General features: G+C 46.9%; 2 protein-coding genes across 7 annotated transcripts; one reads left to right on the top strand and one right to left on the bottom strand.

The window, feature by feature from the left end:
* Window positions 1,703-50,081, top strand: ZNF395 (zinc finger protein 395). Of its 3 annotated transcripts, none has more exon segments than NM_001244495.1 (10): window positions 1,703-1,783; window positions 32,051-32,297; window positions 34,088-34,320; window positions 36,722-36,831; window positions 42,225-42,460; window positions 42,867-42,967; window positions 43,659-43,938; window positions 45,274-45,366; window positions 46,632-46,735; window positions 46,937-47,490. In NM_001244495.1, coding segments are annotated over 10 exon segments (1,554 nt in total). In that variant the 5' UTR covers window positions 1,703-1,745; the 3' UTR covers window positions 47,049-47,490.
* Window positions 51,997-84,948, bottom strand: PNOC (prepronociceptin). 4 transcript variants are annotated; one of them, XM_021072107.1, is made up of 4 exons: window positions 84,296-84,948; window positions 71,813-71,965; window positions 56,283-56,738; window positions 51,997-52,805 (listed from the first exon to the last, which is right to left on the bottom strand). In XM_021072107.1, the coding sequence occupies exons 2-3, from the start codon at window positions 71,939-71,941 to the stop codon at window positions 56,331-56,333; spliced, it is 537 nt and encodes a 178-aa protein (XP_020927766.1). In that variant the 5' UTR covers window positions 71,942-71,965; window positions 84,296-84,948; the 3' UTR covers window positions 51,997-52,805; window positions 56,283-56,330.

Here is a 121,896-nt window from a genome sequence, read left to right as displayed (position 1 = left end):
TAAGTGAATAAACACCCACTGTTTGAGGAAAAAGGGAAACAGAATGGAAAGCTATTTGTGAATTGTAGTCATTTATAATCTATAATAAGATACCTTAATGATAAAGGAGTATATATTGTTGTTAATTAAGTAAATATTCCTTTAATAATAAAATGTAAAATTCAAATACGCATTTTCACATTAAGGGAAGGCTTTGCATATTAATATAATTGCTTGTGATCCCCCAAATGCCTTCGTTCTTGTTCTTCTGAGTGCAAAACAAGAAGTTTCCTTGTGGCTCACAGACATGGAAAACAGACTTGTGGTTGCCAAGAGGGTGGAGGAAGTAGTGGAATAGACTGGGACTTCTGGGTTTAGTAGATGCAAACTATTACATTTAGAATGGATAAGCAATGAAGTCCTGCTGTATAGCACAGGGGTCTATATCCAGTCTCTTGGGAGAGAATATGATGGAAGATAGTATGAGGAAAAGCATATATATATATGTATGTATATATATATGTGTGTATATATATGTGTGTATATATGTGTATCTATATGTGTGTGTATATATATATGTATGTATATCTGTGTATATATCTGTGTGTATATATGTGTATATATATGTGTGTGTGTGTATATATATATATATATATACATATGACTGGGTCACTTTGCTGTACAGCAGAAATTGACACAACATTGTAAATCAACTATACTTTACTTAAATAAATTTTAAAAAGGAGTGTTTCCTTGTAGATGAGAATTAAAAGGTAGGGCCAGTCTTTAATGAATTATTCCAGGGCGGAATTATCCTATAGCAGGATTTCTTAACAGTACCACTATGGACAATTCAGACCAGGTAATTCTTTGCTTTTTTATTTTATTTTATTATTTTTAAATTTTTTATTACTCAAATGATACCAGGTAATTCTTTGTTGTGTGGGGCTGTTCTGTGCATTGCAGGACATTTTTCTAGCAGCATCATTGGCCTATTCCTATTAGATGTTAGGAGCAACACCACTCCCAGTTGTGACAATCAAAAATGTCTCCAGACATTGCCAAATGTCTCCTGGGGGGTAAAATTCCTACAGGAATTTTGGTTCTGTGTAGCTGTTTTTCTTATGTAACAAATGGTGGTGGTGGGAGGGAAATACTATTTAGTGCTTATTTGGTTTGAGCTAGGCACTATACCTATGTTTTTAATTTCATCTTACAGATAAATCTGAGGTTCAGAAAGAGAAAATAACCTGCTGAAGATCATAAACTAGTTCAGTAGTAAAATCAGGAGACAAACCAGGCTTGTTTGACTGCAAAGCCATCAGTCCTTTCCTGCACACACCCCATGCCTCCCTGCAAGAAAGACAGCATACCTCAAGTCGAAGGTGAACAGACCACAAATGCAACAAGTGTGTCCAAAAGTATTTAAAAACTTTTTTTTTGGGGGGGGAGGGATTTATTTCTTATATCCATTAAATTTATTTGAATATGAATCTACATGCTCACACTCACAGGCACTGGGTCTCCTTACCACCGTTGTAGCTCTGGTCTTATCTCTGAAAAACAAAGTGCGATACAGTGGAACAGCTTCAATTCTTGTTACAAATTACACAAAGCCAGAGCCTAACAGTGCCAAAAGCAACTGGTATTGTTTACCTAAGGGCTGAAAGCTAATAGTTAACTTTCTCTCATGTTAATTCAAGAAACAGTAAATAACGTCTCACTTTACAACTACAAACGAGAGGGACCGAGTAAAATGTCATAAAATGGAGAAGAAAGCATTAAAGCAAAGGCAAATGGAAAGGTTGGTTCCATGGCTCTCTCCCTCTCGCCTTTCGCCGCGCCCCGCGGGTCGGTGCTGCGCGGCCCGGGTCTCGACCGCCCCCGCGCAGCGCCAGTCTGCGGCGCCCGGAGCCTTCGGGCGGCCTTTCCCGCCCTGGGGCGAGCTCGGCCTTTCTCGGAGAAGCGTATCCCAGAGCCCGGCCTGGAAAAAACAACAGCAAGAAACTTTGACTCGGTTGGCGGTTCAGTGGAAACAGGCAAACCCCCAAGTTTGTTTCGGGGCTGCAGCCGCCGGGTCCGATTTGGGGGTGGGGTGGGGGCGTCACCACTGGGTCAGGTTCAAGTGCGCATGTGCGCCAGGAGTCGCTCGGGCACTTATTGAGCGCCCACTGTTTACTAGCGGGCGGGGGTGTGTATGCCGGGCGCGCAGTGGGGTGTGCGTTGGGGGCGGGGTGGGGGTGGGGGCTCGGGCGCGCGGGACCGCCGAGGGGCGCGCAGGCCGCGGGCGCGCGCGGCTCCGGGGGCGGGGGCGGGGGGCGCGGGGGAAGGGCGGTGCGGGGGGGGCGGTGGAGGGCGGCGAGGGGGTGTGTCCCCAGCCTCGCCCGGGTGCTCGCTGGCTGGCGCGCGCCTCCGCTCCCTTCCCGGGCGGGAATCCGGGCCGGGTTGTGGCCGCGGCCGCGTACGTGAGCGCAGTGTCCCGGAGAGGGAGGGCAGGCCGACCAGGTGGGCGCGAACGGAGCCTCGGCGGGCGAGCGGCCGTAGCCGAGCCGGGCGGTGGGCCGCGCCGGGTGGGCGGGCGCCGCGGCAGCCGCAGCGGGTTGCCGAGCCGAGCCGTCCGAGCGGTAGCTGCCCGGCCCGCGCCGCCGCTTGTAGCGGGGCGAGGTAAGCTGCACGGGGACCTCGCGGCGCTGCAGCCCAGGGACGAGGGCGGCCCGGGAACTTCCCACGCTCCACACGCCCTCGGGAGCCGGGCCGGCAGCTGGAGGGCACGGGAGGCGGGCGCCGCCGGGGCAGCGGCGGGTCGGGTCGCGGGGGCGCTGCGGCAGCGGCCGCGCCGGCCGGGTGGGGGTGGCCTCCCCCTCTCCCTCCCATGCGCCGCCTTGTTTATTTCGCCGGCTGCCGGCGCTCGCCTAGTGATCCCCTCCCCAACTTTGAGCGCCGGTCCGGAGTCGCCTCTCTGCCGGAGGGTGACCTGCCCCCTCCCTGACCCTTTCCGGCCGGGCCGCTGGCCCAGTCCTTTCGGCGCCCCGCGCGTTCCTGCCCGCTCCTCGGAGCGGCCCGGCGGGCAAGTGCCGGGCGCCGGGACGCGCGGCGCGACACACCCTCCACCTCGGGGGGCTGGCCCCCACCCTCCGGTTCCCGTCTCCCCACCCTCCACACTTCTGCGCGCCTTCACCCTGCCTCTCTTCTCCGGAGGCCCTGGCCTTCCTCGGCGCTGGCACTGCGGGCATGTGGGGTGCCCGGGTGGGGGCCCGAACGGGGAGTTTGTCATGTGCAAACAATTTCAAAGGCAGTATTTTCTTCCTTGCCTGGGAGTTCAGGGCTCAGCGCTTTCACTTTAGGATGGGCTCAGAAATCCAGAGAAGCCCATCTGTCAGGCGGCGAGGGGGGTGCTGCTGCCCCCTTTATTTCAGGCAGCCTTGGCCAGTGCCCAGTGATTTTAGAGCGCTTCCCCCAGGCAGGAGTTCTCCTGATGCCAGGCGGCCAGGTGCAGCGGTTACCTATAGGACACCAGTCAGTTCTTTACACCCTGTTTTCTAGAAAAGTGTATTTGGTGCATTTTCCCTGAAAGCGAGTGATCAACAGGTATTGAAGGCCTTTTTGACACCCTCCTAAGGTGTTGTGTAAACCGAGGTTCCGGGTCTGAAGGAACTTGAAACACCAGGAAACATAGCAATGAAGTTCAGTTCCACAGATCCTTTTGAGGGGCTTCTGTGTTCTCAGCATCATGCCAGGCTCTTTGCGAGATAATAAGAGGCACTCAAGAAATCTAAGGCCTCAGTAAGCCTACTGACCAGGTGAAAGTGATTTGAGAGCTCAAGTTCAAATTAATGTGCTCTGGCTGCCTTGATGAAGATTAGAGTTGCAGAATGGATTTAAGAGTACTAAGTTATGAAACGTTATGCACATGGAGAATAGCTCTGTAGCAAAGGTCAAAGGCAAGGGAGGGAGAAGTAACAGGTGTGAAAGGTTACAGAGGGATTAGGGGAGGAGAAGAGGTTCAGACAGTTATCTCAGGGAGGATGAGAAAGATACATGAGATGATTCCCTCCAGGGTGTATAATCTCAGGGAGGAGACAGAAAGACTTGGGAAGTAGGACCTCAAGATGGGGCACAATTAACTGTCAAACTGCAAGGTGTAGACTAGGTGCTATTGGAATTCAGAAAAGGGCACTATGAGTAGTAATCACCAGGATTGTGTTCCCAGCAGATGAGACCCTTGAGATGGGCCATGAGGTGCAAATGAACATGACTTTCCTGAGAGACAAGGGGATGTTTCCTGCACAGTAGGAGATAAAAATGGAGAGGAACAATGGTTGAGGTTGTGAATATCCTAGACAGCCAGACGGGAATCGCACTGTACCCTGTGTATACTAGGGAGATAGCAAAGGTTTTTGAGCCAGAGAGTAGTGATGTAATGAAAGGTTTTTAAAAGCAGTGTTAGGTGACAAATCAGTTAGTAGGCTGTTTTAGTTGTGGAGTACCCAGGCCTTGCACTGGGATAACTGGAAATGGAAAAATGGGTGGGTTTTAGAAGCATGACTGTTGAAATAATCTGTTGTCAGGGGCAGGATGAAGGAAGGAGATGAATGGAAATTAATTCTTGGTGGAAATTGATTACACGCCAGGGCCTTGGAGCTGCTGTAGTTAGTAACTCGAGAAATCGGAAATGTGTGTTTTGGAGAGAAGTAATTGACACTCAGGCTGCAGAGAAGTTTCTTGCGTTTGCCAAGACATTCAAACAGAGGTGTCCTGCAAGCAGCCACAACACTGAGATTGGTGGGAAACCAGGTGTGTAAGGTGGGAGAGGCTGCTGTTGCGGGGGAGGGAAGGCATCAGTCATAGGGAGTCAGGCAGGATGCTAGTGAGCGGGGCTGAGGGTCTGAGTTGGAAGGTTCTGTTTGGTCTTGCCATTCACATGACATCACTTGGTCCTGAACCTGAAGTTAACAGAGCAACTCAAGGGAGTTGAGCCTCCAAGGAGGATGGGACACTTCTTCTTATCAGGTGGGTGGGATTGGAGATTGGAGGGAAGTAGGATGGAATTGACTAAACACGTAAATTGTTGGGCTTCCAAATAAGCTGAGTTGTGCTTGCCACCCAGACCTTCAATCTTGCCCTGGTGTCCCTTCGCAGGTGTTTGTGGGGGGAGCACCAAGATGAGGGGGCAGCAAGATGATCTAAAAGAGCAAGGAGGAAATTTTGGGTTGGGGGGTGGTGCTTCTTCCAGGGCCAGGCCCCTTCTAACTAGAGCCTTTGCTAGTTCCCAGGGAGCCAGCCACTCTCCAGCAGCGGGGAGCTGGTGCTTCTCCTGGGCTCCTAATTCTGCTTTCCTGTTGCAAGGGTGACTTAGGGCGATTTGCTGAACAAATTCCCCAAGCCTCAGCTTGCAACATCTGAGTGCTGGTGAATTTGAAGGATGATTGCAGAAAGTTGCAGAATGAACAAAAATATGATTGCAGTTACTTGGCCTCCTGGTTTCTCTGAGATGCAGGAACCGTGAACTAGCAGGGGAAGCTGACTTGCATGGGGCAAGGTGTCCATCAGATATTTTTTCTTTTTAGGGAATATATGATTGTCAAGAAAAAAAATTTTGAATGGAGCACAGATGGAGCTAATATACTTGTCACAGAGCTGTGTTTTCTATACGCTTTCGACTGTGACCTACATTAAGAAATAAAATTTACAGTATGACCTAGTACACTCAATTATGTATGCAAAAATTTTAATTCATGTACATGAAGTCTTCCTCCTTTTGCTTGCTGCAATCTCCTCTGATACTTGTATCTTTTATCCCACTATTTTTCATTAAAGAATGCTTATTGTCTCCCACAAAGTCGACTTAACCGGTCTGTAATGGATCATAACCCACAGTTTGAAGAAAAGTTATAGAGGATTTTTGCATCTAGGAAGTGTTTAGTAAGCTGTTCCTGCTACCCTTATTAGTGCTGGAGGTGGAAGGAAGCAGGAGGAAGGGATTGAAAGTTTCCAGGTGTGATGGAGAGATTAGATACCTGTGTTTAAGGAGCAAGGCAAGATGATGAAATGCCAGGATGAAAGATAAGTAGCCATAGGGTTCAGAGGAAGAGGCTGTGGTATCGTGACTCGTAAGAACTTTCTGGAATCGGGAAGGAAGTCTGGGAGGGACCCTTTGGAGGTGTCTCGTGGTGGCGCATAGTTGTGGGGGTGCGGCCCGGGCCCTGGCATGGATTAGGGGTGTACTCGGTGTGTGGAAGAGTGAAGAACAGAGGTCCTTGTTAGAGGGGAGGTAGAAATCAAGGTTGGTTAGGATCAAAGGGTAGTTGGTGGAGGGGTTGTCACTGGGAGGCCTGGTGAATTTTCAGCCTTCAGACCAGTTGTAATTTGGACCTCACAAGGTTTTGCAGAAATTGGGAGCAGTCCAGAAAAACCTCTGGTTTGGGGACTCTCATAAAGAGTCAGACCAGGAGTTCCTGTCGTGGATCAGCACTTAATGAACCCAACTAGCATCTATGAGGACCCCTGGCCTCGCTTGGTGGGTTAAGGTTCTGGCATTGCTGTGAGTTGTGGTGTGTACGTCGCAGATGTGGCTCAGATCTGGCGTTGCTGTGGCTGTGGTGTAGGCCGGCGGCTACAGCTCCGATTAGACCCCTAGCCTGGGAACCTCCATATGCAGCAGGTGCGGCCCTAAAAAGACCCCCAAAAAAGTCAGACCAGGCAGACCCCCTGGGGGTGGGAGGCAGGCCTGTGCCCCCAGCTGTCCTGATTGCAGTTCTCCTTATGGCCTCGGTCCAGTGTCTGTCGATTCCCTGCTCAGGCCTGCAGGCCTTTGGTTTTGTGGCCGGAAGAGACTCAAAGGCCAAGTAGGGAATTTGGGCTCCCCGTCCAAGGCTCCGGGTGGCCACAGGAAGATTCAGTTAGGAGTGGGACATCATGGAATTTGAGAGCTCTGTGTACAAGTGGTGTGTTTTAGGCAGGTCAGAAGCACTTTCTCAGTTGCCGCTGCCTGGGACTTGGAAATGTTTTTCTGACGCCTGGACTAGTACTAATTAGAGATGGCTTCAGGCTGTATTCTCTATGAGGAGGCCAATTTCTAGCGACCCCAAGATCTCTCAGGCCTTCCCATTTTCCAATTCTGGCTGGCCACATTAGGTGGTGGCTCCTGGCACGTATCTTCTGAGAACTGTGTCAGGGTAACAACTTGGTGAGATGTGAGTCATGACTGCCAAGTGCCGAATGACATTATCTTCTCAGGAGCTTTGATTCTGTGAGTCAGTAATAAAGGAGACGGGCTGCGTCATTTCTTATTTCCTTCTTCTTTTCACGGCCCTGGGGGTAGGACCCCAGGATCCAGAGATTGATAATCCAGGATTCATAACAACCATGGAGTAATTGGTTCAAGTCCAGGTGTGAATGCAAATGACTCCTGGAAAACCAGGTTGGTTTGGGGACCAGCTCAAGTCTGTGGTCTGGAGATAGGTTTGGTTTACCCTGGAGGTCCATAACCAGTTGTGATGTAGAGCACTTCCCTGGGGACCTGTAGGTGACAGAGTTGAGCAGGAGCGCCACCCTGCTTTTTACCGGTGTGCGGTCAGATTATTTTAGAATATTGCTTTTGTAAAAAAAAAAAAAATCAAAACTGAAGTGCTTTTTACTTAAAAAAGTATGTGGCTGTAGGATGCAAGGATAACTGGAAGTCAGCCAAATTGTATCCAGTTAAGCCCGTTTCCTGTTGTATGTGATGGTTTGGTTACTAGATCAAAGCAGTGATGCAGCAGCTATAGTACACTTTGGCTTTAGTACAGTATTTAACAGTTATCTTAAGATATCACGGTCCATATTAAATAAGTGGTGGAATGTGGGCTGGATGGTGTTATTAATTTAATTTGACAGTTATATGCAAAAACCGTTAATTAGTGGCACTGAGTCAGCCTGGAGAGAGGGCTCAAAATGAGTGCCAGGGGTTCTATTCTTGGCCTTGAGCTGTTCATCATTTTTCCCAGTGTTGTGGATGAAGGTGCAAGAAGGTATGTTTGTCAGTTTTGTTGATGGCGTAGAAGTCGGAGAAGTTGCTTATTTAGTAGACAAACCAAGGTTCAAAAATATCCAGGAGGGCCTACATTAAACAAAGAAATACAGTGAGGGATAAATGTAAAGTCTGATGTAGTTGGCGTTTTTTTTTTGCTTTTTTTACTAATGAATTTTATTACATTTATAGGTGTACAGCAATCATCACAACCAAGTTCTGATGTAATTTTTAAAATCTGAATTGTAATGTTTGTACATTCTGGTAAGATACTTCCACTTCTGGAGACCACATCTGAAATGTAGCTGATGCTTTGTGAACAGAGATTATTTAGACTTTTATTTTGTTTTGTTTGTTTTCATTGTAACTGGTCTGGAAGTAATCTATATGTGATTCCGATGGATGTGTCTTTATAATGTAATAAAAATAATGTTTAGGAAAAGCTTTTTTTTTTTTTTTGTCTTTTTGGGACCGCACTCGTGGCATATGGAGGTTTCCAGGCTAGGGGTCGAATTGAAGCTGTAGCCATCAGCCTACGCCACAGCCACAGCCACTCAGGATCCGAGCCAAGTCTGCGACCTACACCACAATTAACGGCATCGCTGGATCCTTAAGCCACTGAGCAAGGGCAGGGATCGAACCCGCAACCTCATAGTTCCTAGTTGGGTTCTTTAACCGCTGAGCCACGACAGGAACTCCATAGGAATAGCTTAAATAACACGGACAAATGTTTCTGCTAAAAGTTGAGGTGCATCTACAATATGACTGCAAATCTTACAGTGTATAGAAAAGGCCTGGAAGGAAATATACTAATAATTCAAATACCAAAACACTAATATAGGTTACTTCTAGATGGAATAAGTTGAGTGACTGTCTTTTTTCACGTTTTCAATTTACTATTTGCATTTTTTATAGTGTGTATGTATAGCACAGTGGGAAAAACACTGATATATTTTTAAAATATGTTCTATTTTTTTAGAGCAGTGCTTTTAGGTTCACAGCAAAGTAGAGCAGAAGGTTCAGAGAATTCCCACATCTTCTCTCCCCCTGCACGTGTACAGCCTCCTTAGCTACCAATACCTCTCACCAGAGTGGTACATTAGTTGTAATTGATGAACCTACACTCACTGACATGTCATGATTACACAAAGTCCATAGTTTCCACCAGGGTTCACTCTTGGTGTTGTACATCCTGAGTTTGGACAAATATATCCACCATTATAGTATCACATGGAGTACTTTCACTGCCCGAAAATCCTCTGTGCTTTGCTTATTCATCCCTCCCACTTCCTAACCCTTAGTAACCACTAAATGTTTTACTGCCTCCACAAGTTTTGCTTTTTTTAGAATGTTATATAATTGGACTCATACGGTATATAGTCTTTTCAGATTGGCTTCTATCACTCAGTAACATGTGTCTTATCTTTCTCCATGTCTTTTCATGGCTTGATATAGCTCATTTCTTTTTAGCACTGAATAGTATTCCATTGTCTGGATGTACCACAATGTATTTATCCATTCCTCTGCTGAAGGACATCTTGATTGCTTCCAAGTTTTGGCAATTATTATCAATCACATAGCCATAAACATCTGTGTACAGGTTTTCATGTGGACATAAGTTTTCAGCTCCTTTGGATACATATCCAGGAGCACAATTGCTGGATCTTATAGTAAGAGTGTGTTTAGTTTTGTAAGAAAGCACCAAATTGTCTTCCAAAGTGGCTGCACCATTTTGCATTCCCACCAGCAGTAAATGGGAGTTCCTGCTGCTCTACATCCTCACTAGCACTTGTTGTCAGTAATCTGGATTTTGGCCATGCTCAAGGTGTGTAGTAGTATCACATTTTAATTTGCGATTCCCTAATGACTTGTGACGACATCTTCTCATGTGCTCTTTTGTCATCTGTCTTCTTTGGTGAGGTGTCTGTTAAGGCCTTTGGCCCCCTTTTAAAAATTGAGTTGTTTTCTTGTTGAGTTTTAAGAATTCTTTGTATATTACGGATAATTGTCTTTTATCAGATGTATGTCTTTTGCAGATATTTTCTCCCAGCCTCTGGTTTGTCTCTTCATTCTCTTGAACACTGCTATTTAAAAAATGTATTAAGGACAGGATGGGGTAAAGGGGAATGATTCATTCAGCAACTACCCTTAGGTATCTACCTGTTATGTGTCAAGCACAGACTAGGCACTGGAGTCTCAAAGGAGGACTCAGTCCCTGACCTGAAGTTGATGATCTGATTGAAAGGGGGAGACAGATAGGTAGATAGATAAGCACAGTGTAGCCCTGGTGGTGCCCCAGGTGCTGAGGAGGGGGCAGATCAGGTGGGAAGAAGGTTTTGAGATTGTTCTGTGATTCATGAGTTTCATCCTCATCTGGGTGGCATGAGGCTTTTTAGAAAATGAGGCCAGTTCTTAACTGGACCAGAAATTCATCAGTGCAGTCACAGGGTATATATATATATATTTTTACTTCCTTTTTCTGGCCATACCTATGGCATATGGAAGTTCCCAGGCTAGGGGTCAAAGTGGAGCTGCAGCCACCGGCCTTGCAACACAGCCACGGCAACACTGGATCCAAGCCGCATCTTTGACCTACACTGCTTGCAGCAACGCTGGATCCCTAATCCACTGAGTGAGGCCAGAAGTAGAACTTGCATTCTCATGGAGACTAGTTGGGTTCTTAATGCACGGAGCCACAACGGGAACTCCAGATCTAGATATAATGACCTCTGCTGGTCATGTGATAATTCAGACCACTGCAGGGCCATGATTTAAAAGAAACATGAACAAACTTCACCTATAGGAAGGAGACTAGGATGACGTGGGATCAAGGATGATTGGAGTACACTCACAGGGTGGGTACACAATAGTGCTTTCCAGGAGTTCCCGTTGTGGCGCAGTGGTTAATGGATCTGACTAGGAACCAAGAGGTTGCAGGTTCAACCCCTGGCCTTGCTCAGTGGGTTAAGAATCCGGCGTTGCCATGAACTGTGGTGTAGGTCGCAGATGCAGCTTGGATCTGGTGTGGCTGTGGCTGTGGCGTGGACTGGCGGTTACAGCTCCGATTGGACTCCTAGCCTGGGAACCTCCATGTGCCTAGGGAGAGGGCCTAGAAAAGGCAAAAAGACTAAAAAAAAATAGTGCTTTCCAATATTATCAGGTATAGGGAAGAGTGTTTCTGCTTCTGGTGTCCAGATATGACCAATGCATGGAACAATTTTTCCCCCTCAAGCTTCAGATTCTTTCTCTGTAGAATTTCATTACATACTTCCTTGACTGTTGAATGTTTACACTGAAAGTGATGAGTTTTAAATTTCCTTTTAACCTTAAAAACTGGGAGAGCAGAAACTTTTGAGTGGGATTTCCTAGGAGTGCATTTATTTAGTTTATATCATCAGACAGTACATTTGTGGTTTGAATGAAAAGTTTTTCACTTTTGTTATTTGCAGCTTACATGTGGGAAGTCTAATTTTGCCTTTACTTCAGCTTTACTGAAATAGATGGTGGATTTAGAATCCTCCCATATTATGTAAAAACTTGAGATTTTCTTCTTGATATTTTTGGATTACTTCTTTTGTTGTTGTTGGGGGCACTGCTTGGGCTAAATCACATACCAAAAGTTTCTTAGAGAAACTCTGCAAAGAGGACACAGCTTTATCTCATCTTTTGGAGAATAACATAAGATTTCTGTCACCTTGTGATAACATGCCTACATTTTTGCATGTGAAAAAAAAAAAATCGGTGTGGGGTAGTTCCCGTTGCGTCTCAGTGATAATGAACTTAATTAGTATCCATAAGGACTCAAGTTCAATTCCTGGCCTCGCTCAGTGGGTCAAGGATCCGGCATTGCTCTTAGGTGTGGTGTAGATCACAGACACAGCTTGGATCCTGAGTTGCTGTAGCTGTGACATAGGCCGGCTGCTGCCACTCTGATTCTACCCCTAGCCGGGGAACTTCCATATGCCTTGGGTACGGCCCTAAAAAGCCAAAAAAACAAAAAACAAAAAAAATCAGTGTGGGCAAAAAAGTGCTTTCTTCATGTGGAGTAATTTCAGGGTGCGTGACCTTGGGAAGCTCAGTTATAGATGTATGTAAAAATATAGGCAGAACTTGTTAATTTAGAACTATCATTGGAAGTCTTGGTGTACTTGCTGGTCAAGGGCCCAGCAGCCTTTATCTCAGTATCATTAGGACCTCACACAGTGTGTGGCACGTCGGCCTGGCTTTTGGAATTGCTGTGCGTCAGTTTCCTGGGCCACATAGCAGTGGGTACGGGAAAAACTTAGGCTATGACACTTTTTTTTTTAAAGGCCAAATACGATAAGAAATAACAGCTCTCAGCCTTTTTTGTTCTCTGAGTCCTGGGAAGCCATAAAACTCTTTTAGTAAAAACAACCACACTCAGTGGCTGTTTTTCAAAGTGCAGGGGGAATGAAAAACTCCCTCGCCTCCTTCTATTTTTCCTTTTCTGCTGAAAATGAATTGCTCCTGGTGTGCTGTTCTTAAATTCCTGTGTCCTCTATCCATTTTAATCTTGTTATCTATTTTTATGGTGACTGTCGCCATGGTACTTGTGCTCTTTACATAGCACAACAGAGATTTCGGATGTCTGATAGGACAGCTCAGAGTTCTGCTTCAGCCAGCAGAGAAACTGTGCTGGGGTAGTGTGTTTTTTTTTTTTTTTTAATTGAAGTGTGATTTGCATACAGTGGAATCCTCAGATCTGAAGTGTGCTGTTTAATCAGTTTTGACAAATGTATCTCGAGATTGAACATTTCCGACACCTCCAGAGTGTTACTCCTCCCCCAACCAGAAGGACCACAGCGCTGAGTTCTATCACCTGGGTTAGTTTTACCTCCACTAGGTCCTTAATACTAGAATCTTGTGTTTCTAAGGCCTTTAGACATGGTGTTTTTGAAGAGGTGGAGGAGTGTGTGTGTGTGTGTGTGTGTGTTTAAAAGTCAGCCTTCTCTATGGTTGGGTGACCCCGAGGAGTAAATAATATTTTGGAGCTTGTCTAATGTGGTGGTCAGATTCTTCTCTCATTAGCCCACGGGATCCAAATTTATGTTAGAAATCCCCACTCCCAGATGGAAGAGAAGAGTCTGAGGCACAACGGCTAGGCCTGGTGTGCAGTACATGTGACTGGTGTGTGTGTGTGTGTGTGTGGCTGGAGAGTTGGAATGCTCAACTAGAGCTGAAATTGCTCCTAGGACAGCCCTTTGAATTACCCAGAAGCCACCTGACATGCCTTTCTCTCTCTCTCTCTCTCTTTTTTTTTTTTTGCCTCTTCCTTGCACCAGATATAAATTGAACCATCTACCGAGTCTCAGAGCCTGGCTTCTAATATTGAAACAAGATCTGTGTTGCAGAGCTGGCTGCTTTGCACTGCCGAATTCTCAGCCTCCTGTCATATTTGGGTAGAAAGTGCCCCTAAACACGTGACTGAACAGTAGGGAACAGGGTCCGTTTTCTTTCTTTTTGTAAAAAAAAAATTAAATGGCAAAATGAGATTTTCATTACACAAGTCGGATTCGGAGTCGTTCTCTGTAGGGAAAGAACCAAAAAGCAAACCTTTCAGAGCAAATAAAATCTTCCTTGACAACCACTCCTAATCCTGGGCCTTCTCCAGAGGTTAACCACTGTTTTGAGCTTGTCAGTATTCTTCAGATGCTTAACATACTTGCATTTATACCTATAGAACTTTTAAAAAGTTAAGTGCACTGCACTGCAAATGGTATTGTGCTCTGCCCCTCCCCCACTACCCCCACTAGATCTTGCTCCCGTCAGTATGTATAAGTCTTGTTGATTTTGTTTAACTCCTGCTTGGCCTTCCTTAGAATCAGAAGACTAAACCCTTGTTTGACTTAGCCTAATTGATGGATGTTTAAATTCTTCCCAAATCCTCCGCTGTTACAAATGCTGTTACAGTACACATGGCCGCACCTGCCTCTCTGTAACACAAGTGACTGTTTCTCCAGGGTAGATAGTGAGAAAGGGGACTTGCTGGGTAATAGGGTCCTTCGATGTTAAACCTTAATAAAGACCCATTACAGGAGTTCCCGTTGTGGTGCAGCGGAAATGAATTCAACTAGGAACCATGAGGTTGCGGGTTCGATCCCTGGTCTTGCTCAGTGGGTTAAGGATCTGGCGTTGCCATGAACTGTGGTGTATGTCGCAGATGTGGCTTGGATCCCGAGTTGCTGTGTCTGTGGTGTAGGCCGGCAGCTACAGCTCCGATTAGACCCCTAGCCTGGGAATCTCCATATGCCGCAGGAGTGGCCCTAGAAAAGGCAAAAAGACAAAAAAAAAAAAAAAAAAAAAAAAAAAAAAGACCCATTACAGGGTCAGTTCTGAGTTTAGACTTAATGTAGGCCATAGGCAGGGCATACTTGAGGGTGAGCTCAGACATGAGGCAATTATTTTCTAAGACTGGGGCAGGTTTTATTTAGGCTGTGCAAGTGTGTGGCCCCCACGTTTCAGCTTGTCTGGAAAGGTGGCTGTTGGGAAGGGCTCTGCTGAGCCTCATAGCCTGTTTGGTCTGGTCCCCCAAAGACTCTGGCCTGCATGTTGGAGAAGAATCCCTGGATGGGAGTTCTTGGTGGCTCAGCAGGTTAAGGATCCCATGCTGTCACTGCGATCTCTGGCCTGGGAACTTCTGTATACCGTGGGTGTGGCCAAAAAAAAAAAAAAAAAAATCCTTGGATGGATGAGTCCATTGTAGACTCTGTGTGGTAAATTCTAAACCTAGTTCATTCCCTGGCTGGAGACCTTCATGCATCTGTGATTCTTCTCTGTCCATCATTAGAAAACAAAGTGTGGCTTCATCGTGCAAAGCCAAGGGTGAGGCATTTAGAAGCACTTTAGTGTTCCGTTTCATTTTTTTTTTTTTTTTTAAACCCTAGAACATTGTCGTGTGACTCCTAATAACAATTCCATTTTGTTAGGAGAAGGATGATGTGTGGCTTTCTGTATTTACACTTCTTGTCATCATCTCTGGATCTCGGAGAACTTGTAGGAAACATGAAAATTCATCATATTAGGCCAAACCATGCGTTAGCCAGCCAGGCAAGGGAGGCTTGGCTCTGTCCCCTTTCTTTCTTTTTTCTTTTTATGGCCGCATCTGTGGCATATGGAAGTTCCCAGGCTAGGGTTTGAATCAGAGCTACAGCTGCTGGCCTACACCACAGCCACAGCAATTCGGGATCTGAGCTGCATCTGTGACCTACTCCGTAGCTCACGGCTGGATCCTTAACCCACTGAGTGAGGCCAGGGATTGAACCCTCATCCTCATGGATGCTAGTTGGGCTCATTACCACTAGTAACAATAACAGGAACTCCACTAGTCGGGTTCTTAACCTGCTGAGCCACGATGGGAACTCCAGCTCTGTCCCTTTTGAAGGGATCATGCTGGTGCCACTGATCACCTAGCTAGTGAGGAGCAGAGCCTGTTGCATCCTTAACTATTCCACATGCATTTGCCTTCAGATTCCTTAAGCAGAAGTTAGAAAACACCCTTGCATCCAAACAGCTGTCCAAAGCCAGTGATGCATTTATATTGCCTTCTTTGGGCTCTTGAGACGTCTCCTCCTCTGGTCAAGGTTGGGGCCTTATCTTATCTCCCTCATTTGCTAGATACTCCCAGAGTCCTACGGCCTTGATCTTTCTGGCTCCCTTAGTGTGCTTTCCCCGTCATGTAGCCCATTAAGGTGACGGTCCTCTAGTTTTACAAGTTTTCTTTCTTCCTTCCCTCTTTTTTTTTTTTCCTCTTTTTTTTCTTTTCTTTTCGTCCACTCCACGGCATATGGAGTTCCCAGGCCAGGGATTGGATCTGAGTCACACTTTCAACCTATTCTGCAACTATGGCAAAGCTGGATCCTTTAACTACTGTGCAGGGCCGGGGATCAAACCTGCACCCTGGCTCTGCAGAGATGCTGCTCAGCCCATTGTGCCATAGCAGGAACTCCAAGTTATCTTTCTTGATGGGCAGTCACCAGCGTTCCCGCTGGGGATGATTCTCTAAGTTTATAGAGAGTAGCGGGCAATGTGTTTTTATTTTCAGTGTTTTTGCAGTGGTGCCGGACAAAACAGTTTGTTCTTTGGCCTCTGTGACCACTGTAGGGGGACAGTCCAATCTGTAGTGCTATCAAGGCCCCTGGGTTGCCACAGAGCTCTTCCTTGACTTTGATTTTTTTTTTCTTAAATGTATTCCACAGCCCTTGTTGATGGGAAACTGTGCTGTCTGCTTTCCTCCTCCTCGAGTGAAGTTTTCCCTGTGATCTTCCCATGAGCTTGGCTGGTCACTACCCAGAGCTTGGTGCCTTTTTTTAGGCTCACATTTGCTGACCTTAGCACTGGAGGTGCTTCTTCTCATTCTTTGCTGGGCTCCTCTCTCAGACCTGGGGAATCGAAAGCTCTAGGGAGGGGAGCTAGGTGACTCTTAACAACCAAGGCACTCTTTGAAAAAAAACTGCATCATCTCATCAAAGCCTCGAGGTTTCCTTTGGAGTAGGGGCCAGTGTTTTTCTCACTTTACAGGTGAGGAAACTGAGACACAGAGGAGCAAAGTAGTTTGCCCAAGCTCACAAATTGGGTAGTTAGTGCTCGTTTGCAACCCTGGCTGTTTCCCTGTGCATTCTCTTTGGGATATTTGTAAACGTGTTAAGTAGGGGTAATTGTAGCCCTGGTCCCAGGGAGCCCCATGTGGGATGCTTTGCTGTCATAGTGCCCATTTCATTTCCCCTCCCACACACCAACACGCTAACCTCTCTGTGACTCAGGTTTTCACGAACAAGGAGCCTCATCTTGCCTAGGCTCTAACTTGATACCTGATTTTCCTGTATAATATGGTGGAAAGAGCATAGCTTTTGGAGTTGGATGTGTTTGGACTCACATCTTGGTTCTGTCAGTTTGTCACCCTGTGGCCTTGGGAATGTTACTCAACCTCCTGGAGCCTCAGTCTCCGCATCTGTAAAGTGGAGAAGGTGATGGCACTTATCCCATGGGATTATTGTGAGGGACGCAGTGAGACACAGTCTGTGTGTGACTTGCTCAACCAATGGCTGGCACATTCATCTTTGAGAAATGAAAGCTCTTGGAACATTCATCAAGGACCAGCAGTCTTTCAAAGGCTGTGCATTGCACAGAAGCCTGTGTTTCTCTTGCCCTTTGATTCTGTCACAACTGACAAAGCAGGTAGATGCAATTCAGAGGCTTGGGAACAGCTCACTGCCTTTCCCCTCAAAAAAGAGTGTATTTTTTTTTTTTTTGGTCTTTTTAGGATCACACCTGTGGCATATGGAGGTTCCCAGGCTAGGGGTTGAACCAGAGCTGTAGCCACCAGCTTATGCCACAGCCACAGCAATGCAGGATCCAACCTATACCACAGCTCACGGCAACGCCGGATCCTTAGCCCGCTGAGCAAGGCCAGGGATCAAACCTGTGTCCTCATGGGTACTAGTCAGATTCGTTTCAGCTGAGCCACGACGGGAACTCTCAAAAGAGTCTAGTCTTCTGCTGGCCCTGAACTATGTTCACCCTCCCTGCCTGCCTGACTTGGGGCGGGAGTCCATGTGGTGTCAGCCTCCTGGGTCATCCTGGGGCCAGCCATGGCTGTGACCTACTGTGTGCCAGCATCAGCACTTGAGGGGGCCCTGTGGTCCCTGTGATTGACCCACATTTGTTTTGTCACTCTGGCTGAGAATATCCTCAGCAGTGAGCGTGCTCTCATCCTCCGTCCTTTTCAGGAAAATCATCCGAGAGTGGACGCCCCAGTATCCTGAGCTGGGGCCAGGTTGCCCTTTCATTTGGCCTGTGTCTGTGTCTCTCCGTCACCCTTGAACTCACCCTAAGCCCCAGGAACCTTCAGTTACTGGGGCATGAAGGTTCCCTAACTGGCTTCTGGAGAGAAAGCTCCTGACTTGGTGGCCTGTGCCCTGAGCGAGTGGCCTCCCCAGCTGTGCTCATTTTCCATCATTTTGCCATGTATTTAAACTGCCTTCCTTACGGTATCTAAGAGGCTCTTCATTTAGGCTTTCTGTTTTCTGGGGGAAATGTGTCTGTCTCTTCCCACCCTCTAGTCACTCAGCAGATTTTTTTCCCCCCTTAGATTCATAACACATTTTATTTCAACTTATGTTAGACACTGAAAATTTTAACATGCGCATTCATCTATGAGCTTAATCCTAAAACCCATCTTTTTAAAAATGGGGCTTCAGTGTCAGATTGCTGGATGGATGTTTTTTGCATTTTTCCCAAAAGAAGCAAATTCTGATTCATTCATTTAATTATACAGCACAGATATATGAATGTCGCTCTGGAGCATGTTAAGTGCTTTAATAAACAAGTGCTGGGTGTGGGATGCAGGTGGAGCTCAGTGAGGCCTCACGTTCTTGAAAGGCAGTGTCTGAAGCCGAGGCGCCTTCATTATTTAGTTCATGGCAAGAGCCTGGCACATGTGTTGAATACCAGCAGATTTTTGAAAGCACTAGAGGTCTGGTTCTGTTGTGTCCTTTCCCCCGGGTTTCTGGTGACTCGGTGCTGACCTGTTTTCGGTGTGGGTCTATAGGGTGAATTCGGATCCAGATCCAGGACAGCTGGATCCCGGGATGGACGCGTCAGATTTGGGAGTTTGCTCGCAGAGCCTGGTCGTGCTCCACCTGCGGGAGGTCTGGCAGCAGGCCTTGAATTCCCCTGGTCAGGGCACCAAGACGGATTTTGGCTGGGAGAGGAGTGCAGGGCTGGGACCTATGTGCTGAAAGCGAGGTGCGTGGCCAGGCCGTGTAGAGTCCAGCTTTGGGCTGCAGAGCCGAGCTGACTGGCTGGGCATTGAGCTCAAGCAGGGAGCCCTGGGGCTGGTTCTCTGTGGCCAGCTGGCCTCTACATGGAATATGTTGGGTTTCTCAGTTCCCATCTTGCCGAAATGATGATTTCATTTCATCAGTGGCTCACCCCTGGTCCACTTCTTGATTTCCCATCAGAGTCAGCAATTGTTTTACTGGTTCTGGTTGAATATTCTCTTGCAACCTCAGTTCCCTGATGCCAGTGGATGGTGACCATTAAGCATTCCGAGTGGCCTGCTGTGTCATTTCAGGGTCCAGCGCCAGTCTGGGAACGGACAGGGGTGGGACCACATTTGTTGAGATCCTTCCAGATGCTGGGCACTGAGCCTATTTTTCACAGGTGAGGTGAGAAATGGAGGCTCTGAGGTGGTGGCTCATTGCCGAAGCTCACACAGGTCAAGGTGATGGGTTGCGGGGAGCCCTTTTCTGGGAGAGGCGTTCTGGGCAGTGTGCCCGGGCTTAGCTTCTCTTGCACGTGCTGGTTCCATTTTGAGGAGCTGGTTTTAGTTGCGCAGGTGATCCAGCCCTTTTTTACGCTCAGCCACAGCACTCCTGGGGAATGGGAAGCGTTCCCGTTGGCTCCAGTCCCGGGAGAGCAGAGCAGTCTCCCGGGAGACGTGGTGGCGGGACAGCGTGAGGAGCTGCCCCCATCCTGAAACAGGAAGGCTGACTCAACTGGGGAGTCAGAGTGAAGGGAAAAGTTGTATTCGAAGTTGATCCATGGAAGCCTGGTACTGCCCTTCTGGCCAGACTCCTGCCATCTTGGCTAGTCAGCCATCCTGGTCTTGGAACCAATTCTGGTATCCAGTTCTTATTTCAGTTCCTAAATGTTATTAGCCACTAGAATCACTAGTCATCCCAACAGCACATTTTTTTTTTTTTCCTTCTTTTTATTGCCGCATCTGAGGCATATGGAAGTTCCCAGGCTAGGGGTTGAATCTGAGCTGCAGCTGCCAGCCTAGGCCACAGCCATAGCCACAGCAATGCGGGATCCTTAACCCACTGAGCAAGGCCAGGGATCTAACCCATATCCTTAGGGACACTATGCCGGGTTCTTAACCTGCTGAGGCACAATGGGAACTCCCAGCACGTGATTCTTTTTTTTTTTTTTTTTTTTTTTTTTTTTTGTCTTTTCTGTGGCCGCACCCAGGGCATATGGAGGTTCCCAGGCTTGGGGTCGAAATCCAAGCTGTAGCTGCCAGCCTACGCCAGAGCCACAGCAATGCGGGATCTGAGCCGCGTCTGCAATCTACACCACAGCTCACGGCACCAGCATGTGATTCTTATTTTGTGATTTCTAATTTCCAAGATTCCAGCTTATTTCCCACTGGCTTACGTTTGGCAGTGTTGTAGCTCCCACTTGAGACTTGGATGCCTGAGGGTTATCAGGGCACCTCGGTCCCTTCCCTTCCCTGTTTCTCTTTCTGGATGGATGTCTCTCATTGGCCCTTCTTGTCTGCACGTGCCTGGTCTCCCGTCTATCATTTTGGCTCGCCCACTCCTGGCCGGGCCCCCGGACCAGGTGGCTGCTTTCTTGGGCACCTGTAGACCTGTGTGCTCTGATAATGCACCCTGGGAGAGGGCTGCTGCCTTTATTACTACTTTATTACTACTATTCCAGCCAGGAAAGTCAGCAGGTGGCTCTCACCTTCCCTGCAAACCCCTCTGTCTATTTACTTAGCATCATCAGGGAATGTGATTATTCATTCAGATGACTGCTGAGTTCCAAATAGTTTTTTTCCTTTAACCAGTTCAATGAAAACATAGGGAGCTTGCATTTCTCTGCCTTCAAAGGGGAGAGAGAACATAAGGGGCCCTTTTCTTGTCTTTCAGGATGGGCACCTCAGGCATCATGATCATGAAGCTTCCCTTTCTGGCGAACCATTCAGGGCCTTCTGCTAATGGTTTCTGGATTGTTAAGCCTTTTATTTATTTTGTTTTATTTTATTTTGGCCATGCCCATGGCATGCACAAGTTCCTGGGCCAGAGATTGAACTTGGACCACAACAGTGATCCATGCCACAGCAGTGACAGGGCTGGGTTCTTAACCCACCGAGCCACCAGGGAGCTTCTGTTAGGCATTTAAAATTTTCCCCTCTGTGTTTTATGTTTTGTGTTTTTTCTTTTTAAAAAGTTTTTGTATGTGTTGTATTTTTGAGGGTGGTTCTGCTGCTGCCAGCTCTTGCTTTTCGAAACTGTAAGTGCCTCTAATAGATCCCTTCTTCCTAATGAAACTCACACTGTTTTCCTCACAGCCTTGTGAGGGTCAGACAAGGCAACGTGAAGGCATCAGGGCTGGGACTCTGGAGCCCCTGTCCTGCTGCTGGGTCTCCACTTGGGGAAGAGAGAACTAGACCAGGGAGGGGCCAGGAAAGCTGCAGACATCACAGCTTGCCAGCTGGAAGCATGTCAGTGGGCTCTTAGGGGAACCTCAGTTTTCTGAGCTGCAAAATTGGGATTATGTCATCCCTCTATATTTTCTGGAGTTGCCGGGAGGTCAGGGAAGAAAAAAAGAAGGAAGCTCCTAGACATGGGTCTCAGGGTGAATGTAACCCCAGTGCCACTGAGGCAGTTTGACTTGACATGCAGGTTATATGCTTACTCTGCAACCTGCTGGAGAGAACTGGTCGTTCTCTGAGGCTTGTTCTCCTAGAGAGACTTGGCTTTTGGTTCCCTCCTTCCCACCTGCTCGGGGTAGAATCCTGAGTCAGCAGTCGTCCACCTCTGCGCCACCTGCTGGAACTCTCACCTAGTTTTGGTGCAGCCAGATCAGGTTTAACCACAGTGCAGGCACCCACAGGTACACACATGTGTGCGAGCGTGCCCCCATGCATGTACAAAAACAGTGCTGCATAAGCTCTCCACCTCACCGGACATTTGTGGGCATGAATTGCCTTATCCCTGCTTGCTTACACAGAGTTCTCCACCTATTTTCAAGGAAACACTGCTGTCTTAGCATCGAGTTTGAACACTAAAACTCTCCCCTTTATTTTTAGAAATTTTTAAAATTGTAGTTGGTTTACAGTGTTGTGGCAATTTCTGCTGTACAGCAAAGTGACTCAGTTATACACACATAGACATTCTTTTTTATATTCTTTTCCATCCTGGTCTGTCCCAGGTGATCGGATATAGTTCTGTGGGCTGTTCACTAGGACCTTGTTGTTTATCCATTCTGAATGTAAGAGTTTGCATCTGCCAACCCCAGACTCCCAGTCCATCCCACTCCCTCCCCCCTCCCCCTTGGCAGCCACACGTCTATGTCTGTGAAAAATTATCTCCTTGTGTTTGTTGCCTGTTTTCATTTTAGGGCGAGCAGCAGGTCTTATTTCTTCTAACACACCACTATGTTTTAATCTGGGGCTCTCCTCACCTGTGGAAATAGCATTTATTCAAAGTCATAAATAGGGGTCAGCAAGGTATGGTTTCTGCCCTGCAAGGCTTGCAGTCCATTGGTACTAAGAGAAGTAGTTCTGGATCACTGAGCTCTCACTGTGTGCCAAGTCCTGTGCTAAGAATTGTCTCGTTTAATACAGAATAGTGTATGCACGACAGAGCAGCAAATAAAGGGCACTGGGGGTTTTGAAAGCAAAGAGGGGGGAGCGAGGTGTGAAGGAAGGGGAAGTGTGTTTGTGCCTGGGCTGAACTGTGAAAACGCTTTCCTTCCCCGCTGGCAGTACAAACAGAACGCTCTCTTTGACTTGATTGAATGGCCGTTGTGCAGTCAGACCAACAAAAGTATTTGTCGATCAGGATCATTTATTTGCTGGAGAAAATTCCGTGTAGCCAGATTAGGTGACCTGTTTCTATGGCCCATCTCTTGGAATATGAAAATAGCACTGCTGTTTGGGGCCCTCATTTTCCCCTTCCATTTTCCTGTTACATCTATTACAGTAATGGAAAGGCTGGATATTCACTTACAGGAGACGCTGTAGAGAGGATACCAGCCCCGAATGGGGGATGGGCAACCTGTAAGACCTCTGCCAGTCCTGATAGTCTCGTTCCAGTTTTATCAGTAGTCTAAACTATTCTACATTGAAGCAGTGTAATTCAGTTTTTAACAACCCGCAGAAGAAGACAGTGATTAGAATGCCCTGAGAATCCAAATGGCCTCTGGACAACTGACTTAGAAATGTTGGAATTGAATCAGTTACTGGTATGATCAATGCTGTGATCTTAAGCTCCTAGCATGAAAATCTAAAATGCACACCACACATTTAAAAATGGTGCAGCAGGGCCTCATACATAACTTGAGAGACCTAGACATTTTAGCTCAGGCCCTGGCTACTCTTGCAGGCTTTTCTTTCCAAAGCCAGGCTGGGTAGAGAGTCCCCTGGGAAGAAAAGGGTCAATATGTGCTCCGTGAAGTTTTTGGTTTTGTTTTGTTTTTTTTCTTTTTTTGGAGCCCATACCTCAGAAGAAAATAAGGCTTGAGAACTACCAGGCAGCATTGGGGAGGTGATGGTGGAGTATGGCCACTTTGCTTCTTCCTGCCAGGGTTCACATGGTGAGGACCACAGATGTATTTGCATGTAATCATAAATATACTGTGGATGGGGGGTTCCCGTTGTGGCTCAGTGGAAATGAATCTGCCTAGTATCCATGAGGACGCGGGTTCGATCCGTGGTCTTGCTCAGTGGGTTAAGGATCTGGCATTGCAAAGACCAAAAAAAAAAAAAAAAAAAAAAATGCTGTGGATGCAACATAGCACCCCTCAGCAAAGTTCATCCCTGGCCACGAATTACTGAAAAATGAGTTGTTTGGGCAAATGAATTGTCCTCTTCTCCACTAAATTCTCTTAGAAGATAAAAGGTGTGGTTTGCTACAGCATCTTTGGATGAGCTTAGAACATCACATTGAAAAGAATTAAGTTAAAACTTTGCAGATTTAAAAGAAAAAATCAGTGACTTTTCTGACAAAAGATGATGCAAAGTGAGATGCAAAATATTACCCAAAGAACTAAACACTCGAATTCTTGTTCTGCCCAGTGGTTACCCAGCGGAGATCATAAAATAGATGGAAAGCTGTAGTTTAGTGGAGAACCTGACACTCTTGGTAGAGGGGTGATGTGGCTAAATTCTAAATTGTTGAGCAGAGAGGCAGCAAGCATGCAGACTTCAGCAAGTGGAAGTCTGACTCCAAACCTCACCCTCTGTAACAGCAACCCCCCCCCATTAGTTGTGTAATGAATCACTTTGACTTTATGACCTGTGTCCTGGAAGTGCCACTCGCTGATGTCATGGCTTGTTGAGTGTCCCAGGGAGGTAGGAGAGAGCAACCATTGTACGTGAGCGCGTGCACACATACATACACGTGCTGAGACATGGGGTTGTCCGGCAACAGTCACATGTCAAGCGGCAATTGGCAACTTAGAACCACAGAGAGGGTTTGTTTTCCTCTTCTGTCTATTCCAGTTATTTAACTGATGGCAGATGTCCTCATTAAGGGCTGTTAGCACATCAGGAGACATTTGCTGAGCCCAGAAAAGGGCTAACCCCTTTTGGACATGGACCAAAATACATCTTCGTGGGTAGCCAGCCCCTCCCTGTGGGTGACAGTGGTGGGAGTGAGAAGCAAAGAGGACTTGGGATCTCCTAACACTGTACTTTAGCCAGGAAGTCTTTCTTGGTACAGAGTTTAAGTTTCAATCAGGGACTTTAAGAAGTTGAGAATGTAACTCTTTAAAGCTGGATTCCTGTTGAAACATGGTTATTGTTTCCTGTTACTATTAGTGTTTCTTGATTTCTCTTTGTGGTACCAGAACCATAGGACACATTTGGGGCTGGCTGGTTAATATGGACCATTGATAGCTCCCAAGAAAGAATTGGTAGGGGAGTGAGGAGAAAGTAGAGATGGGGGGGGTTCCCTTTGTGGCTCAGGTTCAGTCCCTGACCTGGGGACTTCCACATGCTGCGTGCACAGCCAAAAAAAAAAAAAAAAAAAAAAAAAAAAAGGAGGGATGGGGAATAGAAGTTTGAAGGAGGCAGCAGTTCCACTGATAGAGACACACTGGTGGGGGTAGGGGATTGGTGGATTGGAACCCTTGATCTGAGGTATAAAGTAATAGGTGGTCCTGGAAAGCCACTCTAGGGTCCAGAATTAACCTGGCTTCTCCACCCACCTGCATGGCAGGCCTCTGTAGGTGTTTGAATTCACTTCTGAATCCCTCAAGGACTGCTGATTGTGTTAGCAACTGAGCCATATTCCTAACATGATGAGTGTGCCAAACATACCTGGCCACCTTGCCCAGCCTACACTGAGTCTAGATTCATATATTTTCACTTCTATGCTATCATTCTCTGGTGTAAATTTGGCTAAACTTTTCCTTAACTTTGGGGATTAATTACATCATCGCTTTGGGCCCGCCCAGAGGGCCATACGTGTATAAAGGTCTTCCCAAACCGCTAAATGATTAACAGTGACTTGGACTGTTGAACAAGGTCAGAGTAAAGCATTGACCTTTCTTTCGTAGGGAGGTGGTTAGGATGCAAGTGGAGAAGGGATTTTCAAGGAAAGAAAGGAAGTGGAAGTAGAGACTTGCAGGATTGGGAGCCGTTGTTTTGTTCTGTTTTGCTTTCTTTTCTATTGTGGCTCACTGACGTAGGGAAAAAAAAAAGCCATGTAGATAAAAAGCAACTTTATTGCATGTTTTATTTTGGGAGAGCTCACACCTCCTGGAGTAGTGGCAGGATCGTGCCCTTTGACACCAGATAGACGTGAGTTCAGTCCCCAGGGACGGCCTTTCCTGGTTGTGTAGCCCTGGCAACCTAACCTCTCGGTGGCTCAGTTTCCTCATCAGAAATAAAAGAACATATGTTTAAGTCATTTTGAGGATTAAATTAGTACAGTTTGTGAAAGCTAGTGCTATTAGGCATTTAATAAAGGCAGTTTCCCTTCCTTCTTTCTCTTCTGCTTTTAAAAAATTAAGATTTGGGTGGACTCTAAATAAAACAAATACTAAAATATACTTCAGAGTGGAATTCGGGCCAATTACAGGAGAAAGGCCAGAGAACACATGTGGGAAGAAACCGGAAGTGGGCAGGTTCACCCACCGTGCAAATCCAGCAGGCTTTTTTGAAGGTCACCAGCTTTGCAGACCAAGTAAAAAGTGTTCTTTACATTTTCTTTTTTTTCAAAGACTTAACAAAAACATTGTCAGAATCTGTTAGTCAAATATTTCAGGCTTCATCTGTAGACTGGAAGCCCAGGAATTTTGGAAATACTACCCTGTCTTCATTTTCAGTGGTAGAAACCTCAAACTTCCTGCTGTGGAAAGTGGGGGTGGCCACTGTGTTTTTATTGGTCAAGAGCAGGATTGTTGCTTTCTCTGGATGGATGCTGCCATCTGATGTCTCTGAGTGGCACTGTGGCTTCACTTCTAGCTCAGTGAGATTAAACTGAGGGTAGGAGGTTCTTGTTTCTGGTTTAAGGCTTCGAGGATGGTGGTAGGTGACTTGAGTTTTTAAAACCGCGTTAACTTGGATGGACATCTGGTGTCTTTTTGGTTTTTCTGATAGCGGTAGAGAATTTACTCTTTACATTTTTTTCTTCCTTTTGATTACATACACAGTAAAGCTTTCCGATAGAATGTTACTGATTATAAAGACACTTGGAGAGGAACTCTGTAGAATGCTGTGATTTTGATCTTTTTCTTAACCTCTTCTTTGCTTTCTAGGGAATTCATGGTAGAGATACCATACTCTCTGGTTCTAGCCCTGGAAGCTCTGATTAAAACACTTGTAGAAATGAGCCAAACCCTTTCCTCCATATTTGCAACTTTATTATTATTTTCTTTTTTTTAATGAAAGTATAGTTGATTTTTAATGCACTTATTTCTGCAAAGTGAACCAGTCATACACATATATACATTCCCCCCCCCCTTTTTTTTTGGTCTTTTTAGGGCTATACCTGCAGCATTCAGAAGTTCCCAGGCTAGGGGTCAGATCAGAGCTACAGCTTCTGGCATACACCACAGCCACAACAATGTGGAATCTGAGCCCCGTCTGTGGCCTGTGTCGCAGCTTGTGGCAATGCCAGATCCTTAACCCACTGAACAGCAAGGCCAGGGACTGAACATTCATCCTCATGGATACTAGTCAGGTTCTTAACTCGCTAAGCCACAGCAGGAACTCCTACATTTCCTTCCTTATATTATCTTCCATCTTGGTCTATCCCAAGAGATTGGATATAGTTCCCTGTGCTATACAGTAGGACTTTATTGTTTATCCATTCTAAATGTGATAGTTTGTATCTGCTAACCCTAAATTCCCCATCCATCCTGCTCTTTCCCCCTTCCCTTTGGCAACCACAAGTTTGTTCTCTATGTCTGTGAGTCTTTTTCTTTTCTGTAGATGGATTCATTTGTGCCATATTTTAGATTCCACATATAAGTGATATATGTTAGTTGCCTTTCTTTTTCTCATTTACTTCACTTAGTATGAGAATCTCTAGTTCCATCCATGTTGCTGCAAATAGCCTTATTTGTTCTTTTTATGTCTGAGTAGTATTCCATTGTGTATATATACCACACCTTCTTTTTTTTTTTTTTTTTTTTTTGTCTTTTTGCCATTTCTTGGGTCGCTCCTGCAGCATATGGAGGTTCCCAGGCTAGGGGTCCAATCGGAGCTGTAGCCACCGGCCTACACCAGAGCCACAGCAACTCGGGATCCGAGCCGCGTCTGCAACCTCCACCACAGCTCTCGGCAATGACGGATTGTCAACCCGCTGAGCAAGGGCAGGGATCGAACCCTCAACCTCATAGCTCCCAGTCGGATTCGTTAACCATTGCGCCACGACGGGAACTCCTGTACCACATCTTCTTAATCTGTTTATCTGTCAGTGGATATTTAGGTTGTTTCCATGTCTTGGCTATTGTGAATAGTGCTGCTGTGAACATAGGAGTGCACGTATCTTTTTGAATTATAGTTTTGTCTGGATTTATGCCAGCAGTGGGATTGCTGGATCATATGGTAGTTCTATATTTAGTTTTCTGAGGAACCTCCATACTGTTTTTCCATACTCTCTAGTGGTTCTACCAATTTACATTCACACCACCTTTGCAGGAGGGTTCCCTTTTCTCCACACCCCTCCAGCATTTGTTATTGTAGACTTATTAATGATGGCCATTCTGCCTAGTGTGAAGTGGTACTCCAATGTGGTTTTTATTTGCATTTATCTAATAATCAGCCATGTTGAGCATTCTTTTCATGTGCCTACTGGCCATCCATGTGTCTTCTTTGAAGAATTGTCTATTTAGGTCTTCCGCCCATTTTTTGGTTGGATTATTTGTTTTTTTGTTGTTGTTGAGTTGTATGGGCTGTTTGTATATTTTGGGGATTAAGCCCTTGTCAGTTACATCATTTGCAAAGATTTTCTCCCATTCTTTGTGTTGTCTGTTCTTTTCCTTTCTTTCTTTCTTTCTTTTTTTTAATGGTTTCCTTTGCTGTGCAAAAGCTTATAAATTTGATTAGATTCCTTTTTTTTTTTTTTCCTATTACCTTGGGAGGCTGGCCTAAGAAAACATTTATATGGTTTATGTCAGAGAATGTTTTGCCTATATTCTCTTCTAGGAGTATTATCTTTTAAACTTATTTTTCCCATTCATGTTTTGTTACTGTGAAGATATTTGCTTAGCATAATTTGCTGGGATGGTTGAGAAGGAGGCCAGGATTGGGGATATGTGGAGATGCCACAGAACTGAAATGAAGCCTTGGGGTACTTTTGGACAAGGGTGAAAGTAAAGAAGGTTTATAGACTTATTCAAAGAAAGTTTGAACCCACACCTGTGGTGCAGCTTTCTTTTGACCTGAGTGTGGCTGGAGGAAGAGGGGTGGGAGGGGGGAGAGAGGAGCTGGAGTTGTCACTTGAAATGTCAAGCTTAATAGATGCAGGTGGAGTTGGTCTGGTAGGCATTCCAGGTAGGGAAGTAATGTTGGTATTGAGTTCATGAAAATCCTAGTATTTTATACCAGCCACAGCACCAGGGATATGCTTTGCACATGTCAGTTCCTCAAATCCTGACTGGATAAACAAATTAGGAGGGAACAGGGGAGCTGGGACAGCAGAGATTAGGAGTGTGCTGGGGGGCGGTGTCAGAGGAAATGAACCTCAGCAGGATGGCAGAGGAGCCACTCGAGCCCTGGAGAAGGGGTGGCATGAGTTTGCAAAGTGCTGGGTCTGATGCTTTTCCTTCTGCCAGCAGACCCAAGCCCAGGAGTGGCTGGGTTCCCTGGTAGGATCTGTCCTAAAGTTCTGTGCGGGATGCAGGGGATTCAGGTTTCTGGGGGTGAAGGGACTGCAAAGTTCTGAATTGTTGGCGGATGACCGCTGGAAGTCGGTTGGTGGGAAGGCAGCAGGTGAGAAGGGCAGCTAGTAGCCTGGGAACCAGAAGGGGAAACCAGGAAGGAGGGCATGGTTGGGGGTTGTGAGTGCAAAGCTTGACCCTCCAGAGGCCGGGCAGTACCCTGTGCCTCAGTTCATGACATGGAAGGCAGAGATGGAAGTCAGTGAAGTCAAGGGAGGTGAGGAACAGGGAAGTAGAAGCTTAAGTAGTGACCCCAGGCAGGGCATATTTGGAAGAGGGGGGAGCATGGTGTAGTCCTGAAAAAACAGTCTTGGAATTGGTCCCTGGGGGCCCTGATTTGGCCCTTTACCTTGATCTTGGTCAAGTCTCTTAATCTGAGTCTTTTTTTTTTTTTAATTTTTAAAATGATTTTTATTTTTTCCATTGTGGTTGGTTTACAGTGTTCTGTCAATTTCTACTGTACAGCAACGTGACTCAGTCACACACGTATATATACACACATTCTTTTTCTCACATTATCCTCCATCGTAAGTGACTAGATATAGTTCCCTGAGCTTTATAGCAGGATTTTTTTGTTTTTGTTTTTTTTTTGAGATTAGAACTAGGATGGATGCTAATGGTACCAGTGGAATGAGACAATGCCAGTGCAGGACTTAAGAGTCTAGCACATCGGAAGTGCTCTTAAGTGTTAGGTATGAATATGATATTTACAGAATAATGAGGTGTTCCGAGGTGAGCCATCTAGGTCACCTAGGGGGTTATTACCAAACGGGGAAAAGGGATCATTTTTCATCTTTTAAAGAACATGGAAGATAAGTCTAGTACATAGTTATTTAGAAGCCTGTGCCCAGAAGGCTTCTACTAGAACGTTCTTATTTGCTCCTCTGAGGTTGGTGAGTGTGACTTACAGATGAGGAAACAGACTCTGACTGGGGACTGACAGTGTGGCCTGAACAGATCTGCTGTTTTTCCCTGCCTCCTGCTTACCAGAGAGGCTGTGGGTCGGAGTGGGATTTCCCAAGAGCAAGCCTGTTGGCTGTTTCAAATCGCTCAGGCTCTGTAAGATGGAGTTCCTCTTTTCTGGAATGGTATAGGCTCCTGAAGGTCAAGGGGTGGCCCCGGCCCTGGGGCTTAGGGGGTGCCAAGTGCCAAGAACCCTGCCTCTCAGGCAGGACTTTGGTTAAAGGAGTATCACACCAAGCTTTTTGGTCTGGTCTCCCTTCTTGCTCTTTCCCCCTATAAAATGCAGAGGACGGCACTGCCCAGTTCCCTGCTTTCTGGAGTATGACACTCGCGTGACACCTCGGAGAGCACAGAAATGATGTGTGTGGTTTCCAGAGCAGCCCCTGTTGGTCGTGGGGTGACTGTGCAGAGGCCTGGAACAGTCCTTCTTAGCTCATGTCAGGGCCGTGGTCCTGCATTTCTGTCACCCCTGAATGCACAAGCAACCTGACCGCCCCCAGGTGCTGTGGGAGGCAGTGAGGGGACCTGGGTTTGGAGCCATGAGACCAGATCTCGTTCAGGCTCTAGCACCAACTACCTTCATCGCCGTGAATAAGTCATTGAAGCTCTAGGCATTAGTTCCTCCAATGAAAAACAAGGAGCATGGAGTTCCTGTTGTGGCTTAGGGAGGATGCGGGTTCCATCCCTGGCCTCGCTCAGTGGGTTAAGGATCTGGTGTTGCTGTGAGCCGTGGTGTAGGTAGGTCGAAGATACGGATTGGATCTGGTGATGCTGTTGCTATAGTGTAGGCTGCAGCTCTGATTTGATCCCTAGCCTGGGAACTTTCATATGCCAAAGGCGTGGCCCTAAAAAGAATAAAAGAAGGAGCATTAGCATGGCCTGTTTCTGAAGTTGTTTGCAGCTTTGAAGCCAGCTGAGCTTGAGAACCTGCAAGTACCCAACAACCACTCTTCTACTCTGACTTAGCACTGATGTAATAGGATCCTGACCTGGGAAGTGGTCCTTGGGGTGTGGGTGGAGCAGCAGCTGAGAGGCTCCCTGTAGGCAGAGCAGTTTAAGCAACGCAACCCTGGGTACAGCCCTCCGGCACAATCATAAGGGATTTGTTAAATTAGCAATGATGCGTCTGCCTAAGAAAACACTGTGTGACTTCTGTTTTTGTGGAATAATGTATAATGACATAGTACAGCCCACGCAGGTTAAGTGAAAATTCAGTTTACCAAACCATGATCCCGTTTTTGTAGAAATAAAAGTATGTAAATCCATGTGAAGAGAAGCACTTGGAATGCTGTACTGGGTATCTCTGGGAGGCAGCTTCTTGAGTGACTTGTTTTTCTTTGTGCTTATCAGTATGTTCTAAAGGTCCCACTAGTAATAGATAAGTATTACTTTTGTTAAAAAAAAAAAAGTTGTGTGAGTTCTCCTGTGGTGCAGCAGGTTAAGGACCTGATGTTGTCACTGCAGTGGTTCAGGTTGCTGCTGTGGTGCTGGTTTGATCCCTGGTGTGGGAACTTCCACATGCTGAGGGTGTAGCTAAAAAAAAAAAAAAAAAAGAAGTAAAATTGGAGTTCCCATCATGGCGCAGTGGGAACGAATCCGACTAGGAACGATGAGGTTGTGGGTTCGATCCCTGGCCTCGCTCAGTGGGTTAAGGATCTGTGTTGCCATGAGCTGTGGTGTAGGTCACAGATGAGGCTTGGATCTGCCCTTGCTGTGGCTGTGGTGTAGGCCACTGGCTACAGCTCCGGTTTGACCCCTAGCCTGGGAACCTCCATATGCTGCGGGTGTGGCCCTAAAAGGACAAAAGACAAAAAAATAAGTTAAAAAAAAAAAAAGTAAAATTTACTTTAAAGTGCTTCGTCCTTTTTAATAGACTCTCTTGGGCTCCTGCTGTGTACAGGGCTTCCTGATTCCTCTGGATGATGGATAAAGGATTCTGTGTCCCCTTTGCTTCCCCAGGAAAGGCAGCAGCATGGCCAGCGTGCTGTCCCGGCGCCTTGGCAAGCGGTCCCTCTTGGGAGCCCGGGTGTTGGGGCCACCTGGGGCTGTCCCACCCTTGGAGCCGCAGGCAGAGCTGCTGGAGGGGGCGGCTCCCCAGCCCTTCCTTGCCTCTAAGGACACGTCCTGCCAGGAGCAGCCCAAGGAAGTGCTCAAGGCTCCTGACACCGCAGGTCCTCAGCCAGTGGCCTTTCAGCCTGGGCAGAAGGTAGGTTGATCTCTGAGTGGACTGGTGTCTGATCTCCACAGGCTTGGGTTTGGCTGCTCTAGTGATGCCCCGAGTGACAGACCAGAAAGTCTCTGGGTGATGGCTTTACCACAGATCTTTTCCCTCCAACAAGCTTCCCGAAACAGTGAGCCATCCCGAGCAGACCCAGGGCTCTTCCATGACAGTTCCTGGCTCAGGTCTGCCCAGAACCTCAGTTCAGAGCATGGCCAGAGCTCAGTTTTTCTTAATCTGCCTCAGCTTGCGCCTTTACAAAAACAAGGTGAAGAATCTCAGGCTTAGAGGAGACAGATAAGATGCACCTTTGAATTAGCTTTAGGAGTTCCCATTATGGCTCAGGGGAAACGAACCCAACTAGTATCCATGAGGATGCAGGCTCGATTCCTGGCCTCAACCAGTGGGTTAAGGATCCACCATGACCGTGAGCTGTGGTGTAGGTTGCAGATGCGATTCAGATCCCATATTGCTGTGTTTGTGGTGCAGGCTGGGAGCTGCAGCTCGGATTTGACCTCTAGCCTGGGAAGTTTTGTATGCCCCACTAAAAAGAAAAAAAGAAGGTGTTTGTTTAGTTGGATTGCTGTTTAGGTTTCCTTTTCCCAGGGCCCAGGCAGAGCCCAGGTATCACCTAAGCCTGAGCTTATCACTGGATCCAGGTGCATGGGCTCCTTTTTCTTTGCTTTTGCAAAAGCTCATGGTGGAGGCTGTTCCTTCTGCCTCTTTTTCAAAGCCTGTGTCTCTAGGCCCCTCTTCCTGTGAGGTGAGGCGACCTGCCAATTGATAGGTACCCTTGAGAGCAGTCAGCCTACTTCCCCTACCATTGTGCTCCCAGGCAGACCCAGGATTCTCTGAAAGGAAAAATGCGGGGTGTAGGCAATTCGAGGCAGTGTTGGGAGCCAGCAGGTATATAGGAGGCAAGGCAAGAAATCAGGAGGCCAGACACAGATTCCAAATTAATTTGATTGGAGAATTTAATCTGTTTACATTTAAGTAATTATTGATAGGTAAGGACTTAGTATTGCTCTCTTGTTAATTGTTTTCTTTCTCTTTTTTTCTCTCTTTTTCGAGCCGAACCTGCGTCATATGGAAGTTCCTAGGCTAGGGTTTGAATCAGAGCTCCAGCTTCCGGCCAACACCACAGCCACAGCAATGTCAGATCTGAGCTGCGTCTGCAACCTACACGGAAGCTCATGGCATCGCCAGATCCTTAACCCACTGAGCGAGGCCAGGGATTGAACTTGCATCCTTATGGTTTCTAGTCGGGTTCATTACCACAGAGCCACAATGGGAACTCCTTGTTGTTTTCTGTTTTGTAATTCCTTTCTTCTTCTCTTGCTATCTTCCTTTGTGATTTTTTTTTTCAGTTCTGTGTTTTGATTCCTTTATCTTTTGCATATCTACTAGAGGTTTTTTCTTTGTGGTTATCATGAGGCTTATAGAAAACTTCTTATAGTTGTAACAGTCTCTTTTAATACAATAACAACTTAACTTTTTTTAATTGCATATAGACTCCAAGTTCCATAAAAATCCCAGAAACTAACACATTTGGTCTCTCCATCTAGAGGGTTTATGAGGGTCTGTTTTGGGAAGAACCAACCCACTGTGGTTAGTCTGAGTGTTCAGGTGGGAAGCAGGTACCCGGAAGCATCTGCTTGAATTAAAGCTGAGTCAGAGAATGTGGTTTGTGACAGGTGGCTCCTGGCTCCCAGAATTTGGGGCATATGGAGTGAGAACTCCCAGATGTTGACCACTGGTTGCTGTTTTTCTCCCCCCAGGTTTGTGTGTGGTATGGGGGTCAAGAATGCCCAGGGATGGTGGAGCAGCATAGTTGGGCAGAGGATAAGGTGACTGTCTGGCTGTTGGACCAGAAGTTACAAATCTGCTGCAAAGCGGAGGAGGTGTGGCTGGCTGAGCTGCAGGGCCCCATCCCCCAGGCGCCACCTCCAGAGCCTGGAACCCAGGCACCAGCCTACCGGCCTGTCTCCAGGAACATTGACGTCCCAAAGAGGTTTGTGTGGGAGAACCTGGGCTCTGAAAGGCACGTGGGTGGTGAGGTATGGGGTTGTGAGATGCCTGGTGAAGGGGGAGGAATGTGGAAGTCCCAGATATCGAGTGGTCAAGGTCTCAGGCAAATGGAAACAGTGGGAGGGCAGTCTCTGAAAAAAACCCAGAAGGGCATCTATCTTTTCTTCCCCGACGGCTTTGTCTGGCTAGAGGCTGTTTTTCCCCCATATGCTTTAAACGAAAATCAGTTCTTAGTTTTTCATGATGAGAGGGCAAAAAAATGGCTTCGATCAGGAGTCAGCAAACGTGCTCTGAATGGGCCAGATAGTAAATAACGTAGGCTCTGTGGGCCAGACGGTCTCTGTTACATCTGCTCTGCTCTGCTGTGGTCACACGGAATCAGCTGCAGACAGTACATAAGGAGGCGGGCATGTTTGTTCCAATAAAACTTAAGAATCTTAGATTTCAGTTTCAGGTAATTTCCATGTCTCACATGTCAAGAAATAATATTCTTCTTTTGATTTTTAAAACCATTTGAAAATTGTTGAAGCATTCTAGCTTGTGAGCCGGGCTGACACAGGCTGCAGGCTCATAGGATTGCTGACCCCCAGCTAGATAATTAAAAGCACTGATGCTGAACGAAGAATGCACTTTGCTTTAAGACTTTCAAGACACGATATTCCCCTGAGAATATGCATACTCTGATTTCTATGTTATATACTTTGTGTACATTGATCTTTTAAGATTAAAAAAGAAAATCCTCGATGAGATTCTTATATACAGGATATGTAAGTGGTTGAGCCCTGCGCCACCTCTTTCTGTGTTTGTGGGTGCTGTTATTGACAGTGCACCCAAGGGTCTTGAGACCAGATCAGAGCAACAACATTTGTGATTCCAAATTCATAGGAATGCTGGCAAGAATTTGCCTTTCTGTTCTGTGGAAATAAAATTACAGATGATCACACAAAAAAGGGGATGTTAACTTGTTTAATATGTTACTAGTCTTGATTTAGCTTCTTCAAGCCCAGTTGCATATTTTAGTAGATCTGAGTTGTAAAGAATGAATTAATATAGTCCTTTGAAATAGATGAGCCATCTAGAAATTTCAGACTGACGTATAAGTTAGCATTAACTTATAGCTTTTATTTCCAAAATAATGTAACTTGATACAGATTCTTAAAATATGTAAAATTTTATAGAGCTCTGCTGTATAAAGCATTGAGTTTTGCATTGGGAAATTTATTTTAGTATTTCTGGGGATTTTTGCTCATTGGCTTATAAAATACCAGGTTCTGTTGACATTCAGAAATTGTCAGAACACCTCATCATTAATCTTGGTGGGAGGGGAAGGAAATTGGTTAGTATAATTGTGCTCTCAATTTTTTTTTTTTTTTTTTTTTTTTTTTTGCTTTTTAGAGCCACCCGTGTGGCATATGGAAGTTCCCAGGCTAGGGGTTGAATTGGACCTACAGCTCCCAGCCTCCACCACAGCCACAGCAACTCAGGATCAGAGCTGTGTCTGCAACCTACACCACAGCTCACAGCAACGCCTGATCCTTGACCCACTTAGCGAGGCCAGGGATCAAACTCACATCCTCATGGATACTAGTTGGATTTGTTTCTGCTGCATCACAATGGGAACTCCCAGTTCCCTCTTAAATTTAAACAAGTTCCTGTTGTGGCTTAGCAGGTTAAGAACCTGACTAGTATCCATGAGGAAGTGGGGTTTGATCCCTGGCCTTGCTTACTGGGTTAAGGATCTGGCATTGCTGAAAGCTGCGGTGAAGGTTGCAGATGCTGCTTGGCTCCCACGTTGCTGTTGGAGCAGAAGTTACAAATCTGCTGCAAAGTGGAGGAGGTATGGCTGGCGGAGCTGCAGGGCCCCATCCCCCAGGCGCCACCTCCAGAGCCGGGAACCCAGGTGCAACTGCAGTTCCAATTCGACCCCTAGTCTGGGAACGTCCATATATCACAGGTGTGGCCCTAAAAAGAAAAAAAAAAAAATTTAAATATGAGATGGGGAAAGGAAAGTGATTTTGGTGATTTTGAATTCTAGCCCATGCAGTATTTCATTGCTTCCTTCTCCTCAAATAAAATTCCTGGTTTTAAGCAGCAGAGCTAGAGTTAGGAAGTGAATTCGGTGGAGAGCGGAACTGCCTCTGGGTGTCAGCAGTGAGGTGGGACCCGACCAGCCTGCTTATGCCGGGGTTGACTGAGATTTTAAAGGCAACTCAGAATGTAGTATTTTTCACGAAGAACGAGGAGAGGTCTTCATGACTTGTCTCACTGTTTCCTGAGCACGCGCTGACTGGAGTGGGGTGTGAGGGGCCAGTCCAGGGACGTAAGATGCTCGCGGGACCAGCTGTGTGGGGAGGTAACCTCTGGCTCTCCCCGTTTGACTCCAGGAAGTCGGATGCCGTGGAAATGGACGAGATGATGGCGGCCATGGTGCTGACCTCCCTGTCCTGCAGCCCCGTTGTGCAGAGTCCTCCCGGGGTCGAGGCCAACTTCTCTGGTGAGGAAAAGGGGCCTGAGTGCGTTCTGGGTGCGGCAGAGGCCCACGACTGACTTCCTCTGCTCGGGGCAGCTCTTTGCCAGAGTTGCCGGCGGCCTGGCCGTGAGGTTCCTGGAGTCTCTTCTTCCTTGTGTCCCAGGCTGGCTGAGTGACATGGAGTTAGATGCTTCCCATTCTTTTTCCTCAGTTTCCTCCTCTGGGGAGATGTGTCCTGGTGCATTGTGAAGATGAATGAGCATGGGACTGAGCCCCACGGGCCACTTGAGTAAGTTCTTCTATGGGAGTAAGCGAGTGAGGCATTTGTGGGGCTGAACCAGGCCAGTAGAGGAACGTTTAGTTCGATAGTAGAAGCTTAGTAAATGGTCCCCTAGTGGCCTCAGCCGATTCATGCCCCTCTTCCAAGGGCCGAATTCAGCCTTGTAAATTAGTGTGGAGTAAACCAGCTGAGTCTAAAAGAAATCTAGGAGTTCTCTGTGGCGTCGTGGGTTAAGAATCCGGCGTGGTCACTGCAGCGGCCTGGGTCACTGCTGGGGCACGGGTTCCATCCCTGGCCTGGGAACCTCCACATGCCACGGGCATGGCCAAAAATAAATAAATAAAATAAAATCGAATTGACTGATACAAACCGTTGGTATGACTTAGCAAATTTATAAATTGAAAGAAAATTCTAGCACAACCCCCAGAATACATTAAAAATACTATAGGAGGCGGAGTTCCCATCGTGGCTCAGCGGGAGCAAATCTGACTAGCATCCATGAGGACACAGGTTCGATCCCTGGCCTCGTTCAGTGGGTTAAGGATCCGGCATTGCCGTGAGCTGCGGTGTTGGTCGCAGACACGGCTTGGATCTTGTGTTGCTGCAGCTACAGTTCTGAATCAGCCCCTAGCCTGGGAACTTCCATATGCCGAGGGTGTGGCCCTAAAAAGACAAAAAAAAAAAAAAAAAAAAATTGGGGATGGAAATGCTGTAAAATTTGGTTTGTGATGATCTGTTGTACCACTATATTAAAAAAAAAAAAAAGAATACCATAGGAGGAAGGGGATTGCTGGATACTAGTCATGGGACAAGACTGGTGGTGAACATGAAGTTTTTTTAAAAATTCATTATAGGGCTGGCCTAACTTACTCCCAGGGAATAACTTTTTCATTGGTTAGAACTAACTGAATTGTGAGCTTCTTAATTCTTAAGCTTATAGGAAAATAGAGTCAGCTCTCCATGATTACAGAAAGGTTCTGTAACCTGCATACCAGGAGGAAAGCAGCCTTTGCAAGCATCCCTTATCAGTAATCTCCTAGACGGAAAATGAATTTCAGGCAGTGATAAGGCAGACCTATCTCACCCAAGGCCTGTCATCAATGACTAGGCTGCCAGGGGTAGGCACGGCATCACACAACTGCTCTGTGAGTGCCGAGAGGCTACACAGGCAAAGCACAGAATCCGTACGTGTTCACACACACCCCCCCCCAACACCAACACCATGTACGCAGCTAACTGACAATAACTGACAATATGCCATGATCTCTTAAGTCCCTTTGGAAAACAATTTCTCATTGTCTCTTAAAGATATTTTTCCCATTACAGTCTATTTTTGGTCTTATGTTGAAGTCAATGGAAAAATAAGGCCTCCTCGGCAGCTAATCATGTGGACATATTCTGCACAAAGTGAAGCCTCTGCAACAACCAGAACCTTGCTGTAATCATGGATGCGACTCGCACAGAATCCATCTGTTCCCTCCGGTCCCTGCATTGTTAGAATGGCTCCGTGTGTGTGTGTGTGTGTGTGTGTGTGTGTGTGTGTGTGTGTGTAGAGAGGAGGGAATTACAAGTATTTCTTAGAAGTTCATTCTGCATTTGCAGGTAGCTCTTTGCTTTCATGGTATGGAATCTCTCTTGACCCTGCGCTAGAAAGTCTTTTTACTTTTTTTCTTTTTAGGGCTGCACCTGTGGCATGTGGAGATTCCCAGGCCAGGGGTCAAATCACAGCATACAGCTGCTGGCTTACACCACAGCAATTCGGGATTTGAGCCGTGTCTGTGACCCACACCACAGCTCACAGCAACACCGGATGCAGGTTCGACCCCTGACACACTGAACGAGGCCAGGGGTCGAACCTGCATCCTCATGGATACTAGTCAGATTCATTTATGCTGTGCTACAGCAGGAACTCCTAGAAAGTCTTATTATCCAAGGTAAAATAATTTTTGATCCTCTTCTCAGATATACGTTTATTTATGGGATTCACTTTTCCCTTTGCTTTTTATTTTTCTTCCTCCAAGTGCCAATTTGCCAGTTTTAGTGTTGAGCCATTTGAATGCTTCCTCCGTGGAAAGCTACTGTTTTGCAGGGTGGGCGTGCCCTTTGACCTGCCCTTCTCCGGTTCCCACCATGCTACATGTAGCATTCTGCTTTCTTGCCCTTCTCTCCTTGGTAGGTTTCCCGAATGGATGTGTGTGGACCCTTGACCTTTGGTGGCTCCTGAGTTCTTTCCTGAATGTCTAACCTGTTTAAAGCCCCAGGTGTAAATGTCATAAACCCTTGGTTTCCAGGAAGTCACAGCTTTGAGACTTGACAGCAATCCTGAAGGAGGGCAGGTGCATCTGTCCCATTCTGCTTGGGTGGGTTTCTCCTAGATTGTGAGACTTAATTAAAGAGCCTACATTGGAATGCTGGGTATCCAGATTAGCCTAGAACTGATTTGAACATGGACCAGATTGAGGGAAAAGCGGGGAGTTTATTGTGGCCACAGGGCATGTGGTAGACGAGCTCAGAATCCAGGGTAAGGAGGCTCCATGGGATGCTGCCCATGTTGGGAGGTGGGGCTTTTGGGGACAAAGCCACTGTACCTGCGTGTGTCACAGTTTTTTCCCCCTTTTCGTACTATTTCCTTGTATCGAAAAATTAGATCCTCCTATATTAAACATGCATACAAATTTATGGCCTAGGCATGAAAGAGTCTGGGTTGGGTCTAAAGGAGCCTGAAGAAAGGCAATTTAAAAACTGAGAATTTGGAGTTCCCATTGTGGCTCAGTGGGTTAAGGACCTGATGTTGTCTCTGTGAGGATGTGGGTTCGATCCCTGGCCCCACTCAGTGGGTTAAGTATCCAGTGTTGCCGTGAGCTGCAGTATAGGTCTCAGATGCAGCTCTGATCCAATCTGGCATTCCTGTGGCTGTGGCATAGGCCGGCAGCTGCAGCTCTAATTCGACCCCTAGCCTGGGATCTTCCATATGCCACAGGTGCAGCCCTAAAAGAGAAAAAAAAAAAAGGGAACTTCATGTCTCACTGTGATCTTCTGGTTCAGACACGATGCTGCGAGCAGGGCAGCCAGTCCAGGCCATGTCAGGTGATGACGGGCCATGTCATCTCATGATGAGTCTGATCTGCTCTCAGAGCTTGTCTTTCCTTCTCCAGACATGTTCCCTGTGGATAAAAAGCAGGGGCCACCTGGGCTGCAGCTAGCTCTGGTAAAGACTACACCTTTCGACAGCTGTGAGAGCCAGCTGAATGGTTTCTTTTCACATGCAGGTTTTGATGTACTTGCCTGGGTTTAAATTATCAAAAGGCATTTTTAAAGAAAGCCTTGCTAACAAGCCCTTAGCATGGCCTCTCCATTCTACTCCACTGCAGGAAAAACTTCCCAAGTGGTACCCAGGCTGCTTGTCTGTGCACAGAAGGCAGGAGAGGCTTTTCCTCTCCGTCTCCCCACTCTTCCCCTTACTTTTAAAGTGAGAATTACATTTTAATTAGGTGATCTTTCCCTTAATCATGCAGTTTCCCCCCACTGTCTGAAAGTAGAGAGTTTCTATGAAAGTTTTCAAAAAGTGAAATGATGTAAAGCAGAGTCAGTTATCTCAGGACACACCTTGCTAACGGATGCACAAAATACATGGAAATAAAGCACAGATGCTCACAGACTCTGCTCAGAGCTATGGCAGCTGGATGCTCAGATGCTGAGTGTGGTTCCCTGGAAGGAGCTTGGCAGGGGCACCCTCACCTCTCGGGGTGCGCTATCTCTGTAACAGCTGCTGCCAAACCCGTGCTGAATGCCATTTTTCACCTTATTTCATAAAGTGAAAACCCTCCTCAGATTTCTTTCAGTTAGTGAAAGTGTACTAATGTACACCTGCCACTCGGGATTCATGGGAGATTGGTTCCAGGACCCATGCAGATCCCAAAATCCGTGGACGCTCAAGTCCCTTGTACAAAGCGGCATCATGTTTGCATATAACCTTTGTCCATCCTCCTGTATACTTTAAATCATCTCTGGATTTCTTATAACTACCTAATACAATGAAAATAGTTGTAAATACAATGTAAATAGTTGCTGGTGTGTGGCCGATTCAAGTTTTGCTTTTTGGAACTTTTTTTTCCCTGAATTTTTTTGTTTTTTTTTTTCGGTCTTTTTAGGGCCACACCTGCAGCATGTGGAGGCTCTCAGGCTAGGGGTCGAATTGGAGCTGCACCCTCTGGCTAGCGCCGTAGCCACAGCAACTCAGGATCTGAGCTGCGTCTGTGACCTATACCACAGCTCACAGCAATGCCAGATTTTTTTTTTTTTTTTGCTTTTTAGGGCTGTACCTGCAGCATGTGGAGATTCCCAGGCTAGGGGTTGAATCAGACCTGCATATGAAGGCCTATACCACAGCCACAGCAACGTCAGATCTGAGCTGAGTCTGCAACCTACACCACAGCTCATAGCAATGCCTGATCCTTAACCCACTGAGCAAGGCCAGGGATCAAACCCACAACCTCATGGTTCCTAGTCAGATTTGTTTCTGCTGAGCCACAGCGGGAACTCCCTCCCTGTGTATTTTTAATCCATAGTTGGTTGAATCCTTGGATGTGGAAACTGTGGATTTGGAGGGCCGATATGTAGGTCTTTCATAAAAGGGAAATGGGGTAGGCCAACTTTCCGGACGCAGGGGACACCTGCACACAAAGTGAAGTTGCATTATCAATGTGGCTGTGATGAGGTCCCTGGCGGCTCAGCAGGTTGAGGATCTGGCTTTGTCACTGCTGTGGCTCCGGTTTGATCCCTGGCCAGGGAACTTCTCATGCTGTGGGCATGGCCAAAACCCCAAACACAGACAAACAGAACATGGCCATGAAAGGAAGTGTGCCCTGGAGCAGAGCAGGACCACCCGCAGATGGTGCTGCAATGACTAGACCCACTCCTCATTTTTACAGAAGCTCGAAAGGGGAGGGTTTGTTGGTGGTTGGTTTTTGCGTCCCCTCTTGGAGCGGCCAAGCCAGGCAAGCAGAGCCAGGAATTAGACTCAGAGACCCAGACTCCAAACTCTAGTTTCCTGGCCTCCGACCTGGGCTGTCCATGTGGCATCTGGTATAGACCTGGGGACAGTCCCCTGAGCGTCCTCTGTCTTCTCTCTGCCCAGCTTCCCGCGCCGCCTGTGACCCGTGGAAGGAGAGTGGCGACGTGTCAGACAGCGGCAGTAGCACCACCAGCGGGCACTGGAGCGGGAGCAGCGGTGTCTCCACCCCCTCCCCTCCCCACCCCCAGGCCAGCCCCAAGTATTTGGGGGATGCCTTTGGTTCTCCGCAAACTGATCATGGTTTTGAGACTGATCCAGATGCTTTCCTGTTGGATGAACCAGCTCCCCGCAAGAGAAAGGTGCGTGGTGTGAGCTTGGCCATGGAGGGGCTGGGCCCCACGGGTCCTGGGCCTTTGTGGGCTCCATCCTATTTCAGCTTGCCTTTGCTGCTTGTGTTTCCTCCTGGCATTCCTCAGAGCCCACTCCTCTCTAATGTCACCTCCTTGGCCTTCTCACCTCACCCCCACTCTGCCTTCGTTCCTGCTTCCCTCTAAAGAGGCCTCTGACCAGTCTTACCCCCCACCCCCACCCCCCAGTCTCTGGGCTCTCTGCTGGTCCCTAGGACCAGCTCTCAGCGCCAGGCTCTCTGTCCCTGCTTGTCTTTGGCCCCCGAGGACCCCTTTTCGCGAGCCTTTTGCTGGGTTCTGTTTGAGAGGGGGCTGAGGGAGGAGACACCACCCCTCACCCAGCCTCCCTCTCCCCCAGAACTCGGTGAAGGTGATGTACAAGTGCCTGTGGCCCAACTGCGGCAAAGTCCTGCGCTCCATCGTGGGCATCAAGCGACACGTCAAAGCCCTTCACCTGGGGTAGGTACGAGCCCAGGGCCCCTCTCCTGAGGATGCCGTTCAGGCATCTTCCACCTGCTGCTCCCCAAGACCTACAGCTCAGAAGGCTTCTGGGAAACAGGCTAGGCTGGTGGAGGCTGCCACCCACCCTGACCCTGGGCCCCACAGAACAGCCCCTGGGAGAGAGGTCTTTGCTGGGGAGGGCGGCCCCTCCTGTGGGACTGGGTGCAGAAGCTGTTGCTGGGCAGGGAGCTCCACCACCTTGCAGGAGTGACTTCTCACCTCGAGATAGGAAGAAGATGCTTCGTTCAGGTAGTTAGAGGGTGACTGGTGAGAGCCTGTGGTGAGTTCAGCATCTGCTTCTTCTCAAGCACCCGGGGCTCCCTTTGCACTGACCCCCTGGAGCCTGGGAAACAGACAGCCCTTTCCTCTGAGTGAGTGGGGACCATAGAGGACCCAGGGCTGAGCTCAGAGTCACATTGTGCAGGAGAGGTTCGCACATGTTTTGTGAGAGGAGAGGCCTTAGGCGCCAGGATGCACAGTTCTGTTGATGTGCAAGCTTGTCATGCCCTGTGACCCAGCATCAGGACCAGGGCTTCTGGGGGTCCTCCTGGGCGCCTTGTCTAACTTGCCGGGTGACTGTCTCCATGTCCCCTGTGTTTGGACCAGGGCAGCTTGTCCCTGGCCCTCACTGCATCTCCTTCCCACACAGGGATACCGTGGACTCCGACCAGTTCAAGCGGGAGGAGGATTTCTACTACACGGAGGTGCAGATGAAGGAGGAAGCTGCTGCCTTGGGCGCCCCCGCAGCTGACCTGGCTCCCACCCCCGGCATGACCAGCCCACCCCTCGCCATTCTCCCACCGCCTCCTCCCAAAGCCCAGCCCTCAGGCCCAGATCACCCTGGCCTGGAGTCCTACCTGCCCTCTGGTGCTCTCAGCAAGTCAGCTCCTGGCTCCTTCTGGCACATTCAGGCCGACCATGCATACCAGGTACAGGGCAGTGACAGGCTGGGAGCTCAGCGCGAGGCCATGAGGACATTCAGGGTCTGTCACTGGCCAGCCTGATCATAGGCCACTGACCAGTGGCCTCTGATTGAAGGCTGAGTCTTTTGGCTCAATTACTGATCTCTATCATCTACAAAGAAGAAAATGACTTCACACCCGATAAATATGGGGATTCCAGAGTTCTCCCTCGGTGGCTATCATGAGCTGTTAGGAAAAATCTGGCTGAATCCCCAGGTAACCAGGTTGATGGGTTTGGACTGGGGAAATATTACATCACTGGTTATAAAAGGGGGCAGGGTAGTGAAGGTGAGCTTCCCAGAGCAAATCCCTAGTTCTAGAATTGTGCTGTGTTAACAAGTAACCCGGCACTTGCTCTTTCTAATTCCTACTATATGTCAAACATTGAGCCAGGCTTTGCAGGTAAAATAAGACATAAGTTTCTGACCTTGTGACGTTTGTGGTTTAGCTGAAGAGAGAATTTGAATGTATAACTATCATTCATTATAATAAGGCATCAGGGTATCTTCTTGGAGGCACAAGAAGTTGTTGTGGGTCCAGGAAAGACCAAGCTGTTAGGCCCATGGGGTGGGGAAAGTTGTCATGGAGTGGGTGTCATTTGGGATGGCCTTCTCTGCAAGTACAGAAGACACTGCTTGTGATGTACCAGCTTTTCTTAACATCCTTTTAAGCCTGTGGCTTGGTTTTATCTGACTCTTGGCTGATTTGCAAGTTACTAATTAAAACACAGTGCTTTCCGTCAGAAAGCCTTTACAGAAGCAGCCAGCTCTTCTCCTCGTTAGAATGAGTGGTCACTTACCTATTTTATGTTTGGTCTACTTTAGGTGGCCATTCAGGCATTGGCTGGCCCTGTGGGCTGGGGGCCTGGGAAGGGCGGCTGGTGTCTTCACAAGAAACCTGAGCCTGGGTGTGCGGCTGAGAGTTGCTGCTTCTAGGCAGTTGCCTGAGGACGCCATACACTTAACGTGGCAACACCAGCCCCACTCAGAAAGCTTTGGGACTTCTCTGGGGAACTGCCTATAGCTTGTTCTTGGTGGGTGATCCAGCCAAGAAGTTAATCCTGGGAAATGATTAAACCATGAGGCTGGCATCGTAAACCAGCTCTGAGAGCACGGTTCCAAAAAAAGATTGAGGCCACTAAGGAGACTCCAGAGTTGTTACTCTGGCGTTTCTCTTGGAAAGAGTGTTTCGGGGTGTCCCCCTCCCCCGTAGTTCCCTGTCATAGATGCACCTGCTGCTATACACTGTGAGGTCACAGGGACAAGGCTGGGGCCCAGGCTGACGCTCTTCTGTCTCCTGCAGGCCCTGCCATCCTTTCAGATCCCCGTCTCGCCACACATCTACACCAGTATTAGCTGGGCCACTGCCCCCTCCACGGCCTCCTCCCTGTCTCCGGTAAGCCTGCCGGCTCTGAGCCCGTCAGCACCTCTGGGTGCCCTGAAACCCCCCAACCCCTTTCCCTGAGGGCCTTCCACACACACCCCAGTGCTGGAGGCCTTCCCCTCCCACTTGCCTCCTGCGCCCTCAACTTCTTGAGGATCTGCATGCCCTCTCTCCCCAGCTCACCCCCCAGCTGGTCACAGCACCCCTTTAGGAGGTGGGAGGGGCACCCAGATCACGCAAGTTCATGGCCAAGAAGATCTCGATGCCAGGCGGGGTCAGTGCCCTGTCCAGCCCCGAGTGTCTGGGTACTCAGCCAGAGGAGGAGAGAGGATGTGGGAAAGCTGGAGAGGAAGAGGGCCGGTGAGGAAGGGGGTGTGTATGGGTGGATCAGAAATGTCTGGGCCACTGCGGACTAGAGTCATCAATTGCCTGCCTCAGGCCTGAAGTAAACTAAAGTCATTATGAACCAGGCACAGTGGGTTCTGGTCTTTTTAAAATCATTTTTTATTTTTTATTTTTTGAATTATTTATTTATGTTTGCTTTTTAGGGCCGCACTTGTGGCATATGGAGGTTCCCAGGCTAGGGGTCAAATTAGAGCTACACCTGCTGGCCTACACCACAGCCACAGCCATGCCAGATTCAAGCTGCATCTGCAACCTACACCAGAGCTCACAGTAACACCAGATCCTTAACCCACTGAGCAAGGCCAGGGATCGAACTCGCAACCTCATTCATGGTTCCTCGTGGGATTCATTTCCACTGAGTCATAGTGGAAACTCCTAGTCTTTTTTAAAAAATTGGACTGTAGTTGACTTACAGCTTCATGGTAGTTTCAAATGTATAGCAGTGATTCAGTTATATATAATATGTGTGTATGTGTGTGTGCGTGTTCTTTTTCATATTTTTTTCCCCTTTAGGTTATTACAAAACATAGAGTATAGCTCCCTCTCTCCTGCAGGAGGTTAGCACATGTTGTAAAACCCAAGGGCCCAAATATGCCATTGAGGCAGTGCCATCCCTCCTGTTGTCCCACATAAGGTGGCATCAAATCCACAGGGCTCAGGCCAAGTGGCTCCTCTGTCCATGGCCCCTACTCTGTTGGGAGTGTGGCTTTCAAGGCCCACTTCTCATTCTCCACCTCACGCCCTGCCTGGCCCTGCCCACCCGTGCCCAGAGTCTCCTTCCGGAAAAGACCTCCTGGCACAAGGCGGGGCTCGGCGGTCCCCTCACCATTCACAACTGCCCTCTTGCTCACGGCTCCTGTCCCTGTGCCCAGGTCCGGAGCCGGTCGCTAAGCTTCAGCGAGCCCCAGCAGCCACCCCCTGCCATGAAATCTCACCTGATTGTCACTTCTCCACCCCGGGCCCAGAGCAGCGCCAGGTGAGACCGCAGCCTCCCTTCGCGCTCCTGTCCCTGCCCACCTCTCGCCCCCTGGGTCAGGTCCAGGGAACCAGGGGAGGGGGTCAGTCCTGGTGGCTCCCACTCCTTCTGGCCACTGCTCGTGGGCTCAGCCTCGGACCCGGCCCCTCTCCAGATCTGCCCACTAGTGCGTGACTGTCCCCTCCTTGCCCTGTCTTGCAGGAAAGCCCGTGGGGAGGCCAAGAAATGCCGCAAGGTATACGGCATCGAGCACCGGGACCAGTGGTGCACAGCCTGCCGCTGGAAGAAGGCGTGCCAGCGCTTCCTGGACTGAGCGTCCAGCGCCTGCCCAGAGGCCTGAGGACGGAGGCAGGCGTGACCCAAGCCCTCAGCAGAAACTGCAAAGCTAGAGAGTGGACAGTGGGAGTTTGGGCTCTATTGGCTAAGGTTTAATTCTTAAAACACTTTCCCCTCCCTTGCGGGAACGTTTTATTTTTTAAAAGAAAAGAAACAAAAATATTTTTTTTTTCCTCTAAAATAGGAAAGAGCCAAAACCGACCAAGGGTATTCTGCAGTGAACCAGAGACCAAAGAATTGATTAACCGTCCCCCCCCCCCCAACATCCCGCCTCTAGGGGATTAGTCTGTACCTACGGAAAGAAGGAGCAGCTCATTCTGTTTCCTGCCGAGTTGGTGAATTCTTTGCTCTCTCACCTCTTCCAGAAGGGACTATGAGCAAGATGAATTTACTTTTCTTACAGAAAAAAAAAAAAAAAAGCAGGTTTCTGGCTGATGACTCAGAGAGCAGGGCCCGCTGAGGATGGGGTGGAGAGACAGGAGGGGTGGGTATCAGTGTGCAGCCGGCTCTCTTCTCCACCCGAATCAGCCAAGGGAGACCTTGTCCTCCCCAGGCGGCTTCCATAGAAGTGAAAGGAAAACCCTTGAATCCCCGTTCCCTCAGACGTTGGGTCGCAGCCCAACAGATGGTGCGTGTGGCTTCTTCTCTAAGCCCAGACGCATGCGTTTGTAAAGACTGTCCCCGAAGAGCTGAGCCAAAAGGCCAAACCGAATTCACGCCTTGCAGTGTGGCAGTTAAACACTACCTTGATCAGTCCTTTGCTCTTTCCTTGAGGAGAGGTGAGAGGGTGTAGTATTGCTGAGAGCTCCCTGCCGTTCCCGAGTGAATCAACTCCCTCCAGCTCTGGACGACACCTGGGGAACACCTGGGGAACGCTGTGTTTTCTGTCATGGTGTATTCAGAAGCCTCTCTCTGATTAACGTTCCCTTTGTTTGGGTGGGAGACCCCTCCCCAGGGAAGGTACCTCCCCATCTCTGGTCTCAGCAGGGATCTCCCCACCTCCCTCCAAGGCTGCAGACAGGGTTGTCCAAGAGAACAGACGGAAAGGTAGGTAGCAGCTCCCACCATGAGGGGAGAGCATAGAGCGGTCCCCAGTTGGTCCACGGGCTCACCTGCCCCTTTGGGGACCATCTCGTTTTGTAAGGTGATGGGTAGGACAGGGCTCTTCAGGCTCTTCTGGGTTTTTACCAGTGTTGGTGCAGACCGTGTGATGCGGAGGGCCGGTTGGATATGGTGTCACCTTCCCAGCCATCTGCTGGGCACCGAGTCTGCCTGATGGCAGGAGGGGGTGGTTAGAGTCCTAAGATCATTGAGGTGGACCTGGGGTTGCATTACCAGCTGCTGGTGCTTCTGGAGGCCTCAGGAATTGAGCAGAGCCTGGACTTTGTTGCTTGGGAGATAAACAAAGCTGTTCTGGAGGTGGGAGATGTGGGGAGTTCTGTGCCGGGAGGGGTCAAAGAATCATAAAGGCCAGGTGAGCTGGACTGAAGGCAGGGCCCTTTTTTTATCACAGAGCCTCACCTTTCTTCTGAGCTGGACTGGTCTGGGGACTCCTCAGGGCTTGCATCTAGGGGTCAGGGGCCAGGGCCTCCCATCAAGCCACTTCTCGGGGGCCTGAACGGCAGCGTCCAGACCTTGGCTGTGGTTGAGCTGTCCTCTTGGTCCCGCTGGGAAGAGCCTTGAGGACACCTTTCAGTCAGAGATAGGAACCCGAGAAGAATGGGATGATGTCGTGAAGGGCAATAGTGATTGGGTTTGGGGACAGAAGGGAAAGATACTCATAGGCATGGGTGTCTTTGATGGTGATGGGGTATATTTTTATAACTTAGTAAAAAAAAAAGAAAAAAAAAAAGTATCTGGAATTCTGTCCCTTGGTGAAGCTCGAAACCAGGCCAGCAAGCGTGCCTGGTTCTTCCTCCAGCCCCTTGAATCTCCCTGAGAATTAACCGCTATTGCAGGGTGTTGCTGTGCCGATGCCTCGCTCCCTGAGCTGGCCACTTGCAGGTCCTCCCAAGCAGGGAGGGGGCCTTTGAGACGGGGCAGCGCCTTCCCTTCCCTTCTCAATCTGAGCTCTTGCTGGGCCTCGCCTTTTCGAAACGCTGTTTTAATTCCCCCTCAGTTTGGACCGTGTAGATAGAACTGGCTGTAAAGATTGTCTCTGTCACTGGTGCACGGAGCAGAAAAGGGAGAAGGAATTGATGCAACAATTTAAAAACTGAGGGTTTTTCTCTTTTTTCATTTTTTTAAAAAAATTGTCCTGGTGCGGCTTTCCCTGTCAGCATTTGCTCCTGCCTCCTTTCTGGTGGCAGTGGCCTCCTCTGGCGTCCCTCCTCTCGCCGTTCTGTCTCGTAGCTGTCGTGTTGGTTCTTGACGTGTGGTTCTGTCCTGGAGTTGTCCCGTGCGTCTCTTCTTGGAGGGTGGGGGTGGCTTGTGACCTGGTCCCGTGATCACGCCTGTTTTCTTCATCTCTCTATCTCTCCCTACTGCCCAGCCCACCTGGGTGGCAGGACCTGCTGGAAGGCAAGATGCCTCAGGTGTGCGCTGGAAACTAACAGGACTGATGGGCAAGAGCAGGTGCCTTGGGAAGGTCTTTCTTCCAGGGATGTTACCCTTATTCAGAATATTTCTGGAAAGTACCTTTGGAGTCTGTGGTGCCTGCCTTGAATAGCCTTAACGATCCTGCATTTGCACCCACGCCTGTGCATCACTGCACAGAGAGCCTGCAGTCAAATGAGGTCAGGGGTGCAAAGCACAAGGCCAAGGGGTGAGTAAAATGGCTTGAGTTTAAAAATGTGATTTCTAAGCCGGCCGTGAAAGCAGTTTTGTACTTTGAGAGAGCATTCTGAGCAGCATCTCCATTGTTGCGGTTGGCCCACGGCTGGCCTCCTTGGAGGGTGTCATGAATTTGGATGTGGAAACTCTGATTTGTTTGAAGAAATCTGTCCTGTTACTTTCTGGCCCTCCCAGGCTCTGACCTTACCAGGGGCAAAAAAAAAAAAAAAAAAAAAAAGAAAAAAAGAAAAGAGGGAGATGAATCCCATCTGTGAACTTGTCTTACTGGCGCCTTTTCCCCCAGCTGTCTTCCAAGTATTATTTTTACTGTTAAAAATTTTTTTAAAAAATGTGAAATGTAATGTTTTTACAGCAACAATATGAAATATATTTTATAAGGAATAAAATGGTACATTGTCTGGTTTAATGTGTGCCTGGCCCCCTTGCCCTGTACCCCTACAAAGAATCAGATTATCCTTGTTCTTGGTGTTAAACAAGTGGTAGTCCTGGGGGCGGAGCACACGCACTCCTTTGCTTATAATAACAACCGTTCCTGTTGTGGCTTAGCTGGTTAAGGACCCGATGTTGTCTCTGTGAGGATGCAGTTTCGATCCCTGGCCTCGCTCAGTGGGTTAAGGATCAGTGTTGCCGTGAACTGTGGTGTAGCTTGCAGATGTGGCTCGGATCTGGCATTGCTATGGCTCTGGAGTAGGCCGGCAGCTGTAGCTCAGATTTGACCCCTAGCCTGGGAACTTGCATGTGCTGTGGATGCGGCCCTAAAAAAAAACCAGGCAGCATTACGAGGGACCTGGCCAAGTGCTTATTACATGGATTACCTGAATAACCCTATGAAGGAGTTACTTGTCATCGCATTTTATTTTTTAATTAAAAAAACTTTTATTTTTGGGAGTTCCCACTGTGGTACAGTGTTTAAGAATCTGACTGCACAGCTCGGGTTCCCGAGGAAAGATGGGTCAATCCCAGCCCTGTGTAGTAGGTTAAGGATCCCGTGTTGCCACAGGTATGATATAGGTCACAGCTGCAGCTCAGATTCAGTCCCCAGCCCAGGAACTTCCATATGTTATGGGTGTGGCCATAAAATTTAAAGAAAAAGTCTTCTTATTTTTAAAATTTTCATTTATTTAACTTTATTTTCTTCATCTTGTCATTCCCATTTTACAGATGAGAGTGAAGCACAGAGGTTAGAAAGCCTCACCCAAAGTTGTCATTTGAGAAATAAAGGCACTAGGATCGAAATCCAGGCAGTAACTATTTTCTGTACTAGTGGGATGGTGGTCTTGGTCCTGGTCCTGAGTTGCTGGGGAGCAGGCAAGTGACTGAGGAGAAAATCGGTCCCATTCTGTTTCTGGAGTGAGTTCTGACCCTAGGGAGCAACAAGGGGCTGTTTCCGCAATTCCTGGATTCCGTGTCCTGTGATGGCCCAAAGGGCTGGTTCAGAGCTGACCTGGGTGGAAGGGTGCTAAAAGCAGAAAAAAGTGCCTCACGCTTGTAGCGCTGAGACTGCTTTATGCACTTTGAGGTATCTCTGGGAGTAGGTTCTTGGGTCCCCTGATGTCACCTATCGGGGAGGTGAGGCCACTAGATTACGTCCTAAGTCAAGCACATAAGTCGGCTGGTGTGGGAGGTTGTCCTTGGCCTTTTTCCTTCCCTTGGGGTAGATCAGAGGACTTCCTTCTCCCCCTTCCCTTTGCCCTTGCCCTGCCTCATCTAAGAAAACCCCAAATAGAATTGCTGTTCTACTGCAATTCCCCCACTCTCTCCCTGCACACGCCCCCTCTTGCCCCATCCCCCCATCAGTTAAACTGCCTTTGGGCTGGACATTGTCTGTTTGCAGCCCTGGGCCCTCCCAGGCCTACCTTATGGCTGCATCCGAGGACCCTCTAACTTTCTGGCTGCTAGTTAGGTTTGAACAACAGGAGTTTGAAAGGCTGGAGGAGAGAGGAGTTGGGGTATATAAACCTTGCAATGTGTGAGTGGCTGTTCCACCTGATGACCACTAGAGGGAGCCACGGTTCTCCCTGGGTTCCAGGAGCACCTCTAATGGGGGGCGGTGTCCCCCCAGTTCCCCAACAGAGCGTCTTACCCCCCCTTACAGATTTCCCACAGCCAGTCTACTTGTGTAGCCATTTGCCCCTCCTCAGTGACTCCGTTTGGGTAGAGCAGCAGTTTCTTGGCTGAACTGATCATTACCCTCTTAACATGTTTCCTGTTAATTGGGGCCCAATGCGAAGGTCGCAAGCCAGCAGGCTGTACATCACCTGGCTCTTGTTAACAATGCACATTTCTAGTGAGTCAGAAACTGGAGGTGGAGGCGCAGCAGCCTGGCCCCCTCCATCCCGCCGGGCTCTTCACAGAGCTGTGGGCTTGGATCTGGGGTGTTTCTGTTCCCGTATCTCACCCGTCACACTTTACATAAAGCAGAGCCACCCGCTTTTTCCTCTGCCTCCCAAGAGAGGCGGCTCTGGTGGTGTGTCTGAGGTCTGTGCTGCTCAGTTCCTCCACTTAAAAACAACCAACCAATGTATTAACCATTTGCTCAGTAGAAGTTTAATGGAGAAATATCTGTTGAAAACAATCATTCAAAAAGAACAGCTCTTTTACAAACAAGTTATGGCAGTGACAAGTCAAAACCCCCGGCTTGATTTGTTCCTTTAACCCACCCTGAGAAGAGCGAAGAGGCGGGTGAGAAGGAAAGATGGGGCCATTTGAATGGTAGCTGGAGGAATTACAAAAATACACTCTGGTGTAGCAACAGGATTATCATGAAACATGCCATGGGGTGGGTGGAGGAAGTGGGGGAGATAACCAGACAGGGGCTGGGCCCTAGGGGTGGAGGCCTGGAGGCAAGGCTAGTTTCAGTGCCTCGGGGAAGAAGGAATCCCGATTCCCAGCCGGCAGGTCTGGGGCTGGAGACATGCTGATTTGGGGATTGCCCGGACACCTGGGGAGACAGAAAGGGTTACAGTGGCAAACCCGATACTTTTTCTGACCCTTCAATCCTATTTGCCCTAATGACTGAGCATTAGAAAGGAGGCAAAGAAAAGCTATCATCTGGAGTTTCCCCTGTGGTGGGTTTAAGGATCCCGCGTTACTGCAGCTATGGCATACGCTGCAGATGTGGCCCAGGTTGGATCCCTGGTCTGGGAACTTTCATATGCCATGGGTGCAGCCAAAAAAGAAAAAAAAAAAAAAAAAAAAAAAGAAAGGAAAGCAATCCTCTGAATAAATAGCTCCTAAAGCAGTGAGAAGTGTTCCCTGACTCTACACACCTGCTTTCCCTGCCCGCCTCCCCCAGTGGCAGGACCAACAGACTAAAGGGAGGGGGTGGGCCGTGGGCTGGGACTTGAAAAGCATAGAGTAGCCTTCCCCCCCAACCCCTCCCAGAAACAGATCTCTTATCTCTGCTATTTGGAATCTGTGTAACTCCTCAAGCTACATAGAGCCCTGGTTTATGGCTCTCTTACCCTGCAAGTGTTAACTTCACTAATTCCTTAACCAGGAATGAATCCACTCACTTTCCCTGTCAGGATCAAGCCTTGGGGCAGTAGAAGAGAGGAGGGAAGTATAGGGCCAGGGAAAGGGACAGTAGACACAGGGACCGGTTGTGCACTTTTCACAGGCTTGCCCAGGACTGGCCCTGTATCCCAGTGTCCCTCCTTTCCGGGACATCCTCACACTTTGTGAATGGGGTTCTTCTTTTTTTTTAAAGAACATATTTATTTTCCTTTTTAGGGCTACACTTGCAACATATGGAAGTTCCCAGGCTAGGGGTCGAATTAGAGCTGCAGCTGCCAGCCTACACCACAGCCACAGCAACAGGGCATCTGAGCCATATCCTTGACCTATACCACTGCTCACAGCAAGGCCAGATCCTTAACCCATTGAGTGAGGCCAGGGATCGAACTCGCATCCTTGTAGATGCTAGTTGGGTTTGTTACCGCTGAGCCACAGTGGGAACTCCTGAATAGGCTTCTGTATCCCATGTGTTAGGTGGTGCCCTTTCCTCCAGTCTTCTACATCTGGGTTGGTGCTGGGTATCTCAGGATCCAGAAGAGCTCTGGCCTCAGGGATTCCTTCCCACCCCCCGCCCCATTGGGGAGACCTCAAGCTCATGTGGGGCTGCTTGGGGTGTGTACAGGCAAATCAGGACAGGTTTAAGGGACTCATAAATACACATCCATGCTGGAATTCAGCAACCACGAGTGTGTGGGAAAAAGATGGAGCAAGATGCTCACAGGAGGAGAGCCATCAATCACACCCAAATGAGCTGGTTAGTATCTCTAGTGTTACTATCAAGAACTGTACATCTTGGAGTTCCTGTCATGGCTCAGTGGTTAATGAATCCGACTAGGAACCATGAGGTGGCAGGCTTGATCCCTGGCCTTGCTTAGTGGGTTAATGATCCGGCGTTGCCATGAGCTGTGGTGTAGGTCACAGACACGGCTCGGATCTCGCATTGCTGTGGCTCTGGTGTAGGCCGATGGTTCCAGCTCCGATTCGACCCCTAGCCTGGGGACCTCCGTATGCCATGGGCGTGGCCCTAGAAAAGACAAAAAGACAAAAAAAAGAACTGTACATCTTGAGCAAAGCCGCAGACGGATGCTGGTTACCAGTTATGTTTCAGTACCGCTCAGAAGCTTAATCGAAAACTGGAGAAACCAATTGCCTGAATAGGAGCTCAAATCGTTTAAAAATAGGTTGATTCCTGCTAATGTGACTGATTTGAAACCCTTCTTAAACTGTCTTTCTTTAAAGAAAATGGTTGCAGTTCAGAGTTGGATGTGTCTTCAGTGCCCCTCAAGAGTCACTTTAAAGAGAAATGTCTTTAAGATTCAAAAGAATCCAGTCCATGCTAGTTCTGAAAGATTTACCATTAGGTCCTGTGTAGATATGGTTTGGGAAAAATAGAATACTTGTTAAGGATCCAAGAATATGACTTCACAAAAACCATGCAGGTTAATTCAAGGCCTTCAGAGATTAGTCATTCTGCTAAAATAAACACAGCAGCCTTTGCCTCACAATACATATACCCATATTTGGCAATAGACCTTTTGCAAACAAGGCAGCCTACCTGCAAAGAGCTACGTGGGCTGCCCCCTGCCAAAGTGTGTGTACCAAAGACCAACACGTGTATTAATATACTTTGAAGGAAGATTATTAACAGTCGGCTAGCTTTAATGCACAGGAAGCAAAATAAAACAGTAAGTGCAAACTTTTTTTCTTGTATGCTTCTGAGTCAGGGAAGAGCCCCAACTTGAGTTAAGAATGTTTGGGGAATGTTTTTGATCAACCGATTAGTTCTTTCTATTAGGGGAAGTTTCTAGACGGTTTAAAGAGAGACAGGAGACCCTGAAGATAATCATATTCCCATCTATGAATTAAGGAGGCACTTAGGCTTGATGGTTAGGATCTTTTTAGATTATCAGAAAATTCCATGGAGCTAGTTCCTTGCACCACTTAAAGGTTGATGGGCTGAGGAAAGCTGAGATTCTAATGACTGGGCAATAAGTGAGGATCTCTGGTGCTTGTTATCTGAACTCTTGTAAAGATACATGTATAAACGTACCTGTGGGGGTAAGAACAAACCAGAGGGGACAGAGGATGAGGGAAGCAAACAAACACAAGACAAAAATGGTGCCTGGAAAAGTGAAGAAAGGCGATGACCCCTTAGTCCTCCTAAAAACGACTCAGGGCACTTGGGCCGGATTCTCAGAGCTTTGCTCAGGTGCCATGGGCTGTAAAGAATCTGCCCATTTCTGGCAAAGTGGTCGGATGGACAAGTGATGTGTGGAAGAAAGAAAAGCAGAATGTGTCCTGACAAGAACTGGTCCAAACCAGCACCCCTTGATGTGGAGAGAGTGGGGAAGTTTAATGGTTTCCACCGACTCCAGTCACCTTAAGATTCAGAGGGGTGGAGGGTGGGGGGTGGGGATAGCTAAGCCATTTTTGAAGGCGAAATAGCACCAGCACAGCCACGGAAATCAGACTCTCGGCAAGTGGCTAAGTGCAGGTCCAGCTCTTGGTTCTTGGAGATAGTCTCTAGAGGAAAGGTGAGCTGAATGGTTTCTATGGCAACCAGATAGGCGGATTGGTCCACTTAACTGTCCCCATAGTAACTAAGCTCCTGGAGAGCTACAGAGGAATTAGTTATCTTAACACACGACTATTATCCCCATGGTAACCAATCTCTTAATGGCAGTGGCCAGCATGGGGAACGATCCCAGGAAAATCTTGGCTCCCAGAGAAAGGTGGGCAGAAGGCAGGGAGGTGACTTCGGCTCCCAGGAGCTGAACACCTGGAGGTGGTGCGGGGAGTGTGTATGTGTTTGGGGGGGAACGTCTTCCCCGGGCCTGGGAGGAGGGCTAACAGGGGAATAGGAGGTTTCTTCTTGCCCCCAGCTCATTTGGGCCCAACTCACTCATGGGGTTGAAGTGGACGGTGCAGCTGGGAGGGGCTCCCCTTCCGGCTACGCATTACCATTCTGGTGCAGGGTGCGCCGGCGCTGGCTGGACTGCAGGCTCAGGACCAGGTACTGCCTCATAAACTCACTGAACCGCTTTTGGTTGGCCAACTTCCGGGCCGACTTCCGGGCCCCCGTGAAGCCCCCGAACCTCTTCTGCAGCTGCTTCTGCTCCGTCCCTCCAGCCTCATCCATGCCGGGCTTGGTCCCTTCCTGGGCTTGGAAGAGGCTCCGGACACGGGGCATCCGCTTCAGATGCTGCATCTCAGAGGCTCTTGGCTGGTAAAGAGTGGCCGCCACGTGGTCTGGGTCGGCAGGGCTGAGCTGCCAGGAGGAGCCTTTGGCCATGACCTTGGTGCATGGAGTCCAGAGGGGACTGGTGAAGACCTTCCCTTCACACTCGAGGATGCACACCTGCAAAGACAGAGGTGAGAGGAAAGAGAAAGACCAGGAACATCTCTTAGTTCAAGGCACTGGGGAGACAAAGTATCCAAAGTACTCTCGGTACCAACTGCAAGTACTTCTGAAGCATCTGTACCGAGCAGCAGTTTGACATGTAGTTATCCAGGTTCATAAGGATTTCAGAGTTGGAAAGAAAGAGAAAACTGGCCCAGCTCTGTCATTTTACCAACAAAGAAAGCTGGGTCTCAGAGAGGTGAGATTAACTCACCCCAGGTGACACAGCAGGTTAACAGAAATGAATGTGCCACATTGTACCTGGTTAGAGCCTTAGTTGGGTTTGGGGAGCCAAGCTTAGCTCATCAGGCTGACTCATAAAGAATTTTATTTTGTTCCCTTATTAGGCTTAGGTCAGATGGCTTTGAGAAATCAGGGATGTCAAAGCATATAGTTTAATCTGCATGGTTATTTGAAAGTCACCAGGTAAAGATCAACTTTGGTGTGGTTCATTTTTCACAACCCCCCAACACTAGTCATCACTGCCTATGCGTCAATTAGAGAAAATGGGGTCAAGACCATTTGGGATGCTGGTAGGTTGGGCAATCTGGGACCATCAGATGCAATCCAGTAGACCCGCTAGTGCCCAGGAACTCCTGCTGTGGTGCCAGCCACCTCCTACTTCTCATCTAGGTCACCAGCCTGATGTCCCAGCCAGTCCTGGACTTGGCTCCCTTCCTCCCACGTTCCTGTCTGGGTCTCCTGGAAGCCTCTGCCTCCGACTTTCCCCCTATTTGCTGTTTCAGCTTCACCCTTGAATGCTCCTCTCTGGTTTCCAGCCTTAACCAGATGAAAACCCCACTTCGACCTGACCTTGACATCATGGTCAGCAGGAAGCTGCAGAGCCCTTTGTTAAAACTTTGAGTCTTTACTTGGCTTACAGTCATCAGGAGTTACTTCTCTACCTGAGCAGGTGTGGGACATGAGAAGACTGACCCATTGGTCCTACCAGGAAGTAGGAACACCCACCCAGGTGTTCGGAGTGGCAGAGATGCCCCTAGGGCAGCGTTTCCAACCTGATCCCTATCCAAGGAGTGAGAGGTTCGTGGAGCTTAAATCACAGACCTCACAGGCTGTTCCATCAAACCCTCAAAAAATTTCCTTCAATCTGACTTTTCCTGAAAGCCTTTGCCACTGCCAACCCTGCCCTCTTGTTCCCTGCTAAGCTTCTCCAAGATGTGATCTGTTTCTTTGCCTCCATCTCAGCATCTGCCACTTGCCCCTCAACTCCTTGAAATCTGCCTCCCACCCTCATCCCTCCACTAACCTTCCTTCTCGAGGACCTCCAGTGACTTCCCAGTCATTAGACCCTGCTTAGCCCTCATTCTCCTTGACCTGCAGCATTTGGTGACGGGGACCACACCCTCCTGAACCTGCTCTTTCTGATGTTGCACTCACCTCTCGGACTGTTTGTGCACTGTCCTCTTGTGTTCCTCAGATTCTGTCTTTAAATATCTCATCTCCCTTTCCAATATGCTCCTTGGTGACTTTGTCCTTTTCTGTGATTTTGGTCATCATGTCTTTCAGGACATCCCAGGTATCTATGTCCAACACCCATTATCTCCTGAAGTCCAGACAGTTCTCTGATCCCTGTCTGTTATCTCATTAAGTGAAGTTTTTTTGTTTTTGTTTTTGTTTTTTGTTTTTGTCTTTTTTGCCTTTTCTAGGGCTGCACCCGGGCACATGGACGTTCCCAGGCTAGGGTCCAATTGGAGCTGCAGCTGCCAAGCCTATGCCAGAGCCACAGCAACGCAAGATCTGAGCCGCGTCTGCAACCTGCACCACAGCTCACGGCAATGCCACATCTTTAACCCACTGAGCAAGGCCAGGGATCGAACCCACAACCTCATGGTTCCTAGTCAGATTCATTAACCACTGAGCCACGACGGAAACTCCCTAAGTGCAATTTGTTAAGAATAAAGCCAACCTTCCCTTCTGGAGGCTGCCAATTGCCCATTTTCTACCCATCTCCCATCTTCCTCAATAAAAGAACACTTGTTTTCTTCCTGAGGGCCACCTGCATGTTTCCCAGCCTCCTCTGTAGCCAGAGGTGGCTGATGACATATACGTGAAATTGACTAGGAGCCCTTCTGGGCATTTAGGAGGCTGACTTATCTGGGAAGAACATCTTTTTTTTTTTTTTTTTTTTTTTTCCTTTTTCCTCCCCTTCCTCCAGTCTCCTACTTAGGACATTTTGGCCGATGCTCCCTGGGCCAGCTTGAAACCACGAGGTAACTTGGAGGATGGAAGCCATATGAGGGTGGCAGCTGTGCGAGGATGGAAGCAGAAAGAGGAGTCTGGTGATGTGATGGAGCTGCCATGTCAGCCCTGGATTGGCCACCGCCTGACTTCTTTATGAGGGATCAAATCTCCTTCTTATTTTTTTTCCTTTTGGCCACACCCATGAACCTGTGCCACAGCAGTGACCCAAGCCATAGCAGTGACAAAACCGATCCTTAACCTGCTGAGCCACCAGGGAACTTCAGAATCTCCATCGTATTAAAGATGTTACTTCAGGTGTTTGTGACTAGCAGGTGAGTTTAATTCTCATCTGATATACTTTCTTCAAACAAGTCTGTCCTTCTGCTCTATGTCTCCGTCTGAACGGCGCCTTAGTCCCCAGTTGACTCAGGGATTTGAACCCTAAGCGTCTCTCCAGCATCTCCCTTCTCACGACCCTATTCCTCCATCCAATCCATAGGTAAGTCTGTCTCCTCCTCGCCATCCCTTCTACTTAATTCCTTCTTGGGGTGTAGTGGCTTCCTCATGGACCTCTCCAGCTCTGATCTTTGCTTTGCCTTAATCCATTTTATATCCCTGGCAGAACTGTCTTCCTGAAGAATAGATCTAATCATATTATCACTTACCCACAACCCTCCTGTATTTTGTCTTTGTCAAAAATAACTCCATACTCCTGGGAGTTCCCGTTGTGGCTCAGCGGTTAAGGAACCAGATGAGTATCCATGAGGATGTGGGTTCGATTCCTGGCCCTGCTCAGCGGGTTAAGGATCTGGCTGTGAGCTGCATGCGGCATAGGTTGCAGATGCGGCTCGGATCGCACATGGCTGTGGCTGTGGCTTAGGCCGGCAGCTGCAGCTCTGATTTGATGCCTAGCCTGGGAATTTCCATGTGCCGCGGGTGCGGGCCCCCCCCAAATTAAAAAAAAATAATAATCTAAAACATCTCCAAACTCCTGAGCAGAGCATTCAAGTCCCTCCCCCACCTGGTCCTTGCCCATTTTCAGTCTTAGTTCCAAGTCCCCCTCAAAACACCCCCATCCATGTTCCTGGTGCCTCAAACACACCAAGCTCCCTGCATTCCCCACATGCCTTTTCTCACTCTGTTCCCTCTGATGGAAGAATCTCCTTCCACCTGTCTCTGAGGCCAGTCAAGCTCCACAGCTACCCCTCCATGACACCGGTCTTCTGGCTCCCTGGCCAGAACTGCTCTCTGCTGCCTCTGGGCTGCCACAGAACTCTCCATCGCTCTTGCAGAAATCTGGATGCTTAGTATAATTCTAACACCTTACAGGAGTAGATGTTAGAGTAGGACCCATGAGGGACCACATCTTGCTCATGAAGGAATCTTCTCCATCCAGTAAATAGGAGGCTTTCAGTAGAGGTTTGCTGCCCTGAGCTAAATTAAGCAAGAAGTCACTTTATATTTAGCTAAGGGTGACACAAGTAGAAAAAAATTTTTTAAAAAGAAAAAAGATAGGAAATAGAGTCACTGGAAGAACAGGAGTGGCAGCTAGTTGCAACCAGACTCGAACTCCCCCAGCACTTAGCACACGCTTCTGATTTAGTACCTGTTGCAACTCTTCATTTTCCTGATTCCTTATCTGTCCCATTAGACCACGGTTCTTAACCTTTTGGGGGTCATGGACTCTTCTGAGAATCTAATGAAAGCTTTGGACTCACCCTTTCACCATCTAAATGCACATGTGTGTCACATTTAGGGGGCTCATGAGTCTTCTAAAGCCTCGCCATGGACAGGCATCTGTGGACTCCAGGCTAAGCACCTCTCTACTTGTCTGTAGCTGGGCTGTGGGGAGCGTGATGCATTCCAGGCATCCAATAGCTGGAATGCAAAGTAGAGTCCATCGTGAGGCTGGGAAGTGGAGAGAATCAAGAGGAGAAAGAGGGGATCCGCAGCTGAAGTCCCCCATGGCCACAGTGGGAGAAGCCCTGACTCTTCGTAACACATCAGCAAAGTGTTGCCTAAAATTCTAGCCCTAGGAGTGATCTTAGGCAGCACTTGGTCAAGTGGGTCCTACAGCTGGGTGTGAATCCAAATCATCTGCAGAACTTTTCATTTTAATTTATTTATGGGGGGCTGCACTTGGGGCATATGGAATCCTGGGCCAGGGATCAAACCTGCGCCCCAGCAGTGACAATGCCTGATCCTTAACCTACTGCACCACAAGAGAAGAACCTGTAGAACTTTTAAAACACTTGTTAAATCTCTCAGGAATAGGAGTTCCCATTGTGGCACAGTGGAAATGAATCCGACTAGGAACCATGAGGTTGGGGGTTTGATCCCTGGCCTCAATCAGCAGGTCAAAGGTCCAGTGTTGCCATGAGCTGTGGTGTAGGTCGCAGATGCGGCTCAGATCCAGCATTGCCGTGGCTGTGGCATAGGCCAGCGGCTACAGCTCTGATTAGACCCCTAGCCTGGGAACCTCCATATGCCCTGAGTGCGGTGCTCAAAAGACAAAAAAAAAAAAAAAAAAAAAAAGAAAAGACCAAATCTCTCAGGAATAGAACCAGGGCTTAAAGCCTATTTTTTCAAAGCTCAGGTAACTCTGATATTTGCCCAGGTTTGAAAACCACTGACAGTGGTTAACGAATCCGACTAGGAATCATGAGGTTGCGGGTTCAGTCCCTGGTCTTGCTCAGTGGGTTAAGGATCTGGCATTGCCGTGAGCTGTGGTGTAGGTTGCAGACTCGGCTCGGATCCCGCGTTGCTGTGGCTCTGGCGTAGGCCGGTGGCTACAGCTCCGATTGGATCCCTAGCCTGGGAACCTCCATATGCTGCGGAAGTGGCTCTAGAAAAGGCAAAAAGACAAAAAAACAAAACAAAACAAAAAAAACCCCCAAAAAACCAAAAAAGAAATCCACTGACATAGCCCATGTTTGCCTATTGCAATGTGGTTCAGTAATGGGTTTAAAACTAAGCTGAGATAACAGTATAACCTGAATAGAACTCAAATGTTTCAAATTCCACCCCAGGACATTTCCTACCCAGTGACCTCTCTGTGCTTGCAATATGAACTGGTGGAAACTAATGGGAAAATAAGGATTCTGTGAGCAATGTTCTGATGGGGAAATTGCTCATTTTCTGCTAGACCAGAGAGAAAAAAGAGACGGTTTCCAGTGGGAGCGCCACTCTCCTTCACTAGTAAGGTTTCCAAGGAGCACCTTTGCCCAGACCACCTGCTGGCCAGGGCTGGTGATGTTGGCCCCTGCTGATCCTCGAGCTTTTTCTAAGCATGTCTTTTCCATTTAAGGTTTCCTCAGAGATGCTGCCAGAACCAAGATGTCGTTAGTGCCAGCTCAGTGTGATACACAGAGACACCACTTTTTCACACCCACAAACTCACTGGGTAAGAAAGAAGGACAGACAAATTCCATAGATGGGAAGGGGGGAGTTTAGAACAAGAGTACTGCACAGCCGAGTGTTCTTGAAGAATCACTACTGGGGGAGTTCCCCTCATGGCTCAGCAGTAAAGAACCCAAATGGTAGCCACAAGGATGTGGGTTCGATCCCTGGCCTCGCTCAGAGGGTTGGCGATCCTGCGTTGTCGTGAGCTGTGGTTACAGCCGTGGCTTGGATCTGGCATTGCTGTGGCTGTGGCATGGGCTGGCAGCTGCAGCTCTGATTCCACCCCTAGCCTGGGAACTTACATATGTCGCAGGTGCAGCCCTAAAAACAAAGACAAAAGGGAAAAAAAAAGAATCACTACTGGGGCTGGCTAGAAGACACTCTTAGTCTACACCCCTGGAGATTCTGATTCAGTAAGCCAAAGGTGGGGCCTAGGAATATGCATTTTCAAATGTCCCAGGAGATTCTGAGGCTGGACTATGCTCTGAGAAACCCTGCTTTGGAACTTGCTCCAAGGAGGAAGGAGCCGTCATGGAAACATATGGTTGGGACCCTGTAGAGGGTCACTTGGGTCTGTACTTGGCCTGCTCCTGAAACACTCTGAAGAAAACCAGGTACTAACAATTTGTAATTCATCTTTTGAGATTATCGTCCTATTGGGTTATTGCTGTATGTTGGACTTCAAGGCCCCTTCAAGGAGACTGAACTCAAAGCCTCTGGCCAAGACAGAATTACCAGGCCCTTATCATCGCCCCACCCACCTCATTGTAATGTCCCTTCCCCACCTGGAGCAACCTGTCCCACTCCTTCCTGCCCTCTATGAAGAAAGGAGGCCCACTCTTCACCCTGCCCCTGTGGGCCTTATATGCCCCCAAACAACCAGCAAGTGGTGGGCTATAAAAACAGACACTTAGAGGAAGTCAGGTCACTGAGGTAACAGCATCTCCTGCCTCAATAAACTTGTCTTCACTTTGCTTCGGATCCGGAAATTCTTTTCCAACCCATATGTACAGACCATAACACTCTATATCAGTGGGTCTCAACTGGGGGCAGTTTTACTGCCCCCCCCCACACACTCTGGGGACATCTGGCAATACCTGGAAACATTTTTTTTTTCTTTTTAGAGCTGCACCTGTAGCATATGGAAGTTCCCAGGTAAAGGGCTGAATCCGAGCTGCAGCTGCTAGCCTACACCACAGCCACAGCAATGCCAGATCTGGTCCACGTCTGTGACCTACACCAGAGCTCAAGGCAACTCTGGATCCTTAACCCACTGAGTGGGGCTGGGGATGGAACCTGGATCCTCATGGATACTAGTTGGATTCTTAACCTGCTGAACCACAACGGAAACTCGTGGAGACGTTTTTGGTTGTCACACAGCGTGTGGAAGCAAGGGATGCTACTGCTCTTTAATGAATAGAGGCCAAGTGTTACCAAACACAAATTCATGATGTACAGTGAGGCCAAGCAAACCTACATGTCAGAGTTTGGAGCAGAGAAAGGTTTGTTGCAGGGCCAAGCAAGGAGAATAGGTGGCTTGTGCTCAAACTCCTAACTTCCTAATGGTCTTTGGGGAGCAGTTTTTATAGGCAAAATGTAGGGTAAAAGCTGCCAGGTATGTGGTATGTGGCTTTCTTCTGATTGGTTGGTGGTGAGGCCATAGGACGGGGCTCCAGGAATCTTGTGCTCAGCCAGAGGTTACCACCCTCCACCGGGAAGGGGCCTTAGATCTGCAGAAGAGCCCACAGGTACTGTTAAGTGTATCCTTTGAGGCAGAATCAGGACCCTGCCCCAAGGCTGCACTATTGTTTCTTGGCTTCTCTTCCCTTGTCTCTGCCTAGCTCCCTTCCCTGATTAGTAACTGTTTGAATCTGACCTTTGGAACTCAGGGAAGATCAAGGAGACTGGACGAAACCGATTTTCTATTTATTCTTATTTTTCGTCTTTTGTCTTTTTAGGGCTGCACCCACAACCTATGGAAGTTCCCAAGTGCGGGGTGGAATAAGAGCTGTAGCTGCTTGCCTACACCACAGCCACAACAATGTGGGATCTGAGCCGAGTCTGCGACCTACACCACAGCTCAGGGCAATGCCAGATCCTTAACCCACTGAGCAAGGCCAGGGATCGAACCTGCATCCTCATGGATGCTAGTCAGATTTGTTAACTGCTGAGCCACAGTGGGAACTCTGAAACCTATTTTCTACGAACAAGAGAGGACTTGTACCCAGGGGGGCCCCACAAGGTCCTGCTCCGTTTCACAGAGACACTAACAAACATCCTACAAGGCATAGAATACCTCCACCCACAGCAAATAATTATCCAGCCTGAAATATCCACAGTGATGTGCCTGAGAAACCCTACTTTACAGAGTAAAGGAGAAAGCAGGAAAGTGTGGGGGGCACTGAGAAAGCCAGCAGAAGTGGAGAATTTTCAAGCTAAAATGGCCCTTTTTTTGGGGGGGGCGCACCTGCAGCATATAGAGGTTCCCAGGCTAGGGGTCGAATCGGAGCTATAGCTGCCGGCCTATGCCACAGCCACAGCAACTCGGGATTCAAGCCACATCTGCAACCTACACCACAGCTCATGGCAACCCTGGATCCTTAACCCACTGAGCGAGGCCAGGGATTGAACCCCCAACCTCATGGTTCCTAGTCGGATTCATTTCAGCCATGCCACGATGGAAACTCCTAAAATGGACTTTGAGCACACTTGTCCAGTCCTCACAGACTGGGTGGCCCAAAGTGCTTGTGGCATTTTTCCGATCCTTCAATTTTACAGGAACAGGTGGAAGCTGTTAAACCTAGAGGCGCTCAGATCTTCCCTGAGCCCCCGGGTTTCTAAGCCCAGATGGTAATTAGGCTGCGTGTCAATCAGAGAAAATGAAATCCTATGATCAAACCAGATGCAGAGCCTGTACTCAACATACTGTTAGATGAATTAGGTATTAACAAAATCATCTCAACTCTAGATTTAGGAGAAGGTTTGGGGCAAAAATGAGGAATCCAAATACACAGAAGCATTTGTAGCACCAGATGGGCATATGAGCTTAATGCCTAACCCTCAGTTTGAGGGACCCACCAGCCTCTTTCCAGAGCTGAGTTAATGGCCCGTTAAGTGAGCTGGACACGTTTTCACAGCCCATACTGATGACATTGCTATATTCAGCCGGAGTGTGGAAGGGCATCTGGAAAGTCCCAGATTGGTGCCAAATTGATCTGAAGAGCTGGGCTTGTGGCGAAATGGAACCAAGGTCTGTTTAGTTGTCTGGGATCAAAGATTAGGGAAACAGGGCCAAGAGACCATTGAAAGGAAAAGCAGCAGCCCACTGAGATTGTCACATTTCTGCCACTAAGGAATCAAGCCACATGTGACCAAGAGAGAGACATTTGGGATCTCTTTATTTTAGGAGGTTCTGCTAGCATATCTGAGGACGAACACTAGCAGCCAGCGGATGAATAGCACAAAGGAAATACATATAAGAAACTCCTCCTGCAAGTCAGCTACTAAGAGTTTTCATGTAATCCAGACAGAAAGTACTACCAGAAGGCTGGTTTCTTGTGCTATTAATTGAGTTTTAGGAAGTTTCTTTTTTTTCTTTTTTGGTTGGATATACCTGCAGCATGTGGAAGTTCTGGGGCTAGGGATCGAACCCATGCCACAGCAGTGACAATGCCAGATCTTTAACCTGCTGAGCCTCCATGGAACTCCAAGCTTCAGAAAGTTTTAAATAAATTTTCCAGGAATTTTGTTGCAGATTACCTTCTTTTTGTCTTGAAAACATCTCCGTGAACCTAGTTTTTTTACCTAAGTGGATGGGGTCAGTAGCATTCACAATTAGTTGAAAGCCCAGGCTGTTTCAAAGGTTTGGAAGGCGTGAGTCATTCACCAAAATCACAGTCTTAACAAAAAGCCAGCTTTACTTGGACCATCGACCTGGAGAAATTCTTTTTTTTTTTTTTTTTTTTTTTTTGTCTTTTGTTGTTGTTGTTGCTATTTCTTGGGCCGCTCCCGCGGCATATGGAGGTTCCCAGGCTAGGGGTCCAATCGGAGCTGTAGCCACCGGCCTACGCCAGAGGCACAGCAACGCAGGATCCGAGCCGCGTCTGCAACCTACACCACAGCTCACGGCAACGCCGGATCGTTAACCCACTGAGCAAGGGCAGGGATCGAACCCGCAACCTCATGGTTCCTAGTCGGATTCGTTAACCACTGCGCCACGACGGGAACTCCAACCTGGAGAAATTCTTGATGAAGTTAAGGGTCCAGAGGGTCCTGGGAATAGCTCAGGATTCCATACTTTGGTGGAGCAACTGGGGAGATGACCCTTACTGAAATATCTGAGTCCCTCCCATCATTCACAGAGTAGCCATACTCGAGGGTTGTAAGACCTGGAAATGAGATGTGGTTGCCTAAATTATAGGCATTTCATAAAACTTAAAAAAAAAATCAGTTAAAAGTGAATACAAGCTAGAAACCAAACAATCAGGCAGCCAAGCCCCCTAGGGGTCTGCAGGCACGTGCAGGGATCATTCTCACGGTGCCGCCAGTACTGGCCATTTTCTCACTTGTCCAGACCCAAGGTTTAAGATGCTAAGGAGAAATGCAAACAGGCTCCAAATTCTTTACTGGCTTTGAAAGACACCAGTGTAAAAACACTGCAGGAGTTCCTGCTGTGGCTCAGGAGGTTAAGGATCCAACCTTGACTCTGTGGTAGCTCAGGTCCCTGCAGAGGCACAGGTTTGATCCCTGGCCAGGGGCAGTGGGTTAAGGATCTGGCATTTCCACAGCTGTGGCATAGGTGGCACCTGTGGCTCGGATTTGATTCCTGGACTGGGAACTTTCATATTGCCGTGGGCGCGGCTGAAAAAGAAAAAAAAAAAAAAAGAAAAAACTCAAAAAACCTCTGCAGTGTCTGTACCTATTAAAAGACCAAAGGTCTTGCAATTTTACAATTTCCACGGGTTATGTTTATTGAGCAGTGCCACACACTGTGATAGAGGTACCCAGACGAATCAGCAAAGAAAGCTTTGCTGTGGTGAGCAACAGACTAGCAGATGCAAGTAATCGTCAGAGAACAGGGCAGCTAGGGGCTGGCTCAACTGGGGACAGGTGAAGAATCAGCCACGCCCTCTCTCCTAGGAGGTGAAGCTTAATCTGGGTTTTGAAGAACGAGTAGGATTGATTGGCTGGGGCATGGGGGGCAGGGAGATGCATAAAAGCAAGATGGCAGGACAGGTTCCTGGAGCCCTGGGAAGTCTGGGGAGGGAAGGCTGGGTTTCCTTGGAAGTGGAGCAAGTGGACTGGAGCCCAGCAGAGAGGAGGCAAGGCGTGTACCTCTGGGGTTACCTGTCACCTGGGAGAGCAGACAGCCTGGGAGTTGGTGCACGCAGGTAAGAAGCAGGGAAACTTGGTGGTCACTTGGGTTTAGGGGGGTGGGAGGAGGAATAGGACCCCAAAAGGAGACAGAAAAAGAAGTGTCAGCGTGGGGAGGAGAGCTGGGCTCAGCAAGGGAGGACCAGGAGAGGCAGGTTGCACATGGGCAGGAGTCCTGTGTTCAGGAGCTGTTGGTGAGCAGCTGAGTGGGGCTATGGGGTCAAGGTCACAAGTGTAGAGTGTAGATGATCTCTCAAAAACAAGACTTGTGGGAGTTCCTGTTGTGGTGCAGCGGAAACAAATCCAACTAGGAACCATGAGGTTGCAGGTTCGATCCCTGGCCTCACTCAGTGGGTTAAGGATCCGGTGTTGCCATGAGCTGTGGTGTAGGTCGCAGATGTGGCTCGGATCCCACGTTGCTGTGGCTGTGGTGTAGGCCGGCAGCTGCAGCTCTGATTAGACCCCTCGCCTGGGAACCTCTATATGCCGCAGGTTCGGGCCTAAAAAGAATGAAAAGTCAAAACAAACAAAAACAAGACTTGTGGTTGCCAAGGGGGAGAGGGGAGAGAGTGGGATGTACCGGGAGTTTGGGGTTAGTAGATGCAAACTATTCCATTTAGTCCAACTGTGTAGCACAGGAAACTACATCCAGTCTCTTGGGATAGACCATGATGGCACATAATATGAGAAAAAGAATGTGTGCCTATGCATAACTGGGTCACTATGCTGTACAGCAGAAATTGACACAGTATTGTAAATCGACTATACTCTAATAAAAATAAAATTTAAAGCAAAAACAAAACCAAGACAACAGAGGGATGGAGCGTGCTAGTGGGAGAGGGGATAAAAGATGGAAAATGGCCAGTGGGAAAGCCAGTGGCACAAAGGAAAGAAGAGGGGGAAGGAGGATCCCTGACCTCGCTCAGTGGGTTAAGGCTCCGGCATTGCCGTGAGCTGTGGTGTAGGTCGCAGACATGGTAGAAGGATGCCGAGACGGTAGTAAGGAGGCTGAGAGAATCTGGCCCTGGTGTCCTCCCGCGTCTCAGACCTGAACACCAAGGTCAGGGGGTTGCGGTGGGCGGGCCATTACAGTCTGGGGGGATGTTTGTTCTAAACCACTTAAGTCATGAATGCTTTACTTTGTAAAAAACAATTAGAGCAGACGCGGGGGTTATCCTCACGGTTGAGTTCCTGATGCATTTTTTCTATTGTAAAACACGCATACCGTCCCGTATACCATTTAAACCATTTTTCTGTGTACAGCTCAGTGGCATTAAGTACAGTCACATTGTGGTGCTATGGGCCCCACACCCACCCTCCAGAACTTTTTCATTTTCCCAAACTGAAACTTTATACCCAATAAGCACTAATGCCCTCTTCTCCTCCCCCAGCCCCTGGCAACCCCCATTCTGCTTTCTGTCTCTGAATCTGACTCCTCTGGGAACCTCAGGTAAGTGGAATCTACAATAGTGTCCTTTTGTGATTGGCTCATTTCAAGCTCTTCAGAGTCCACCTGTACTGTGACATGTGTCATAATTGCCTTCCTTTTTAAAGCTGAATAATATTCCATTGTATGCGGAAACCACTTTCTGTTTATCCATTATCTCTTGATGGTCGCTTGAGTCATTTCCACCTTTTGACTATTGTGAGTGATGCTGCTACGAACATGGGTGTACAAATATCTACAGGTAGGAGAGCCCTAATGCTTTTCTGGGTGGGAGGTAAAGGGTTGCAGTTAAGCTAGTGATTCAGGAATTGTACACAACTTTCCCCTGATGTCTAGGCTGCAATCTCAGAGCTTTAACAGTGTGGGGGCTATGAGACTATTGCCTAATCAACTCCTTCACTGCTTTACATGTAAACTAGTTTATCTGCTCTGTTTACTGAGACCAAGAGGAAGGGTGTTTTGTTTTTTTTGGATGAACTTTTGAGCCTCTCTGGGCTGCACAGGAAAGGCACGTGGGCCTTCTGTGTTCCAGCCAGACTCAGCTTTTCTCACTTCCTTAAATGCTGCTCCCCTCTCTGCCCAGGCATTTGCATATGTGCCTGCTCCCCCCAACCTCCCTGTGCCACCTGGGCACTTGGGGCTTCCCGTCTCTTCGATTCCCATCATCTTTAGTCTCCTCAGAGACTTCAGTTCCTGCGAAAGCCCACTCTGAATCTCTAGAGTAAGTTGGGGTCCATTGCTCTTGCCTTCCCATTGCCCAGTAATCCCCCTGGTAGAGGGATTGTGGGCTCTATTCTTCAGAAGATGGGTTTGAAAACCACTGAGCTGGCCTGGGAGGATGGAAGTGTCTGGGTGTGTTGCAGGGCCTTGTCTGCCCACGTTAGTGTGTTAACCCAACACTCCTACTTGGTTTCTGTATTTGTACACCTGCCTTGAGGAACAGTAGGCAAACAATTGTTTTTGTTTTTCTTTAATTGGGTTTCTTTGAATTTGTTTATTTTTTAAAATTATAATTGATTTATAGTGTTCTGTCAATTTCTGCTGTACAGCAAAGTGACCCAGTTATCCATATATATACATCCCCCTTTTTTTTTTTTTTTTGGACTTTTTTAGGGCCTCACCCAAGGTATATGGAGATTCCCAGGCTAGGGGTCTAATCAGAGCTGTAGCTACTGGCCTACACCACAGCCACAGCAATTCCGGGTCCTTAACCCACTGAGCCAGGCCAGGGATCGAACCTGCATCCTCATGGATGCTAGTCAGATTTGTTAACTGCTGAGCCACAACAGGAACTCCCATATATACACATTCTTTTTCTCACATTATCTTCCATCTTGTTCCATCACAAGTGATTAATATAGTTCTCTGTGCTCTCCAGCAGCATACTATTTTTTTTCATGAGGGATTCCAAACATGCCATCTTTTGAAAGAAGCTTACCTGACTACAAAGAAAAATTAATTGAGTTATATTGGATTTAATAGAAGAGGAGTAACTATTTAGATTGTAATGCAAGCAGTGGAGAAAGCAGCTTACTTAATGAAAAGCTATTTAATGCTCAAATGAAAATTTAAAATATAAGAGAGCATTTAGGTGTTCATTGGAGAATTGCCTATACTATCAAAAGCGGAGGGCACTGTATGTGTTCAACAGGAGGGGGATGGTTAAACACAGTCACTATACTGTGTTCATAGAAAGAAGTAATTTAAAATAATGTTACTAATGGGAAAATTATGCTGGTGTCATAAAGCAAGTGCAAAAACTAGGATTCTTTCTCTGACTGGGGGATGAAAGGTAATTTTAATTTTCTTGTTTTATAGTTCTCTGAATTTGCCAGATTCTCTAGAAGGTGTGTGCATTATTTTTTATAAGGGAAACTAAATGGCAGCATGGGTGGGTCTTTATTTGAACGTGGAAAGAGGAGTTCCCGTCATGGCTCAGCGGAAATGAATCTGACTAGTATCTATGAGGATGCAGGTTCGATCCCTGACCTGGCTCAGTGGGCTAAGGATCTGGCGTTGCTGTGAGCTGTGGTGTAGGTCGCAGACATGGTTCAGATCCTGCATTGCTGTGGCTGTGATGTAGGCCAGCAGCCTTAGCTCTGATTTGACCCCTAGTCTGGGAATTTCCATATGCCAAGAGTGTGGCCCTAAAAAGGCCAAAAAAAAAAGAGAGAGAGAGAAAGTAGAAAAGATGACAGGATCTGCTTTCAGAAGGTGCTAAGGCATTCCCTTTGTGCCTCAGGGGTAACGAACCCAATTAGTATGGGTGAGGACCCAGGTTCAATCCGTGGCCTTGCTCAGTGGGTTAAGGATCTGAGATTGCTGTGAGCCGTGGTGTAGGTTACAGGTTCAGCCTGGATCCCGAGTTGCTGTGGCTGTGGCTGTGGCTGGTAGCTGTAGCTCTGATTCAACCCCTAGCCTTGGGAACTTCTATATGCCGCAAGTGCAATCCTAAAAAAAAAAAGGGAAGATGCTCAAGTCCACTTCTATTTCCTGAAGATAACTGACACTGGGAGAGTCATATGACCTCTGGGGAGGCCAGTAGTTTCTCAGACTGAGTGGCTCTTATGGAGGGCTTGGGGAAAGACAGGGTCGCTCCTGGACCTACCTCAAGGTTGAAGCTGTCAAGAACTGGGCGGAGCTTCTCTCTGCAGGCCAGACAGTCCTTCTGACAGCTGCTGGACACGCTGCTGGAGAAGAGGCTGAGCAGCAGGAGGTCACAGAACAGGATTTTCATGGTGCAGGAGCCAGAAGCAGGATGCTAAAACACCAGGGAGGGTGGCAGTTAGAACAGCTCTTCTGTGGGGGCTGGTAAGAGCTGGGACCATCGCACAGGGGATGCCGGCCTGAGATTCACCTCCCAGGCGGGGGTGGATTGCCGAGGACACAGGTGGCCTGATGTTCACCCAGGGGCTAGTATTTGGGAGCCGGGGGCAGCCCCCTGTGATTCCTGCCCACCCTCCGCCCCCGTCTGGCCTCCACCTGCATGAGTGCTTCTAGGGGCTAAAATCCTCATTTTGCAACTTAACAGTGTGAGACCTTAAGACAACCTTTCCCAGATTCAGTTTTCAAGGCTCTAAAGTGGAATAGTGGTGACCAGCTTATCAGAGGGCTGTTGCAAAGATGAGATCTGTAAGGGCTGTCTTGCAAAGTGCAATGACAAGTGAGAATAGAAGATTGATGAGTCACTCCCCCCGACCGCAACCTCAGTCTTCCCTTCCTGATAAAGAATTTCTTTTTCTTTCTTTTTTTTTTTTAATTTTTATTTTTTGTCTTTTCTAGGGCCGCTCCCACAGCATATGGAGGTTCCCAGGCTAGGGGTCGAATCGGAGCTGGAACCATTGGCCTACACCAGAGCCACAGCAACTCGGGATCCGAGCTGCGTCTGCAACCTACACCACAGCTCATGGCAACGCCAGATCCTTAACCCACTGATCAAGGCCAGGGATCGAACCTGCCACCTCATGGTTCCTAGTCGGATTCGTTAACCACTGAGCCACGACAGGAACTCCAAGAATTTGTTTTTCAAGAAGTTTTGGTCAAGTTTCTTGTCCATTCATCCTCCCACCCCCCGCCCCCAAAATTCGAGCTAGCTTCCTGAGCGCAGAGCCCAGTAGGTCCACCTTGCAATTCCATTCAGAGCACAGACCAGGCATTTGAATTTATTCATTGAAAAGTGAGTGAAGAGAGCACTGGGAACTCTATCTAGTCACTTATGATGGAGCAGGATAGAGGATAATGTGAGAAAAAGAATGTATATATGTGTGTGACTGGGTCACTTTGCTGTACAGTAGGAAATTGACAGAACACTGTAGGCCAACTATAATGGAAAAAATAAAAATCGTTTTAAAAAAGAAAAAAAAGAAAAATGAACAAAGCGACTATTCTAAGGTAATAGCTCCAATGATTATTTGTTAGAGCAGTTGTTTATATTCTTTATGTAGGATTGCCACAAAGATGGACAGTTTTTCCTGCTCCTCTTTAAATTTATCCTGTGATCAAGTCTCCTGAATCCAAGAGCTATTTTCTTGGACTGCATCATCTTGGGTCCCTTTAGAACCATCTTTATGTGGAAGATTAAATGGAAAGGGAAACAAGGAAACTTTCTGGAAATGCTGTGAATGTTCTCAATTTAGGTGTAGACCACAGGGGTACACACATTTGCCAGAAACCCCACTGAATTGTGCATTTAGATTCTGTGCATTTCACTGTATGTAAATTTTACCTTAAGATTTCAGGGTAGAAAACAAAAATAATTGCCTTTATCACTTTTTCATCAGAATATACTGAGAAAACACATAAGCCTGGCTATTCAAAGGCAGCCTGCAGACCAGTAGCATCTCCTGGGATCTTGTAAGAAATGCAGAATTTCAGGCCTTACCCCAGGACCACAGGATCTGGATCTGCCTTTTTAGCAAGAAGCTCAGGTGATTCATACACATGCTAAACAAAGTCCAGGAAGTATGGTAGAAAATGGATGTGAAATGGAGCAAGCCTGGGAGATGGAGGGGCACCCTGCAGGGAGGTCACCCAGGGGCTATTTTGGGAGACCATCTGGCCTCTTCTTGGGCATCACCCAAGCATGTCATACCAGGAGGATGTTGATGGAAAGATGCTCTGCTGATGTTTGTCAAGTCAGTGGGCTGATATTTGAGATGGTTTCGAAGAATGAGTAAGAGTTTTCCAAGAGGACAAAGAAGAGGGCATCTGAGAGACGCAGGAAATGCCTTTCTAAAGGCACAGAGGTGTGAGGACCACAGCCTGGCAGGGCATGGTGAGCAGGAGGCTGTACCGAGTCCACCTCCCTAAGGGTGAGAGAAAGAGGCTCCATCCAGATGAAACCGGGTCATGTTCGCCATCCTCAAAGGTTTGACATTTACCCTACAGGTTGGGATGTCCAGGTTAATGAACAATGAACTTGAACATCTATACAAATGGCTATATCTCAAATGCATTTTTCTCCTATATCCAGATGGCTAGTGCCTTCATTGAAATTTATTGCCTTGGTCACTGTGATTGTCCTCTAATTAGTCTGCCTACTGATCTAGCCCCCCACCAAGCCATCTCCAAATCGGATGATGTCACTTCATACATCAAATAATTCATAACCCCCTGAGACTTTGCACCGCTCCTGCCTACCTCTCTAGCTTCAGCTCCTGTCACTTATCATTTTATCTCCTCCAATCCTGGTGGATCGCATATGATTCCCAACTCCACCAGTTAATGCTTCTGCATCTTGGTCCTCCTTCTTCCAGCTCAGTCCTTTCTCCAGCTCACACTTCATGTCCAACTCAGGAATGCCCCCCTCTGGAGAGCCCTCTCTAGGCCCTGGTCCTCATTAGATGAATCTCCTCTGCTACCTGGCATCACAAGGTAGTAGGAAGCCATTGAGCCCCAGGGGCCTGGCTGTCAAATGGGCACACCAGGCTTATGTGACAGGGTCATTGGAACTCACATTTTTCTCATATGCTCATCACTACAGACTGTTTGGGTTCAGACCCCGTGTCTGCAACTCAACCTCTTAGGTTCTATAAGACCAGGATAATAATAGTACCTATCTTATAGGACAATTAATGGGTTCATGTTTTCAAGCCATAAAAGGGTACCTGGCACATATCAAGTGCAATGTAAAAGCTTGTCCAAGAGGAGTTCCTGCTGTGGCTCAGTGGGTTAAGAGTCCAACCAGTATCCATGAGGCTGCGGGTTTGATCCCTGGCCTCACTCAGTGGGTTAAGGATGCAGCATTGCCATGAGCTGCAGTGTAGGGCTCAGATATAGCTCGGATCCCTCCTGTGTTGCTGCGGCTGTGGCATAGGCTGGCAGCTGCAGCTCCAATTCAGCCCCTAGCCTGGGAACTTCCATGTGGTGCAGCTGTGGCCCTGAAATCAATTCTGTGAGCATGGACTTGTCTATTTCTCCCACTGGGATGTGGCTTCTTGAAGGGTAGCGATTACCTTTGATGGTTCTCTGTGTTTCCAGCACCAGCACAGGGCCCGGCACTTAGGAGATGCTCAAGAAAGTCTGCTAGGTGACAGTGGAGTATCTCAGGAGCCCTCTCCCTTCTCAGAGCTGGGGGCGTTCTTGGAGCGCTGGCCTCACTGAGGCCCAGGATGCTAATGGCACAGGAGCCCCTTCAGGATGTATGTCACTGACCAAGGGTCTAGTAGCTAATTGTTCAGCTCAAGTGGGAGGGGTGGGAATGAGTTTTATTCCAGAGAAAATCAAGATGTCATCCTAAGCTGGAACCTCATGCATGTTCTGGAAGAAGACTGGTTGCCAGTGGCTGGGAGACATGGTTGAATGGTGCTATGTGCTAAGTTTGCCCTGGTGAAAAGTGTTGGTAGACCAGCCAGGGAAACTCATCACCATCACAGGTTCTTTTGAGAAGCACATGTGTCTTGAGTTCCAAACAGCCACTATATAAGCAAAAGTCTTAAACTGAGGACTGCCTGGATGTGCCTTTTGTTTAATTTGATAATTGCCTTTACGGGTTTTTTTTTTTTTTTTTTTTCCTGCACAATTTCAATCTTTCTCATCCGGAGAGTTTTGTAGAATTTGTCCAGCATGCTATGCTCTCTATGGCCACATGATGGCAGTGTCTGTGCATCACACAAGACAGGGAAGGCCGGGAGAAAAGGGACTGTTTTCCTTTTCTTCCTAATACAAAATTGCAACACATAATGTTTGCATAGGTCGAGCTGATAAGTTGTGACAGATGTTAATGAAATGCTCCCTGGCTGCAGTTTTTCATGAACTTCATTAACTGTGGCAACTTGCGCATTCAGGAAATGTTTGGTGGATGGACTGCTTGCTACTCGTTATCTCAAATTCTGGGGAAATGGGTTTTTAGGATGAGATGAGTAAAGAAGATGAGCTCCTGGAACTTTTAGCACGTGTTCTATTTGATAGCCTTTCCTGCCTATAAAATGCAGGCCGTCCTTGGTTTGGCACTTGGGGAAACTTTACCAAATCTGCTTCGCATTAGGCCAGCCCTCCCTGTGGGCCCCCAGTACACTCACCTTTCTTCTGGTCTCCAGCCTCCCTACTCTGCCATATCCCACCTCTCACTTTCATTTATTTTAAATTTCTAAATTTAAAATTTTATTTTTTTCGTAAGAAAATCATTTTTGGGCGTTCCGGTTGTGGCTCAGCAGAAACTAATCTGACTAACATCCATGAGGACACGAGTTCCATCTCTGGCCTCGCCCAGTGGGTTAAGGATCCGGCATTGCCGTGAGCTGTGGTGTAGGCCGGTGGCTACAGCTCCAATTCCATCCCCAGCCTGGGAACTTCCATATGCCGTGGGTGTGACCCGAAAAAGAAAGAAAGAAAATCATTTTTATTTAGCCACTTCATTTATTCACACCTCTAAGCTAATCAAGGCATGTGATTATTCCCTTAAAATTGCATCCTGGGAAGTGTTTTCACTTAGGTTTAAAGAAAAATACATGGAAGCAATTGAATGCTGGTGAGCCATGGTTAGTTACTATCCTTGTTTATGAATTAGCATGAGTTTAAAGAGTAGTTGATGCCAAAGGCTAAACTTTTTATTTTTATTTTTCATAACAGAGTTCCAGCCACAATGAAACAGAAAGATCGATGAATGTCAGAGGACATTTAAGCCTGTTTAAAAAAAGCTGAAAGCTGGATTCCTGTCCCTCACTTTTAACTGGTGACTCTACCTATTAATTAAAAAAATTTGAGTTCCCTTGTGGTACAGTGGATTAGGGATCTGGCATTATCACTGCAGTGGCTTGGGTGACTACTGTGACTCAGATTTTATCCCTGGTCTGGGAACTTCCATATGCTGTGGGTGTGGCCAAAAAAAAAAGATTAAAAAAAGATGAAATATATGTAATTATCCTTATAAAGAACATAACATTTTGTCCTTTTTGGCCCTCCTCACAACCCCTAGTATAATTGTGTTCTAGGTTAAGACTTTAAACTTTATTGAAAACTTAACAGAATTTTTTCTTTCCTTTCCTTCTCTTTCCTTTCCTTTTTGTTTGGACTTGCCCTCAGCATGCAGAAGTTCCCAGATCAAAGCTTGAACCCTTGCCACAGTTGTGACCCGAGCTGCAGCAGTGACAAAACTGGATCCTTAACCACTAGGCCACCAGGGAACTCCTAGAAGTTTTTTGCTCTTGAGAAGTCTTGACAACATCTGTGTGCTTTCTTTGCCCTCTGTGTATCAATTAATGCCAATTAAAATGAAGACGAGTAATTAGTTAACTCCTGAGTTATATTTATCTTTGATCTTTGTACTTTGCATCAAAGTTGGTCAAGTCATTTCACCTCTGAGAGCTTCAGTCTTCTCACCTGCAAAATGGGGGTTACAACTGCTTTTTTTTTTTTTGTCTTTTTGCCTTTTCTAGGGCCGCTCCCACGGCATATGGAGGTTCCCAGGCTAGGGTCTAATCGGAGCTGTAGCCACTTGCCTACGTCAGAGCCACAGCAACGCGGGATCCGAACCACGTCTGCGACCTACACCACAGCTCATGGCAACGCTGGATCCCCAACCCACTGAGCAAGGCCAGGGATCGAACCTGCAACCTCTTGGTTCCTAGTCGGATTCATTAACCACTGAGCCATGACGGGAACTCCACAACAGCTTTTGCTGTTGTTTTTTATTGTGCAATAGAGACCATCAGTAAGTAAAACTTCCCTGAGTATGTTTGACATTTACAGGTCTTGAATTCACCTAGTGAACCAAACTCAGCTCACACTTCTGTGTGAGGATACTGCTTATTACATTTCTGAACATCTCTGAACACCTTGCGTTGAATAAATAAATGTTTAATTACCTCTTATTTCAGTAATAACAGGTCATTTAATGTATACATTTTTTTTTTTTTTTAAGAGCTGCAGATGTGGCATATGGAAGTTCCCAGGCTAGGGGTGGGATTGGAGCTGCAGCTGCCCACCTATGCCACAGCATCTGCAACCTATGCTACAGCTCACGGCAATGCCAGATCCTTAACCCACTGAATGAGGCTAGGGATCGAACCCACATTCTCATGGATACTAGTTGGGTTCTTAACCTGCTGAGCCACAACGGGAATCTCTGATTTATAAATTTTATTTGCACCTCACTCTTTTTTTTTTTTTTTTTTTTTTTTTTGCTTTTTTAGGGCCACACCCGAGGCACATGGAGGTTCCCAGGCTAGGGGTCTAATCGGAGCTACAGCTGCCAGCCTACGCCACAGCCACAGCAACACTGGATCCTTTAACCCACTGAGCGAGGCCAGGGAGGCCTGCAACCTCATGGTTCCTACTTGGATTCATTTCTGCCATGCCACGACGGGAACTCCATGCACCTCACTCTTTATAAAGATAAAATGCCCCTGTGTTTAGCTTTAATCTATTTGCTCTTGTACTCTTGCTTTCAAGGGCAATATAATTCTTTGTTTATCTGTTTGGAGGAGTCCACATAAAGTTTTAGCTGAAGCTAAAAGTAAATTGAGTTTTGTCTATGACCTATGAGAAAGCCTGTTATTTTAGTGCTTTTAGTGGAGAAAAAAAGGGCAGGTGTCAGCTTTCTGCTAGAGGCATATATGTTCCCATCCTTCTCATCAACTACATGTGTAGATATTGTTCTTGTAGTTTACAAAAGAGTTTTATATTCCTTTTTTTCTTGGCCATGCTTCCAGCGTATGGAAGTTCTCAGGCTAGAGATCAAACCCTCATCACAGCGGTGACCCTCACCACAGCAGTGACAATGCTGGATCCTTAGCCCACTACGCCATCAGGGAACTCCCGAGTTTTATATTCTTATACAACCCTATAATCAAGCGTTCATATTATCCCCCTTTCGAGATAAACGTAAATACATGGACGTTAAGCAACTTGCCTAAGACCATCCAGCTCAAAAAAGAGCCAGGGAGTTCCCATTGCGGCTCAGTGGGTTACGAATCTGACTAGTATCCATGAGGACTCAGGTTCGATCCCTGGCTCTGCTCAGTGGGTTAAGGATCCGATGTTGCCGTGAGCTGTGGCATAGGTTGCAGATGTGGCTTGGATCTGGCATTGCTGTGGTTCTGGTGTAGGCTGATAGCTGCAGCTCTGATTTGACCCCAAGCCTGGGAACTTCCATATGCTGCAAGTGTGACCCTAAAAAGCAAAAACCAAAAAAAAAAAAAAAAAAAAAAAAAAAAAGGAGCCAGGACTTAAAACTCAGACATTTTGACCCTCAAACTTGTGTTCTGGGAAATAACTTTATCCTGCTTTGGAAAGGTTGGCAAATTCTGGTGGAATCTGGCGGCAGTAGTAACCATGTTATTATTATAGTTAGCATCCTCTGTGCCAGGAACTGCGCTGATTGCTTTATAAGTATTCAGCCTCTGGGGTAAGTACTGTTGTCCCCATTTTACAGTTGGGAAGACCGATGCTTGGAGAGGCAGAGCTGGGGCTCTACCCGTCCCGACTTCCAGTCTCATGACCTCTCACCTGACCTCTCAATGATCTCGGCAGTTTTCTGTGTCTTTGTGTAGGTGAATTCCTTCTAAGGGTCTCCCCTCTCTGATGACACCCCTTCATCTCTGCCTATCCCCCGTTCCTGGAGGAGTTGTTCATTGCCCACCAGCACGGGGGGTTGTTTTCCACAGAGCCCATTTCTTTTTTCTTTTTGTTTCATTTTTGGCCGCTGTCAAGACTTAAGCTGAAGCTGTGCCTTAAGCTGGCTCCTTTAACCCACTGTGCCAGGCTGGGGATCGAACCCGTGTCCCAGTGTTCCCAACAGGCTGCCAATCCCATTTCACCACAGTGGGAGCTCTGTCCACACATCCCATTTCTTCAAGCCATTACAGACACAACTTGACCACTGAGCTTTTACTTGCTCGCCAGCTAGGACCCGTTTACTTTTCCTCCTCTGACTAATGTACTTAACAGCCCTTTCTGCTCTAAATTTCTACTTGGAAGTGGGAGATGGGCAGAGAGGAGGCAGAGGACAAAGCAAGTCCCTGCCCTGCACAGACCCAAGGTGCCCAGAGCCAGCAGGCCATGAATGAACAGAAGCCCTGGGTTCCAGCTCCAGCTCTGTGTTACCTGTGGGATCTTGAGCAAGGCCCTTTCTTTCCCTGGGGCTGTTTCCCCTTCTCCAAAAAGAGGCTGTTGGATTACATGGTTAATTCTTTTGATTTTATTAGTGGCCAGATATTTGTTACAATAGCCCAGCTGGGGCTCAGCAGAGGGATATGGTTTTTGTCAGGGATGCCATTTGTGGAAACGCATCACCACTCTTAACACGGAGCTTCCTGATTCTGGGCCACGGTTCCACATACACTGTCAAAATATCATTTTTTCCCCCAAAGCTTTCATTGACTTTTACAATAAAATCACTTAATAGTCCTTTCAAAAAGATTAGAAAATACAGATAAATGGAGTTTCCATTGTGACTCAGTGATAATGAGCCCAACTAGCATCCATGAGGATGCTGGTTCTATCCCTGGCCTGTTTAGTGGATTAAGGATCCGGCATTGCTGTGGCATAGGCCGGCAATTCGACCCCTAGCCTGGGAACTTCCATACGCCTCAGGTGTGGCCCTGAAAAGCAAAAAAAAAAAAAAAAAAAGAGAAAATACAGATAAGCAACCAACAACGGATCTTGACCAAACATCTCCAAATTCTCTAACTTTACACCTCCAGCAGTCAAACAATCTTGAGCACACCTGACAAATGTATTTGTAAGTTACATGCAGGCTAAAACCCACTAAGGTGCGAACTAAGAAAGATAAGTGCACAAAAAATTAAGCCTCAGTTTCCCAAAGCCCAGTGGACTGTCAGGTACCCATGCCCCTGCTGGAGACCACTGGTCTAGACACCTTAACATCTGGCGATATTGGCGGTGAGCTCTGAGGACAGGCTGTGGCGGGGTCTGTTTTATGGGCACTGAGCACTGCGGGCTCCTATCTGAACGCCGAGCACGTTTCGCCGCTGAATGAATGGAAGGATGAATGGGGAGTGGGTGGGGGAGGGGCACAGTGTGAGCCGAGAGGGGGAGGTTGGCTCTGAGCCCTGGTGGGAAGGTAGGGCCCTGGGCGTGTGTGTGCTGGTGATCCGCTGACGTTTTCACCGAGACCCCAGCACTCAGCTCCACGCGTCACCCGCCCGCCGCTGAGCCAGGCCTTTCAGAGCTGGCCATGCTGGCTTCCTACGAGGCTGAGGCAGCAGCCGGTATTTGAAAAACCACAGGATCGCAGAAAATCAAGACTGAGCCGTGTTCATAGGCTATTTAAGGAAGTGCCCAGAGAACCGTCTTGCCCCCACCTCCCGAAATTGGTGTGCTCCAAATCTCAGGCTACTTTGTGGTTAGAAGGAAAGCAACATGCATGTTGGATACTGGGAGGACTTAGAGGCATTGAAATCCAAGTGTATAGAACGTCCGGTTTGCCTAGTGAGCTCCCAGTCATTCAAGCCCCTGCAGACTGTCCTCTCCATGACTGCTGCTCCCTGGGAGGGGTCCCTCCCTTCCCCAGGGTATCTGATGAGCAGTTCCCCCCAGATCAGGTAGATTTCTGTCATGGGAGCTGTGGGGCTGGGCTGAGGCTTGATGAACCCTGTGGATAAAAGAGTAGAACATTCACCCTAAGTCTTCCCTTCCTTCTGTGGGTGTGGGCATTAGCATGAAATAAGCATGTGGACAAGTTTAGCTCATTCCCTGGTACCTGGTAGTTTTCACTACATGTTCATTCCTTTGTCCTTCTTTTGTGCCTTTGTCCAGGCTCCCTTTTCCCTCGACAAAGCCCTAGGTCCATCCAGATGCTGCCGCCTCCTCTTCCTGTCTCCAGTCCCTAAAATTTCTGGAGCAAGCGCTTCTTCCCCCAAATTCCTCCAGCGTGTGCAGTCTGGATCACACCATTTGGGACTTAATTACACCCAGCCTTGCATCGACCTCTAATTGTTTCACTGTGTAGGTTACCCCACCCCCACCTCCATCCCCATTAGTGGGTAAGCGCCCCTGTCCCCCAAGGCTGGACTCGGTCCCATCTCTGCCACGTCCTGAACAAATTATTTAACCTCTCAGCTTCAGTTTCTTCAACTGCAACATGGAGATAATGACACCATCTCGCAGGGCTGTTGCCGGGGATAATGGGTGTGAAAAGCGCTAAGATGTAAATCGTTGTGTGAATGTAAAGAGCTGTTATTATCACCTCTGTTGGATCCGCCCTGCCTGGTGGAGTGTAGATGATAAATACCTGATTGATTGAATACAGAATAGCTGTGTGACAGCTCCAGAGAGCACGGGTTTGCACCTAATCCTGCAATTACTCCCTTCGTTGACAATGCAAAATCTCCTGCATCCTCTAAATCGGCCCCCCATACCTTCAACCTTCAGCTGATAAAGCCAGGGCCGCAGAACTGCCCTCCCCTCCCCTGCAAAGGACCCCGGGCTGCACCACAGCGCCCTAGACGGGAAGCAGGTGGACTGGTAGAAGCGGCTCCTTTTCCCAAGGTGGTGGTTAGGGGCAGCCTTTCTGGGGACCCTCCCTTGCAGAAGACTCAGCGAGCCCGAAGAACATGAATGCCTTTCGTGGAAGGTATTACGGCATCAGTGGAAGCGTGCAAACCTTTCCCCTGCCACACTTTCTGCTGAGAAAGAGGAGTGTGCCTGCAGCAGCCACCCACAGGCAGTGAGAAAGAGCAGCGATTTCCTTGGGAGGTTTTTGATAAGAATCCAGGCAGCTTCTTCCCCCCCAACCCCACCCCACCCCAACGTTGAAAACTCCGGTTTAGGCTTGCTGGCGAATGCCATGCAAAGCTCATCTTTTGTTAGTCTGCCGAACAATGTTATTGGTTATAATTGGGGCAATTATGGGCTGCTCGAGGAAGCGAAACACAGATGTTGAAGCCCGGGATCAGGGTATTCAAGTCCAAAGCAGCTTGCTTTAAATAGTCCATTTCCCGAATCATCCTGCCTTACTTGAAATTCCCCCAGAACTTGCCCATGTTCAGAATGAGATGGGGAGGAGGGGATGGGTAGCGGGCGGGAGGGGAAAGAGAGAGGCACTCGCGGAGAGAGACGCACAAAGAGAAGAGGAAAAAGGAGGCTGAGCGAGAGTTCGGAGGACTTCTGATCGTCGCATTCCATAGGACGCCGGGCTGAGACCTTTAGGTGGGAGAGCTGGGCAGAAGAAAGATGCAAAGAAAGAGAAGAGACGGCCAAAGGATTCCTGGTCTGGGAGACCAAGGTCATCCCTGCGGAAATCTCTGTGGAATTCACACCCAGCTACGGTGTTCAGCATCCTGCAGCTGGAGCACTACGCCCTGGGTCTGACTTTTCTCTACATCATCACTAGCAATTTGTACTCGGTACCTAGGGGAACAGGGTTCCCCCAGGATTAAACACCCAAATCCAGATGGAGTTCAGTGATCTGTTGAAAACCAGCCCGCACACGCTCTGAAAGGAAGTCAGCCACGGAAAGAAAGCAAGCTCTCACAAGGGTGCCTGGAAGGGCGGGGGCCCTCCCCCCCCACACCCCCAAGTACCTATCCCTTCCCTAACCTCACTCCTATAACCACCTTTTGGCAGCAGACAGCGGTGACCTAGTAGGGGCCACATCTGGGGAATCAAAACTTTTCCTCATTTCCAAGTTCCGCTCTTCTTCTGCATCTCTTATCAGGATAAAAGCCTCAGCCCTCCCCTCTATCCCCCCACATCCGAGCACGAAAAAGAACACAAATGAAGGAATAATCTCACGGAGAGGCCTTCAGCTTCCACAGTGGACAAAGGAGAGGAGCTGGGGAGAGCGCCCTGCCGCCCTGTGCCTTCACTAGGCTCCCAGCAGTGTGTCTTGGGGCCGGGGCTCGTGAGCAGCTGCCTACCTGGGAGCTGTCAGTAGCCGGGGCTCCTTCAGCTGTGAGGCTCTGCTGTACCAGCCACCAGCTACACCAGCATATATATCCTCTCCCCCCACCCCCCCGCACACCCCTCCCCTTCCCTGCCCACCTCGATGACACATACACACGCTGACCCCCTTAATCAAGCAAGCAGCAGAACCTACCATCCTTCTCGGCTGTTCCCCACCCCCCTGGCTCTGTGCTCAGACCTGTGACATCCCAAGCTCCCAGTCAGTCCATCCCCAAGCCTGCTTTACCTGGACTCTGCTCAGCCAGGATCCCACAGCTTCCTTCTTTTGGCTTCCAGAGGCACTGCGAGGGCTGACAGGGAGCTCTGGCAAGTCAGGAAGGAAAAAAAAAAAAAAAAAAAGGCTCCTGGTGACAGTGACAAGGCAGACCCTAGTCCCGGAATCTCCTTGAGCAACCTTTTTGCCTGAGGAATGAAGCACAGGGAGTGGGCAGAAAGGGGGAGCTCCCACCGTCACAGAGATGCCCAGAGCTTAGCTCAGATGGCCCCCTCCTGCTGTCACCGCCCCACACAGGCAGCAACAGATAGGCCACTCCAGGGAGTGGCTTGACCTGCCACGGGCCAGGGTCTGGCACAGGTGCCCCCAGTGCAGCTCAGTGGAAGACACTGAGATTTTGGACCAAGAACGAAGTGTCTGAAATTCTGGTTAGAGCAAGTTCTTCTTGGGAACCTCAAGTCCTCCTTCTGCAAATGGGTATAATAACTCCCCGGGTGGCTGTTTGATTTTGGAACCCATGAGACCTTTAATCAATGCGGGTTCTGCAGCCCCTCCATCCTTTCTCATGAAATCATATCACCTGAATCTAAATGCCCCTGCCAGCATCTCCTGTCACAACAGAGAGCTTTTATTTTTTATGTTTATGTTTTGCAGGCTAGGGATGGAATCAGAGCTACAGCTGCCAGCCTATGCCACAGCCACAGCAAAGCCAGATCTGAGCCGTGTCTGTGACCTACACCACAGCTCACGACAATGCCAGATCCTTAACCCACTGAGCCAGGCCAAGGATGGAACCTGTGTCCTCATGGATCCTAGTCAAGTTTGTTACCACTGAGCCACAATGGGAACTCCCAACAGAGTGCTTTTAAAGCTGCTAGTAAACTTTAGAGTGTCACCACTAAGAGCCTTTGGAGCCTCAGAAATTGTTGGGGATGCCTCAGCATGGAGCCTCCTCTCGTTCCCAGGTGAAGGTAGCTTCCAGTCAGCCCAGGCAGGGAATGTTTAGAGTCCACAGAATCCTTGGGGGTCCCTCCCTTCCTGGATGTTGGTGACTTCCACCATGACCCCCTCCTTGGCTCCCCCAAAAAGATCCACCCATATTCCAGAATCCCAGGGTTTGAGCCTAGGTTGTCCAATGATCTCCAGCACCCCCTCATGTGTTGAGGCTGGTTCTCCCATTGACCTGAGACTGGGTGGAGAAGGATTAAAGAAAACATCTGCTCCGACTGCTAATGGGTGTGGGGTCTCTTTTTGGGGTGTTGAAAATGTTCTGGGATTAGTGCTGAATGTGGCACAATATGGTGGATATACTAAAACCTCCTAAATAGTATGCTTCAAAATAGTGAATTTTATGCTTTGTGAAATACATCTCAATTAAAAAAAAAAAAAAGAAAAAAGAAAAAAAAAAAGCAAGAAGGCAAGCAAGCAATACCTGCTCAGATTAGGAGCAACAAGTTCTAAGAATGAAATTTCCCTTCCATCTGTATTTACAACAAAAGGGCCCAGGAAACCAGCAGACTCATGATTTTCCATTCAGAGCTCTATTGCCCAAATATTACACTTACTATAGGTCAAAGCCACCACTATGAATTCTGAGACATCAGCAAGATGTGTGGTCAGTTTTGCATCCTGATGTGTGTTGGGGCCTGGAGCTTGATTTTACACATGCTGAGGCAGATATTGGCTGGTTACCTACCCAACACCCATTCCCCTGTTCTTCCATACTAAACAGTACCCTTGATTTTATTCTAGGCGGCAGTATGCTCCACTAAAATCCTACCTTTCCCAGCTTTCCTTGTAGTCAAGGGCAACCAATGAGAATCAAGCTGCCAGTCACTGGCTGGGGCTTCCAGGAAAGCTCTTTGTTAAATTTTTAAAAAAAAATTTTTAAATAATTTTTTCTTTTTTTAGGTTTTGTTTGGTTTTGTTTTTGGTTTTTTTTGGCACGTGGAAGCTCCTGGGCCACGGGTCGAACCATGACACAGCAGTGACCCAAGCTGCTGTAGTGACAATGCTGGATCCTTAACCTGCTGTGTCACAGAACTCCAAGGAAGGTTCTTTTAACGGGGGATGATTCAGCTAGAATTCACCTTCCTGCCTGCCTGGAACACAAATATGATGGCTGGAGCTCCAGCAGCTATCTTGGATCATGAGACAGCTTTGAGGATGAAAGCCATGGAGTAAAGATGATGGAGCATCAGGGGAGAAGGATTCTGAGTCCCAGGTGACAATGGAGCTGCCATACCAATCCTGGATTTCCAACCTTCAACTTTTTTTTTTAAGAGAAAAAACCTCAAATATTTACTTTAAATGTCAGTTAGGGTTCAGTTAGCTATTGCTTCATAACAAACCATGTTAAAGCCAGAGATTTGTTAAATAACAAACCATTTATTTGCTCACGGTCTTGCAAATTGACCATTTAGGCTAGGGTCAGGAGGGCAGTCGTTCTGGTCTTCGGTCGGCTGCAGATTGGCTGGCTGTCCACTGGGAGTATGTTGGTTCTATTCAAAGTGTCTTATCCTTCCTGTGTCTCAGATTCCCTTAGCAGGTTGGTTTGCTTGGTCTCACAGCAAGCTGAGGTGTGAGCACAAGCAAGTAAGGCACCTACAGAAGCAGCTAGAACCCCTGGAGGCCCAAGCCTGGAGCCCAGCACTCCATTTGCTTTGGTTGTATTTATTGGCTAAAGGCATTCTCTGGAGTTCCTGTTGTGGCTCGTGGTAATGAACCCAACTAGAATCCACAAGGGCATGGGTTTGATCCCTGGCCTTGCTCAGTGGCAGCCATGAGCTGTGGTATAGGTTGCAGATGCGGCTCAGATCTGGCATTGCTGTGCTGTGGGATAGCTGGCAGCTGCAGCTCTGATTTGACCCCCTAGCCTGGGAACCTCCATATGCTGCAGGTGAGGGCCTGAAAAGACAGGAAAAAAAAAAAAAAAAGGCAGTCTCAAGGCCAATCCAGAGCCAGGTTGGGTGGAGAGCACAAGGTCACAGGACAAAGGGCTGGCTACACAGAGGCCGTTCACTGGAGCATTGCTATCTCTAACCCACTGCATTTTGTTTAAGCCACTTATTTGGGTTTTCTGTTCCATGCACTAGAAAAGCATCTGAAATGATCTCCCTGCCTTTGAACACCTCAGTTATTCCCTGGGAGTTGGTTGGACAAATGCTTTTCTTCCCATGCAGTTGAGGGGAAAAACAAACAAACAAACAAACAAAAAACAAGAGTGAAAATCACATCTCTGAACTTTTCTTCGCTCCTTTATCAAATGGAAGAGTTGAATGGAATGAGGTGGAAGTTGCCCTCGGGTTGAAGGGAGCTGAGTCTTGTGGGGGCTGTTTCCCACAATGATTGGAGGGGATGGGCAGGAATGAGCTCAGAGGGAGCTGTGTGTGTGCGTGTGTGTGAGAGAGAACCACATCTCTCAGAACAGCAGGAACAAACTAAGGGAGGTGAAAACTGGGAGCACCAACAGGGTGCTCAAGGTCCCTTAAAGGCTTTCTCCTCAGTTGGAGTTCCTACTGTGGCTCAGTGATAATGTACCTGACTAGTATCCGTGAGGATGCGGGTTTGATTCCTGGCCTTGCCCAGTGGGTTAAGGATCCAGCGTGGCTGTGAGCTGTGGTATATAGGTCGCAGACAAGGTTTGGATCTGGCATTGCTGTGGCTGTGGTGTAGGTGGGCAGCTACAGCTCCTATTCAACCCCCAGCCTGGGAACTTCCATATGCCACGGGTGCGGCCCTTAAAAAAAAAAAAAAAAAAGGCTTTCTCCTTAGGACTTCGCTAGGGGCTGGATCCTGGCACCCTGAGGCCCTCGGGCTTCCTTGGGGGTGGGGCCTGGTCTTGGAGCAGCAAGTTGCCCTCTGCTCTTCTGACTGAGGGCACCCACATAGTCAAGGGGGTGGAGAGGAAAGGTCGCCCAGCCTTATTTCCAGAAAAGCTCAGCTCTGCCCCTCCCAGCTCGCTACCTGCAATCAAGGGGCCGGAGCCCAGGTGGCCCCCAGAACGAGACTCCATTCAGTGCTGGCAGGTAAGTTTGGAGGCAGATGTAGGTGCTCTGAAAACAGCCACCAGCAAATCTCAGCCGAGGGCGCCCAGGAAGAAGGAGGGAGCCGGAGCTGGGCTCCCACTGTGGGCTCGAGACCCTCCGCCCACCCAGCGCTTCTCCCTCTCAGGGGAAAGAGCCCCTTACCTCTGGGGGTGCGGCTGCTCGAAAATTTAGTGATTAATTATGGCACCTACAGCCAATTGGTCTCCTTAGTAACCACGCTATAGCAGGGTCCCAGCTGGAAAAGCTGCTTCGTTTGCCAAAAGGGCAAAGCCTCCTCATATTGTAAAACACTTTCAGTCAGAACACGAATGGATTTTTTTTGTAATTGGGAAACTCCTGTGTTTCTTCTCAACCTTGCCTCCCAGCATGGATGAGCTTTTGGACTACTGAGGGAAAGCTGAATGGTAGTGAGCTTTTTATTTTTTTATTTAAACAGTTTTTTTGGTTGCACCTATGGCAGGAGGAAGTTCCCAGGCCAGGGCTCAAACCCACGCCACAGCAGTGACAAGGGCCAGATCCTTAACCACTAGCCCGTCAGGGAATTCTGGGAGTGATCATTTTCAATGAAGAGTTAAGCAAATCCAATTTCAAGGCAAAGAGGTACCTTCCTAAGGGCAGGTTTTTACAGCACAGAGCATCCAGCTGAGTGTTGTGTCCGGTGTTGTGGACAAGGGTGTCCTGCCCTGGAGAAGCCAGCCTGGGCCCAGGACAGCACACACTCTAGTGTCTGAGGAATGAGAGAATGAGGACCTATGTATCAGGTGCTAATTGCAGATCAGCCTGGAAGTGAGAGAGAAGTTGGGGTGAGAAGGGAGAGACATGAGGTTTGTCTTATTTTTTGAGCAAAGCACTAATAAGACGCTGAGGATCAATTGTGGGTTCTGAGTGGGTAGAAAAGGGGCAGCTGGGCTTTGATCTGGGCAAGGGTCAGGATCGGGGGTGGGTATCTTGCTCCGCTCAGGCGGCCAAAACAAAGCACCACAGACCAAGTGGCTGAATGACAGACAGACATTGTCTCACAGCTCTGGCGGCTGGGAGTCTGAGGTCACGCCGTCAGCAGGGTTGGTCCCTCCAGAGGCCTCTCTCCTTCTGTCTCCTGCTCTCTGTGTCTTTCCTTCGCCTCCTCCCTGTGTCTTTACGTGGTCTCCTCTCTCTCTGCGTGTCTGTGTCCCAGTCTCCTCTTATAAGGACACCAGTTGATTGGATCAAGGCCCAGCCTGATGATTTTTTCCCCCAAACTTAATCCCCTCTCCAGCAGTTCCCATTGTGGTTTAGTGGGTTAAGAACCCAACTAGTATCCATGAGGATGCAGGTTCCATCCCTGGCCTGGATCAGTGGGTTGAAGGATTGGGCGTTGCCGCAAGCCTTGGCGTTAAGTCACAGATACGGCTTGGATCTGGCAGTTGCTGTGGCTGTGGCGTAGGCCTGCGGCTATGGCCCCAATTCCACCCCTAGCCTAGGAATTTCCATGTGCTGCAGGTGCGGCCCTAAAAAGACAAAAAGAAGACCCTATCTCCAAATACAGTCACATTCTGAGGTCCTGGGGGTTAGGACTTCAACATAGAGATTTTAGGGGGGAGGAGGGCACATATAACAGGGGGAAATGATATTGTGGCCATCAGATAATGGAGTAAAACCCCAGAAAGGGAACTAAAGGTGACTAAGGGACACCGAGCGACTCACGGGCACAGAGAGGTCCTTCCCCTGTCGGGCTCCCAGACGCAGGCGCTGGTGACCCCAGACATTGAGCTGACAGCGTATGTCCTGCTTTGCCAGATCACAGTGTGCCTGGAACCCATGCAGTTCTCAGGGCCATGTCTTAGAGTCCTGTCCCCATGGGGAAGGTGTCTTGAATAATGGAATGTAAAGATCACAGAAGCTGAAGAAATGCCATGGCCCAGTAAGAAGGCCTCCGGCTACTTCAGACGCTTCAGATCACAGTCCCTGGGAAATTAGTAGGATGCTTCTCTTTCCCTCGGTGGGTTCAGGATCTGAATGCCAGGGTGAGGGTGGGGTGGCTCCAGTGTCCTTATGTTCCATAACTTTCTGTAAATAAGTGCTCCCAATTCAGTTGTGAACTTGCTCTGTTAAATTAGGCACAAGTTTCCTATGCAAGTTCATTTCCTTTACCCACTGGGGACCTCATAGGCTCCCTCAGCACAAACCTCCCCTTGGACTTCTGGTGCCCATTGCTGGGGACTTCAGGTGTTCTCACTCACCGCAGCCTGATGCCCACAGGGAAGCTGTGCTCTCCCCTCCAACCCACCCCCATCTGCTTTTCCAGAGTCACAAACGGCATCCTCACAGCCACTCAGCTCTATAATGGGAGTTGTCTTCCTTCCTCCACTTTTCCTCTCCTTTGTATTTAGGGTGTTATCCAGTGTCATCATTTTGTCTTTATTGCCATTTGTCAGAGCTCTGCATATCCACTCCCCCCCAATGTGTCCTGTACACAGCAGCTTGCCCAATATTTTAAAAATGGCATTGTCACTTTGCTTCACTGCCTTGCTTCAATATTCTAATTTAAAGGCAAAGGATAGAGTTAGAAAGTATTGGGAGCACAGCAAGGCCCACTGGACTTAAACTCCAAAGACCCCGGTTTGAATCCCAGCTTTGCCCCTTACCTGTCATGTGACTCTGTCCTCTTATTCTTTAAAATAATGTAAGTGAAGGGGCGTTGAAAACGTTAAGGTACCACACAAATACTACAAAATATAATTATCCTGTAGGACCATCTCAAGTACAACCACTTCTTAACAACTAATTAAAAGCTGGCCTTTTCTTTTCCTGAGCTTTCATAAATAATCCTTTCAGGACAATTGCTTGTATTCCGATTTGCCGTTTGCATTGCATGGTGCGCCCCCTGCTGTTCTTTTCCGGTTTCACACCTTGCCTGTCCAGGGGGATTGCAAACCGCTTGACGGGAGCACTAATTGTCTCTCCTATTCCTCTCGAGCTGAGAGCCCTGTGAAGTCAACCAATCCCACGTACACTGACTGAGCACCAGATATTTGATTCACACAAGGCACATATTAGTAGGCAAGAGCGTCAATGGACTGTAATAAAAATCCCTGCACTCAAACAGCTCATAGTCTGTCTTTGAAAAATGAGCTACAAGAACAGAAAAGGATGTGGAAAATTATTACAATGTTACCAAAAGATATGTGGGTGTTTAAGGGTGATGGAGCCCCTCCAGCTGGGATAGTGGGGAAGGCTTGGCGGAAAGGGAAGACTGGAGCTGGGTCTTGGAAGGTGGGTGAGGTCTGGATAGATGGAGATGGGGGAAGGCGGGTTACAGTGAACAGGCCAGGTGACCTGGAGCAGAGGAGGTTTTGCAAAAGAGGGTGGTTGGAGACGGGGTTGGACTGGCTGGCTGGGTGAGATAGGGGCAGGCTGGAAGGGTGGCCTCACAGATTTGTGCTCTAACTTGGCAATCAGAAAATGTGGAGAGTTTTTGCCTAGGAGGGTGATAGGCTCCAGGCAGTCTTCTGGGCATGTTAAGCTAGGGCTGGTGCTCAGTATCGATTGATAGGAGAAAGCAGGAGAGTATGTGTGGGGGCACCTCTGTCTCTCTGTGGCTGGTCCTATGAGGGTGACTCCAGCTTACAGATCCCACTAAGAAACAGACATGCAAATAGTCAAGCAACTGCACTGAAGGCTTTCTTCTTTTTTTTTCTTTACTTTTTTTTTTTTTTTAGCAAATAGTGTCACATGAAAATCTCCTAATCTTTTGACATTTCCCGTTTCTATATCAACTCCCATTTCTCCTTTCCTGCTACCAACCGCGGCCTGATAGCAAGTCACAGTCTGAGCCTGGGCCTCTTAGAGAAGGGGCCCTTCTTCCTCCCTCTCCCCTAAGTTTACAGAATGCCATTTCAGGAAATTGTATTGTTGTTCACACAAGATGACTATCTTCCCAAAGCTTTTTCGTGGTTTCAGGAGAGGAGGCTATAAAACAGGTACGTGTACGTGTATATATGTGTGAATATATATACACATACACACACACATATATATTTACACATGTATTTTATATATATAGTATATATGTAAATATAGAAACATTTATATACATATAGTTTTTTGAGAATGAAAATTCTTTCCTGTTTTGCAAAGTAAAATAATGGATCTCTTAAGTTTTCTTCATCAATTAAAAGACATCTCCTGGAGCTCCCGTCGCGGCGCAGTGGTTAACGAATCTGACTAGGAACCATGAGGTTGCGGGTTTGGTCCCTGCCCTTGCTCAGTGGGTTGATGATCTGGCGTTGCCGTGAGCTGTGGGGTAGGTTGCAGACGCGGCTCGGATCCCGTGTTGCTGTGTCTCTGGCGTAGGCCGGTGGCTACAGCTCCGATTCGACCCCTAGCCTGGGAACCTCCATATGCCGAGGGAGCGGCCCAAAGAAATAGCAAAAAGACAAAAAAAAAAAAAAAAAGACATCTCCTAAGGGCCTTGCCTGTGACCTTCTCCCTCCCTCCGGCCCTCTACCCACCCGGGGCCTCTGCTGCCACATGCCACTTGTGCCATGTGCACAGCTGGTCTGTCCAGCTCTGCCTGCCATCATTACAATCAAAGAGCTTTTCCCAGGCACCCACATGAGCTGGCGCTGGCAGAATTACTTGCAAAATATATCTTGTTGAATCACACAAGCACAGTGCCTAAAAAAATCCAAAGCCACATGGTCCGTTAAGATAATGGAATTGTTTCTCCGGGGGAAAGGTAGGCGATTAGCCTCTTGTGTCATATATAACAAGGCCTCCAGGAGAGGAACTTTTCCAGGGACCAACCGGGACATGCCAAACCTTGGCCCTGCTTTGCCCACCAATGTGGCAGAGTTCCCAGGCCTGGCCCCCGGCGCTCAGGCTTCTGTCCTAATGACAGATAAGACTAAATGAGAATGGGGCTCCCTCCTGAGCCGGCACATCTGTATTCCGGGCTGCCACGCGGCCTCCACGGGGCTGCATCCAGGACCTGAATGTTTTATTGAACCATTAATAGTGAATTTTCTGCTTGGATTCCTTGCTGCTTGGAGACAAAAGGCACCAGAGGGCTCTGAGTCAGGGCGCAGGGTTGGGGGGAGGCGCCAGTCTCATTTGCATTCCATAGCTTCTCACTCGGGTGGGTGCCTGGTCTAAACACAGAAGACCAGACCGTCCCCTCCCTGCCAACACAACTGTCCCTGTTCTTGTTCATTCATTCAACAAACACGGACGGCCTCTGTACCCAGTCCTGTTCTAGGGGCTGCCACACAGACAGAAAGGGGCAGGATCTCGTCTGCAGCACATGTTGGGCGTTGAAGCTTGAAAAATTCATTTAGGATTAACACAAAGCAGAACATGCCCCAAATAAGAAGAGAGTCCAGAGGGTTTTAAATGGACAAGTTAATAGAAGTAAAAGGAAGGCCAGATGATGAAATGATTTGGGGGAAATGATATGCACACAGTGGGGGGCGATGAAAAAGAAATCATTAACATGGTGATTTTTTTCCTTCTTTTCAAAATTTTATTTCATGTTGTTACCATAATATTTAGAGAGTAAAATAGGGAACAAAAGTTGAGATGAGAAAACCTTCAAGATATATCCAGAGTCTTTGCAAACTGTACAATATTCTCTCATACTGAAATATTTGCTAAATGGAAAAGAATGTTTCATCACACAAACAGCTATTCCAATATTTTCCAGGGATGGAATATTTTTCCACTTATGGAATAGAAAATGGTATTTTCCCCGAAAATGAAGATAGTTTTTTTCTGACTGTACAAGCAGTGTGTGTGCATTGTAACAAATAATATTTAGGCTATGCCAAAAAAGCCGTAAAAATAAAAGTAAAAATTCCTCTAGAGACCCACATAGATATAGTCAATTGATCTTTGACAAAGGGACAAAGGCACTATAATGGGACAAAGACAGTCTCTTCAACAAATGGTTCTGAAACAACTTGATATCCACATTAAAAAAAAAAAGAAAAATAAATCTAAACACAGACCTTATACTCTTCACAAAAATTAACTCAAAATCCACCATAGACCTAAAACACATAAAATTATAAAACTCCAAGAAGATAACATGGGAGAAAACTTAGGAGGCTTTGAGTATGAATTTGAGCATTTAGATATGACCCTAAAAGAATGATCCATAAAAGGAAGACTTGACACCTTGGACTTCATTAAAACTGAAAACTTCTTTTCTGCAAAAGACATTGTCAAGAGAATGAGAAGACAAGCCACAGACTGAAAAGAAATATTTGCTAAAGACACATCTGATAAAGGACTGTTATCTATAACATACAAGGAACTCTCAAAACTCAATAAGAAACAACCTGATTTAAAAAAATGGGCCAAGGTCTTTAACAGACACCTTACCTAAGAAGATACACAGATGGCAAAAGAGCGCATCATATGAAAAGATGCTCCATATATGTCATCAAGAAATGCAAAGAAAAACAACGATGAGCTAAAACTACACACCTGTGAGAATGGCCAAAATCTGGAACACTGACAATACCAAATGCTGACGAGCAGCAGGAACCCTTGTTCATTGCTGGTGGGAATGCAAAATGGTGCAGCCACTTTGGTGATTTCTTACAAAGTGAAACATACTTGACCCGTATGATCCAGCAATGTGCTCCTTGGTAATTATCCCGAGGAGCTGAAAACTTAATGTCCACACAAAACCCTGCACACAGATGTTTATAGCAGCTTCATTCATAATAATTGCCAAAGCTTGGAAGCAGGGACACACCATTTTTGAAGGCATGCTCCCTTTGTGTCTTCCTTGGCCTGGCAAAGCAATAAAGCTGTTCTTTTCTCCTTCACCCAAAACTCTGTCTCCAAGATTCAGTTCAGCATAGGTGCACAGAGGCCAGGTTTCAGCAACACAAACAACATTGCTCAGGCTGCTTTGTCACAGTTTTCTTTTCTTTTCTTTTTTTTTTTTTTTGTCTTTTTGCCTTTTCTAGGGCTGCTCCTGTGGCACATGGAGGTTCCCAGGCTAATCAGAGCTGTAGCCGCCGGCCTACGCCACAGCCACAGCAACTCGGGATCTGAGCCACATCTGTGACCTACACCACAGCTCACGGCAACACCGGATCCTTAACCCACTGAGCGAGGCCAGGGATCGAACCAGAAACCTCATGGTTCCTAGTCGGATTCTTTAACCCCTGAGCCATGACGGGAACTCCTGTCACAGTTTTCTCATGTTTTGATTTCCTGCCAGTAGCAACACATTCTTCAGAGATTTGTAGGTAACTGACAGTTCAAAGGGACTGGTGGTGGTGGGGATGTTTCTCTTTGCTTCCAAACAATTTTACCTAGTGTGCCTTTCCTTGGACCAATTCTTGCACAGGTCATGCAGAGTAAATAATAAATATAGAGGTGAATAAAGCAAAAACCAAAAAAAACTTGGAAGCAACCAGTGTGGAGTCCCTGTTGTGGCTCAGTGGAAACAAATCTGACTAGTACCCATGAGGATGCATGTTTGATTCCTGGACTTGCTTAGTGGGTTAAGGATCTGGCGTTGCTGTGAGCTGTGTGGCTCAGACCTGGCGTTGTTGTGGCTGTGGTGTAGGCTGGTGGCCACAGCCCTGGTTCAACCCCTAGCCTGGGAACCTCCACATGCCATGAGTGTGGTCCTAAAAAGCCAAAAAAAAAAAAAAAAAAAAAAAAAAGATGTCCTTCAGTAGGGGAATGGATAAATACACTGTGGTACATCCGGACAATGGAATATTATTCAGTGTTAAAAAGAAATGAGCTATATCAAGCCACAAAAAGACCTGGAGGAAGATTAGATACATATTACTGAGTGATAGAAGCCAATCTGAAAGGCTATAATGTATGATTCCAACCATATACCATTCCAGAAAAAGCAAAACTGTGGAGATAGTAAGATTAGTGATTGCCAAGAGATGTGGGAGGTCGGGATGAAAAGGAGCACAGATGATTTTAGGGCAGTGAAGTACCCTATGTGATAGTATAATGGTGGATACATGTCATTATGCATTTGTCCAAACTCAGACTGGACAACACCAAGCGTGAACCCTAAGGAAGCTATGGACTTGAGTGATTACGACGTGTCAGGGCAGGTTCATCAATTGTAACAAATGTCCCACTTTGGTGGGGGGTGTCGATAGCCGGTGAGGCTATGCATGTGTGGGGCCAGGGTGTATGTGGGAATTCTCCCTGCCTTCTTCTCTAATCTGCTGTGAATCCAGAAAGGCTTTAAAAAATAAACTCATCCTAGGGAGTTCCCATCGTGGCGCAGCAGAAACAAATCCGTCTAGAAACCATGAGGTTTCAGGTTCGATCCCTGGCCTTGCTCAGTGGGTTAGGGATCCGGCGTTGCTATGAGCTGTGGTGTAGATCGCAGACATGGCTTGATTGGACAAAGAGACAAAAAAACACAAAAAGTCATTCTAAAAAGCTATCTCTGATTCTCTCAGCGTTAACTTCTATTGATATTTCAGTGTATAGACTCTAACACTTTTCTTTTTCTTTCTTTTTTTTTTTTGTTTTTTGGGCCACACCCAAGGCATATGGAGGTTCCCAGGCTAGGGGTTCAATCAGAGCTACAGCTGCCAGCCTACACCACAGCTCACAGCAATGCCAGATCATTAACCCACTGAGAAAGGCCAGGGATCGAACCCACAACCTCATGGTTCCTAGTTGGATTCGTTTCCTCTGCGTCACAATGGGAACTCCAATATAACACTTTTCTTTCTGCACATATCTTTAAAACTCTACCCCCAGGTTCACAGCATTTTTCATAACAGCGAAAATGTAGAAACAGCCCAAGTGTTGTCTATCAACAATGAATGGACAAACAAAACGTGTCTGTTTGTACAATATTCTTCAGCCTTAGAAAGGAAGGAAGTTCTGGCACATGCGAAAACGTGGGTGAATCTTGAAGATAGGATACTAAGTGAAATAAGTCAATCACAAAAGGACAAATATGGTAGGATTCCACTTATGCAAGGTTACTAGAGGATTCAAGGTCATAGCAACTAAAGCGGTTGCTTAGGGCCTGGGGGGAGGGGAGAACAGGGAGTTGTTTTGGGTACAAAGTTTCAGCTGAGGAAGATGGAAATGTTCTGGAGATGGATAGTGGTGGAGGTTGCACCAGGTGAATGTAGGTAATGCCACTGAGCTGTACCCCTAAAATGGTTAAAATGGCCACATTTATGTTATATATACATTTATATACACATACACACACACACATATATATTATTAAAAATTGAGGTAGAGTTGGTTTACAATATTGTGTTAGTTTTAGATTTGCAGCAAAGTGATTCAGTTATATAATATAGTCCAGATTATTTTCCATTATAGTTTATTACAGGATATTGAATAGAGTTCCTTGTGTTGCGCAGTAGATCCTCATTGCTTATCTAGTACTTTGTACCTGTTAATCCCATATGCTTGTGTATTTTACCACAATAAAAAATGTTCAATTAAAATAAAACTCTAGGAGTTCCCGTCATGGCGCAGCGGTTAACGAATCTGACTAGGAACCATGAGGTTGCGGGTTCGATCCCTGGCCTTGCTCAGTGGGTTGAGGAGCCGGCGTTGCTGTGAGCTGTGGTGTAGGTCGCAGACACAGCTTGGATCCCGCGTTGCTGTGGCTCTGGCGCAGGCTGGCGGCTACAGCTCCGATGCGCCCCCTAGCCTGGGAACCTCCATATGCCTCGGGTGTGGCCCTAGAAATGGCAAATAAAATAAAATAATAAAATAAAATAAAATAAGTAAAACTCTACCACTTTCTCCTCGATTACCCACCCCCCTGCCGCCACACACACACCTTGATTGCAGGTAACGGAAAAGCTCACTCAAATTCGTTTCAGCAAAAGGAGGACGTTAGATATAGGAATGTCTCCTAGAGCCCAATGGTAGGTATGTGGGTGACTTTCTAGCTTCCAAGGGGATGGGGACCAAGAACAAAAAGCTTGGGAAACAAGGAGCCGTCCTTAGCAGGCTCTCTGTATCATTCTGGGTATACGGTTTCTTCCATCTCTTCACCTGGGCTGTTTTCCTCTGTTTTTCCGAGCCTGTGGTAGAACAAGGCCATTCTTAGCTTCTGGATTTACTTGTCTTCTTTAAAACAAACAAACAAAACAACAATTTTTTTGGTTTGGGTGATCAACCTAGAATGGCTTCATATTTCTAAATCCCAACAGCAAATTCCCAGGACAGAGATTATTCGCTGCCAAGTGTATCTTGAAAGATTTCAAGCCCACAGAAAAGTTGAAAGAATAAGAACAATAAAGCTTCCATCAGAGTCATCAGTTAACATTTTGGCACGTTCATGGGTTTTCTCTTTCTCTCCCTACTCACCCACACCCCCACACCCACACACTCCCACACAATTTTTTGACTGAACCATTTGAAAGTTGTAGATGTAGATATCGTGATGTCTTCCCTGAATTCTTTTTTGTTTGCTTTTTAGGGCTGTGGGGCATATGGAAGCTCCCAGGCTAGGGCTCAAATGGGAGCTGCAGCTGCTGGCCTACACCACAGCTCACAGCAACGCCGGATCCTTAACTCACTGAGGGAGTCCAGGGATGGAATCTGCATCCTCATAGTTCCTAGTCAGGTTCGTCACCGCCACAACGGGAACTCCCTCCCCTGAATTCTTCAGCATGGTCTCCGAAGGTAAAGACCTTCTGAAGCATCATACCCTTATCACGCCAAAGAAAGGTAACTATAGTTCAACAATATCACTTAATAGCCGGCATATACTTAAAATTTTTCAAGTGTCCCAAATTTTCCTTTATAATTTTTAAAATTGAGGTTCTGGAGTTCCTGTCGTGGCTCAGTGGTTAACGAATCCGACTAGGAACTATGAGGTTGCGGGTTCGGTCCCTGCCCTTGCTCAGTGGGTTAACGATCCGGCGTTGCCGTGAGCTGTGGTGTAGGTTGCAGACGTGGCTCGGATCCCGCGTTGCTGTGGCTCTGGCGTAGGCCGGTGGCTACAGCTCCGATTCGACCCCTAGCCTGGGAACCTCCATATGCCGCGGGAGCGGCCCAAGAAATAGCAACAACAACAAAAGACAAAAGACAAAAAAAAAAAAAAAAAAAAAAAGAAAAGAAAAGAAAAAAAATAAATAAAATTGAGGTTCTAATCAAGGTTTTATGCTGCATATTTTTGGTCATTTAAAAATCTACAACAGTCACTCTGCTCTCTTTTGCGTTTCTTGATATTAACTGTTTTGAAGCATTCTGGCCAGTTGTCTTCATTCTGGATTTGTCCGGTGTTTCTTCATGACTGGATTCAGATTAAACATTATTATTATTATTATTTTTTTTGGTAAAACAATGAGCTTCGTAATATTATATACTTCCTTTTCTATGGTTTAATTCTTTTTTTTTTTTTTTTCTTTTTTGGCTGCCCTGCGCTTATGGACTTCCCAGGCCAGGGATCAGATTCAAGCCACAGCTGTGGCAGTGCTGGATCCCTAACCAGGCTGGGCCAAGGATGGAACGTGCATCCCAGAACTCCAGACATACCACCAGTCCTGTTGCGCTGCAGCAGGAACTCCTTTATAGTTTCATTCTTTAAGAAATTTTTTTTTTTTTTTTTGCTTTTTAGGGCCACACCAATGGCATAAGGAAGTTCCCAGGCTAGGGATTGAATTAGAGCTACAGCTGTTGGCCTGCACCACAGCCACAGCAACAAGGGTCTGAGCTGAGTCTGCAACCTATACCACAGCTCACAACAATGCCAGATTCTTAATCCACTGAGTGAGGCCAGGGTTCAAATCCGCAATCTCATGGTTCCTAGTCGGATTTGTTTCTGCTGCGCCGCGACAGGAACTCCAAGAAAAAAATTTTTTATTGAAATACAGTTGATTTGCAATGTTGCATAGGTTTCAGGTGAACAGCAAAGCGGTTAAATTATACATACACATTTTTTGGATTATTTTCTCCTATAGGTTATAACAGGATATTGAGCATAGTTCCCTGTACTATATGGTAGGATCTTGTTTGTTATCTATTTCATACATAGTAGCATATGTATGAAATAGATATATGTATATATTTTAATCCCAAACTCCTAATTTATCCTCCCCACCTTTCCCCTTTAGCAACCAACTTTTGTTTTCTATGTCTATAAATCTATTTCTGTTTTGTAAATAAGTTCATTTGTATCATTTTTTAAGATTCCACATGTAAGCAATATCATATGATATTTGACTTTCTCTGCCTGACTTCACTTAGCACCATAATCTCTAGGTCCATCCTTCTTGTTGCAAATAACATTTCATTCTTTTTGGTGGCTGAGAAATATTGTATGAGAAATATATGTACTGTGTACATACCACATCCTCTTTATTCATTCATCTGGCAATGGACATTCAGTTTGTTTACATATCCTGGCTATTGTAAATAGTGCTGCTATGAACACTGGGGTGCATGTATATTTTCAAATTATGGTTTTCTCTGGATATACCTGCCAGAGTAGGACTGCTATATCATATGGTAGTTCTATTTTTCATTTTTTGAAGAATCTCCATACTGTTTTCCACGGTGGCTGCACCAATTTACATTCCTAACAGTGTAGGGAGTTTTCTTTTTCTCCACAAGCTCTCTGCATTTGTTATTTGTAGACTTTATGGTGATGGCCATTCTGACAGATGTGAGGTGGTACCTCATTGTAGTTTTGATTTGCATTTCTTTAATAAGTAGTGATGCTGAGCATCTTTTCATGTGCCTTTTGGTGTGCACTTCTTGTTTCATCACATCAGGAGGTAATTTCTGTGAGACTAAATTTGATTACTTAGTTAACATAGTAATCACCAAATGTTTCTGTTGTAATGATACATTTGGCTTTTCTAATCTGTAAGAAATCTGTGGGTTGGAGTTCCTGCTGTGTGCAGTGGGCTAAGACTCCAACTGCAGCAGCTCCTGTCACTGCAGAGGCATGGGTTTGATCCCTGGCATTGGGTTAAAGTATCTGGCGTTGCCACAGCTGCGGCTTGGATTCAATCCCTGGCCCTAGAACTTCCCTATGCAGGTGCAGCCATTAAAAAAAAAAAAAAAGAAAGAAAGAAAGAAGGAAACCTGTGGGTTGAAAACTTTGAGGTGCTGTGACTATTCTGTTTTCCTACAACTTCTACCCAACATTCTTTGATGATTTTTGATTTTTTACCTAAATCAATTATTATGTTGGAGATTGCAAAGTGATGATTTTCTATCAATCTTTATTTTTGTTTTTATTATTATTAATATTTTTTTTGGCCATATCTGTGGCATGTGGAAGTTCCTGGGCCAGGGATGAAACCTGCACCATGGCAGCAACCGGAGCTGCTGCAGGGAAAATGCAGATCCTTAACTTGCTGCAAATCCTTCCTTATTTTATTTATTCATTTATTTATTTTTGTCTTTTCTAGTGCAGCACTCACGGCATATGGAGGTTCCCAGGCTAGGGGTCTAATCAGAGCTGTAGCCGCCGGCCTACGCCAGAGCCACAGCAACTCGGGATCCGAGCCGCGTCTGCAACCTACACCACAGCTCACGGCAACTCCAGATCCTTAACCCACTGAGAAAGGCCAGGGATCGAACCCGCAACCTCATGGTTCCCAGTCGGATTCGTTAACCCCTGCGCCATGACGGGAACTCCGCCTTCCTTATTTTTTAAATGGCATTCTTGTAAAGAAGGGTTTTCTGCATTTCCCTTCTCTTTTCCATTCTCTCTTTAGGAGTACTATAGCATGTGTATCTTAACAAGCAAACCAAACCCTCATTGTATTGTAAATACTTGCTATAATTATTCTTATTTTAATACTCATGTTGTTCCACATTTGGCCGGTAGGAGTCCTTCAAGTTGGCTCCTGCTTCCCGAGCTGGCCTCCATGAGTTCTTAGTGGTTTCTGGCACAATATGTTCCAGAATTTTCTTGTACTTCCTCATCCCAGATCTGGAATCAACCAAAAGAGAGAGTCACACAAATGGCTTCGCACAAATCTGTTACACCTTATCCCACCTTATAGATTCTGTAACAACTGTGAGACATCATTTCAATTTGTTTGAAGGACTTTGTAAAAAAAGTATTGACCCAGGAGCCAAAAGGTGTTAATGATAATTTATGCTTTTAAATCGAGCATCTCCTGTGCCAGGTATTTAAATATTGTATATGCTCTAATCTACATAACGCCCTGTTCCAGACTGAGTTGTGTCTTCTCAAAGTGAATATATTGAAGTTCTAACTATCAGTATGATTGTATTTGGAGATAAGACCTTTAAAGAGGTAATTAAGGTTAAATGAAGCCATAAGGGGGGGGACCTAATTCAGTATGACTGGTGTCCCTATAAGAGGAAGAAGAGGAGACCCCAGGGATGAGTGCTTACAGAGGAAAGGCCATGTGAGGAGACAGTGAGAAGGTGGCCATCTTCAAGGCAAAGAGAGAGGCTGAAGGAGAAACCAACCCTGCCGTCGCCTTGATCTTGGACTTCCAGCCTCTTTCTGTTTTTTAAGCCCCCTAGTCTGTGGTATTTTCTTATGGAAGCTCTAGAAAACTAATACACACTTATTCAAGGAAGGAAATAGGACCTCCACATCGCAGATAAAGAGAACAAAGTTCAGAGAGGCAAAGAACTATTCCAAAGTTCTTCCAACCTGCAGTTAGGAAGTGCTGATACCAGAATTCAAATCCAGGTCTGTCTCCCACTGAAGCTATAACATTTTTCACTGCACTCCCCCAAGTTCTGGCCCTGCCACAGGGGAAGTAAGTGCTGTGAAGGCAAGGATGAGGTCTAACATGCTTACTGTTGTGTCCCTATGGCCCACTACAGTACCAGTCACAGTGCTCAATTGTTTGTTGGTGGAACATCTTCCCTGAAGAGCATTCTGATTTGGTTTAGGCAAGAAACCAAGCAAATGTATAACGACATGGAGCCATTGTTATTGTGGAGGTTTTGAGGACAGTTGTTCTGGGGAGGGAATGTCAGGGTGGGCTGGAACAGAAGGAAAGTTTCCAGGAGATAGATGGAAAAGTAGTCACCATTAGTGTTCAGTGGGTTATTTATTTTTCTTTTATATGTGAAGTCATTCTGTGAATAGTTTATAGAAGTAAAAATAAAGGAATAGTGAAAAACAACTTCATTGGAAATTTTAAAGAGAATTCAAACAGAGCAAACCTCTTTGTATCAAATAAAATTTGAGGCATACACATCATAAAAAATGAAAAATGACATCAAGTGTCCTTCTAGCAAAGTGGGATAGGCTGGGTGCGTGTAACAATTATCCGTCCTTTGACTGGCACACTGGATGAAAATACCGTATTCCCTTTTTGTCTTTAAAAATACATCTTTCGCATAATGATTCTTATATTGAAGAAGAATCATGAGGACTCGCAGTCTGAGATTTCTCTCACAGGTTACATTTTCTCATCATGATTCGAGTGTAGAGGGCTGCTGCCTGCCTCTTCGTTTCATTTTCTGATTTGTCTAATAATTTGAAATGTCTTTCTCTGTTCGTTTTCTTTGCTTTTGAAGGTAGAAAAGAAAAAATTCCGAATTGTCATTTGTTAAATGAAGGCTGAAAGCAGACTACAAAGATGGTGTCTCCTGCCTCATTCTGTTTCTTCTTGAAAGATGACGTATTCCTTTTGGCAACAAGAAAGCTAAAGAAGGATGATTTCTTCACTGTTGGGTCATCTTTCCAGGCAATGCCATCATCTTTCTATTTAAAAAATATTGCCCTTTTTTTTTTTTTTTTTTTTTTTTAGCATAGTTGGGAACCGTTGATGAGTAATGGTGAGGAAAGATGAGCAACAATAATTCCCAGGTAATGGACGACATGTTTTCAGATGTAGGGAAAATGAGATTATTAAGATCTCGGAGTTCCTGTCGTGGCACAATGGTTAACGAATCTGACTAGGAACCACGAGGTTGTGGGTTCGATCCCTGGCCTTGTTCAGTGGGTTGGGGATCCGGTGTTGCCATGAGCTGTGGTGTAAGTTGCAGACGAGGCTCGGATCCCCAGTTGCTCTGGCTCTGGCATAGGCCGACAGTTACAGCTCCAATTAGACCCCCTTGCCTGGGAACCTCCATATGCCTCAGGGGAGCGGCCCTAGAAATGGCAAAAAGACAAAAAAAAAAAAAAAAAGGATTATTAAGATCTCACGTTGGGTAAAAAGTGTCCATATGGTGATTGCAAGATAGAAGTTTTTATGTAATTAAAAAACATGCAAATGCTGTTTTTGTTCTTTGGAAGACCTCTAAGAAAGAAGAAAGTCACAAAATAGCGATCGTTATGGTTGGAAATAAAAAAAGAAATGCAAGGAGTTTCCTGGTGTCTCAGCAGGTTAAGGATCTGGTATTATTACTGCTTTGGGTCTGGTTACAACTGTGGCACACATTTGATCCCTGGCCTGGGAACTTCCACTTGCTGTAGATGTGGGGAGGAGGGGGCGGGAAGGAAAAAAAAAAAAAAAGGAAAGAAAAAGAAACGCAAAAAGAGATTTGGAAAATTAGATGAAGACAGATAGGAACTCCAGGTGTGTGGGGCGTATGTAATATGATGGCGATGCTTTATTCCCAAGGAAAAAATTTAGTTTTTAATGTGTAATAAAGATTGTACACAAGAATCTTAACACTCACCTCAGAGCATTATGCATTGATTTTCAAGTGCTTCAATATGCATTACATTCTTCTACACAAATTAAAAACCCACATGCTGTCTTCAAAGTCAATTAAAATGATAGCATGTATTAACAAATAAACTGCTTAGTTAAACTCCATTTCAGTGGAAGTTTGCACTGACTTCACAGGCCTGGAATGTTTTAGGTGCCATGCTTGTTTGCCAGTACAGACTTCTCAGTCTGGAAAGGTTACGTTTAAGAGTGAATGTGATTATAAGTTCTGAAATAGTTAAATACGGTAGAGAAATGGAGCACACATTTGTCTTTCAAATTCTGGAAGTGTTTCATGGAGAAGAAGCTTATGAAACCATTATCCCCAGAGGCAGTAGTGTCCGAAAAAGTAATTTCAAAGATTAAGATAAATGTGGAGATGACAGTCATAATTGGCTATTAAAGACAACTGCATGTTTTGAGTGGCCTTCCCCTAAGGCTAATGTCAGGGTCATACATTTCTAGCTGTGTAGGCAGGGTCACATTAAGTGTGCCACTTCTTACATCCTTGGGAGGTGCTCTGCACCAAGATGAGCATCTTGTTTTCAGAAAATGTGCCCATTGATGACTTCTCCACCTTCCTCTTCTTCCTCCTTCCTCCTCCTTCTTCTTCCTCTTCCACTTCCTCTCCTTTTTCTTCTCCCTTCCCTTCCCTTCCCCCTTCCTCCTCTTCTCCTCCTTTCCTCCATCCCCATTCTTCTTCTTTAAACAAAACAGCATTTATTGCGGATGGGGCTTAGGCTGCACTTTTCTCTTGGGTCCCTCCTGAGGTTGCCATCAGATAGTGTCTGGTGCTGGAGGCATCTCAAAAGCTGGCTGTTAGGACCTCGACTGGGGCTGAGGACTAGAAATCATACACTTGGCCCCTCTGTTGTCTCTTGGGCTTCCTCCCATCATGGCAGCTGAGACTGATGAGCCAGCATCCAAGAGAGGAAGAACCAGCCTAAAGCACCTTTTATAACCTAGCCTTGGGTGTCACTTCTGCTTCATTCTCTTCCTTAGAAGTGGGTCCCTAAGTCCAGCCAAGTTCAAGGCTACAGGAATTAGACTCTACCTCTTGATGGGCGGCCCTTTGATTTTTAAGAAAAAATGCTGGTTTTAATTACCACATATTGATAATAATTATACCTATTATCCTCCCTTGCCATTCAATCCATCAATCATTCATTTAGCAAATATTTATTATGATGGGCATTTTGCCCATACTTGACATCTGAATAGGGCTTATAATTTCTTTCTTTTGCTCATTCTTTCTTTTTTCTTTCTTTCTTTTATTTATTTATTTATTATTTTTATTTTTTTTAAACTTTCTTTCTTTCCTTCCTTCCTTCCTTCCTTCCCTTCCTTCCTTCCTTCCTTCCTTCCTTCTTTCTTTCCTTCCTTCCTTTCTTCCTTCCTTCTTTTTTGCTTTTTAGGGCCACAACTGTGGCATAAGGAAGTTCCCACGGTAAGGGTCCAATCAGAGCTACAGCTGCTGGTCTACGCCACAGCCACAGCAACACCAGATCTGAGCTGAGTCTGTGACCTACACCACAGCTCATGACAACAACTGGATCTTTAACCGACTGAGCGAGGCCAGGGATCGAACCGGCAACTTCATGTTCCTAGTTGGATTTGTTTCTGCTGTGCCACGATGGAAACTCTGGCTTTACAATTTCAAAGCAACTTTATATACTTTATTCTATGGATACTCTCAACAACCATGTTTATTACTTCCATTTTTTTCAGGTAAAGCAGGAAGAGACTAAGGAATTCCTCCAAGTCTCTGAATTGACACCTGGTCCCAAGGTCATTCATTCCCAAGTCTATCCTAGGACCATGTGCTTTTCACTCGCCACCCAGGGCACCACCATCTCCCCACATAGCCAAGAATGGAGGTGGGGGGATAGACAGGCAGAGATTTGCTTTGAAGTCACAAGGCCTATACACTGGGTGACCTCATTATCACCAAACTGGGACACCTGAGAGAGAAAGATGATTCTACTTGCTAATTATACTGTGATGGGAGGCTTAAATCAGAAGTGTTCCAGGTAAGCCAGGCATATGGCCACTGAACACACGAATAGCCAAACTTCGGTGGAACCCAAGTGTCCTGTGTCTTCCCACCAAAATCCTGCTTTAATTTTTTTTTTTTTTTGTCTTTTGTCTTTTTGTTGTTGTTGTTGTTGTTGCTATTTCTTGGGCCACTCCCGCGGCATATGGAGGTTCCCAGGCTAGGGGTTGAATCAGAGCTGTAGCCACCGGCCTATGCCAGAGCCACAGCAACGCGGGATCCGAGCCGCGTGTGCAACCTACATCACAGCTCACGGCAACGCCAGATCCTTAACCCACTGAGCGAGGCCAGGGACCGAACCCGCAACCTCATGGTTCCTAGTCGGATTCGTTAACCACTGCGCCACGACGGGAACTCCCTGCTTTAATTTTTAAACTTCCTATGTCTTAAAACAAATCCAGCAAAGGCTAGGAGAGCAATCACACACAAGCGATCCATACATCCCAGGATGAGACATGAAAGCATCTTTAGGTGCATTTATATGTAGCCGCTGTGCCAGCTCCTGGACCTGGCTTATCCCACATAAGCCAAAGCTCTGATGGGCAGAGGCCTGCGGGGAGTGGTCCAGCTGTCCCAGGATTCTGTTCTGCTGTGCTGCAACACTGGTCAGGGAGGCAGGGTGACCACACTCTAGAGAGCTGCAGTTCAGAATAAGGGGAAGATTTGGGGTACAGGGTGAGGAAAGAAAGGCTGCCTGAACTGGTGGCTTATAGCTCCAGTCTAGCATTGGGACGGGCAAGTCAGGGATGAGCAAACTCGAGGCCAAGGTGGTTGCCAGTTGAGTATGGCATGGCCTGGGGTCATGGGCTCTCCAGAAGCAGGTGCTGAGGAGGAGTGCGGGGTGCAAGATGTGTGGCAGGGATGAGCATCTGAAAGAAAGAGGAAGGAAACAAAATTGGATAGAGGAAGAAGTCACAGTGTGATGCAGGTCTGATAAAAGTCTGGATGGCCCTCTGGGTGCTCTGGAGCGAAGAATGCCCATTGGCATTGCCCCTATTGAGCAGAAATGGCTGGGTCTTTACCCCCAGCCTCACTCAGTCAATGGGTGCAGGCTGCCCTGGAAGGGTGTGACCCTGGGTGGCACAGACTTCTGCATGGAGGCAGACCCTGAAGGAGCTGAGGGTTGGTGCCCCACAGCTGGGCCACCGTCCTTCCTGAGAGGGGATCTGAGTGGAGTGTATGCCAGGCTGTTACAAGAAGGACAGACAAATAAGAAGAAAAGTTCTATTTTGTTTTATTTTATTCTTTCTTATTGCAGCCACACCTGCAGCATATGGAAGTTCCTAGGCCAGGGGTTAAATTGGAGTTGCAGCTTTGGCCTATACCACAGCCACAGCAACACCAGATCTACGCCACAGCTTGCAGCAACAGTGGATCCATAAGCTACAGAGCAAAGCCAGGGATTGAATCTGTGTCCTCATAGAGACGATGTTGGGTCCTTAACCCACTGAGCCATAAAAGGAAATCTGAAAATGTCCCTTTTCTTTTAAAATTTTTTTTAATTAAAAAAGAAATTTTTTTTTTATTAAAAGAATTTTTTTGGGGGGCTCTTTTAGGGCCACACCCACAGCATATGTAGGTTCCCAGGCTAGGGGTCTAATTGGAGCTACAGGTGCTGGCCTACACCACAGCCATGCCAGATCCGAGCCGCATCTGCAACCTACACCACAGCTCATGGCAATGGCAGATCCTTAACCCAGTGAGCGAGGCCAGGGATCGAACCCGCAACCTCGTTTCCACTGTGCCACGATAGGAACTCCTGAATATTTCTCTTTTAAATTAGGTATGGCCTCATACTTAAGAGACCCAGACCTGGAGCAGATTCTGCTACTAATTAGTTGTGGGACCTGGGTATGTCTGTTCCCCTCCCCTGGACTGACTACCTTGCCTGTAAATGTGAGAGGGCTGAATTAGAGTTGGAGCCACCTCTGCCCAACATACCTCCTGGCTCACACAGCTTCCTGGGCTGGGCAGACTTTTCTGCCTCTTAGAGTGGGCTGGATTAAACATTTTTGCCCTTGGTTGGGAGATTTGTCATAAGCTCTTCAAGGTAAATTAGAATACCCCCTGGAGAATAATGTTTTAAATGGAATTACGGAAAAATTCATTGTGACTGTTAAGTGGCTAAAGAACAGAGAATCCCTAGGGAGGGATCAGATCCCACGTGCCATACTTGGAAAAGATTTAGCCTTTCCATTAGTGGGAAAGTGTGTGCAGAGTTGTGGTTAATAACCGCAGTGTGCTGTGCTTAGCATTTAGGGAGAACGTTTTTGTGTCTTTCCTGTTCTTTGGATTTTGACTTCCTTCCTGAAAACCCTTCCCTGGCCTCTTTTGTGTCTTGTAAGCATCAATTTAAATTGCCCGTTTGATGTGGAAGGCTAATGGATTATCTGTAGCTTTCCATTATTCTTATCTCCTGGTCCCCAGGTAATTAAAAGATGGCAGCAAGGCTGAGTGATTTCAAGCGCTTTATCCCGTTATCAACAGTATTTATCTCTCTCTCTGCGTGGTTGAGCATCCTCTTTTCTTCCGCTGAAGAAATCTTGGCACCTTCACTGCTGCTGGCAGGAAGGAAGAAGGTCATCCCAGGATCGGCAAATCTTCCTGGCAGTCAAGTTTCAGCGAGGCTGAGGTGTCGGCATCTTAACATTCTGCCCCTCACTCCTCAGAACAGGTGGAAGATAAAGGGGAGACGGAGGACTTTGGGAGGTGGGAGTCTCTGCAGCAGGTAGACATGGAGGAGATTCAGGGAGCCGTGATTCTGACCCGATGGGGGAGAGTAGACAGGGTCCCTTTGGGCAGAAGGACCACATTTGGGCTGCCTGGCTTCAGCAGTGGGAAGAGGGGTTCAGGGGAACAAAACTGGTGGGCGTGTCCTGATGATAATGGTCATCTGTGTGCTACTCTCAGGATTCCTAGAGCTGAGTTCCAGGCTGGACTTTGAAGAAGGCGAGGGGTATAGAGGGATGGGGGCGGGTAGGGCAAATGACAGGAGACAGCAGTGATGGGACTCGGCTGTTCACTCATATATACTAGAAAACAGAATGGGGAAAGAATGTGGATGAAAAAGTTCCCACCGAGGTTGAGCGGGTTACGAAACTGACTCGTGTCCATGAGGATGTGGGTTGGATCCCTGGCCTTGCTCAGTGGGTTAAGGATCCAGCGTTGCCGTGAGCTGTGGTGTAGGTTACAGATGAGGCTTGGATCCTGCGTTACTGTGGCTTTGGTGTAGGCCAGTAGCTGGAGCTCTGATTCGACACCTAGCCTGGGAACGTCCACCTGTCGTGGCCCTAAAAAACAAAAATAAAAAAAATAAAAATCCCACTGCAGCAGCCGGGGTCCCTGTGGAGGCTCAGGTTCAATCACTGGCCCCCTGCTGAAGTGGGTTAGCGGATCCCATGTTGCTGCAGCTGCAGCATAGGTCACAGCTGTGGCTCGGACTCAATCCCTGGCCTGGGAACTCCATATGCTATTGTCGTAAATATTATTAAAAAAAAAAAAGAAAAAAAGAATGTGGATGGAACAGAATGACTGTCATACTCAAGAGTCCTTCTCTCCATTTTCTGCCAGGAATCTGAAGGATTGAACTGGGAACCACTTCCGGTTCTTGAGCCAGTGGGAAAATGCACCTGGAGTGTGATTCTAGTAGCCTGTTGGGGATGGATCACAGCATAGCAGAGGGGATGGGAGGGGAGTGACACCCTGAGGAGACAGTTGTGGCCCAGGAAGAGAGAAGGGACAGGAAGCAGACCAGAAACTCTGAAGTGCTGAGCCAATGTGTCCCTTCTTGCTTAATGTCAGCAATGCCTTCCGGAAGCCTGGACTTCCCACCCTGGTAATACCCCAAAATGCTCCACAATGCATTCCTACTTCACTGACCCGCCCCTAACTGAGCCATTTAATGGTGTGAACTTGGACCGTTTAAAGTTTCCTACCTCAGTCTCTGCCTCTGATTATGACATCTTCCCTGCTTCTGGAGCAGTGATTCTAAAACTCAGCTATGATCCTCTCCTCCAGCTGAAAATATCTTGAGTCACTATCTTCTTTTTTTTCTTTTTTTGGTGGCACCTGCGGCATGTGGAAGTTCCCAGACCGGATCCTTAACCCTCTAGCCACAGCAGTGACAACCGGATCCTTAACCCTTTAGCCACAGGGGAACTCGTCGGGTTGCTTTTTAAATTAATTAATTAAGTAAGTAATTTTGCTTTTTAGGGCTGCACCTGCAGCATATGGAAATTCTAAGGCTAGTTATCAAATTGGAGCTGCAGCTGCTGGCCTATGCCACAGCCACAGCAACACAGATCTAAGCTCTGTCTGCAATGCCAGATCCTTAACCCACGGAGCGGGACCAGGTATTGAATGAACATCCTCATGGAAACTAGTCGGGTTGTAACCCACTGAGCCACAATGGAAACTCTACTTTTTAAATTCTTATATCCTTTATCTCCTCTCCTCCTCATCTTGCAGAAAGTCACTTTTTTTTCTTTTGGCTGCACCTGGGGCATGTGGACATTCCTGGGCCAGGGATCAAACCCTTGCCACAGCAATGACAATGCCAGATCCTTAACCCGATGTAACACCAGGGAACTCCAGAAAGTCACAATTTTAATTTTGCTGCCTCTTTGTCTTTGTAATTTGTCCTCCTGGTAAGAACCCCCTTCTTTCTCCCCTCTTCCTCCCTTAACCTCATTTCTAGAACCCTTAACATCCCTACGAACAAATTCTAATGCTGCTTTGTTGAAAAAGCTTATCAAGACTTCTCTGAAGCTGTCTTCTTCTCTTCTTTACTGGCACAGCGCTGTTATTGCATGTAACCCAGTTTGCTTTGTTTATTGGTTGCTTTTCTGCCTTTCCTGTGAACTGCTGGTAATTGAGGGCAGGGCTGGTGTCTGATTGATCTGTATCTGCCACTTGGCACCTCACACTCAGAGACAGATTGTTATAACTGTTCCTACTCTCTCCTTTGAACCTTGGGCATCACTGCTTCTCTTCCTACAAACTCTTCCTCTTGGGGACCAAGATGCCTGCCACAAGCTCCTGGTTTTTATTCTTTGTAGGGCCAATGCTATTCTGTTTCCAAATGTTCCTCTGGATGGTGTAATAACAGTTAATATCATCAGCCCTCTCCTGGGATAGAAGCTGTGATTGTGCAGGAATGCCATTTTCACTGTCCTGGAGCCCAGCATGGTAACCCCCAGGGTCGGAAGGACTGAGTCATTGAGCAAAGCCTATGTCCCCATTTTGCAGATGTTAAAAATGGAGCTCAGTAATGACTTCTCAAAGGGTGTTAAAGATAAAAATAAAAGGGGTGGAAAATGAGCACTTTATAAAGAAACACTTAAAACTCAAGATGAAACATTCAGATGATCCTTCATTCATTATTTGATTTTTGGATGTTGGATATTGTTGCAAATATCAGTGCACCTCCATTATCATTTGTACTGTTAACACTAAGAGTTCTCAGAAATATTTGTCTGACCTCCTGGAGACAGTGAGGGGTGAAAATAAGTTAAGTGACTGGCCCAAGGTCACAGAGCTAGTGGGTGCCATACTGCATATATGACACAGCATTAACCCAGGTACAGAAAGAAGAGGGAGTTCTGCTTGAATCTAGGCATGCTGAGAGAAAGGAGATTTTTCTTCCTGGACAGATAGACCTGCCATCTTCTCAACACATTATTAAGTTGATTGCCAGGCCATACTATTGACTAAATTGTCACATGACTCAGGCATCCATACCTCTTTCCAAAAAGACACAGTACCTATTTTATTTATTTATTTATTTTGTCTTTTTGCCTTTCCTAGGGCCACTCCCGTGGCAAATGGATGTTCCCAGGCTAGGGGTCTAATTGGAGCTGTAGCTGCCAGCCTACGCCACAGCCACAGCAACAGCAACACAGGGTCTGAGCCATGTCTGCGACCTACGCCACAGCTCACGGCAACACCAGATCCTTAACCCACTGAGCAAGGCCCGGGATCGAACCTGCCACCTCATGGTTCCTAGTTGGATTTGTTAACCACTGCGCTACGACGGAACTCCATAGTATCTATTTTAGATTTTGCCTTTGCAGCCTCCAAAACACCACCACTAGCGACAAAAGCAGTGTGAAGAGGCATGGCCCGGGGGCATAAACTCTCCTGTTGGGCCAGCTAGAAGAGATGTAGGAAGGTTAAAAGAGATAATGGCAGTGAAGCGTGTGCCACAACTCCTGACACTAGATTTAAATGAAAATCACCCACTGCTGTTATGTTTATTCATTCCACATCCCAGAACTGTAGTATGGACTACTCAGAATATGCCACTGAAAGAAACTTTCAGATCTTCGAGCTGAACTCTTCAATAGGAATTCCTGGCGGATGGTCTAGGCTAGAGTCTTGCTACCCAATGAACCAGACTTACGGAATTTTTTAAAAATAGAGGATCTGTTGAAATAATCTAGATACGCCTTAAGTGTTTCTAAGGCAGTGTGCTAACTACTCCCCCGGTGGTCAGCCTTGTTAGTTCTTCCTTCCTTTGAGCTGAGGGTCTTCCTCTAGTAATGTGAACAACTTAGTTGAGGTTTAGACTTCGGGTACAACAAGGAGAAAGTCTTTTCTGCTTTCTCAAGGGCAATCTTTCAGTTATTTCAAGACAACCATTATTTCTCCCCTGAGTCATCTTTCTGCCTAAAGGAGCTATTCCTTGTGACCCATGACTTTCTGAGCCTTCACGATCTTGCTTCCTTGCTTTTGGACAATTTTCCATCTCTAACTAATGCAGAGCATGCTTCCTAAAAGGAATTAGAGGTGACTTATGACAACAACAGCAAAAATGTGGCAAGGTTAGTCTTTATTCTTAACCTCAATGGGTAATTCGGGTCAGGAAAAATGAAGAAACAAATATGATACCTCTAAAAGTTAATGAAGTTGATGTAATCCAGTGTGGAATTTGGCTCTGAGCTTCTGAAGAGCAAAAATAAAAAATAAGGACAATAAGTGAAGGGAACTTATTATTAAAAAAAGAGGAATGCATAGAAGACTCTCTAGGGAGATGTGATTTTTCTTGGCGCTAAGCTTCTCATTCATGCTTTTTTCCCCCTAAGCATTTTACTTTGTAATGATTTTAGATCTACAGAAAAATTGCAAAGAAAGTACAGCCTTTCTATAGATGCCTCACTCAATTTCCCTATACATTTGCCAAAACTAAGGAATTAATGTTAGTACATAGCTATTAATTAAACTATAGCTTTACTCAGATTTCACCAGTAACGTTCTTTTTCTCATCCAAGATTCATTGCAGGTATCCATGTATCCAAGAATCAGTCCACATATCTAGGTAGCCCAGATTCAGGTCTGGTACCTGGGTATTCAAGATACAGTCTTGGTATCCAGGTGTCCAGGATGGACTCTTGGATCTAGTCATCTGGTCTCTCTAGTCGCCTCTGGATTGCGAGTTTCCCTGTATGAAGGAAAGCCCTTCATCCAGGCTTTTTATTGTTGTTATCTTTGTTATCAGGAGTGTTGAATCATTTACTTAATAACAAGATTTTTAACAAAAGCAGAATCACACTTCATATACCATCTGTCTGTGTAGTGATGCTCAATGAGAGTTGATGTTAAAACGTTTTAAGAGTACTTCAGTGAAGATGATTCTGTCGCTCAGGCTACTGGGGCCCAAATAGGAAACCTTTTGATGGTCCCAGCTGAACAAACTCTAGGTAGGGTTAATGTTAGAAGTGGGCAGCTCTAGGCTCTCCTTAAAAGTCAGACTTCTCTCTTTTTTTTGGGGGGGGGTGGGGGTCACGCACAGCTAGCGGAAGTTCCTGGGCTAGATATCGAACCTGTGCCATAGCAGTGACAATGCCAGACCCTTTACCACTAGGCCACCAGGGAACTCCAAAGGTCACATCTCTTAGCAAGGCTTTCTAAAAGAGCAGAGTAGGTGGTTTAAGGTTGTATTCTCTGACAATGGACTGCAGTGGTGGTGTCTCTATTGCTGATTATGGACAAACCCTCATCTTTTGGGGAACTAGGTGATCATAGGTAGCTTGCTGTCATGTGGATATAAAAATCCAGCCTCCTGGTTAAGTTTTATAATGTACTCTATGTTGCATTTCTCTCTTTTGCTCTCTTTCTCTCCCTTCCCTCCTTGCCCTCTCTCCCTCCCTTCCTTCCTTCCTCCCTCCCACCTTCCCTCCCTTCTATCCTCTTCCTTTCTTTCTTTTCCTTCAAACTTAAGAATGAAGGTGCCTTGCAAAAGGTTTTTTTAAGGCTGTTTTCACCTGAGCATGACTGAAAAATCAAAGCCGGTGCTGAGTCTATTACCCTATAGGAAGTGGGTCATGGAAATTATATGGCAGTGGTGTGGCAGCTGGTAATCAGGCCAGATAAAAAGGGGTTGTGAAAAAAATGCACTGTAATGGACTGGAAATATTCAGAGAGAAACTGACACTGCGGTCTGGTCGAAGGAACCCTTCTGGCAAAGCAGCCAGGTCTTCTGCCAGCGTGAGAGTCATTCAGTGCCGAGAGCACACATTGGCCTACTTCACGCGGTTTGTTGCAGAACTGTGTGACCTTGGCCAGGTGAATGAGTTCCTCTGATCTAGCCACACAAGCATTTCAAGTATTAGAGAAGCAGTGTGGTACTGGTCTGGCAGAGCTCTCTATATGCAGAAACCTGAATAATATTCTAATTTCTAATGCCTCTGGAAATCCAATGTTACATGTGATAAATGGAAAAGTCTTTATCACGTGAACTGCACATTAAGTACTTTGATTTAATTAATTCATTATCTTCATCCTTTGGGGCTGCTGTAACAGAATACTAGAGATTGCATGCTTTATCAACAACAGACATTTATTTCTCGCAATTCTGGAGGCTGCAAGTCCAAGATCAAGGCACCAGCAGATTTGATGTCTGGTGAGATGTGGTTTCCTTGTTCATAGGTGACTGTCTTGTGTCCTCACATGGCAGAAGGGGTGAGAGGCTCTCTGGGGTCTCTTTTAAAAGGGCACTAATCCCACTCCTGAGGGCCCACCCCCTCCACCTCAGCGCCTCCCAAAGGCCCCACCTCCTTTTTCTTTTTCTCCTTTTTTGGCCGTACCTGTGACATATGGTAGTTCCTGCGGCAGCGACCACAGACCACGTCTGAGCTGCAGATGCAGCCTATGGTCAGAGCTGTGGCAATGCTGGATCCTTAACGTCCTGTGTTACAGTGGGAACTCCTTATCTTGTTTTTCACATGTCCCACATCCTAATACCATTACATTGGGAGTTAGTATGCAAATGTATGACTTTTGGGAGCACACAAACGTTCAATGTTTATTCATGGTACATTTGTGGGTGGATTGAAAAAGAGTAGACATTTCAGTCTAGTTGGAAACTGTGACATATGTTCAGTATAATTCGACAAATACGGTTTTGTGGAGTCATCGTGGGGCCAGCACCAGGCTAGGTACTGGGGATGCTCAAATGAATAAGACCAAGTTCTCTATCTTGAGCAGCTAACAGCTTAGAAGGAGACAACACAACTGAAGGTGAATGTAATATGTGATAAACCCCACGAGAGAGGCATTTGTAAAGTGCCGTGGGGCCATGATAATCAGCCCAGCCTGAGGGATTAGCAACAGCTTCTAGAAGGAAGTGACACCCAAGCTAAACTTGAGGTGAGAGAAAACGTGGAAGAGAGATATAGCAGCACCAGCAGGAGTACACAGGTGTGCAACAGCAATGTTGGACGTGCAAGCTGTTCTATCCTATTCAGGTGGAAATGTGCATCTGTGAGTAATGAATAAAACTAGTAAGATCCACCATAGGGTTTGTATTTTGTCTTTGGCTGGTGAAGAAATGTGAGGGGTTCTCATCAGATATGATGTTTTTATTTGTGGAAAGATGGCTTGGATGTTAGAGTCTCTGGCAAGATGTTGGCTGGATCCCATTTTATGACCCCATCCCCTTCTTTCTGCTGGGGTAATCAACTTATATGAAAAGCATGGCTGCCTGCTAGAGCCTGGAGGGGACTCCCAAACACTCCTAGAACTTTGAGCATGAGGCTACCTGGGGTGAGGGCCAGTAGATGGTTGTATCTGGTACCATTGTTTGCAATTCCAAAGCAAAGCCCAAGGACCTGGAAGGAAGCCAGACTTTCTGGCAAAGCCTAAGCCAGAACCCACTGATCAAAGGCTGTGGATGTTGGTTCTTTTGATCCTGGTCCCCCTCAAGGAGAACTTCCTGCTGGGCTGAACTGCTTTTTCCATGTGCTTGGGAGAGGTCCTTCCTCCTGTAGTTCCTGAGAAGTTGGTGCCTCTTCAGGGGTTTCAATCTAGAAGTCCTGGCTTGGAGAGGTTGTGGAGAAAAGGAATGTTGGTGGGAATGTAAATTAGTGCAGCCACCATGGAAAACATTATAGAGGTGTCTTACAAAACTAAAGATAGAGTTGCCACATGATCCAGCAATCCCACCCCCGGGTATGTATCTGGAAAAGACACAAACTCCAATTCAAAAATACTCATGCAGGGGAGTTCCTGTCATGGCACAGCAGAAACAAATCCGACTAGGAACCATGAGGTTGTGGGTTCAATCCCTGGCCTCACTCAGTGAGGCAAGGATCTGGCATTACCATGAGCTATGGTGTAGGTCACAGATATGGCTTGGATCTGGCATTGCTGTGGCTGTGGCGTAGGCCAGCGACTAAGCTCTGATTAAACCCCTAGTTTGGGAACCTCCATATGCTGAGGGTGCGGCCCTAAATATACACGCACCCAGTGTTCATAGCAGTACAGTTTACAATAGCCAAGACATAGAAACAACCTAAATGTCCATTGACAGATGACAACGGAATATTACTCAGTCATAAAAAGAATGAAATATGCCATTTGTAGCAACGTGGATGGACTCAGAGATTATTATACTAAGTGAAGTAAGTCAGATGGAGAAAGACAAATACCATATGATATCACTTACATGTGGAGATAAAAAAATGATACAAATGAACTTATTTACAAAACAGAAACTGGAGTTCCGATGGAGGCTCAGTGGGTCAAGAACTGAACTAATATCCATGAGGATGCTGTTTCAATCCCTGGACCAGTGGGATAAGGATCTGGCATTGCCACACGCTTCAGCTAGGTCACGGATGCAGCTCAGATCTGGCATTGGTGTGGCTGTGGCCTAGGCCGGCAGCTGCAGCTCAGATTTGACCCCTAGCCTGAGAACTTCCATTTGCCTCAGGTGCGGCCATAAAAATAAAAAAATAAATAAAAGAGTAAACAGAATATCTTAAAAAATGGAACAAACATGACTGATTCAGTAACCTGGAAGATCTAAAGGGGAGCCAGACCTCCTGTGATGATTGCGATCCCTGCTCAGCTATCAAGTGATTCACAGGGGTTTCCAAAAGAAAACACAATGGGACCATTTTACTCATACAACATATATCATTTGAATATATATCATTTATATAAATACGAGGGTTTTACAAATTTATAATCTCAGTTATGCTTTTAACTGAAATCTCACTACATATTATCCTCTCAGAAGTTTATATATAAGAAAGATTGTGTATGTATTCAAATTTTGCAATATCATCCCCCTAACATTTCAGTGAATAGAATTCAGTTCATCTAGCTCATCCTACTTACGTGTCATTTGCGTGTTATCATACATATTTATTGAATTTGCATTCATCATAGTTATTTATTTATTTATTTTTATTTTTTACTTTTGGTCTTTTTAGGGCCACATCTGCAGCATATGAAAGTTCCCAGGCTAGGGGTTGAATTGGAGTTGCAGCTGGCAGCCTACACCACAGCCACAGCAATGTGGAATCTGAGCTGCATCTGCAACCTACACTGCAGCTCACAGCAACATCAGATCCTTAACCCACTCAGCAAAGTGAAGGATCGAACCCCTGTCCTCATGGATAGTAGTCAGGTTTGTTACTGCTGAGCCACAATGGGAACTCCCATAGTTAATATTTTATTGTAATGCCAAGAAAATTGGTGAAATAGAGAACAGGAGAACATTTTATAGCAAAACCAGTTGGAAATGGTGAAGGCAACATTTAAGGGAGTATTCCTAGCTTAAAATGTGTGGTAGTATTTTCCTAGTTTACAGAGAAAGATAGATGGCTTGAAATTGGTTCAATGAAGCATCAAAACAGAGGTGAAAACAAAATATAAACACCACAAGTCAAATGCAGTATGTGACTCCACGGGCTGGAACAAGTGAAATCACACAATTCGTCAAAAGGGGAGTGTGAATTAGAAGTGTGATAATAAATTGGAAATTGGAAACATTCCCGTCGTGGCACAGCAGAAACGAATCCGACGAGGAACCATGAGGGTGCGGGTTCGATTCCTGGCCTTGCTCAGTGGGTTAAGGATCTGGTGTTGCTGTGAGCTGTGGTGTAGGTCGCAGATGCAGCTCCTATCTGGCATTGCTGTGGCTGTGGTGGAGGCAGGCAGCTGCAGCTTTGATTCAGCTCCTATCCTGGGAACCTCCATATGCTGTGGGTGTGGTACTAAAAAAAAAAAAAAAAAAAAAAAAAAAAAAAAAAAAAAAAAAAGCAAGAGAAAAAAAAATAAATTAGAAATTGGATTTTGTTGGACAAATCATCTATTTCCCCCTTACCCCTAATATGTTGTCTGAAACCTTGTCAAATAGTGATACAGGGCCATCAAAATTCTTGCAAATGAAGTATGGAAACCTCCTTAGTAAACCTGACTACTTTTATGGTTAAAGGCAGAAGAGAGATGGAAACTAGAGGCATCATTCGGAATTGCAATCCTCATAACGAAAATATTTACGTTACGGAAGGGAAGCTTATAAAACCAGCCAAATATAATGACAAATATGCTTGGTGGGAAAGCATAACAGGTTATTGAAAAATTCATTTGAAAAAATGATGCTGTTGGACATCACAGGCAATAGGAAAGAGCAATTAGCATCAGGTATGGTTGGATGAAACTACTGACGTACACAGAGTGTGAAATAGCTCTTGGAATATGTCAGGAACACACATGAGGGAGAGGTGCTTGGAGACTTTTGCCTTGCTTTTCACTTAGGAAGCACATGCTGCAGAAAAGATTTTTCACTTGGTTGCTGATGAGTTCATGAGCGAGGTCGTAGGCTCGAAAATAAGTGTTGGGACCTTCTCTGAATATCCCCAGCTGTGTGTAAAGCAAGGAGGGCCATTCATTGCTCTGCAAAGAAAAAAGGTTGCTCTGTAATGTGTCACTCCACCCACTGCTCTACTTACAGAGAACAATTGTTGGCCAGTAGTAATCACCCCACCGTCAGTGTGTCTTTTATCATCTTTGTGCTGGTGCTTTGACACCTGGGGCTCTGCTGACCCTGGAGAGATGACCCCTTCCAGGATACCTAATTCCTAGAGAGAGTAAGTGAAAATTACCAGAAGTGGCCTTTTTTAATGCAAATCCACCAATCAGGAGCCCATACCCCCAATTACCTTCTTTATCAGGCTCTCACACTCCCAGGACACTATCCATCTGCACTAAAATCTTCAGGACTAGATAGCAGACAACCAGAGACAGTCCCTACGCCCCAAGCCCTGCCAAAATTATTTATCCAATCCTGAACCTGTTTACCCTGCCTCACCTGTTGCAGGAGAGGGACCCCTTCTAGGGCCCGAGCATAGGCTCTTGTCTATCACTCAGAAGTGAACTGTCCAGGAGACACATGCGCTCACAAAGCAAGAGACTTTATCAAGAAAGGGTGCCCGGGCAGGGAGCAGCAGGGTGAGGGAACCCAGCAGAATTGCTCTGCCACCTGGCTCACAGTCTCAGGTTTTATGGGAATGGGGTTAGTTTCTGGGTTGTCTCTGGCCAGTCATCTTGCTCAGCCCTTACTTGGTCTGGCCCGGGGTCCTTCTCAGTGGCACCTGCATCTCTCAGCCAAGATGGAGTCCAGCCCCAAGGATCCTGGGAGGCTGTTGTCTCCTCCCTCCTATTGGCCCCTCCCACATGCTCCCCATCAGTCTTCAGGGCAGCACCATGTTCCTTATCAGGGCCTCCTGCTGTGAGACAGCTCATGCAAGTGGCTATTGCCGTGCTTGGCCAAAGTGGGCATGTTGGTAAATGGCCCCCTAAGACACCTATTCCTTTCCATGTGACCTGCCATAAAGGCTCTTGCTCAAGTTTCTCCCCTTCTCTTTTCCCTTGTGATCAGCCCTGGTGCCTCCTCCTATGCCCCTCCCCACCCCCCATGGCATGGTGTGCCCTCACTTTTTTTTTTTTTTAACTTTATAACAATCTATTTTTTTTCCATGGCAATCTTCCCCTGATCTGTTGGCCTCACCATACCTGAATAATAATAAAGCTTACCTTTTCAAACACATCTTGATCTTGACTCAAGGTTAATAGAAATAGTGAAAATTGTGAATCCATCCAAATTACACCCACTGGTGGCATATCTTTATAATGTGAAATGTCAAGAAATGGGTACCAGGTACAGGACTCATTCCACACTGAAGTGGCCTTGCTGTCAGAGAGAAAGCAGCTCTCAAGAGTTTTTGAAGTCAGAAAGGAAATAAAAACATTTCTTTATGACACGTTAATGTCATAAACTCCATTTCTAGGACTTCAAGTATTTTGCTCAACTGTGTTTTCAGTAATGTGTTTATTGTCTTTAGAGCCTGGGCCTATTGCCTCAGGGCTGAATGATCATGAATTTTAATACTGAGGATAAGATACTAGAATTTCTTTGTGGTACAAATAGCTCAGTTGCAGAAAGTCTATCTTTTCCCCAGCACTTGCTGATTTTCTTCTCAAGGAGAAATAAATCAATGATGTCTTATTGGGCATATTTTTAAAATTACCTCCAAGGGTTGCAATGGAGCGTGAAAAGCTACTTTCCAAAGAGTAGATTAGGAGTCCATTCAGCACCGA

The sequence above is a fragment of the Sus scrofa genome, chromosome 14 (assembly GCF_000003025.6).
Source record: "Sus scrofa isolate TJ Tabasco breed Duroc chromosome 14, Sscrofa11.1, whole genome shotgun sequence".
Classification (NCBI taxonomy): Eukaryota; Metazoa; Chordata; class Mammalia; order Artiodactyla; family Suidae; genus Sus; species Sus scrofa.
The sequence above is the reverse complement of the archived record's forward strand: the minus strand, read 5'-3'. Positions and strand labels throughout refer to the sequence as shown.

Excerpts from the sequence above, each read along its gene's own strand:
- ZNF395 (XM_013982681.2), top strand. The coding sequence starts at position 32,064 with ATGGCCAGCGTGCTGTCCCGGCGCCTTGGCAAGCGGTCCCTCTTGGGA. Across the intron at positions 43,939-45,273 it reads AGGCCGACCATGCATACCAG|GCCCTGCCATCCTTTCAGAT; the intron begins GTACAGGGCAGT and ends TGTCTCCTGCAG. Across the intron at positions 46,736-46,936 it reads CGGGCCCAGAGCAGCGCCAG|GAAAGCCCGTGGGGAGGCCA; the intron begins GTGAGACCGCAG and ends CCTGTCTTGCAG.
- PNOC (XM_005670452.3), bottom strand. The coding sequence starts at position 71,941 with ATGAAAATCCTGTTCTGTGACCTCCTGCTGCTCAGCCTCTTCTCCAGC. Across the intron at positions 56,739-71,812 it reads TTGACAGCTTCAACCTTGAG|GTGTGCATCCTCGAGTGTGA; the intron begins GTAGGTCCAGGA and ends CTGTCTTTGCAG. Across the intron at positions 52,806-56,341 it reads GCGCACCCTGCACCAGAATG|GTGTCCGGGCAATCCCCAAA; the intron begins GTAATGCGTAGC and ends CTGTCTCCCCAG.